The 144,179-nt window shown below is 40.4% G+C and overlaps 1 protein-coding gene across 3 annotated transcripts; it reads left to right on the forward strand.

Moving 5' to 3' along the window:
• The first annotated feature begins 37,423 nt into the window (after positions 1–37,423).
• PTCH1 (patched 1) lies at positions 37,424–113,778 on the forward strand. 3 transcript variants are annotated; one of them, XM_050945566.1, is made up of 24 exons: positions 37,424–37,537; positions 39,113–39,305; positions 65,606–65,795; positions 67,175–67,244; positions 67,378–67,469; positions 68,893–69,091; positions 70,540–70,661; positions 72,389–72,536; positions 73,384–73,515; positions 73,822–73,977; positions 74,580–74,678; positions 75,495–75,620; positions 83,248–83,366; positions 85,293–85,692; positions 86,217–86,526; positions 92,420–92,562; positions 95,188–95,371; positions 96,958–97,238; positions 98,799–98,936; positions 102,503–102,645; positions 105,609–105,708; positions 106,900–107,154; positions 108,289–108,820; positions 110,774–113,778. In XM_050945566.1, exons 3-23 carry the CDS (start codon positions 65,665–65,667, stop codon positions 108,817–108,819), a joined length of 3,879 nt encoding a protein of 1,292 aa, XP_050801523.1. In that variant the 5' UTR covers positions 37,424–37,537; positions 39,113–39,305; positions 65,606–65,664; the 3' UTR covers position 108,820; positions 110,774–113,778. The 3 variants fall into 3 exon arrangements, with proteins under 3 accessions (XP_050801523.1, XP_050801525.1, XP_050801524.1); XM_050945568.1 differs by lacking the exon at positions 73,822–73,977 and having other exon boundaries at positions 37,436–37,537; XM_050945567.1 differs by lacking the exons at positions 37,424–37,537; positions 98,799–98,936 and having other exon boundaries at positions 39,219–39,305.
• Positions 113,779–144,179: the final 30,401 nt, after the last annotated feature.

The following is a 144,179-nucleotide window of genomic DNA, read 5'->3' on the forward strand; positions in this document are numbered from 1 at the left end:
TACTGTGAAGTTCTATGGTCAGTAAAATAGGAGTCTGCAGGCAAACAGGAGACTGATCAGCATTGTGCCTAATTTCTGTAACCATTATGCAACATGAGTAACCAAGTGTAACGACATCCTGTGCCCCTACTCAGGCACAATGCACTGGATGAGGGGGTCAGGGCAGGAGCAGGAAATAAGGGTATTGTCAGGTTCTGATTGTACTAAAACTTAAGAATCACATTTTGTGGTACAGGGGGGAAATATGCAAAACTTGTCATTTCTCTTCCCCCTCCGCCCCATTATCACTCAAATCCTAAAACAACACTTTCATTATATTAATAAAGACAATGTTCCCATCAGAGGAATGTATATGTGAGAGTAGGGGAGTTGTTTTGGTTTTTGTACTGGTAGTTTGTAGTCACAATCAAAAATCCCTCAAATGAGTTTCAGAGATGTGGGATTTAAGTACATTTATAGTATGTAAGATGCTCACATGTCACCATGCTTTTGACATACATGTTAACTATATTTCCTGGTGAGAACAGACTCTCTTCTTCCTAGATCAAGATCTGGCCACACTGCTCATCACCTCTAGTCTGATTTACTCTAACCCATTGTCTGTGGGGCAAAAAATGGAAGCAACTGAGAGGCTTCAATCCGTATAGAATGTGGGAGTCCAGGTCCTCAACTGGGTGGGCCACTATGAACACATCACTCTGGTACATTGTAATGGGTCATGCTCACCACCCTGGCATTGCCTGCTGGTTGGTCCAGGAATTAGCTCTGTCCATCAACAGGTCACCCTCTTCATGTAGTCTCTCATTCTCCATCATTGTTTCTCCACAGTCTCCCTGTTTGTGGGGACCCGCATCGCTCCCAGACTGTGGTGTCCTCTTCAGGACACGGCTCTCCGGCTGTGTCCCAACTCCATCATCCCCCATTCCTGGGGAACCAGCAGTCCTTTACCCAGCCTGTTGCCACAGTGATGAAGTGCAGCCCCTAGTCCAGCCCCTCACTCAGGGGCAAATTGCAGTCCTTTGGCTGGCCACTTCCCTCAGCAGCCATAGGGTAAAGGGGGGACAGCCTGTCTGCTACTCTGGGCCCCCATCCAGAGACCCTATAGCTGGAAGCTGCTCACTGATTCTCCTTCCCCTCTCTGCCACTACCTGGTTTCCATGGGCCACTTCCCCATAGCCCCAGTACCTACTCAGCCCCTGTATCAAGGCCTCAGTCTGGGACCCAGCCAGCTAGAGCTCCACTTGCTCCGCTGACCCTGCCCAGCACTGCTCTATCCCAGGTACGCCTCTCTACAGGCAGCCAGTACTTCTCCCTCAAGCTCCAGGGAGAGACTCAGCTCCTTTCTGTCCTGCAGCCCTTCTTACAGGGCCCAACCTGGCCCTGATTGACTGCTTCTAAGCCTTCCTCTGGTTAGCTGGGTTTTGCACAGCCACTTCAAGGGCTGTTATTAACCCTTTGCCAGCAGTGAGGGGCATCTACCTCATCACACACCCTCCCCCTTAAGACTATACACCAGTGGGGTCTACCTCCCCAGCTTCTCCTGCAGCTGGGCCCACAAGATATCACACTCCTGCCACAGACTCTCCACTGAGAGGATCAACCTGCTTTCCTCTTCAGGGTCTGGATTCCTACGATAGCCTGTCTCACTCCCCCATCTGTTTGGGTCTTCACCATGGCCTGTCTCGCCCCTGCGAGGGACCCCAGATATATAATCTCCCTTCTAGGGCTTTGGTCCTCACCATCCCCTCCTCTGAGGCAGTCTCAGATTGAGCCCAATCCTCTGGCCTCCCCCTCCCTCTCTGGGAGCAGTGCCATCTTAAATGGCCTTTGTTGTGGCAAAGGAAGCACCTCCTGTACCTTCCTTTGGCCACAGCCCTCCCACAGTTTGTATTGGGCTTAGTCCTTTCCTAGGGGCTAGGCTGGGCCCTGCAAGTCCCATGGGATCACTCCCTCTTCATGTGCCTGGGCTCCCCATAGGCCCAACAAGTTTGGGGGCCCTCTGTTGACTTCACAGGGGGCACTTTCCCTGTTCCCTCCTTTTCCAGGTGAAGCCTCTGTGCTCCATCCCGGCAGGGGCACTCCCATTTATAGTGTCCCTTTCACCCACAGGCATAATAGTCTTTAAGCCCTGGCATCAGCCTCCAACCCCAGGTACCTGGCCCCCAATGAGGTCCATGCAGCCTCCCTCACAGCAGCTGGAACAGTTCCCATTGCTGTTCAGCAAGCCAGGCCACACTGGCCCTCCAATAATGGGCCACCCTCATTTCTCCACCCTTAGTGTCTCTTGTCTCCACAGCAAGCAATAGTCCCACCGTCCTCACTCTCCCCCTTGTAGTGGGGGGTGGGTGATGGGTGGGAGAGACTGGGTGCCTGCATTCTCCACCACATGTGCAATGCACCACATTCACCACCACAACTGCAGTCCTTTGGCTGGCCACTTCCTTCTGCAGCCAGTGGGGCAAAGTGGGGGGTGGTGCCCAGGCCCACCCACTACTCTGGACCCCAACCCAAGGACCCTATAGCTGGCAGCCACTCGCTGCCTTTCCTTCCCCTCTCTGCCACTACCTCCTTTCCCTGGGCCACATCCCCATACCTCCGGTACCTACTCAATCCCTGGATCAAGGCCTCAGTCTGGGAGCCAGCCAGGCTGGAGCTCTGTTTGCTCCCCTGACCCTGCTCAGCACTGCTCTGTCCCAGGTATATCTCTCTACAGGCAGTCAGTCCTGCTCCCTCAAGCTCCAGGGAGAGACTCAGCTCCTCACTGCCCTGCAGCCCTTCTTATAGGGCCCAGCCTGGCATGACTGACTGCTTCCAAGCCTTCCTCTGATTGGCTGGGTTCTGCACAGCCACTCCAAGGGCTGCTATTAACCTTTTGCCAGCCAGTGATGGGCAGCTACCCCATCACATGGACCAATCTCTCCACTGACCTTGGTACTGATCTCAAAAGTAATTGATGGTCTCTCCTTCCAGGACCCACAAAGTCATCTGTACCATTCTGCAATCATGCAGCTCAGAAAGCTAAATACCACCATGAAGTTGAAATAAACATTCTCCATCAAGGCAGCTTGGCTGTGGAATGAGCTCCCAGACAAATCAGAATAATCCAAAGCCCTACCACCCTTAGAACACGCTACAACATCCTCTTATTTAATATTAAGCTTTCTCAGTATAACTAGAATAGAGGTCCTCAACGCAGTGCCTGTGGGTGCCGTGGTGCCTGCCAGGGTGTCTAAGTGCGCCCGCGTACTGGATGGCGGATGAGCATCCGCCAAAATGCTGCCAACAAGCTGCGTCATCCAAAGGCGTCGCCACCGAAATGCCGCCGATTTTTCAGTGCTATTTCAGCGGCAATGCCTCTGGATGACGCTGCTTGTCAGCGGCATTTTGGCAGTGACGCCTATTGATGTTGGTGGAATTTCAGCGGATGCTCATCCGCCTCCACCATCCTCTGTGGCTCGTCATCTGGTGCCTGCCAGACAAAGAAGGTTGGGGACCATTGAACTAGAATGTTATTTAAAATGTGAATAGATATATGTATAAAAATATATAAAATCATGCCAACTTTTAAAAAATATATACTATTTGAGTCTCTACTTGGGATGTATATAAAAAATCTACTCCTCGAGGGCAGACAAGATAAACGAGCATTGCTAAATGTAAAGGGTAGGGTTATGCAATCCTATGTCAATCATTAACTTGCTACTAGGATATATAATGGTATTGAATAAAGTATGGTGAAGATTCAGCCAGATACCATAGCAACAGTGAGATATGATCTAAAGCCCAGTGACTCTTGGGGGTTGGCAGTGTTTTTGGTTCCAATATGTTGTGCCCCCCATCTATAAAGTAGTACTTCAAGTGGAATTCCCATTGACATACTAAAAACAACTCTCCCCTTTCAGTGTAAGAAATTTGCATTTGATCTTCACATTATTCATTATTGATGTCAGGAACTCTATATTATTGATGCAGGGACTGATGGCTGGCATCTATGCAACCAGAGATAATAGTACTGGAGATGTGAAACTTTAATCCTGATTAGCTGCGTAAGAATACATGACCATTCCCAGGCAGATCATCGGAAAGCAGTGGATCTAGGATATTGCAATTGGGGTGAATGGGGCAAGAATGCAAATAAGTAAGATCTTAGAAAAAAAAGGACAGTGAATTACACAATAATTAATGTTTTACACACACAATGCTCTTTGAGATCCCAATTGTGGCTGTGTTTTTTAATTAGTTTTAATGTCAGTGAATAAGCATTAAAGCTAATCTGCTAAAATGGTCCTAGGCAGTGAATGTGGGACTAAAGGATCCAATAGATTATTAATGGCATATAGAGACTTCCATGTATAGGTCGCCAGGTTGAGATTGGTAGCAGGCTGCACCTATTCTGTTGACAGAAGACTTTCACCAGCATTGAATTCAGTTTTGTAAAAGCAGATAATATTAGCACGTCATAGATCCAGTGCCTTCCAGGGCACCTAGGTGCTACAGTAATACAAATAATAATTAAAAACACAATTTTCTTGTTGGTTTTCTATGCCACTTGCTTGCCTGTTTACTAGATGCGAGGGAAAATACTTCAGACTATCTTTCTATGGGCTCATTTTCTTCTTTTTTAATTTTATTTTGTTTCTATATGCTTATATTGTTGTTAATAGTACCATGCCATCTAGGAATTAAAATTCAGCAGAAGATGCCTTTAACCCTGTAAGTGTCACTACATCTTGGGCTCAGTGAGGGATAGTGTCAACTTTAAAGACTTTTATTTTTGTCTCTGCTTGACCTACTACACAAATGTTCTGATATGAATAAGCAGAGTACAGATATTCTGCATTATCACAAGGATGTCCTCCAAAGCACCATGGCCAATATTAATGAATAATTCATCATAAGTCTCAGTGATGGGATGATTCAACTCTAGGCTACATCTGGATGGCTGGAAATTCCATTAACACATGTGAGACAGTTGATGAAGAAATATTGAAGGATGCTAAATATGATAAACACCAGACTGAGGAACTGGAGAATCAGGAACTAGAATATAAGAATTATTGGATTTAAGGTTAAGTTCCCAGATCAGGAGCCAGAGATGGCTTATGTATTCTTAGTGTTTGAAACTTTACAGCATTTTGTATGGTGCATCAGCCCTACCACTTCTGAAAGCAATTCATATTATTCCAGGCAAAATATCAGGTTTGGTGGAAGTTCATGGAGGAGTTATTACTTGCTGCAGGACAGCAATGTGATTTTAAATGCAGTAGGAATGTCTGCATTGTTTATTGTGTATGACAAGATACACAAATAAAATATGTAGAATTTTGCAGAATTTTAAAATATTATGCACATAATCTTTATGTTTTTGGCGCAGACCTCCCACAGGAGTACATCTTGATCCTACAGTCTGTCAGAGATTGTTTTGGCCTCTGCTGCAAGATACAGCAGCTTTGGGGCTGTTCTAACTGGCCTCATAGGGCTGTTCTAGTCAATGTAATTCTGCTTGCTTAAAATCACCAAAGCTCAATGTCCACCTCATCTGCTTGACTGGGGACTTGGGAGATAATGGCACAGAGCCAGTCACACTGTGTAAGAAGAATCCCCAGCTACCCTACTAGAGCAACTTTTCTGGTCATTTTGCACTGAGCAGCACAAAGCAATCAGAAGCGGGACCATAGATTAGCTCATTATGTGTAAATATTTGGATACAAGACACATGCAGCTTTTACTCTGACTTGCATTTGTATTTTTCTAACAAAATTAGAAGCATCTGTCCAATCTGAATGGTTAGCCGCTTCAACTCTTTAGTTTTTAAATGGCTCTTTGTGTAATAGTGAGAGAACTGTTTTCCCATTATCATCAGTTGAGAGAGTGGGATGAGACTGCCGGCAGCTGGGTGTGCTGAAAGGTTTGTCATCTCTGTTTAGCTTTGCTTATGCCTCATGTGGAGTGTTATTGCCTAGAATATAGCGCCATGCAGGATAAGGAGTTTGTACTGCAGCAGATCCATTCTTAATTTGCTTTTGGAGTTCTGATTCTCCAAATAGATCAACTCATCATACAGAGGGATATAATATATGTGCTGTTATGTTCCATTACAAATTAATTTTGTTTAAAAAGAAACTACATTGAGATTATTGAGGATGCACTGTTAAGTGATCTAAAGTCAGGAAATACCCAAATTAAGTTTATAATTGCAACCTTAACTCTGGCCCCTTATATGTATGTACTATGATACAAGCTTTAATTAAATGATCACACATTCTCAAATAATACAATGAAATATCCTACAATGTTTTCTATAGTCTTGGATACACATATTATAACACTGTGTACTATGGTAACTTGTATGTTCCAGAAGACAGAAACCACTGAAGTCATTCACAGGAAAATAACATAGTAAACCATTTTACACAGCATACTACAAATTAAGGGCCACAATCTAATCTCAGTCATGAACATGTGACCCCAATTACATCTAACTGAGCAGAATTTGGCGGTTAGATCCACATGGGATGAACTTTGCAGCTACACAAAGCTGCCATTGTTATCAGTGGGCCCAGGATTTCACCCCTAAATTTGTATCTAAGGTCTGAATCCTACAAATGGATGAACCCATTCAAAACTTTGGACTCAGATGGTGAGCCATCAAAGGCATTGTTCTTTGTATGCCTGCAAGAGTTCCCCTGTATGGTTCTGAATGCAGGATTGGGGTCAACAGTGGCTTCTCGGTTAACTACGGCCCTGATGTTGCAAAGCACCTAAGTATGTGCTTATCTTTTAAGTGCACGAGTAGTCTCATTGAGTTCAGAGATATGACTTATATTCTTAAAGTTAAGCACTACTTAAATACTGATAGAGACCACCACATGTTATGAAAATAATAATCTTATGACCAGAAAGTACCTAAGGCACACTATGGATGAAAGCTTTAAGGAGTTGCAGAGAAGTTAGTACCAACTTCTAACATTTCAGTGTCTCCAGTTTCTTTTACATCTAAAAGATCTTTTGTCAGAGAAGGTGCTCTCCTATGAGGATGTCATCTACAGTATCTGAGTTACATTTCTTTTATAAATGAATAAGAGAAGAAGGTAGAGTTACATAATGGACAGGACCTAGTGAGGTTCTCAACTTATTTTCCCACTCAAGTTATTAAATATTCTGAATGAGAATTAAAAGCAGCCTATAAATTGTGACTTGAATTGATCTAATCATCATATGATCCTCCTCTTGCTATTTGATTTCATAAATGTTTGTAATATTATTTTTAGGACTGGGGGAGATAAGTTGCTAATAGGCTGAGTGACCTATCAATTGATGATTAACTGATTAAAATTAAGTGATTGTTGACAAAAATGCAAATATAATCCTCAAAAGAAAGTCCAGGTGGATTCAGACTTTCTATTTTAACTGCAAAGATCTGGTGGGAATACAGGGAAAGAATTACATTCAAACTTTTTGTAATTCTGCTTCCACCACAAAATCTCAAGCGTTACCCAAAAGTCTGCAGGCCAAGATTTTCAAAAAGTAGGAGCATAAATTGATGCTTATATACCATATTAGGCCCTTAAATGACTGGCTAGATTTTCAAAAGAATTCTTCACCCACACTGATTGACAGCAACAATGGAGCTCCCGTTGACTTGAATGGTGAAGAACCAGAGTCTCAGTAAGTGGAAGCTGCAGAGTGCTCATCACTTTTGAAAATCTGGCCACTTAGGCACCAAATTGGTTTAGGTGCCTAACTTTAAACACCCACTTTTAAAAATCTAGGCTGCAGGCAATAGCGCACAAGTTGAAGTTTATCAAAACTCTTCAGGGTTTATGCCTGAGACATTTCAAGTAGCACACTGTACTATTTCAGGCATTTCAACATTTCTAATGGATTTTTGGTATAGTCTCACATTAAGGTGATTGACATATAGTGTATAGCATTTTCTCATCCATTTTTCTTTGTGACGTGCAATGAACAGCCTTTACTAAATTGTACATCACATATGCTCCTTATAATTTCCCATATATAAGGAGTAAACTCATCCTTACATGAGCTTATGCAACACAAAGAAATTCTTTCTTCCTCTTCAAAGATAAACCTTTTTCAAAAAGAAAAAAAGTCTTAAACTAATTCCAATAGTGTTTCATGAATCCCAAATTAATTCCAAGGCACCCTTCATTTCTGTAGAGCTTTATGCCTACTGACTGTTAAAAAGCAGCCTTTACATTACAAAGCTGCAGCTTAGTTTCATGAAGCACTAAGCTGAGGCAACTATTGAAAACCACTCAACCAGTACTAGCCAAATATACCCATTAATCAGTGCTATTTGCCTCTTAAAGTTAGGACCTAATCCCTAATGTGATCCCTAAGAAACCTCTGCTTTATTTTTAGGTTTTTGCCCTTGGAGTCTTCTGCTTCTTCACCATGGAAAACAATTATCACCTCCCCCTTTAATTGTGTCACACCCAAAATTATTAGCAGAACTAGAGGGATCAGTTTAGATCAAATAAGAGCTCAATGGAGACCCAAAGCAGACCCTGTGGAGGTTTGAAAAAGTTTAATTGCTTTTTTTTTCATTTTTGCATAGCTCTGTACATCCAGGTTCCTGCCGGGACTGGAAGTGGAAGTTTTGAAATGCCATGAGAAAGGCAGGATTGTCAGCCTGCCCAGAAAAGGGAAGTACTGGAAACCTCACAAGGTATCTTGTACACATGAATTTTACAGTCTGGTTTTACAAACATAGACTGAAGAATTCTGTAGAAGCAGCACCCAAACATTTATTAACTGTTAGTGCTGATTTCTTTGGCTGTAGTGCAAAAAGACCTCATTGTGTTAAGCACAATATAAAAGACACTCTCTCTCTGAAGCTTCAGATCTGCACAAAACACTATTAATATTATATATTTGTATGTGTTGGGCCCAAGGTAAGAGAGATTCCCTATCCCAAACATGCTTCAAATTAGCAACTAAACATAAAGATGTCACTCCAAAACAGCATCTGAAACACTTTGTGGTTCTCCCATATATAATTTTTATCCACCGTTTGCTTCTCCATTATTAAGGACTACTGAAACTACAGGACTGTGAAGGCTCTCCCATACTCTAGGCTCTGCTTCACAGCTGTGGTCTGGTACTTAGTTTTGTCCAAATTCTCCATTGATTTATACCCTATGCAACTTCACTGACTTTACTGGAGTTGTCTATGATATAAGGCAGCAGAGAATTTAGTCCTTTTGCTCCAGTTATTTAAAAACACATATCATCTTATAGAAGGAGTTTTATAGATTAATGAAACTTTTGTTAGAGGTACTTGAAATTTTGTGAATAAAAATGGCTTCTTTTGGGGGGAAAAATTCACAATATTTGGTTTTTCAAATATCTCCATGTGTGTCATAATGAAAACTGTAAAACAAAATCAGGGAAGTTGTTTTGGGCTCTTGGGGGTAAGTTGCTTGTTCCTCTCCTTTTGATCTTTTTTTGCTCTTTTCATTTTTTCAATGGCAGATGGAAAAAGGAAGGGAAATATGGAGGGTGAGAGGAGGAGAGAAAAATGAGGAGAGAGAAAAACTCAAATTGAATATTTTCTAAAACAAACACTTTTTTAGGATAAAAACTTCACAACAGTTTTTGAAAAACAGAAATAATCTGTTATCTTTGAAAACTTTGAAACCTTTTAAAAATGTTTGTAATTCCCTTCTCTCCTTCCCCTCTCCTCCATTTGTCAGCCAGCTCTATCCGTTATGTTGAGCAGCACCCTCAGTGCTTCAGGCTCTCAGCCTCCAAGCATTTAATAAAAAAAAATAATGGGCCTAATTCTGTTATCTTACACTTCCGCAACCAAATCACTTCAGTGTGTTGTACAGGTTTAACCAAAGACAGAATCTGAACAATTACTATTATTTTATAAGGCCCAGATCCTGCCACCCTTTATTATATTCAGTATCACCTTTCTGCATAAGTGTTTCCATTGGTTTCAGTGGAACTACTGTACTTGCAAAGTGAGGTGCTACTTAACATGACTAACCATGACAGAATCCGGCTTTTAGTTTTATGCCTTGCAGCAATGGGCCAATATGGCCCTGAATATATGATACTTACATAAAAGGGAATGAAAAATACTATTAAATTTACCTCCTAATGATTGTATCTGTATATTGTGGTACCCAAGGTAACTTTTTTATTTTTCTTCTCTTTGAATTTTTATTTATTTCAGAAAATTTAATATGCAATATTACAGTTTTACTTTTAAAAAAGCAATTTAATGCTTAAAAGCATATATTCAAAACAGTTTCAACATAGTTTCATATGAATATCAGACTATGGTAAACTGCTAGGGGAGTTTCTACTTTCTGCAGTAATTTAAATTGAGGTAAAAGAAATTCTAGTTATGATGGCTTTCTTATTCAATGCACTTTATACTTTTCCTTCCACTTAAAAGAGCCAGCTTCAGGAAGACATTTATTAAGGAGCGAGAGTTAAAAATGACTCCCTGGTGGTACATATATATCTTCCATGTCAGTGTTGCTCAGTTTATAGGTCAACAGTTTATTTCATAATGAAAGATTTAAAAATGGGGCCGTTATGGCACAGGTGCTGAAATCTCAGTCACCGTTCCAGAGCAATGTGAAACTCTCATAAATCATGACTCCCTCTCCAGCCAGTCAATATGGAGGATTCCCCCAATGTTCTGAACCTCTTATTTTGCTAAGAGTGTCATCTTGTGGAATTCTTGGAACACTGTTGAGTCCTGATTGGCAGGTGAAGAGGAGATTAGTTTTCCTCCTGGTGGAATAATCCATTATAGCAGGGGGCTATCACTCTTTTAAAAAAAAGAAAAAAAAAAAGTCAACAAAACAAGAGACCTAGCACTGAACAGCAGATCAGGATACCCTGACACGCCCCATTAAAGCGACACCATTATTTTGTCTTAAGAGATATTTCCTAATGACAAATTTTCACTTGTAGCAGATGCACAGGAGCTTTTGATATTAAGCTATTACAACTTAAAAAGCAGTGGCATAAAACTACTCGTGTATCTCCCCATTTATGTCATTCCCTGCAACTCCTTAAAACTGTCATCTTTCAAGCCACCTTTGACGCAGCAGCAGCAGTGAGCAAACAGCAGCACTAACCGAAAATATTTATTCTGAGGCCTGAATTTGTTTTCTGCACCCAAAGCTATATACTCAGTGTCAATATGCCAAATCATTGAAATGACTTTATCCAAAGCAAAAAGATTGTTTTAACTAATAATCTGAACAAATACAGGTTGGAAGTTTTAGTGATACTATATAAGCGCAGTAGACAAGAAAGAGTTTTTCCAAGTGCAGTTCAGGGCAAGTCATTGTACAATAGTTTAAAGAGCAATTTTGTGTCATTCAGCCCTTGCGGCATTTTTATAAAAATATTCAAACTGAATGTAGAGGAATGGGGAAATTGGAACTTGGGGAGATTTGGAAGAGGGGACATTGCTTGTTGTGATTTTAGGGAGGGACAGTGGATTTTGATCCATTTACATTTTATGCAGATTATTTTTGTGGCTCATATACATGCGCCTGGAGCTTGGCATAGATGATCTTAATAAATCAAAATCCTTGAACAGTTAGAATTTATTTTAATGTTATTTTGAACTGAAACTGTTATTAAATAATAAATGAACCATGAAGTGATCCTTAAATGGGTAACCTCACTAATAGTGAAAATAGCAACATAATATTTTTAATTTCCGCAGATGATTAGGGCCCATTCAGAGGGATGACTGCTATCTACTGAATCGTCAGAAATACCTCACATAAGACCCAGTAGCTGAAGTAAATGAGAATTAGATTTAGACCTATAGAACTGAGAGGTTTTTTTGCAGGTCTTCTGTCTAAACACTGACTTACCCTGATGCTGCTTAGCTTGTGAAAACTGATAGGATCAATGCACAAAGTGACATGCCTGCAGGTATTTTTGAAGAGATGGTTTTACTTAGACAGAAATCATCACTTTTTGTTACCTTAGGGCCTGATATTGTGAGGTGCTAATCTCTCTAAACTGCCACTGAAGTCAATGGCAGTTGCAGGAGCTCAGCATCTCAGAGAAACTGGCCCACAAATGTATCTTTATTTCTGATTAGTACAAAAACGCTATCTTCAGTAATTTGCAAAAATCCCTTGAAGCTTTTTTCTTTTCTATGCATAGTGACAAAATCACAAGTTGCCTACACAAAAAATATGAATAATTTTCTTGTCTTTACTTCCCTGGTTTTATGCTCTATCTCATAGGATAATTTAAATTATTCAAAACAATACCGTTAAATGAATTGGTTAACAATTAAAAATAAATATTCCTAATAGTGAATTGCATTTCCTGTATTGGTTGTTCTGACATGATCAAGCAGTAACTTCTCAATTTTCTTCTGTCTTTTGTTATTTAATGTTTATAGTAATTTTTTAATTCCAGAAATAAAGATCGAAATTTACAGTATTGGTAACAATAATAAGATACGGAGAAATGAACAACCTTTCAAACCAGATTCCTAAATCCATATTCATCTGCTGAAACAACTAACCTGTTTAGGAAATCCTATGCTAGTTGTCCAGTTTGCTACAGCTGTGAAGAAAATGCTCAATAATGTATAGAATATAAACTTGCTAATCTGCACACGTTACAATTTCTTATATTTTTTAAAAATCAGTTTTCCCCACTTCTTAGCAAAGATTTAATAGCAGAGTTCTATAGTGAGCTTTCATATTGTTAAGGCTTCATTAGCACATTTATTAACAGATTAAGTATTATAAATAATTACAATGAAACTACAATTGCCAAAATAAATGCAGAAAGCATATTTTGTGATGTATTATTCTTGCTTGTTTTATTGTGTGCTGTATACAAAATAAAGGGCTATTGTTGAAAGGAACTACTACACCACAGAAGTACCATATTTTTAACCAGATTCAATGAATGGTATAGAGAAGGCCAAGTGGGTGCTCTTATTCCTTTGGAACAAGATGAATTGAAAGGCAGTGAAGCCATAGAATGCAAGACTGCATGATATTATTCAGATGAGTAGCTGGCATTTATATGAAAAAAAAATCATCAGTTAACTTTTAATTCTTTTCATTTTATCCTAACTATCTTTCCACTTTCATGCTTCAGGGCATACACTCACCAGCTGGGGCCAGGAAGTTTTCCCTCCCTTACCCATCTAGGTTTCACAATTAAATGCACGTTGAAGAGAGGAGAGTTTTGTCTTCCTCTGAACTTTTGGCACTGGTAACTATTAGAGACTAGATACAGAATAGATGGGCAATTGGATTCTTCTGGTACAGCAATTCCTCTTTTCCAATTTGGACTAAACACCATTTATACTTTGGAATGAATTGTGGCCCAGGCACCCCTTTACGCTCCTGTGCTGGCTATCTTCTGTGACAGATCTGACAGTATCCTGCAATATCCGAGTTGAACCTTATTGAATAAAGTTTAACCTTTTGAATTTAAGTTTAAGTATTTTAAGAGTTGTTGTATTAAAAATGCAACTATTGCTGTGTTATTGCAGGATTGTAAAGAACTTCTTTAAGGAGAAGGCAGAGCTAATGTAAACCCTAGGATGTGTTACGTGCTTCAAAGGACTGTTTGAAATAATGTGCTAGACAAACAAAGTAAAATGATTCCTAGGAAATACTTGAGAGGAGGGGAATGCAAATGACCTACCTCTGGATCCATTCTTTTGAAGCTGCGCCTTGAAAGGGACTGGCTGATTACCTATCCCAGTGGCTTCAAAGACCCAAACAGGTTAAAAGAATGACTCTCAGAGCCATGGGGGTGCTAATTCTGAGTAAAAGCTGTTAACTAGTGACCTCACCCTGTGTGGGTTTGAAGGACTAATCACCAATCAGAGGCATCGCTGGAGCCAGGGGTGATTTCTGGTAAGCTTATTAGCATGTGTGTAGGTTCTTTAATTGTTTTTAATATGTTTTTTTCTGTAATGCTTTCACCTTTATGAATAAAAGTGCTTGCTTAGAAAGAGCTGTGTGGTAAACAATGTAATTGCCACAGTTGCCTTCTCTTCAGAGATAACATAAAACAGGACTTTTTAGGTCTGTCCTTTGCTGGGATGTCACAGCATAGTCAGGGAACTGTACAGCCTGATAATATCCTGGTCAAGAGGGAGAGAGAGAGACATGTCTCCACCCAAGAGAGGCGATGGCTGAGAGCCTGAAGCCTAGAGTGTGTGTGCCCTTGCTGGCCCATAGAGGGGGAATCAGAGCCGGCGGTAGGCATAAGCAGACTAAGCAATTACTTAGGGCCCCAAGCCACTTAAGGGGTTCCTATTTGATTATTATGTGTTGGGGGGAAAAAAATTCCTGCTTAGGGCCCCCAATGGGCTTGCACCACCTCTGGGTGCTGTTGCCCTGAACTGTGACACCTACATCACATCACATGTAGTAGTGCAGGAGGGGAATGCTGGCTTTACAGAGCCACTCATCTTCTCCTTCTACGGGTGGGCAGGAGGGGATGGGGAGTGGGCAAACCCTTGGATCAGCCTTGCAATGTACCCATCAGTGCAGTTATGCCACCACCTAGGTGTGCAGGTTTTTTTGTGCTGAATATAGACACAGCACAGCATTCTCCCTCCCCAGAATAGTGGGGAGAGTGGGAGGGACATTGTAAACCTCTGAGTCGCAATCTCCCACTTGTGTTGCTGCAGAAGTAGTGCAGCAACACACTGTCCTTAATTCAGGGTTTGTGGCAATGCCATAATTCAGCCCAGTGCAAATAGCCCTTCTTCTCAGATCCCTGGCCTCACTCCCAACCCTACCTGGTCTGTCTAAATCCCACTCCCAATCATTCCTGCACACTGTTGCCCAGTGAGGCCCACAGAACTGAGCTCCATACTAGCTGGGGGTATTGTTGTACCTCGTAGGGCTGACTGTAATCCTACCTTCCCCTCTTCTTTTGCAGTTGAGCCAGCCTGGTTCCACTGTGAAAGGAGCCTTCACAGTCACAAAGACAAGGGCAGAATTTTGTCCCTAAGAGATCCCATTTTGCCTTTCACCTAGAAGTAAAACAAACATTTTATTTTCCGTATTTCAATATTTACATGACCCTTCAGTTTTCCCATGCGGAGAGCTTCAAAGTGACATCAGTATGTTCAAGAGAAGTTGATCCAATAAAAAATATTACCTCCCCTACCTTTTCTCTCTCATATCCTGGGAACCAGCATGGATACAATACTGCAAACAATCAGTATATCTTTGCACTTCTGTTCCCCTATTGGGTATTAGACATGAACAGAGAATGCAGTCATCTAAAAGAAAAGGTAATACCCAAATTCTTATAGTTCTTCAATGAAATACTGGTAAGATGTACAAACTGCATTGTCCAAAATATATATTAAAATAGACAGGGACTGGGCTTAATATGTATTGATGAACACCATGGATGTACATCCTTGAGGTTCCAATCCACATTTTTTATTACTACCTCATGTGAAGTAATCTGTACCTTACCATGGAAAAAGTGCAGTGAGACAATTTAAAAATCTTGAGCCTCTATTTTTCTGCTACTGAAATGCTTCTGAATAAGTATAAAAAGAACAAACAAGAGTTCCTTCAGTTAACTAGGACATGTGACTCAGTTAGCACTGTCTTTGACATCACCAGTCTGCTCTCATTGGTTTGCCGTTGATATTACAGGTATAGTTAGTATGAATGAACAATACAAAGAGGCAATACAAAAGTACTCCATGTACATGCAGAATACTTTAATCATTACTACACACAGTGGAGACTTGTATAAAGTGTTATTGATGGTTGGATGGATGAGTGAGTGGATGGAAGAGGTAAAAGATAGCACTGCCTTTCTACATGCAGAAATGTGCAAACAATCTGTGCTATTTAGATTATTAAAATTCAGTTTTGGTCAGAAAGTGACTGTAAAATGCCACATTACTCAACAGGTCTTTTCCTCATGCATGCAGTGCTTATTTTAGTGGCAAAAATGTTTTTATTACTTTTCACTCCTCTTACTACTGCAAACCTAATACAGTTAGGAGAAAACAAGATGGATTCTGCTTCTGCTTGCATATTATCAGACATTGTTAAACTAAGTTTTAATTGCAAAATCATTATTATTGGTGAAGAAACTTGAGAAGGAAAGAACCCAGCCTGGGTGGATTTTGCGGGGCTGCCATTATAAACATCTCTTCACTCATACACTGAGCAATTCTGATATGTAATTGTTGAGAGACAATAGACCTGGGACCCTGGAATATTGTTTCTATGGAGTCACCTTTCGATTCATGTATAACTTCACTTTAATAAAATGAAGTATCTCTGTAGAAGAGGTAGACATATGAACCAATCTGAACATTAAAATGGAGGGTGAAATATAAGAACTTTCTTAAACCGGCAAATAGCGTCCCCATATCACTTCAATGAGAAACTTGCTCCCAATATATACAGGCATGAAGGAAGATCCAGTTTACAATATGCTGGAAAAAAAAAACATAAGATGTCTTGAGAGGAAACCAGAAAGGAATGGAGCTGGGCAATACATGTATGATTGTTCTATCAGACATGAGAGACAAATGCATTGTGCTGCTTGTGTACTACTCTACCAAAGCAATCACACAAAGGTTAAAAGATTATTTTCCCCCTGATATTAGTCCAGTTAAGCAAGGGGGAGGAGGAGTAGCTAGTATCTTTGTGTAATATTCTGCTGTCTCGACAACAGCAAAGGCTACTGTGTGATGATGGGAGCATTTATGTTTTTTGTCCCCTTTTGAGGAGTTCTTGATGAAGTTGGCAGTGCTTCTACTTTGAGGCTATCCTGATAGTACACAAAGGGTGATGCTTCCAGATATTTCTAGAATACCAGCTATTTAACATGTACAAAACCTAAGTCTTCCCAGGAATCAATAACCATGCACAATCATAGGCTGTGAGCACATCCCACTAGCAAGTCAAAGAAATGATGGCTTATACAGGTCCACAAAAAGCTTTTAAATTAAGCGTAGGAAGGAGCAAATGTAAAATATACTTAGAAATACAGCACAACCTCAATTATCCAAAGATAATTTTTGGATAATTGGGAATGCCAACTCTACAGATTATGAAATCAACAGTTTAACTGCAAACTGTATGAAGATGGTATGAGGAAGCCTTACAGTGATAACTAATGAGGACAGATCTTGTCCAGTATGAAGGCTGAGCTCATCCAATGGACCTCAAAACTGACTTGGTGCCTCTTGGTGTTTCTAGAGCATCTTCAGCTTTGCCACTGAAGAAATGAGGCTGTTCAAAAGGAAAATCATCCATCTTAGTGTGAAAATTCTCAGGCAAAGAGTAACTCTTACGCCTCACTGTGCATCTGCAAGGAAGCACAGAAAGAACAATGTGAGTTGCCATATCAGAAGCACCACACACATACCTTGCTATCCCTCTGCTCCAATGGACTTAGCCTCTGCCTTTTCTGGTAGGCTATATAATAGAGCAAGGAACTATCTCAGAGATACAATAATATCTTGATGGTAATTAGCACCTCTAAACTACAATGTCACTAATAAGGCACTTTCCTCCAAGACAAGTCTATTCTTTTGGGATCTTTGTCAAGCTTTCTTGGGATCTAAGATTTCTTCCTGAACTTGCACTCTCATAGTCATCTGAGATACTAGTGACCTACATGTTGAGAGGCTGTAGAAATGTTTGAAAGCTGTGTTGAGGCATTTGGTGTAGCTTACCTTTTGGTGTGCAGGTATAAGAGACGCAGAAAAGAGCCAAAGGTCCCTAAGAGGCTCCAGAAGGCTTTTGTTGGTGAGAATTTCTGCAAAACCTTGTGGCTTAAATGCTGCATTGCATTATATAATGTTTAAACTCCAAAATATAGAAAAAGAGATGTTTTTAATAATTCCTTCTCTTTTTTTAGAGGCCTCTGCCTCACAATAAGGAACCAACCAAGGAAGCATTGTTCAAAGAAAATGACCCCTCCTTAAGAAGTCTGGGAGATTTAGCCAGTGTCAGCAAAGCCTTGGGAGAGCTAGGATATCTATCTCTCAACTTCTGGCTAAATGAAAGAGTGGTGGCCCATAAGACCAAGAAGCATAAGGATTAGAAGCTGGTAACCCTGGAGAGGGTTGGACCCAAGACATGGAGGAGGCTCAGGGAGAAAAGGTATAAAATCCAGTAGACCCCAGAGGCTCCTATACAGAACTTGTGCCAAGCCCATTATCCCTAGGAGATTTTGTAACAGAAGCCCCCAGTATCTGAGGACCCTCAAAATTACCTTTAGACTGTATCTCAGACAGCAGTGAGAATAGTTGTGACAAAGCCTCAGATCTGGAGAGGTCATCTTCCCTCCAGCTGGCAAACCTGGAAGGAGGATGAATGAAGGCCATAACTCAGGATAACAGGAAAGGAAAGAACAATTCCCATGCATGAGAACCAAGTTTCAAGTCCTGGCTCCGAGAAATGAACATGGGTCTGAAAGAACAGTGCCAAAAGAGCAGCTGTGTAGGAACTGAATCTTCCCTGAGATATCCTCTGCACTAATCTTCATCTGCTCCATGCCCTTGCTCAGGACCAAGGTACTATCAGGTCCATGGTGAGTCTACATTTTGGGGGGTCCAAAAAAACACCCCAACACCCACTCAGGTCCACAATGATGCTGCTTTTTCTTCTTTCAGGACCAGGCCAGGTCCTCAGAGCTTCATGAGCAGCTTGCTCCAAAGCCTTGTGCCCAAAATGTGGGCCTGTCAAAGGAACCATTCTTCACAAAAAATCCACTCTACAGCTAAACATCACAGAGCCACTGGGAGGTGGAGACATGCCCATCTCCTGCATTTCACTACTCCAAATATTTCTTGTCCTCACACTTTCTACCATCAGCTATGATCAGCTTGCCTCTGTTGACTTTAATTGAGCTATGTCCGTTCATATTGTTTTAGCATCTGCCCCTGTTAATCTGTGGGGAGGGTATTTTGGGGGAGGCTGCTGCAAACAAGACTCCAACAACATTCATCTCTTATTAATCTTCATAGTACCCTTAAACTAAGACTCTCATGTTAGCAGTATCTTTAAATTAGGTCACTGATCTTGTAGATCCCTTAAAAGATTAACAAAGCTATGAGTCTAATGGGCCTACCAGAGAGAGACTTAAAAACTTAAATTGTCTATTTCTGGATTACTTGACCTAATAATGGCCAAAGGCAAGTTTCCCCCAAAGTCTTATTAACTTTACATTGCAAGATGCTACCAGTTAGAATCAATGAGAAATTCATAAGATTTTGCAGCTGTTGAATACTCTAAAAAGATGGAGTAGTATTGTCTACTTTTTTCCAACAGCACCTAGAGATGCTTTTAAAATTACAGCTGTACCTTACAGGGAATATAAGGGCTCCCCTATACTTCTTTGCTTTGAAATTTTTTTTCCATTTAGTTCAGGCGGTAAGAGCTTGTGTTCTCAGAGGTAAAAGCCCATGGGTTTCAGTTCTGGTTTGTGTGGTTTATCTAGTTGTGTGTAACAATGGATTTCTTGTAGAATAGCCTTCACTGGTTTGTTTGTTTGTTCTGCAAAGTATGAAAAAATAGTCATCGTGATTTGGGGTTAGCTGTTATTATCCTGAATGGAGGCACTCCATGGTTAAAGTTGTAGTTAGGGGTCTGTTATAACTTATATTTTATAACTGTGTGCAAGAAAAGTATCATTGTGATCACTTTATTAGTACACTAGAATTGTTTTTTAAAGTTTGAAGACCTCTGCACTTGGTCAAGACACTATACCCATTCTGAAATGGATGGGATCACTGTCAGAGTGAGCTTGAGATCCTTAGCCAGTTCCAAAACACCCTAATTTATGGAAAAGGCAACCTATTCTGAGTTCCTAGATGGCAAGATGATAAAGAAGTGTGCATTCTCATGTATCCCTAAAGCCTTCATGTCCAAGGCCTCTGTAAACCTCCCCAACAACTCTTAAAAGCTCCTTGGGTCATCAAAAGGAAAAGATGTGGAAAAAGAGCACAGATTAATTTTCAGATTTAGAAAATTATATAGGTATTTCAAGCACATCTTCATCAACACTTGCTTACTTTACTTCTTACTCTGCACAAATAAACAACGGAGAAGAAGTAAAATAAAGAATTAAGAAATAAGAAATACCTTTCAATTTTAGCTGGTAATAAAAATCAGGTACGAAAATACTTGAAAAAATATACTACAACTAGGTTCTATGCAAATTAGACTCTTCAGGAGACTAACTAATAAATGCTATCCATTGACAATCATCTTTGAAAATCATAGAGAACATGATGGGTATCAGGAAAAATAACTATTGTCATGTTCTGTTCAAAAGAATGAAAGGGAGATGACTTCTTGAACGTTGCTATATGGATCCCCATTCTATGGAGATGGCTATCGCAGACATGCAAGCTGGAAACCTTCTAGTCAGCGCTATCCCTTGGGGCCTTTCACACAGCATCACTGATGAAATGTAGTTGAGAAAGGGGCCCTAGTTATAGCAGCCACTCAGATTCTAAGGTGTTTGTCCAACTCCTTCCAACCATAAAATACCTCTTTCTTTCTTTCTTTCTTTCTTCCATAAACACATTGAACTATTCTACATTCCTCCTTTTCTTCTTTCTTTGCTTGATAGTTGCCCAATTCATTTTATTTCTCTCAATGACTATTCTATTGTTCTTCCTCCTACCACTAAAAAAAACAGTTCTTCGGGGTACCTGTCTAGGCATGCAACTTCACAGCAGGCCTCTGTAGTGATAATATACTCTAAAAATAAGAGTAGCTTAACCATTGGAATGATTTTCCAAGGTGTAGCAGAGAGGCGTGGCCTCCCTCGGAAATTGACAGGAAGGGAGGGTCAGACACCCCCCAGTGGGCAGAACCAGGAAAGCCACACCTCACTACACTGGAAGCAGAGGTGTGGGGACAGGAATAGAAAGTATAAAAGAAAGGACTTGTAGCTCAGTTGAGGGGAAGCCACTAACGGAGGCAGACACTTCCACACTGCTGCTGGAGCCTGAGCCTGCTGAAGACTCATCCAAACTGCCTGAGCTACCAGACACGGCCAATGAAGAGGAGTGGCTGGGATTACCTCTTGCAGCATACCCAGTGGAGACAGAGGACAACCCAGAGATCCAGGTAACCCCAAGGGAAAGATAGGAAGTGGCCCAGGAACAGCTGACTACAGTCCAGCTGGGTTGCTGCTTGAGTCCAGTTCAGCGTGTTGAGGCTGGATCCCAGCAGATCACTCTGCCACTGTTAGGGCCCTGGCTGGGATGCAGTGGAGTTTGGTTGATACCAGACACCTCTGTGTTCTTGAGGAACCAGGGTGCAGTATTCAGTCTGACTCACGAAAGACACCCCGCCCCCCTAGCCTCTGCTTAAACCAAAACCCGTCAGAGGAAAAAAACTTGCAGAGAGCAGTGAAGGGCGTTGGGAGACACACCTAGACCCCTCCTGACAAGGGTGACAAGATTAAGACATCTCCACTGGCATACAGAATGGAGAGCAGAGATGACTCCCCTAGCCTCATCTTCATGAAAGATGGGACAGAAAGACATCTCAATTTACATACAGAATGAAGAACAGAGAACCACACTGAATTCTGGGACCAGAAAAAGCAGGGAAGCACTGCATCATGGGAATCTCTGCTCCAGATGCTAATGAACCTATGTCTGCACACACCCAGCTCAGCAATTATCAGGCCAATTCTAGTAATGAATCCTTAATTGATATCCAAATAGTGAAGCCGCCTAGTTGCATTGTGAGCTCCCTGGAAGAAAACACCACCCATAGCTAAGAGTGATCAGCTCCTTTTGTCTAGTCTAAAGAAAACCCTTGAGTTATCAGCCTTACCTTTAAACAAATCTATTGTTCTCCCTTGAACAATTGTGTTTTCTCTACAAAAATCCCTACTCACCCTCCAGTCAGTGTTCTGATGCTTAGATCCAAACTCTGCATCAGTTCCACTGGGACTCATACTCTCCTGACTGATCGTGCTGGGGACTCTGCCTGCCTCCTGTCCTCAGGACCCTCAGCTACCAGCATCATCTGGGAACCTCGACCAGTTCAAGCTTCAGGCAGTGGTGAGATCCCCTTCTCTCTCTTTCATTTTTCCTTTCTACCTTAGGTATTAACCTTTAATAATGTATGTTATGTTGGTTTAGCCCTCCTTGTGTAGTTATCACTAGTATGCAATAAATAACTTGTATGGTTAAGCTGGATACTTCTCTGTCTCTTGCTGAACCTTATTCTTTTGTGTTTTTAGCTTCCCCCATTTACTCTGCAGCAACTCTTCTTTTACCTAATCTAAAGCTCCCTGCAGCACCCAAAATACTGTAGGGTTTGCTCATCACGTAGGTTACTGCCAGTGCAATTGTGTTGTGAAGGTGGGGATAGGGACGTGCTGAATCTGGGACACATAAGGGTAACAGCTTGAAAGTGCTGCTTTATCCAGCCCAGTGAGTCCAGGGACATATAAGGGGTCAGCTTGACAGAGCTGATTGTCCCGGTCCGCTCAGACTTGCTCTGTTAATGTATGTGTGGGTGGGTGTGTGCTCAACCCAGCCCTAGGGAACCTAGGCCCTGCAGGACAGCTCCATTGGGAGGGGACTTGCAGAAGGGAGAAGTAGAGCTCCATATGAACACACAAGTGACACAAGCAGTACATTGATAGAATTACAGAATCCCCTTCCCCAGAAAAGTGACCCGAATAAATGAGCATTCCCCAAAGTAATGGGCAAATCTGGTAACAGGGTAGGCATGCATCCTCCTATCTCCAGCTACCCCGCTTTCAGCCAGGAGGCCTGTGGGAGTCTATCCTCTGCCTGAACTCCTTAGACTGTGTTGGGTTCTTGCCCCTTGCCTGAGGGCTGGAGCCTTAGATTGCTGGTACCCTGCCCTGCGTGAGGGCCAGGGTTCCCAGATTATTCAGTGGTCTACCCTGCCTGAGGATTGGGGCCCCAGAGTGTGCTCAGTACCCCGCCCCGCCTGAGGGCCTGGGTTCCCAGACTATATCTGGTTCTGTCCTGTCTGAGGGTTGGGCTTTAGATTGTTGATCCCATGCCCTGTCTGAGGGGTTGGGCCTCTGGACCACTCACTGCTCAACCCCACTGGAGGGATTGAGCCCCAAGACTGCTAACTTCCCCCTTGTCTAAGACTGTTATTTCCAGGGGTGTGACAGCCAAGAGGTGTGGCCTCCCTAGGAGATTGACAGTGAGATAGGGCCACCACATGTTTACACGTGGTAGAAAACACAGGTAATGCCTGCCCCCCTGAACCTATGGGGGACCGTGATGGTTCTTAACCCACCCACAGTGGAGGCCACCACAGATTGGGACCAGCTGGTGAGATGGTGGGCCAGGAACCAGCAGCAACAAGAAGCTGCTCAGCTCCAGTGGCAACAGCGACTACTGTAATGATTAGGGGCACAAGACTGAGCCTGGGTCATGTGGCACCGCCTCCCACCCCCACTCTGCCTGCGGCAGTATGGTTGATGGAGCACTTCCTGGTGGCAGGAAGCCCCTGCCGCACAGCACCATCCTTTATCCTTGGCCGACTGTGAGTCTGGGCCTGCCTCTCAACTACAACCAGTTTGGGCCATTACAAAGTCAGGGGCCTGTGAGGATCAGCTCCTGTGGGCAGGTTTGCACTGGAGAGACCCACGCCTGTTGGAACCTTGGCCCTAAGATGACGATCTCCATGCCCCTAATGCTTGGAAGCTCTAGTTGACTCGGGATGCAGGCAGACTTTAGTACGCAGGCAGCTGGTCTTGTCCCCTGACCAAATCTGAGGTTAGATTAGCCTCCACTGCATCCATGGGAATGTAAAGGTGTATTCCACTGCCCAGATGGCATTGATAGTGGCCGGATTAATGCAGACACTGCTCCAGCACTTAGGGCGGGTGCAAGGATGTTTCACACCCTAGAAGAAACTTCCACCTTGCGCCCACCCTCCCCCCCCTCAAGCCCTGTGGCAGCTCTCTGCCCCCACCTGCCCTAAGGCTCCCCACCCCATGGCAGCTCCCCACCCCTCCTCCGCCCTGAGGCGACCCCCCCACGGCAGCTCCCCGCCACAGCTCACCTCTGCCCCGCCTCCTCCTCGAGCATGCCATCGCCGCTCCACTTCTCCTTCCTCCCAGGCTTGCGGTGCCAATCAGCTGTTTGGTGCCGCAAGCATGGGAGGGAGAGAAGCAGAGCAGGGCGGCGTACTCAGGGGAGGAGGCAGGGTAGAGGTGAGCTGGGGGGGGGAGTGGTTCCCTTGTGGGCCATGCCCCCCCTTACTTGCTGCAGGCAGCCCTCCCCACACCCCCCTACCCCAGGTCCCTCCACCTAAATGCCAATGATGACCAGGGCGGCGGAAGATCCAGCCACTGCGGTCGCCGCCGAAGGACCCGAAATGCCGCCCCCCAAATGTTAGCGCCCTAGGCGACCGCCTAGGTCACCTAATGGGTTGCACCGGCCCTGCCAGTGCTGCCCTATCCCATCATCCTTGGCTGAGACTGTCCTGAGTTCTCCCAGGTCCTACAAACTGTTGGCCTCCAAGGAACTGCCACACAGATGGCTCTTGAGGGGAATGAAACTGATGAGATAAAACAGAGGAACCAGGTCTAGAGGACCTTGAGGAAGTGACCTTGATGACATGGAGGTGGACCCTTGCAAACCAGACCCCGGCAATCAGCCAGCCGCACCAGAGGGTCGGGTCGCCATAAAAGACGATGCACCAATCCAATCCGAGGGAGGAGACGTCAGACTAGACATGGCAGCAGACTTCTGCCAGGACCAAAAAGATGACCCCACGCGGAGCAATGCATATGTGACCTTTCTGCCCCTCTGAGTTGGCGGCAACAGGGGCTAGGTTCAGTATCCAGGGGTTCCACTTCAATAACACAATGCATAACCGGCTCGAGCCCACCCAGTGACCTGGGACACTTACATACCCCCCCCCGGGCGCCTCTAGGAGGCAATACTTCCCCACTCGCGAGCACAGAGTCTGAGTGTAGCAAAATCCTTTTAATAAAGGAAGGAAACAATGTGGCATCACATTGGAGAAATACCACAAACAGGATTATAACACAAACCATAAGCAAAAAACCCCACCTCCAAGTACATCTGGCAATGTCCTTTCCCCCTTAGGGTCTTAAGTCCAATCACCCCAAAGTCCAACAACCCGAAAGTCTCTGGTAGTGCCACCTCACAGTTCAAAAGTTTATCTGCAGAGTTTTACCCTCCACCGCCTGGGTGGAAATGGGGGGAGGAGAAGCCCACACAGGGTGTTAAGGGGCACCTTACATGGGCCAGGGCCAACTGCTCCGCCTCTCCGTGGAGTTCTGCTGCAGCCTTCACCACGACCAGCTCCACTACACCAGCTGTGCCGCTCCTCCAGCCGACCCGTGAGCCACTCCAGCCGTCCCTGCAAACCACTCCACTCCGCTCACTGTTCCATGGACTGCTCCAACATGCTGCAAACTGCTCCACTCTGCCAGCAACTTAGCGATAGGTCTTCAGGCTCCCCCACTAGTTAACACAGCACTCAGTGATTTCAGCTCTTAGTAGGGGAGCCCTGGTGCTGATGCACCATTAGCCCAACATGAATTTAGCTCAGCAGTCTCTAGACAGACTCCTAATGGAATCAAAATTAGCTCTACTCTTTAACAGTGGAGAGAGGAGGATGTGCAATTGGTGTTCCAGGCCCTCAAAAGAGGCCCATACCATCAGGTACACACACCAATCCCCAACCTCTCTCAATTCACTGGGTTTTGGAACCCACGTCCCTTGTCTAGCAAGTACTACTTAATTTAGGTTGAGTCATTTCTATCATAAAGCAGTCTTATAGTTCCTCATTCACATAATTAGGGTGACAGCACTTTTTTTCCTCCTGCCCCAATAACAAAGAAATTGGAGATCCCAGAGCTGTCAAAATAACCATCCCAGGCTGCCGTGGGCTTATGCTAGGTGGGGTGGGTGTGCCTATGCAAATACTTAGAATTCCTTTCCACACTCCCTGAGATTCTTTCCACACTCCCCATAATTCACCACCAGATGTCAGGGTAGAGCTCATCCTGACTCTGCTTACACATATGAACAACTGGCCTATGTGGACGGTGTGGCCGGGGACCCACAGTAGGCCACTCAGCGGTCTCGCTTCGAGCTCACCCGAGACTGGCTATACTGAGTCGAGTGAGACCCTTGGACCCAGAAGCCCCAGTTCCAACTATTGGTCTCCCATTTCCATCGGCTGACTGTGTTACAGCTGGCCCATGGCATCCCCACTGCCAGCCATTTCGGTCTGAATCTGTATTTGGTGATCCGCCAGACGGGACACATCAGCTATGACTTCTGACAGCCCAATTGGAAAAAGAAGCACCAGATTTACCATGTTAATCTTCTGAAACCCTGGCATGAAAAAGAAGGATTATTGATCAGCCCGTAGCCCCCAGAACCCAAACTGGGACTGCAGATCCCCATGGAAACAGAACCAAAGACACTCCTGCTTGGGGATACACTCCCAGAGAAACAGCTGAAGCAAGCCTGGTGTCTCATTGAGGCTTTCCCTAGGACTTTCAAAGACATGCTGGGAGAGACCACCCAGGTCTGCCACACCATCTGCACCAACCCTGGAGAGATTGTCCATGGAACAACCCCACCGCTCCTGCACCACATTCGGGAAACGGTGGAACAGGAAGTCTAAGCTATGTTGGAACTCGGGGTCATTTAGCGATCCTCCAGCAAGAGGTGGAGTCCTATGGTGCTGCCCCCAAGCAGGATGGGACCCACTGGTTCTGTATCAATTTCTGGAGGGTCAATGCCATTTCCTGATTTGATGCATACCCAAGCCTGTGAGTAGACAAGCTGGGAGAGGGACAATATATTACCACCCTTGATTTAACAAAGGGGTACTGGCAGATCCCACTGGAGGCTGGCTTGAAGGAAAAGACACCCTTCACCACCCCTAGTGGGCTCTCACAGTTTACCAGGATGCCCTTTTGTCTCCATGGGGCACCCACAACATTCCAGAACTTAATGGACCAGCTGCTGCGGCACCACATTGAATATGCTGCAGCATACCTGGATGATGTGGTAATAAACAGTCACCACTGAGAGGGCCACCTGAGTCAGGTAGCAGCCATGTTGAGAACCCTTAGGGGCAGGTCTCACTGTAAACCCCAAAAAGTGATGGATTGGGTGGCAGGAAACAACGTACCTGGGGCAAGGCAAACTATGCTCCCTAATCAGAAAAATCCAGGCAATCCAGGATCATCCAGCCCAAACCACTGTTATTCCCTGCTCTGTCCTGCCTGAGGGCTGGAGCCTTAGACTGCTGGTACCCTGCCCTGTATGCAGGCCGGGTCTCCGGAATATAAACTGGTCTGCCTTGCCTGAGGATTGGGGCCCTAGAGTGTGCTCATACCCCACCCTGTCTGAGGGCCTTGGTTCCCAGACTATACCTGGCTCTGTCCTGCCTGAGGATTGGACTTTAGACTCTTGGTGCCTGCCCTTTCTGAGGGCTTGGGCCCCTGGATCACTTGCTGCTCTACTCTGCTGGAGGGATTGAGCCCCAAGACTGCTAACTTCCCCCTTGTCTAAGACTATTATTTCAGAGGTGTGACAGCCAAGAGGCATGGCCTCCCTCAGAGATTGACAGCAAGAGAGGGCCACACACGCCTACATGTTTACACAAGGGTTGTGGTGGATTCTCCATCACTGGAAATTTTAAAACCAAGCTTGGATTTTTTCTAAAAAATATGCTCCAGTTCAAACAGGAATTAAGTCATGGCCTATGTTATACAGGAGGTCTGTCTAGATAATAACTATGGTCCCTTCTGGCTTTATAATCTGAGTCAGTGAATCTATGTACCATCATGTTATCTTCTGCTTTGGTCATCTAACTCCATTATTTATCTTTGTGGTAAGGCTGTAGCTAGTGGTATATTTTTCATCTACTCCTTTAAAAATTCTATTAGACTTTTTCTTCCATGCCCTTCCTCCCTCTTGATCCCTAATACAGTATAAATGTGGACGCCTTCTTTCATGACAAAAAAATTATTTGTTTCATGAGCAAAATGTCTGTGTTGCTCATTATTTATGTGACCGGTCTCACTTTATTCAAATGAGCTGCACAGAACTGTTATTTAAATCCTTCTGATACAGGGATATTCCCTACCAGCTTGTTGTATATAACTCCAGAATAGTTAATACTACACATATGATTCTGATTCTAAAATGCAAATTGGCCTAAAATAATGGCATTTTATAATAGGCATGATAGAGTTTGTAGATTGCTAGACTAGAAGAGTATTATTTATAGCTTCAAAAATTTCATTCAATCACTGAACACAATTAAAAGTATTAAACATATTTTCTAAATTTGACACATATATAAAGAAATCTTGACAGTTGGTCAGGAAGGTTTCATATGTCTGGGGTGTCCATGTTTAATACTTCAAATACCCTATGTACATATTTTGTAATGAGTACGCTGCTCTTGTGAGCAAATTAAATGTGTAATGTGGTGGCTGGTCAAAATAAACAGATCTTATATCTGTCATAACCAAACATTAAATATCTTCAATAAGAGATCTTCTGCATTCATTCTCTGAAACACTCTGACACTGGAGAGATACTAAAAACAACTTCCATATTTTGAATATTACACAGCTACCACAAGATCTTAACATTATAAATCCTCAGTAAATATCTATAGGGCTTATATCATATAGGGAAATGGACAAGACAATTTATTTTTTAAAATATCATTGGGTGTATTCTGTTCTGATAAAAGTAATAATCAGATATGTTTCTCGTGGGTTAACCATCTGACTTTGTGCTGTTTTACCACCTTGGAGACATAACTTCCTAATGACCCCTAGCAAAAATGTCAAGGATTGGCATAAATCTTGCATGACCAAACATTTTTAAACCCAGCGCAGTGCGGAATGGTAAACATTTAACCAGAGGAAAACTCTCATTCCCTTTTCTCTTCATATACATTAAACCATGTATTTATTTTAACAAGGGGGACTGCATTCCAACACCTGGCAGTCTCACATCTTACCTCCTTCTCAACTGGAAACCCCGAGGATGAGGAGGAAACTAACTCGGGCTAGTTACAAGATTAAATAAGATCTCTATGGTCCGTAAGATCTGAACTGGTCTAAAAGGAACAGAGAGAGACAGAGAGGATCCTGTGTCCTCTTTGTCCATTTCAGACATGGAAAGTGACCGTCTCCTGAGTTTGCCTCAGAGAGCTAAACTGGTCTGGAGCAGGGAGCTGCCTGTTTACCCAGGAGGGCTCTGCTGATAGCACGTTACTTTAGTTTACTTTGCTTTCCTTGAGTTTATTGTAAAGGGGTAAAGTTTTCGGATTCATCACGTGACCCTGACAGGTCCTGCCTATTGAGAGCCAGACCACCCACATAGAGGACGATGGAGCTGCTTAATAGAAACAGGCATGTAATTGTGAGCCTTTCCAGCACTCTGCAGAATGCCTGCAACCTAGAAGGATTATTTTTTACACTTTCAGTTCCTTTTGTAAAAAAAAAAGGGGGGGGGCGAGGAAAAGAAAGAAGGAAAAAATTGATGTAACCTCAAAGTCTGCCTCTGCTGTGAATGAAATTTAAAAAACTCGTCAGATCACCAACTCCCAGCGAGGTGCTCCACATGAGAAGGGGGAAGATGGTAAGCAAAAGCTGATCTTTCCAGTAAAAAACATTAGAAAGAAAGTGCCTGCTTCTCGGCAGTCAGCTCATGGCAGATGGCACCAGTCTGACTGTGATGGGGTCTGCTTAGAAGGGGAAGAAAGAGGAAGGGACTCGAGGGAGCAACCTGGCTTCTGTAAAAGGAGGAAGGCAGCTCTGTGGCAGGGGAGTCTATGTGGCTGGCTGTTATAATGCTCGAGATAGGAGGGTCCCTCAAATCGTTACTCTCCCTGAGCCAGGTGGTGGTGATGGAATTGATCAGCGATATTTCACGTGGAGGGGGGTCTCTCGGATCCCATTTTCACGCTTGGAAGGGTCGCCACCCTGGCTTCCGTCTATCGGTCCCCTCTGGGATACTGAATCCAGGCGAGAGAGAGAGAGATTGTTTTCCTCCTGAGACTATGATAATTGCTGGGCGCCAGGTTCGAATAAAAGAGCTTTCCTATAACTAATATGTCTCTGCAGTCTTGTCATAGGCTCAGATCAGATATTAAAGGTCTAGTTTAAAACATACGAGAACAAGGAAATCCTAGCTCGTGAAACTCTCACCCTGTGTAGTGCCTAGTGCGTGCAGCTCATATGTGACCAGATCCTGTACTCCTTGCTCAGGGGAAAGCCAATGGGAGTCTTGACTGGACGAGGACTGCAGAATGGGACTGCAGAAAGGGCGAAGTTAAGGACACTAAATTTCTTTTGCAGGTGTTGAGGGAGTTTAAATCAGATATCTTGTTAGTGGACTCGTTCCAGGTCTTTGATACATTTCGGAGCACACATCAAACCTTTTGAGCGGTTGTGATGTCAAATCTAGTCTGCTGAATTCAGTTAGCCATTTTTTGTGCATTAACCTTGCTACTCCTTTGAAGTAAAGATTGTTAGTAAGAACCCTTTCAGAAAGTCATTCATGTAGAGGCGTAGTCTGTCCGTTTTGAATCTCAGCCTCTTGCATATTTTCCTATTTTGTGTTACTGTAACAGTCTACATCACAGAATGCAAACATGCATTGTAAACTACAAAGCCAATATTTATTGGCTAACATAACAATTGTGACCAAAAGAAAACCCTGTATCTTTGCATTTCTTTTACTTAATGAAGGCAAAGTAGATTCTTTTGAAATACTTATAGCCATGAGATTTTGTATTTTAGATTTAGCTCGGAATAAATTTTCATAGCCGATTTATAAATTGCTGAAAAATAGGACTATACAATAGCGATTCATTGACCCTATGATTAATGTTGGGACCAGTTATGTTTCTTGTGTATATATAACATATCACTCAAAAAGGCAACAACAAGGCTATGACAAGATCGCTTTAGCTCCAATGAAATAGGCAAATTGGAGCCTAGGAGCCAATCTCTGGTGCCAGTACAACACATACTCCTTGTGGCTATGTGTGCCAGTTTATAACTGACATAATAAAAAATAGTGACAATAATCCAGGATAGCATTAAAATGGACTATTTATGTTTTGCCCCAGTTCCTACTGCACACAACATATGCAGATTTTACATAACATGGTGTATGCAATAATATACCTATGTTCTAAATACATTGAATCGGTAGAAGGTTTTGCCTAAGTATGACCTGCAAAACGTCTGGTGTTTCAGAATAATTACAAATAAAGTTTGGCGCTAAGGTGGGTATCTATCACCCTCTAGCCTAATAGCATTTACCAATTCTAGATTGGGGGTCTTTCACATCATTTCAACACCAGTCTGATAGGTGTATCTAATTTCTGGTTAGGGCTATTAGAGTCATTGTGTAGCTAGATTATAATCTGACAATATATTTGAACAGGAGTCAGCATTTAGGGGGAGGGTCCTTTAAACATCTATTTGCTTTCAAGAGCCAGTAGATGGAAAACTGACAAGGCAGCCCACTCTGAATTAAAATGTCTTGGTTTCCCTGTTTTATTGTTATTTTTTTCTCTCTCTCTTCCTCTCTCTCTCTCTCTCTCTCTCTCACACACACACACACACACACACCTTTTATTTTCTTCTGCCTTTGCCACAGTGTATAAAGCCCTATTGAGACGTGTAGGCGTGATGTGTAAACCGGATTAGCACTATGAAAGAAAGACACACAATGAGCCTGAATTGTTTTACTTCCTTTTCATTTCTCACGCCTATATCTCTAATAAAATTTGTTGCTCCAGCAGTGGGTCAAAGGGATCGTGTAGCTCCGCTTTTTTCCTGCAAGACCCGATGGCAGAGATCATGAAAATGAATGGTCTGCCTTCTGCCAAATGCAAGGCTTGAAATATAGTTACAGAGCCCTGATGCTGTCCAGAATGGCTACAAACTGTTCGGTGTAACTCCCCCAACCTCAGTGCACCTTAAAGTCACGCAAGTGGCAGGACACTTTGCCAGAAAAAGAATCCGTTCTGAAAATGACTCTGGTTCAGAGGATGACAAGGTTTGCTACAGCTGGGATTTCCTCCAGGCTTTGGAGCCAGGGGACTGTTGCTACCACTGCCGCTGGTGTGGTTCCCAGCTCCCAAAGGGCTTGGGCCGCCCACCCTGCTGGACTTGCTTGTGCATCTTGATGAGTGTAGAGGTCTGTGGGATTCGGGCGGCACATTTCTCCGCAGTTCTCTGCGGATGAAATGCCTACGCTCCTGGGTTTATGCTGTAGATCCCTCATTTGCTCCTTTGTGGCGTCCGGAGCAGCTTTCCATTAAAGGAGATCAGGGGTAATTAGCCGCATTGTTTTGACAAGTTGGCTCGAGCAGTTCCCTTTCTTACAGTCCTGAGGAGGGGATGAGGGTGGGGGTGGGGGAGAGCAGCGTTTGATTCATGCTGCTTGGTCCTTTCCCAAGCCCTGGCACGTTTTAGAATGTCTCCCTACAGAATGTCTTTACACTGCATCTGTTTCAACCACTCGCCTGTAAGAACAAATGGGAAGATGTTCAACCGGAAGTTGTGAAAACAAGAGTTTATTTAAAGGGGGAGGGAGGCTTATTAAATGAATGAATATATGTGCTCGGTGATGTAAAATGTTACCTTCGTAGCCTTAGTCGTTGCAAGAACCACCCTATCTCTAATATATGAGATTTCCGACCAGAAACAGACCTACGCTCTAGCATAATTATGTGTCTGAGAGGCAAAACCCAATAAAACCTACAAAACGAAAGGCAATTTAGTTTATTACAGGTCGGTTTTATCTGCTGCAGTCCAATGCTCCGCTGTCTCATAACATCCAAACAAACAATCTGTAGTGCAGGTGTTTTATTTGTGTCGTTTCTGTGTAACCGGATGCTACAGTGAGTGCAATTTTCTTGATGGTGTGGCCCCAAAGAGGTTGGAAAGCTGGAAAAACTCACGAAAATTGATTTAATTATCTGTTACCCATTACTAACATCTATTAGATCTGATACACAATGTTATTTGGGAAATTGTAAAGCTCTGACATCTTAGGGCTTATACTGAAAATTCTGCTCTTTGAATTGAATATTATGTACAATTTAGAGCACTGTAAGAAAGGAAGGTCCAGCTGGAGGTTACTCTTATATGTCCAAAGTCCTGAGGTTCTTCCACACAAGTCTGGAGTGAAGGTGCATCTGGGAAGGCAAGGTGTAAAGGATTTCAGGCTAGATGTGCCTCCCCAACACACATCTTAGCAGGCTTTCCTTCATCCATAAAGTCAGCTCTATATGAAATCTGTGGGATCCTTGGGATTTGTGGAAGTTAAAAAAAAAACTGGTGTCGAGCCCCAGTTACATGCACAGGGCATGCATATTAAAGCCAACAATGCTTACAAATGTAAATAAGGGCAGATTGATTAGGAACAACATTATCGCATGCATCAGCAATGAGGCAAATTGGGGGCAGCCACTGCTCTGACCACCCAAGTTGAGACAGACTTTTACACTGACACTTCTTCCTTTTTTAAAAAAAAACATTACAGAAACAAGGCCAATTAGATCCCTGCAGTAATTCATCTCTTGTGTATGAAAAACAGACCACAGGGAGAGAGGGGAGATTAAGATAGTGCTAGTTAAATCTGGGTCTTCAAATTGAGATTTGGAACCAGTAGCAAGAATTTATGAGCATGGGGCTATTGTGTGAAATCCTGAAAAGTTAGCCTATCAAACAGAAGGCAACAGGAGAAAATCTGAGGGTTTCATGGATCTAAACCAGCTGAATGTTATTCTTTAAAGTGAAACTAAACTAAAATGCTTTTACAGATCCAGACTAACACTGCTACCCCTGTGATACTAAAATGCTTGTATGTCGGACTTTTCTTCCCCATCAAAACTACACAGGCTGAATGGTAGCTATACCGATACTGATACATCAATTTATTGATTTCTTATTAGATGGGGACAGTTAACTTTCTCAATCTGTAACTGCTACGCAATAGATAATCAACTGTATAATGGATATATCCGTTTCCAGCTGAAATGGGGTTTCTAGTTTATGTACCCCTGCCCCCGTGAAGCTGGGCGATGTACAATCTAGTGTGTACAGTAATATAGTCATGGTCGGATTTTCAAAAGTTCTCAGCACCTCCAGACCTTACACCAACAATAGATTAGTAAAAGTTATGAACAAAATGTTGGTGACATCACCAAATGACTGTTAGGACCTTGGAATCTCCTGTCAACTAAAAGCTATTACTTAATTTTACTGCAATACCTATATTCACTAGAATAACAGATTTTCCTTATACTGCGCATGCTTTCCGTTTTACAATTTAGTAAGTGTCTATCCAGTTCTGTTGCCACCTTATTTAGCTCAATTGCGTTTGCTGTGTTCAGTTGTTTGTATTTTTTCCACGAAACAGGTCGTCCCCTCCTTTCCTTTATTTATATCTCGCAGGCAGTTAAATATAGCGCGTGTTCCAGTTAGATCTCCCCCGGGTTCGTACTCACTCTAAAATACTGTCCCCAAGCAAGAGCTGCCTGGCATGCGCTGGTGAACACCTCTTTGCAAAACTTTAACATGTATTTTGCAGGAGGGCTTGGGCGCCCAGCTTGTCACACATCTGTTAACATCTGTGCAGCAGGCCAGACCCCCAAGAGCGGAAACCCTTAGCTGAGGAACCCCCTTGTCTCTGGTGTGCGAGCTGTGCGCACAACTCAATGGGGTCTGTCTCTACCGGCCGCCCGTGACTATCCCCACGATGTTGTGCAGAGTTGAATGAAAAGGTCTCCTTTCCCCTCGCTATTGGCCAGTAGCAGTCAGCCCGGCATGGCATTGGATAACGTAAAGGGGGAGACCTCCTTTAGGAATGTACTATGGCTTGCCTGGCATTTCTCTATGCAGCAGCTCAAAACTAGAGGGTGAGCTCTGATTCCCCTCCCCAGCCTTAAAGAGCTGATCTCCCCCCGGACCTGACTGGCTCCGTCACAGCATAGCCTCGTACCTGCTTTTGCACTCGCTGCCAGCTCAATGCACTGTGGCTGCACACAGCAGCAGCTCCCCATACTCACCGTACTGGGAGGGAAAGCCCAGCCCCGCGCGCCCGGGGCCCGCCTGTCACGTGTAAGCTCGGGGCCCGCCTCCCTGCCCCTCCCCCCTCCTTTCAAAGTAGGGTTGTTTTTTTTCAATGAACACACACCGTGTGCACCTTAAAGCAACACTCCTCATTTCACAGTCAACAAACTCCCGCTACTTCCATACTCGAAGCTACCAAAAGCAGCTTGTTGTTTATCGAACTACAGTTAAATGTAGCGTTGCAAGGGGAAAGTGCTTTAAGGCTCGATCTTGTCCTCCTTACACACGCGGAGCTCCCACTAACTTCAGTGGGACTGGGAAGTCTGCGCGAGTAAAGATTGAAAAGGCCAAGCGCTGAATCTGTGCAATTCAAGAGGAGTTGATCCTTTAAATGCATCATGAAATTAAGTCAATACTACTACTATACTAGAATTTTGTCTTGCGAGTACATGGAAACCAATCTCTTGACATTAGCTAAAACGACGAGGTTTATTAGTATAAACAATTAAAAGACAACACAATTGTTTTCGATGAATTCAACATCGAAGCTTATATATTCTGTAGAGTTGGCATCGTACATGTAACATATATAACCTTTTTTTAAAAAAAATCAGTGAATGACTGATTTTAAATAAACAGAAACGTGGAAAGCGGGTGCCAAAAATTAAACAATCTAGCGATTCATTTAGTGTAAAAAAAAGTATTTAGCAGTTGCCAGGTTTTATATCGTATTAATTTTACGTTTAAAATGCATTAAATTGACTTTCCTAAACTTCCAGTGAAGGAGTGAACACTAAATTGCAGCAAGCTAGCTACTGCACGGTTTAAAATCCCTTTTTTAAGTATTAAGTTTTCGGTGTGCTTTTCTTATTGTAAGTGGTTGTTTTCTAGCAAGGAACTAAGTCTTCTCTTTAGTTAAGAAAGAAAAGAGAGAAATCTGGCACTTTCTACCGCAGTATCCACCACCCTGTCATTATCTGTGCAAGCCTGGGAATTCAACTTGGACCTCCCAGTATTTGTTGCAGCTTGAGGCCAAGGTGCCTCTAAAGGATTTTCTTTTAAGGACTTCAGAAATCGTGCTGTACTTTTTTTTTATAGCAAAATATATTTTTGAATGTTGATCTCAAGGAAATTCTCTGTGTGTGTGTTTGTCTAAAAACGTCTCGTCAAAAATAAAAGCTTTCTTGCAAAGAAAAGGAAGAAGAAAGGGGGAAGGCATTCCTTAATGGAAGTATTGCATGCAAAGAAGGCTGGATCTCTTTAAGGCTCCCCCTGAAGCTGGAGATGCACACACAAGGGTTGCCTGCCTGGGTGGTCTCTCTACTTTGGTGAGCTGTTGCTAAGCAGCTAATAATAGTCATGTTTGCTGAGTAATTTCTGCCCTCCTTGAGCCAATCGCATCCCAGAAACCCAAGCCATCTGACAGCCCCAGGGGCGGGATTTCAAGTCTTTTTCTCTCTCCTCTCTCTTTCTCTCCCCCCCCCGTTTCACTCCTCCTCCTCTTTATCCAAATGGAGAGAGTTCTTTTTTTCTTCTTCATCTCATCTATTGAATCAAGGAGCTGCTGCTTGCTGCTGCACACACACAGAGGGAGAGACACACACACACACACATACAGAGAGAGAGAGAGACTGGAGTCCCGAAAGCCCCGGGAGTCAGAGACAGCTCTGCGCTGAGACAGAATGGTACAGCGCGTCGAGACAGAGCAGCAGCCAGCAGCTCCACAGCAGCAGCAGCACCACTGAGAGCAAGAAAAGCTCCAGCCCTCCTTTGCTTTGCTTTCACGGAGGAAGACAAGAGGGGGAAGGGGGGGAGGCTGGTTTCTTTAAGCTGCAAAAGGAGCAGTAGAAAGTTAAAGCCGGAGGAACGAAGGAGGGAAGGCAAATCACTCACTCCACTCGCAGACGCACTGGATGTGGGAAGCGGTAGCGCCAGAAAGCTCCGGATCATCGCGAAATGTTGCAATGGAAGGCGCAGGGTCTGACTCGCCCGGAGCAGCAAGAGGAGCAGCAGCAAACGCGGTATGAAGAGGTGGTCTGTCAGCAGCAGCCTGCGGAAAGAAGCGCCAGCAGCCCAGCAGCCCTCCCGTCCCCCTGGATCGCCCCAAAGCAGCAGCGCGCTGCGGGGAATCACAGAGGAACCAGCCCGTGGGTCGCCAAAACAACAGCAGCAGCAGAGGCGGCAGCCCAGTCCCGGCGGCGGCAACATGGCCTCGGCTGTTAACGTTTCGGAGCCGGAGAGCAGCAGCGGTGCTGGTGGCGGTGGCTGCTGCAGAGACCTCGATCGGCTGGGGAGAAGCTGTAGCAGAAGGCGGAGAAGGACCGGAGGGAACAGACGCGCCGCGGCACCGGATCTGGAGTATCTGCAGCGGCCAAGCTACTGCGATGCAGCTTTTGCCTTGGAGCAGATTTCAAAGGTGCATTAATCTCTTTTCCGATTTTGGGGGGAGGTGAGGATACTTTCTCCGGGGCGGAAAGGGGAGATGAAAATGAAACAGCCACCAATGAAACGCTGGGAGTAAGGGGGAACAACTCCTGTGAGTCCCGTGCCCTCCTTTCCCTGCCGCCCTCCCTCCTTGTACACACTTTCCCTGGTGTGTGTGTGTGTGCTTTTGATTCCTCTCATTAAACTTACCCGGGACAGTTTCACGGTTTTTTGCCTTGTGAGTCACTCTCCTCTCTCTAGTCTCTTGCCTCTTTCTTTTCTTTGCTTCTCTCCATCCTTCTGTAGTGCCGTTCAACTTCTATAACACCAGGCTGTAACAGGGAGAAAAGTTTCAATGGTTCCCTTTTTTTTGGCCGAAGTTTTGCTTTGTTACGTTTTCCAATAAGTGTGGAGTGGCGACTTCCTTAAGAGAGAAATCCTGTAGTGGAGAAGGTTTGTAATGTTTACCCCCAGCGGCTGGAGGAAAAATGAAAGTTATAAACAAATTGCCACCTTAAATCTGCCGGTGCCAGTCAGATAAGAGTTCCCCTGGATCGTGGCTTTTATTTTGAATATTAAAATGCTCCAAGTGTAGGAATTTCATAGAAACTTGACTCTGGCGTACGCACACACACGCACAAATCCCGCTTGTTACTTTTGCAAGGGAAAAAATGTTCAAAGTAAACAACATCGAACCATTACCTTTCTTCAGAGATCGTTTCATTCCAGGGAGCAGATTTTTAGGCTTTGCAGTAAAGGGAAAGGGGGAAAAAATCCATGTGGCTGCCCTCTTCCGTTCACAAATATTGTCGTAGCTTACAGATGGCTGCTCTACTTCCTAATTCAGATCACACAGCGTCTCCAAACTCTATGGAAATGAATTACTATTAAGCTTATGATCTTACGGCATTGCTAACCACGTGGAACATGCATTTACTACAGAGTTGGTGCCGAGAGCTTGGAATCAGGGACACTGCAACAAATTGTTACACAGTAGCGTTCCCCCACCAGCAACCCCCAATCAGCCCTGTAGAGATGTAATAAGAACAGGAAAGGGATTTTTTTTTCTTGGCATGCCTGTTGCGATTCATCTGCATTGATTATTACTCCCCTAGTGTTAAATCTTGCTAGCGTGAATGAATTTTTGCAAATTGAATTGATAGCGGTGACTTCATTACAAGAAGGCTGTGATCAGTTACTCAGACTAGGGAGCATGCACTGTCTGTATCATTTTTACGGATCTCAAGCAGTGATGTAATCCCCAAACTGTGCATTGATTTATGAATAGGAGAATTAGCAGCAAATACACATTTGTCCATACAACTGCGTACAGTGCATGTGAGATGCTCAACAGGGTCATGGAGTAAAACCTTTAGCAGAGATGTCTTTCTAATGGCACAGTCTGTCGTATTATTGTTCCCAGTCAATTGGACACTGTGAAGCTATTTACCATTATGCATTAATAATTGTTTTGTTTCTGGTCCCCTTCCAGTTCCCAAAAGGTATGTGCGTTGGGGGTGTGTGGTTATTTCCAGGCGTTAACTGCTAACTTTTTCTTGCCTTGCAGGGGAAGGCTACTGGAAGAAAAGCACCGTTGTGGCTAAGAGCGAAGTTTCAGAGACTATTATTTAAACTGGGCTGTTACATTCAAAAAAACTGCGGAAAGTTTTTGGTTGTTGGCCTCCTGATATTTGGGGCTTTCGCTGTAGGATTAAGGGCAGCTAATCTCGAAACCAACGTGGAGGAGCTCTGGGTAGAAGGTAAGACTTGATCACTCTTGTGACTTTCTCCCTTTTACCCATTCTGTCCTCCATCCCACCCCACTTCATTCATTTCCAGGGACTGACTGATGCAGATATATACCAGTGTGCACCTAACCCCCCTCCCCACCTTCCTCACAGCGAGGGGAATTGTGGATTGCTTAGTAGTTTGGGTGGAAGCCAGGTGAAACCTACAAAGAGTGTGCTGTAATCTGTTCTGGTGGATCGTGTTTTGCTAGGTGGTTTTGAGAAGGAGCGTGCGTGTTGGGCGGAGGGACAGACTGTGGGATGTACCACCTCCGTGTGTGTGTCTGTCTGCAGGGAGGGGGGATCAGTGCTGGTGGGGGTGTTGTTTTGGGTTTATTTGTTTGGTGGTGGTGGTGGGTCCCCTCCCCGGCTGTAACAGCATGAAAGGAAAGTCTGGCCGGAGAGCAGCCCTCCCCTCCGCCATTTTGGGAGTGTGTGCGCCCTCCCCAGCCGCAGAGGGACGCGAGCAGCGCTGCGCGGCGGGGCTGTGTGTGTGGTCCTGTTTTTTTGGACAGCTTTCAACTGCGGGGAAAAACATTTGTCTCAAGGTTAAAAAAAAAAAAAAGTGAAGCCCAGACTGGAACGCATGTTGGATTGTTTGCAAAGCAGATTAATGTCTCCGAGCGGGTGGGGGGCCCAGCTCTGCTGGGGAGAGGGGTAATTTTTTTAGATTAAAACCAGGTTGTTCTTGGGGGGGGGGCAAGTAGGAGACTAGCAAATTCAGTCAAGAACAGTTTTTGCACTGGTGGTTAATCTGCATTGCACTAGCATGCTTAATCAGCAGGGTAGAAATGCTACCTAGATGAACTTACTAAAGGTTAAGCCATTTTCTACGGTTTAGTACATTTAAAAAAATATAGGCTATAAAGGGGGCCGCATCCTGCAGTCCTTGTGCACCCAGAGCCCCCATTGCAGCCCCTTGGGGCCTGAGTCTTCTCTCAGGTTTAGTGGGTTTTAACACCATGTCACTCCAAGGGATGTCTGGATTTACACCATTGTCAGGGAGGGGAAAATCAAGCCCATATTTTTTCTTTTTGATAAAACAGTATTAGATTAGGTGCAAATTCTGCCCTCGATTATGTTGGTGTAAATCCCAACTAACTCATTGACCACAATAGTTACTCTGGATTTAAGTTAAAACAGCTTATAGCAGTATCTGACTCATAAAAATTAATGTGGAGCACTGCATAAGTAACCATTACTGAATGGCCCTGTGTGTGTTGAGAAAGCTGTACTGAGTGAAAGGCAAGGGATCAACAGACCATGGGAGTAGTCTGTCTTGCTTTATGGATGGAGAGCTTGGCAATTCTATTCCTATTGACTCCAGTGGCAAACCCATTCAGCATTTTGTGAGTTTTTTTTGTTTGTTTTCAAGATAAGAACTTGTTGATAACTGAATAGTCTTTGTACAGTAGTAGAATAGTTCTAAGTACAGTGGGACCATCCTGCAATTCCTATTCAGACATGCTGAGTAGGAACACAGCAGGATTGTGTCCAAAGTTAGAGATGTGCATTCAGAAGCTGTGATATGAATGTAGTCCATTAGGAGAGCTGTTTACCCTAATTACTACTTCCCTGAATAGGGTTTGAATATTTTTTCAACATTGTTTTGTATCTTAACTCTGCAAGATTCTCTTGCAGTATTTTAAATGAAATGTTTCAAAATCGTCTCTTCACTCCTTTGCTTCTGCCTCCTGATGGAAACTTCATTGATAATGTTGGTTTTCAATATTATTCAGTGATTTAGTATCTTAACTATGGTATAACTAATAGCCAGCTACCAGGAATGGTGGTTCCATCTCATGCCACCTGTTTTTCCTGTCAGTTTAGTACCAAGAAACTCCCTGATTACTGCATTGGCAGTTCCTGTATGACCAACAATGGAAACATGGTTTTCTAGAAAAAATATGATTTTCAAAATAGCCATTTGATTTAGTCACTGCTTTGACCTCTTTTTATGCCATTGGTGCTGCATGGAAAACATATTTTCCCAAATGCAAAAACTAACTTAATAGTCCTCAGAATTTGTGTAGCCTCTATTAATTCATAATACAGTTGGCTGTACAGAGTTGACCTGTCTAATTTCACTTTTATTGAGTGTAGTTGTCATATCAGTGAAATATTATTAAAACTCTGAATTGGAAACCTCTGCATTTTTAGATTACAGAAAAGGGTAGTTAATTAAGATGAAAGAGCATATTCTTAATTTAAATTAAATTAACTCCCAGTCCTCCCGGATTGCCTTTGTAAGGCCATCAATAGAAAAGTTTGACTAAATTGTGTGTTTTCTCAATAGAGACTGTATAAATGTTCTGGTCACGAACATGGGTACTATACAAATAAACCAAATGAATAGCAGTTGCATATTTCTGTGGTTAAAAGTATAAACAGAAGAGTGTGCAGAGTGAGGAGTTGGAGTGGGGAGAAGCATGGGGAGAGGTAGTCTGGAGAATGATGTTCCTTCTGTGCATAAGTGCTAGAAAGTGATGCTAAAATTCCAATTTCACTGTGTGTGTGTGTGCGCGTGCGCACATGCATGTGTGTGCAATCCTAATTCCTAACCTACCTATCCTATTATTTATAGACCCCAGTGTGCTAGGTACTATACTAAAACAAAAGAAGGTACAATTTTCTGATCCTAAGGTCTTAAGAAAACTCTTTACAACAAGTTGTCAACTGATCTGTTATTAGATTAGATATTTTATTCTACTTTTTACACATTGTTTAATAAGATAATTTGAATACGCAGAGCAATATTGGTTAAACACAGCTAATGATGTAAAATACATTTCCATTGCAGTTGCAATAAAATGTTTTATTTTGTTCAAATGTTTAAAAATTATCACCTCTCAAGGAACTGTCAGTATTTACATTAGAGACTTGTTGTATGTAATGAATACCAGGAACATGGAAGGTACTACACCACTGAAGCTTAGTAAGAGTGAACTATGAACCTAAAAAATCCTAACTCAGAATTAATTATAAGTAGTGAGAATGAAGTTTGACTGAGTTCTAAGATCATCCAGAGTCCAAAATAAATGATGAAAAGTGTATATTTAAAGCTATTACGGCTGAAGTATTTATATAAGAGCTGCAAAAACCCACCTGGTGGGCAAGTTCTCAAAAGGACAAGAGAGAAAAGAGAGAAAAAGAAACAGCTCTTAAAGCTCTTCATTCTTGCAATTTTCTCTTACTAGACTCCTTACTTCACAATTTGTGCCAACACACTTGGCCTTTGGTGTGCATACTGGTACCGAGTGGCTTTCCCCTGAATCACTTCTTGGCAGCAACAGTGTCTTAGAGGAACATCTTTTTAATCCATCCCCTTGCTGCTGTTGTCCAGAATATTTTAATTGTTCCTCTATGTCCCACAGTCACACTACCTTCAATTTGATCCCCAAACTCCTTGCTCCAACAGTCCAACATTTCAGGTTCTTCCAAGACTGAGCAGTGACTAGGACTTTCCCTTGTTTCCCTCATCAGAAAGATTCACAACCTCAGATTTATTATTATTAATTATTATTATTATATCGGCCACAGAAAGCTCAATTTTAGCCTGTTTGGTACACAACAGACATGGCATGGCATCTTAAGGACACAGTTCTATTTGCAGGTGGATCTGTCTGATCATGACCTGTTGCCTGGGGCTGTGCATGCTGGAAATGTGGCGATTGTTCAGTTTGCTCCTTACATAGCACACAACACCCACAAGTGCAGAAAGGGATTTGCATTCATTTCCTCTGTGGATGAATCCTATTGGATATAGATAGGGTCATAGATCCAACGGCATGTTATTGTGAAATATCTCTATTGACTACGCACCATGTGCTCATACACAACAAGGTGCCCAGATACCGCTATGATTGGGCACCCCCCATAAGAACCTAAATCAGTGAAGAGATAGATAGCAGAGGTCTGGCCTTTATATCCCACAGCAAATGTGTGGGTTCATCCTCAAATAAAGGATCTGACACATGACACTTGTAATATGGTACTGGTGAGGGTTGTTGCAGATCATAAGGGGAGAGAGGCTTCTCCCTGCCACCTCATTCTACCGTACTTTTACTGCATTCTCACCTTGCCTCCTTTTTCTTATCCTCCAATCAGGAGATTAAGAAAAAGGCATCAATATTCAATGTAAAGACTCCAAGCCAGAGATCCTGCCATCCAGGAAAGGAGGTGCTGCAGTTGATCCTCTTCTTTCACATGGCAAGTGGTTATTTGCAGCAGCAGCCCTTTGAGGACCAAGTGTGTTAAATAGGCAGAACTCTTTTTCCCCAGGCATGTTGGAAGCAAGGGGGAGGGATGTCTCAGCAGCCATATGGAAAGCTCATCTTCAGTACCTGGAACAAATAAAGCACATGCTAACCACAACTGAAGAAATGTTCTGTGCAGCTGGATAGATGTAGCTTATATGGTAAGGTCCCCGCTGCCTACAGTGTTAAACAAAATGTATTAATCAAGATAAGTTATCTGTAAATTCTATAATGAGGTCATCTCACCCTTTGATACTGTAAAGTAGTAGGCAATTAATCTACCTATGCAGCTCAGGAGTGGGGTAAAGAGGAGAAAGCAAAGTGAGTGAAGCAGACTAGTTTCCCTAAATGGAGGTGCTTCCTCAAATGCTGCATAGGATAGCTTACTTTAAACTACCCCTTCTGGAGGGACAAAGAAAGGTGATAATGTGGTAGACATCCATGGGTCCTCTCAGTGGGCCAAATCAATGTGTTTTGCTTGAATAAAGACAGCATGAGTTGGCCCAGTCAGAACTGTTGTAACTTGTATGTTTCTGCTTCAAGTTTCTCCACAGTACCAGAGCCTCATCTTGGGTGGACTTGAATAGTGTTGGGTCCTCCTTTCATGACCTTAGCTGTGCCTATTTTTGCAATACTGCATTGGCAAAAGGTAGATGAGTGGCAGAGCAGAACTTGCTCTATTGCTGAACCTCAATGCCATGATCTAACCTAAGGAATCTTCCCCAGTCACAATTTATGACCATTTGAGCCCTTCCACCCAGAAGAAGGAGGATTTGGCTGAAAGGGAGCACAAAAGACTCTTTTAGTAGTTCACTTTGTTTGTTTGTTTGATAAATAACTAGCTATTGGTTATAATAAGAACTTGTAAGAAATATTTGGATTGATTTAGCTGGTTTGGTAGCAAAGAGTGGTACCAATCTAATAGAGAGTGGTAAAGATCAGATGACAGGAAAGGAAGTAATTCAGCATAGGCGCTTACTTATCTGTAAACTTCCAGTATCTTGCATTGGGATGTTTACTGCAGCATGCATAATGTGCCCTGAGAAGTCTGTTGTTTATCGGCATAAACGTCTCCCGTTTTGTTTGGATAAATGGGGTTTTATTGTTATGTCCGGCAAAAGTAGAAGTAGTAGTAAAAGTATCATGTGCTAGCCCAGGGACAATAATATTGGGAATGTAGTCAATATAAATTTATTAGGCTGTTATGTTAATGGAAACAGAATTTTATTCTTTTAAAAGTTAACTGTCATCAAAATTGAAGAATGATTCAGTTTGTTTCTCATTTGAAGGTCAAGAGCAATTTTTAATACATAAATATAAATTTAATTTTAAGTGCTAAGATGAGGGGTGACTAACTTCTGTGTTTTTATTTGAACTAACTGTTCTAAAATATTTAAATGTTAAGTGAAAATGCGTAAAAAGGTTTTGTTTATTGGAAATATGTCTGTAGCCTCTTCTTAAAGCTCATATGTTTAATAAGAGATCACTGGTGGTCTCAGTCCAGTTCTTGGTGGACAGGTGCCCACATCATTAAAACCACCGCCAACACAGTTGAACCCACATTAGACTCTTTAGTAGAGCAGCCAGGGGTTAGATAGACATGGAGACTGAACCACACTCTTCCTCTACATATGGTAGTTTCAGGCCAGGACTGATGCACAGTTGTGAGACAAGGTGGGGAAGCTTGTACATCAAAAAATCTGGAAGAGGAATTTTAAATTACTTTTTTATCTTTGAGTCTGGAAGTATTGAAAATACTACACGTGGCCACTATTTACATCATTTCTAAGATAAGGCTGAAACCTAGCTCTATTGTAGTCAATAGCAAAATTCTCACTGCAGCCAGGATTTCACCCAAGTGCAACCAGTGACTTCAGTGCACCAGGATTTCACCCAAGTTTTATACAAAATTGTACCAGATGATTATAGACTGTATTGCCACTGCTTGTGCTGTAACTGTTCTATGAATGCCAGAGGATCTCAGTTTCCAGAGCAATCAATTTGTACCCCTCATGAGTTCTAAATATACTGAAACATTAGTACTGTTTTGGTTTGTTTGTCTAAAATTTAAGCACATTTTATTGGTTTCAGGTCAGTGAAAATGTGTTCATTATTGTTATTTCCATACATTGCACAGTCTGATTAATTTCTGGACCAGACTGTCCCAGTGGATCTTGACAGGGAGGGGGTCTTCCCAATTTCCTCTTAGAATATGTGTGTGTTAGTTTGGGGAGGAGTGTGGCCTCCGTTGCACCATTTATCCCCTCCATCCTCCTGTGCTCCATGTGAATTCCTGTACCTTTTTGAGTTCCGGTGATGGTGAAAAGGATGGGAGGGGACTTTCTGCAGCACTGTTCCTTATAGAGCCCAGGGATTTCAATGCAGAAATCCAGGTGTAAAGTCATATAGATCAAAGTTGTGTGCTTTCCTTTGGGTCCCCTTTGCAACTGCTGCTGAACTGCCACAGGGGAAACCTAGCTATTGGAAGTACAGCTCCTGCTGGAGTTGTGGTGCCAGACAGGAGGGAGTGAAAGGAGCAGAAATCATACCTATTACATGGCTTTTGTCTCTCTGCAGACAGATTTTCCCTTCCTCATGGATCTTTTCATCCAGATGGTTGGGAGAGGGAGAGGCCTCTAAAATCCCTGACTCCCCAAGTCCCTTTCAGCAAAGAGGGTTGTTCAAGGAAAACTCTACAGCTCCTTGTGAGGTTTTCATTCCCCCTGCTCTGCTTCATCAATTTCAATGGGTTTTTCAGTGACAGGAGAGAATCCAGTCCCTGTTATCAAACAATGTCTGTGGTGGCTTTCCAGAATGTAGTAATACTGCATTGTGTATGCATGTAACAATTTTTGCCCCTTCAACAGGTTTAAAAGCTAGCATATGCAACTGGATGTTTCAGTTATACATAACTGTTAGGAGGCTCCAAAATATGACAGCTTCCAGATGTATGAACCGACTGATCCGTTTGTTTAGATTATGCTCCACAGCTGATGCCTAGATTAGTGCTGGCTGGACGAAGCTATGGGAGATTTGTCTGGTTTCCACAATGCCATGTTTATATTTCATTTGGATTTCTCCTTCAAAGCTGACCTCTCAGTGACCTGCTGGAGCTGCGTCCACTAGGATGCTAGCTTTAACTTGTCTGCAATAGTTTTCATTTTAGTATCTATTGGGGTATGTTCTCAACTTGACACTCATGGGCTTATGTGCATGACTCCTGTTAACACAACTGTGAGTTATGCATTTAAATTACTATTCATTCAGATTAGACCATGCCCATAAGAATGTCCTCTTTCTTGTGCCCTTTAGTGGGCAGAATTTGCGAAAATTTGGTTTGATAAAATGTTGGTTTTGAGATGGACCTTATAATACTATTGCTTGTTAGGTGGTTCTTCTTGTAAATTCAGCAAAATTTGTCTTCTTGACCTTGTACAATATATCACCTCTAAAGGTGATAATATAGGAATATAAATTACTAAATAAGCTTGATCTTTTTGAATTTGGGGAACAGAAATTGAACAGCCTAGTTTTACATAGCAGTCCTTTATTTTAAATGGAAAATGATACCATATGTCCACCCTATCTCTGCATACATACGATGGTACAGATTGCATTTTCTTAAACTTCCTTATTTATCTCCCATATCTCATAGGTTTTCCTCTCTCTCTCTCTCTCCCCCCTTTCCCCCTTCCCCTCCCCCCACCCTTTTCCTTCCCAGGAGGTCTTTCCCCCATGAGTGTTTGTTAGTAACTGTGTCTGGAAAAGCTGAAGAAACAATAAAACTCCTTAATCACAAACTCACAGTACTATATTAAGGAGCTTACTCTCCCTCAAAGTTTAGAAAGATTTAGATGCACAACTTCCAATATTGTTAATAGAGGCTACATGAGTAAATTGTCTCTGCCTCGTTGAAGAAACAGATTACTTAGACAATACTCTGATAGCAAAAGTCAGAATTATTAAAAATGAACTGTCCATATTGAAAGTGTATAGTGTACTAAGATAGCTGTTTCCTAGCTGGATAGCTTCTGACCCATGAAGTATGGAAAAATGTTTTTTTCCCCTCCACCTGTATGTAATGTGGTCTATGATATTTTTTATTCTAAGTGTAATGTTAATCAAGAAACCTAGCTAGAATAGGCTATATTAGTTTTGGTGTAACTAATGACTCCATAAATGTTAGACCAAGGATACATTTGGCCCATTGTGTATTGCTTAGTGTGTTTGTTTTTAAAGAAATAGGAGTTACACTTACAAGAAGTAGATTTAAATAAAGCATCAAGGCAAAGATATTTTTTCTTGTTGTTCTTGGCTTTGTGAGTCCTTGTTTTTTAAATAATAAACCTTTTATTAGGAAATTTTAGGTAAAGTTTATGTTAATTATTTTCTGGCAATGTGGATGTTCTTCAAATATCACCTTGATTGCTTTACCTGTCCTAAATTTTGCAAAAGGAAGTGGTAAAATGCTCTTTTATTTATATATATGTATATACACACATACACATTTTGATGGGGGTTGACTTTAATTTTGTAATCTTAAATAAACATTCCAACTTTTACTTTTGTTTGGTAATTTGGGAAAATGTAGTTCTTCCAGGTCATGAGTAAAATATATTGGGGATGAAGGAATGAGGAGAACCATAAGTTGACTCCCCCTGAGAACCAGGGATGTTGTTTTAGAGATTTATACTAGAGCTCCATTCCAATCTCAAATATACAAGTCATCATTATGTATTTGTAACATCTGTATATTGTCCATGTGCAAGTTTGTAACAGATATTTTAAGGCACATGTGCAGTGGTGCACACCCAAATACCTGAGGTTGCAATTGAGCCCCGGAACTGTAACATGTTCTTCATCCCTTAATATTAAGATAAAGAAACAGTCTTCTTTTGTTTACTGAGCAGATACATTTGTGCTTTTCCATCAATAACCAAAAGCTAAGTGCAACAAACTAGAAATGAGCACTGTTAATTTGTATGATTTTTTTTCCCCCTTAAATCATTGCCTAAGGGCTTCTGGCCCCTAGCTCAGGAATCCTGCCCAAAAATGCCAGATGTATTACACAGTCAAGTATTGCAATGTAAACAGTGTTCTGTGCCACGAGAGCAGGGTGGTCCATTTCCCATTTAAAAAAAGGGGAGGGGGAGGGAAATCCCTCTGCTCTGAAATGAGCACAGTAGTTGTAGTGTTATTTGTGTTTTTGGCTGCATTGCCAGGTTTTTGGAGCTGCAAGAGCACAGATAAATTAATACTTTGGACTGGCAGAGAATAGCAATTGAAACTGAGATGCTGGAGAGCAAGATGTGGCTTGGATAGGGCTGATTAATTTAGTCAAACAAGTTTGTAATATGTACAAAATTAAACAAAATTAAAGGAGGCCATTGTTGGCACTCAAACTTTTCACTTTACCTTATTGTGAACAGCAATCTCATCCACAGTGGAACAGAGCAGACAAAGGATGGGAAGCTGGGCAGGCAGAGGCATAGGGTTCTTCACGACCACATGCTGTGTAATGGAAAGTCTGGGTGGGTTACTGCACCTTCTGGATTTAAGAGAGCTGTTCTAGTGCTTAATTAAATACCCTTCTGGGTGTATTAAATAATGGATTACCTTCCGGTGTGCTCACCTTCAGATCTGATGGAGAATATGGGAATCTTTTTCTCACATTTCTCCTTTGCACATTAACTAGATATTTAACAACACTTTAAATAATTAAAGAAAGGAAAAATGGGGGCGAGATCTCAAATTCTTGATCTGGAAAGAAATTACCAAGTGTGAAGCCATTCTCCGAATTACATTTGGGTTATCTGACAAATTTCTAGGTTTTCATAGCTGCCTTGGGTGTGTGGAGGTGGTGGGGTTGTTGGAACTTATTTGTATATGATAAATTGTATCTAAATACCTGCAGAAGTGTAATCCAAATGCAAACTACAGTTTATGCATCTCAATAAGAGTGTTCTAGGGAAAATAAGCATTAGGAATAAGGAATCAGGATCTGCTTTACCTTCTTTCCCCCCCATCACCATTTTTGCATCACCATGCAAAAATACTAATCACAAGTTTAAATTTAAGTTTTCAAGTTGCCTTTTTACAAGCAACTAGAAAAGAAAATAAGGCAACTATTTAAACATCCTCCTCCACCATCCTCTTTTCCTGCAGGAGGTTTCTTGTGTTCTTATCCTATATGATTGTCCATTTGGCCCTAATTCTGATCTGACTCCAGTTTTACCTCATTGACTTCTGGGGTGTTCCTCTGGGTTTACACCAGTACTAAAGGTCCTTGGCTGCTTACCCACTTGGACCGTTTTTGAAGGTAAATAGTGGAAAATACAATATTGTGCCCTGAAATAGTAAGATTAAAAACCTAATAAAAATAAAACATGCTTAGTAGTGTTTCCAAGAGTAGGTAAAAGGTAGCAACTTGAGAGAATTGTGATCAGGCCTAAATATCTATTAACTGCTCTTTCTAGAGATTTGGGGAAATAGGATGACCTTTTTTTTTTTTTTTTAAATAGGCTACAGTTTCACATGGCTTGCAAAAGAAATCTCTCTTCCTTTTTGTTTCCCACACCAATTGATTTATCATTTTGCTTGCAAGCAGACTTAGAATGTTAGGGCAGGAACACACTCACTTTTTTCTCGTAACTTTTTTGTTGCGGACCGAAACCAGTTGACTTGAATAAATTTTTCTGTGGCCTGAATGAAGCCAGCAACGTGGAAAAATCTTGCCATTCAGGGCCATCTGAATGTACATTTCAGCCACACAGTAAGCTGTATTGGTAGGCAGTGGACTGCTAAATACAACCATTTTTCGCAGCGGAGAGTTAGACAGGTGATTAGCATAATTAGCACAGAGTAGGCTATACATATGGTAATGCTAAGTGTGTAAATGCCAGCTGCGGTGTAAAATTTATGTCAGGGGTCGACAGGGCTGTGCGAAAGTATTGTGTTACAGCTGCAGGTCAAAGCTTCCATTGCTTACCCCCTTTTCTCTTGATGGTGAATGCACTAAACAGAAGAGAAAGACAGACAGAAATATAACAGATAAGGCTTTGATTGAACAGCCCAGTTCTGTGCAAGAGGGACAACTCTTTAAAAATATATATATATACACACATGCACACAAAACAAAAAAAGTCCCACTACTTTCTTTATAGATTTGGTTTGCTTCATGCAGTCTTCAAATGTGTTGATGTATTGCTGAACCAGCATTATGATTGGGGGAGAGAGGGAGAATCTCTGAGTGGAGGAGTAAGAATTTCATAATTGTAATTTAAAAAAATCTTAAATTCAGCTTCTCCTCTTTACATTCAAAATCCTATTTTCTTTTTTTACATCAGTGTTAGTTATTGCACTTAGGGAGTTAGGAATTAAACAGTCTTGAAGGTGACAGCGTTATATGTAATAAAATCACAACAGTGCAACAATCTTCAAGCTGCATGACTGGTTTTAGAAGAAGTGCCAAAAGTTCCTCTGCGGTTTCATGTGTGGGTTGCTCTACGTATTCCCCAGGCTCCTTCCACCTCCTAAACTACTAAATTCTTTATAAATTAAAAATGACTAATACAGGGTCTTGTTTTAAAGAAACACAGCGTTGAAGTATACACATCTTTTTAAACAGCTGATTGGGAAAAATGTAAATCTTTGCTGCCATAAACTGTTCATTCATATATTTCAGATTTGCAACTTCCTCTTTTGTGTGTGTGTATGTGTGTGTGTATATATAATTTTGTAGTCGGCTATAAGGAGTGGTGGTGTTGACAGAATATAGTTCACACCACACTGACCTTGTGATGAAACTTCCTCACAGCCGCAGGGGGTCCTTATGAATCAACCCCTAATCCAGCTAATCCTGATCGCAACAAAATCATGAAAGTGGCTCCCAGTGATGTGTGTTTCCCTGCACAGATGCAGAGAGAAGGAACAGTGTTGGAAATAAATCAGTCCAGCGTGATGTTCCTCACAGGCTGGGGGAGCCTGTGTGTGAAGCTGGGGACTTCCATTGTGTTCTGCCCCATGCGGCCTCAAGTGGAAAGCCAATGAAAAGAGGACTTGGCTGTATAATGGTGAGAATAGTGTTCAGAGCTGAGAGGTGATGTCAGCTCCACAGAAGCTGAGAGAAGGGAACTGGGGTTAATGTTATGCAACAGTCTGAATGCACTGATAGAGAGCATACGTTACAAGCACTTACATTGTTTTTATATGGATTTTAGTCGGTCCTAACTAATTGGACAAAATTTAGGTTTAATAAAATCTGCAGTAGTTTGAATACAGACTCCACTGTTAAGACAGTGACATTTTTGTTATTTCTAGAGTGCGAAATTATATTGTAAGTTAAGAAAAGAAGTGTAGATCATTCTTGCAGCATCATAAGCTTTGCAGTCAGGAAAAAATGACCTTGAAGATCAAATTAGCAGAAAGTAGAAATTGGGTTTTTTTCTTTCCCAGTTTTTTGTATTTTGGAATAATCGTGGGTCATATATTCACACTCACAACATTTCTGACAACAACCCTGACTGCATCCTGCAAAAAGTCAGAATGTGCAGTCTTCTGGTTGGTGTGAATAGCAACTAAACTATGAAAAATGGGCCTCTTGACAAATGCAGCACTGTCCTGCGAGCTGGTGGCCAGTAAGAAATATCGAGATGGGGGGAGTTGTGACAGGCAGCAGGTTCGGTGCTGGGGGAGTGCTGACCTGACCTGATTGTGTCCAACAGTGAGAGCAGTTCTGCTTCAGTGCAAAGCCATTCAAAAGGAAGCTGCTTAGGCAACAACAGATGGTACAGCAAGCAGCTGGTAGGGAATACTTGAAAGAAACTGTACCCTGTTTCATAATATGTTCATTCCTTTCATTTTTCTATATGTTAGTTTTGCTGTCTCCTAAAAATACCCTTTTTGAAATTGTATCCCCTAAAACATTCTGCATGAAAATCCTGTTCTGCGTAGATTTTCTGCTCCTTCAAAACATCTATTCAAAATATGTAGTATTTTGTGGACAGGTCCCTGAGAGTACAGATGAAAAGACTTAAAAATGCTGCTTTTAACCACACAGGAAAACAATTACATATTCAGGGAAAGGGCACTGAGAGGTTAAACGAAAAGTTGGGTCTAGAGGAAATCTGACTGCTGTGGGACAACACACAGCAATAGGTTTTTAACCTATTATCCAACAGAAGCTCTTAGTCAAGTTAAAACAATTATATTCAGCTGTATTAAAATCATTAGGCCAAACAATGAAGCCATTACTCATTCTCTACTCAGGCAAAACTCCTATTAACTTCCCTAAGAATGTAGATTCACTACGGACCTCAAGATTTGGCCTGTTATTTATAACACATGAACATTTTCTTAAAATGTTATAATTAAGGATTCTGGGGGAATTACTTCAGCTGGTGTATATTGGCATCGCTCCATGAAGTCAATGGAGCTATGACAGTTTACACTAGCTGACGATCTGCCCCCAATTTCCAGTAAACATTGCAGACTAGAATCCTTTATTTCTCTATAAAATTCTTCCAGTCTGGGCAGCAGTTAGTTTAGGCTTCCCCATCCAACCCATGTGTCTAAGCTCTGACCTGAAAGGACTGTCTCTTTGAGAAAGAGGATAGTTCACTCTTCATGTCCATTCATTCCTCAATCTCTTTGTTGAGATACTCAACAAGGATGTCAGTTGTGATGGTGGTTTTTATAATATGGACACCTGCCTACTAGGAAATGGACTGAGACCACCAACTTATTTCACATAAGCTACCAAACAGCTGGCAGATGGTAAACAACTTTTGGTCCCTATTGTTCCTGGTTGGATTAGAAACGGTGACCCAGAGGTGAAGAGCTCCATATCCTGTTACCAAGGACGTGTCCCTACTTGATAAATACTTACTGAATATTACATTTAAGTGGAAAATCTAAATAACACAAAAAAAAGCAATTGACACTTGTAAATTCCTTTGTGGTTTTTGCAGTCTCATATAACATTTTTTGCAGTTTCTTGTATGTTTTTCCTGCCATTTTTTAATTTCCCATCATAGAGATGCATCAAGCTAGGAGAGTCTTAAAAGAATATCAGAAACACTTAGAACATTTTGGTTTATTTTCTCTAAATACATTTTTAAAAAAATCACTCATCTGTAATGATATAAATCTACTTATGTAGAATTTAAGCTTTTATTTTTTTTTAAAACTTTCTAGCCCTTGAAGTTGCAAAGAAACCTTTCCAAACATGAATTGAAGCAACTGATGTTGAGCTGTTTTCTTGAATCTACACACAGCCCCAGTTGCTGCTTTGAACTTTGTCAAGTTGCATCGAGATAAAAACTGACCTGAGTCTTGTCAGTTTTCACTGTTGCTATTCATAACTATGTGTGCATTGGTGAAATTTGTAACAGTAGCACTGGAGTAGTAGACAACGATCCGAGGGGGATGTAACCTTCTGTAACTCTAATTTATATCACAGGTAGGGCCCTTCCAAATTCACAGTCCATTTTGGCCAATTTCACGGTCATAGGATTTTTAAAATAATACATTTTAATATTTCACATATTTAAATGTGAATTTTCACACTGTTGTAACTGTAAGGATCCTGATCCAAAAGGGGGTTGGGGCAAGGTTATTGTTAGGGGGTCACAGTATTGCCACCCTTACTTCTGTGCTGCTGCCTGTGGCAGCGCTGCTTTCAGAACTGGGTGGCTAGAGAGCGGTGGCTGCTGGCCAAGAGCCTAGCTCTGAAGGCAGCACTGTCTCCAGCAGCAGCACAGAAGTAAAGATGGCATGTTACGATATTGCCACCTTTACTTCTCCGTTGCCTTCAGAGTTGGCCCAAGGCCAGCAGCTGCCACTCTCTGGCCACCCAGCTCTGAGGGCAGCCGCACGAAGTAAAGGTGTCGTGGTATGGTATCGCCACCCTTACTTCTGCGCTGCTGCCCCTGGGTGCTCCCTTCAGAGCTGGGCGAATGGTCAGCAGCCATCGCTCTTCAGCCACCCAGCTCTGAAGGCAGTGCAGAAGGGTGGGAATACTGTCACCCCTCCCCCAGAAGAATAACCTTGCAACCCCCCGGCAACCCTCTTTTGGTTTGGGATCCCCAGTTTGAGAAATGCTGGTGAAATCTGTATTGTGTAGGGTAAAAGTACACAAAAGACCAGATTTCACGGGAGAGACCAGATTTCACAGTCCGTGACGTGTTTTTCATGGCCAAGAATTTGGTAGGGCCCCTAATCCTAGTACAGGGAATAAAGAATAGACTTTTGCAGCATTCCTGCATGCTGCAAATTTTATTGCACGATAGAAGAAGAAAAATTGAATCTTTTGCCAAAAAATGGAGCAAAATGAATCCACCTTCAGTCTGGAAAGGAACCTGACAGCTGAAAGAAGTGGTTACATGACTTCCAGATTTTCCTGGAAGCAAGTAGCATTGAAGAGAAATTGGAGGGAATGAAATACTCCATACTGCTGTACATAGCATTGGAAATCTACAGTGCATACTACAGGGAACATGAAGAGGACTGCAAAGTGCTAGACAAAGCCAGTCCAACATTTGAATGCATTCTTCTTGATTGTCACCTGGAGAAAGCTTATTTTGTTTACAAGAACCTGGATGCCAGGTGCGTCTTCTGATCACTGTGATAAGCTAAGTTATGTGAATAGTAACAAGTAGACTATTTAGAGAACAAATGAGTGTAATATAATTGATAACCAGGTTCAAAACAAGATAACTGTGAAAAATGGACTTGAATTTGCAAAGAACAGTAAATATTGAAAGGGATCATGAAAGCTGTTTTCCCCAAATTAAAGTGTTAGCAAGCAGTGAAAGAAATGGAGTGCCTCTAAATAGTAGAATACAGGGGGAAATATATAGCAGAGACTGGAATTGTTATCAATAAAGTTAACACAAAGCATGCTAAGGGAGAAGAGCAGCCTGCAAATGATCAGATGGATGTGTAAACTGTCTACAGAGCGGAATGCAAAAGATGTTCTTGAATAATTTGATGGGGTGCTTAATAGAGATGTATTAAAGGTAAAATATAACACATTTATATGGGTCTTAGTGAATTCCCAAAAATTCATGTACCATGTAAAATCCCATTAGCATGGTGAGATAAAGTAAATTCTGAGTATGACTGAATGGTAAAATCAGATGTTACTTAGGAAATTCATACACCAAAATCAGACTCAATAAATATCTTATAACAGACATATTTTCAAGGGCACTTCTAAATAGCGGAAGCAGAAAGCTGCTAAATAAACATGACTGAAGTACTAACTATTTCTGAAATAATATTTGATGAGCCTCAAACAAGATACACAAAAATGACTTACACTTACATCAACTTATAAAAGTAATTCTAGATGGATACCTGACAAAAACAGCCCACACATTTCCAAGTATGAATTTTTTTGGGATTGTTGTGATGAAATTGCTACAAGTGATAGGATTCCATAGAAAGGACTTTGTGTCATAATGTGGCACCATATGAGGTCAGAAAAGTTAAACATAGTATACGGTGCCCTCTTACATACCGAGATGTGAAAGAATAGAGCACTGGCTGTCTTATTCTGGCCAGGCATGAATGTTGCCATTCTTCTTCTTATCATTAGCAGAGTTTGCCATGCCCTTTTGTGGCAGCCTCATCAATGAAATGCAAAGCCCTCAGACCACAGTCAAAACTGGTCAGAGGGCATTCGTCAATGATGTGTGACATTGTCTGTCTTTGGCCACAGCTGCATGTGGGATCTTTTCTTTGGCCTCAGGTATGAAGGCTGGTTGAGCATTGACCCTGGCCCATTTTATTTGATTCAGAAGAGCCCATGGGCAGAGTGGCAAATCAGATCAGTTATAAGAAATGGTTTCTGACATCGGCTGCAGACCATTCTTCATGCCACATCAACAAGCATGTTCTTGGATGGTCAAAGAACCTCTGTTTATAGTGGTAGGCTTGTTTGACCTGATCTTCTCAATGAGTCTGGCTGTAGCATTCTCATGGCAGATGTATGTAGAGGAATGATGGGAGCCACAGTACTGGTGTGGGTCAGATATCCCCGTTATGATGCACATGGTTGAGTGTAGATGTGTCAGCCAACTTGACATGAGACAAATGAAGCCAGACCAGAGCACAGTATTCTGCTGCAGAGTAACAGTGGGCTGAACTGGTTGATTGGCTAGCTTGAGCATTTGTTTCCCATGAAGTGCCGGCCTGTTTGCTTAGAAAGTTGTTACATGTCCTCACTTTAGCTGCAGTTTTCCTCAGGTGGTTTAGAGATGTGAGAGAGTTATCTAGGCTTAATCTGAAGTAGACTGGGTGGGATTCGTGTTACAAGTGATGTATATTGAGAAAGATAATCAGTTCTTGGTCTGCTCTGGAGTTGTAAAGATGGAACACACTCCAAACTGTGTTGTCACACTTGATTGTAAATACCACTGAGACTACAATATTCTGCTATCTTAATCCAGTCAATGTTCTGGGCATCTGCAAGTTCTAGAAAAGATCATGCTTGTATACCTAAGCAAATGTCATCTGAATATGTTAACTTGCAGGACTGAGTGAGCAAAAGGTCGTTTGTGTACAGGTTGAAAAACATTGGTGCCAGCACAGAGCCTTGGGGTGGACTGTTGGTATGTCTTTTCCACGTGCTAACTCTGTCTCCCATGTGCATTCCTTCTGTTGCAGAGGAGGTCAACGATGCTGACTACCCATGCTGGGAGTGCTCTTGGCAATAGGACTAAGAGCCCCATGTGCCAGACTATGTCATATGCTGCATCAGGTCCAAAACTATAGCTCCCATTTTCAGGTTTTTCTGAAAACCATTTTCAATTAATATTGTCAAAATTAGCACTTGATTGCAGGTGCTCCGACCTCTCCAAAAGCCTGCTTGCCATTGAAGATAGGATATTCAAGTGTCGTGATATGCAATAAGTACAAGCAAAAGAACCACTGACACTACATGATATCCCTGATTGCCATTAGTCTGAGGTTGGCACAGATCTGTTTGAATTAAATGGGAAAGATTATCCTGTATTTTTTTTACAGTTGAACTGTTGCACAGTACATCAAGTGACTCTGTAATGACACTACAGATCACAGCTTGATCCACCACGGTATTCTGGTTAATAGCTGATAATAGCCCACAATTCAGAAGTGACTCAATACAGCAAAGCTTTCTGATAGATCAGTATAGGTATGCCACATCAAGCCCTTATTTTGCACAATCAAATGGGTGAGCAGAAAAGATAGTTCAAATAGTAAACAACTGGATTTTAATAAAACTCTGATAAATTCACCGCTGCAAAATCCTACCTCAGCGCCTCATCGTGGTGCAGCGGTGACTCTGGCCATCTGACAGCTATGGTAGCAGGGCAAACCATGCTACAAAGGTGTCGGAATATCCAATCCAAGGAGGGGATTGCTCTCTCAGAGGAAAGAACATTTTTCCTTCTCCTTAGAGGTTGAAGGCTAGCTAAGCTTGAGGAGGTATGTATGCCTGCCCGCCTAGCCAGTGGGATGGCTTAAAGTTAATGGCTAAAACAACATGAGTAAACGGGCCTTAGTTCACTGCCTCTCATCATGTTCTCATCTCATGTTCTTTGGTGGTGGAGTGGAAATTGAGCAACGAGAGGTTGCTAAAAATGTCAGGTGCTAGGCCAACATGGAAAAGAACAACCCTCGCTGTGTGTACTTACAATTGTAGGTTGCTGGCGAGGGAGGAAACATTAAACCATTTGATGGAGGAGAAGAAAAGGATAAGATACGATATCCTTGGTATGTGTGAAACTCGATGAAAGAAGGTGTTGGGAGTCAACTGGAAGGATGGAAGCGCTGTAAGGCTCAGAAATTCAAATGAATCTTACTTGCCATACCATTAGCATATTGAAGCATACCTCACAATGTGTTACTAGGATCACCAGCTCAGAAATTTGTGGGCAGGGCAAAGATTTTAGTGTCCAAACTTCTTCATAAACCAGACTACACTGAAGTAGTTACAAAAGAACAATACACAACAGAAGAAATAACAAACATGCCAGTTGCCACCTTTGCGAGTGGGAGCGAATACTGGATTTCAAACAGAAAATGGCTGGCAATCTGCCATGGTAACAGCTTATACCATCTGCACCCTGAATGTCAGTCCTAGAGAAGGAACAAAAACATCTAAACAATACCATGAAGGACATTGACTCTCTGTATCTTGTGGACATCCAGAATACGTCTGACAGTGCCCATGTTTGGACTAAAATAACACATGGTCACCCAATCTCTGACAGTGGAAAAGATGATGAGCACCAATAATAAAGTGCAGGTGATGGATCCATCTCATATGCCCAACAAGCCACTAGAGAAGGAACTGTTTTGAGAACAAGAAGTGTCTGTTTGATCAGAAAGCCATTAAGGTTCAGAAACAGTAGTTATTGACAGCTGTCCAGTAAGAGGCAGGATAAACTTCCACTCTAGAAGTTTCTGTTTGGATACTAATTGAAAGTATTAGTTTGTGCTGATCTTTTCAATTGATATGTTGTATTTGCATTTGATTAATAATAAAAAAGAAAAATGTCATTGGAGATGATGGATACTGCCTCCTGTCAGGTGACAGGTATATACTTGTGAAATCCCAAAACATGCTATACAACAGAGAGCAGGTAGATAAAGATCAATCTGTCTTACCAGTAAGCTTCAGTGCACATAGTTATTACAAAACTAGATCACTTTCACCCTGCTGCTGCTTGGAAAAGCCCTGAGCATCACTAGGACTGTGTATGGGGAGGACTCAAACAGAGATTAGGTGGGGGTAGCATCCCCTGAGCAGTAATCAGAAAGTTGAGCAAAGGGTAGAGTAGTACATTCCTCCACTTCAACAGGTAGGAGGCTGGGAGAGGTACGGTAATGGACACACTTCCTTCTTACTCTCACAGCAGCCTGAGTGTAGAGAGTTGCGAGAAGGGGAAACACTGGGGTGGGGGAGGAAAGGCTCTTCCTCCTTCCAGCCAGAAAAGGTTGGAGAGTGGGTAAAGGGGGATAGTGAGCTGCTGGAAATTGTCCAGAGATAACATGCTGGTACAAATCCCAACACCTACCTTTTTCTCCACAACTGGATAGGATATTGACTTCTTACCTGGGCAGTAGGGCACCCTTCCATCTTTTGTAATGGCCTTCAGTAGGGTTAGTCCTCTGATTCGTAAGCCTTTGGTAAAATTCGGAGCATGTATGTGTTTGGAGGTGCATGGGGTAGGCAAGAATGAGTAAAAGACTGATGGGTTAAGTTAGAAAAAATGTATGTAGTGTGTATATGTGTAGATACATTTTATATATGTATAGAGAGAGATTGATTTTGAGAGAAGGAAGGAGAGACAGAAAACAAAGGGAGGAGGTAGAAAATAGATTGAAGGGTTGCAGAGAGCAGGAAAAGAACAGATGCTGGAAAGGATGAACCACAAACTTTTTATAGGGAAAAAAAAAAGAAAAAAAGGAAAAGTGAAGTTGGAAAGGGAAAAGAAGGTATAACAAAAGAGATGTAATGAGCTGAACTTTTTAAAATGTATTAAACAGAGAGTAGACAAATTGGTACAGTAGACAAGTGTTCTGTTCTTTGAACTTGCAGGGGCATAGCATTTTGTGGGTGTGGCCACACAGCTATTTTTCAGTCCAGTTACTCAGGCTTAGTTCTCAGGCCAGAATCTATCATGGATGTATTTTTTCAATCCCTGTTTTTATTATAAAGTAGTTGCCTGCACTATTTAGGTCATAACTGGTATTGCAGACTTGCTCTTAGCATTGCCCAAACAATAAATGAGAGCACTCTATAACACTTAAGAAGAGATAGGAAAGGAAGCCTTGCCTTTACATGCCTTTTTGAATATGAAGATGTACCGAACTGGAACAATCTCTCTCTTTTTTAGTGTGGGGGTGTGGAGACATATATTTAGATTCTTGGTGTCATGTGCTCTGTTAGGTGGAATAGATTTAAAAATAGATGGCAAACCAGCATCATTAGTCCATAATGATCTAAAAATGAAGATGTATAGTACTGAAAACGAAAAATATAATGTTCCCTGTACTTTAAGAAAATTTCACAACTTCGGGCATGATTTTCAGAAGTGACTATTGGTGTTGGGTTCCTCGATTTTTGTGTCCAAATGGAGACATTGTCAAGGGGCATGATTCTAAGAGAACAAGTACTCAACACTTTCTGAAAAAAGCAAGCCCCATTTAGGTGCATCAAGCTGAGCACCAAACAACAGAGGCATGCAAAAACAATAGTCACTCTTGAAAATTTTGGCCTCTGTGTCCAAATTCTGTCCTTTATACATGAAGTTAGATATCCATATGCAAAAATCCAAGGGTATATTTTGTTTACAGAGATCTTCTTTGGGAGAGACTTACATTAAATAATTTAAAGTCATTTACAGTACAGTTGGGTGAAAAGTAACTACAAAAAAGTATCCTTACTTTAAAAATAAATAAATCCCCAGAATATGTCCAATACTGTAATGGCACTCATTTGAAATGAGGTACTACAGGACTTTCTGAAAGAGAAATATTTAATGCTCTCGAACAATAAGGTGGACAGCAAATTAATGAACAGTGCTTTTGGCTGTCACTCATTCTGTGATTTCTGTGTCAAAGTTTGTAGCAGAATAGAGGCTTGTTAATAAAATTACTTTATCCAAAGGGAATTCCAATTTCTAACAACAGGTTCCAGAGTGCTTTCAATGAGTACTGATGTAATACTTATAAATACTTGAGGCTACTTATGAGACAGGTATAACTAAGACAATGAAGTGTAAGCTAGTGTTACTGAAATGAATGTATGAATTGAATTGCATAATCATTTTGAGACTATTAGTAAGGCAGGGGAAGACTGGCAGTTAGAAATTGCCAAAGTGAAAACAAATATAGGACGGTAGTTAGAATGAAAAGAGTTCAGTACTGCTGAACTGTTGTACTGTGTTTGGGAAACGTGTGTCAGTATTTTGAGCTATATAATAAGGCAGAACGGAATTTAGTTTTATGTAAGGTTCTTCATAGTTAAGGTATTGTAAAGCACTTTACAAAGTGATGACTGAGGTACTGGGAGGGTGGCTCAAGGGCTTGGTAATAAGATACAGTGCCTTTCACCTCTAGGTCACTGGTTCAAATCTGCCTCAGGTTAAAGAAGACTAAAACTTGTTACCACCTGACAGCTGTTCATTGGTCTCAGAAAAAAGTTGATGGTCTTAGTCCAGTTTTTAGTGGACTAGTGTCCACATCACAATTAGCACTTTTTACAGTCTTCCAAGAAAGGCAAAGGATTTACACTTGATCTGGCTCTCACTGAAGTCAGTAGAGAACTTCCATTTACTTCAACAGAAGCATAATCAGGCCCTTAATATGCATGGAAACTGAATTACTCTGTACTATTACGGATGATCTTTCAAGGTCACTGTGAGAGAAGCTTGCATGGTACTTCCTGTTCTGTAGCAGTCCTGTTCATGAATAGATGACTTCGGTCTTCTTGGGGAATGCCGGTCTAGCACTTCTCACAAGATCTGATATTTAATATGAAAATTATTTTGAAGTGTGGTGGAGAGGAAGATCCTGGGAGTGTATGCAAATACAGAAGTGATCCAACATTCAGCACTAGCTTTCACACACATTCTTGAGCATTAAAAACTGATTTATTAACAGAGGAATGTTGGTGAGGACACTGCTTTTATTACCCCGGATTTTTGCAAAGGGATGTGGTTGGTGTCTTATTTCCACACAGCCACCTAGAATCTGATGGCACCTGTAAGAGAATAGTACACATACTGTAATATAGTATAATCACTGGCTATGAGCCCAAGTACTGATTTGTAATTTAAATCTGTCTTCTAGCCTGGAGGCAGTAATGCTACCAGCTCAGCTCTACAGACACTTAAATCATAAGGAATCATGTAATACAGGACTAGAATGCCATCAGGTGGCTCAAATATCAAAAACCATGAACATGACCCTCAAGGATTTTATCAAAACATCAAACCAGAAATGTCCTTACTTTCTTTGCTCTCTTCCATTTAAGATATTTCTACATGCAACATTGTTTACAAATATAATTAGATGGATTGTTATTATAGGTCATTGACTTAAGCACATCTTAGTAGATATTTGACTAAAAAGTATTCTTGTTTTCCCACATAAAAATGCATTACATAAAAGGAAAAAAGACAACAACAAAAAAGGCCATCATTTTGATGACGAACAGGATTTTCCACAATGCCTATTATTCAGAAGGAATTTTCTGACACATGCAGTATATATTTATGTTTGTTAAATATATGTAAAGAATGACCCACAACAGAGTGTGCATGTTTTGTGAGGTATTAGAATATCTTTGAGTACATAATAAGACTGAGAGCTTCAAGTAGAGTTTAATGGCATTATTTTTTTAATGGTGTCTGCCTTGTAAGAGTCATTTCAGCATTAGTTGTGGATACTTGCAAGACAAGGGCAGAGCACATGAGGCTGTAGCAGTTGTAAAGATGATGATTACTCAGCTGATTATGAAGTCTTTAAATTCTTAAAATGAATAAAAGCAAATAGTGAATAGAAAATATTTCTTATTTTTGCCTCTTCTTCCTCTCTTCATTGTACGTATTGAAAGGCGATTGATGTAACTGTTTGCTTCCAATCTATATATATATTATTGCATATCTATCTTTGGTGGTCACTCAGATTGTTCCTTTTAAATATAATTTATAAATAGATTTGTATGTGTTTTACATCATTTAAAATGCTTTAAAAAGAGTCTGATAAACCATGTTTTAATCCTATTGAGGTAAGTGAAATACCAAATGGAACTAGGAAAAAATTAATAAATGGTGTGATGTCTGTTTAACAAGAATGCTGCAGCACATTACATTTTCAACATATTGAGGAATATGCCCATTTTCTTGAACTGTTTTGTTATTCCTATATTGAATGTAAAAGAAAGAATAGCTTCTCTCCTGTCAACTGACTGGTGTGATGTAATTCTGATTAGCTAAATCTGCCTTCTTCATTGAGGTTAATATAGTTTGACAGCACCTCGATTAGGAAGCAATAATTTTTGTTGATAGTAAACAGTTGGTCACTTTCAGCAGAGATGGGGAATGTCTTTTGTCTTACATTAGATTTGAGCTGTTGGCTAAAATGGAGTTAAATTCCAGTGATTCCAAAAGTAAAGTGATGTGTTCAGGAGTGGAATGGCAGAGCATGTTGTAGTGTTGTGTTATGTTATGCCATGGTAGCACCCAAAGGCCCTAATTAGATTGGGGCATCATTGTGGTGGGTGCTGTGGAAACATAGAGAAGAGGCATTTCAGTCCTGAATGGATTGCATCTAAAGGATTTTGGAAAGGAGTGCAGAGACTGACTTTTGTTGTAAGAACTATAGATTATCCCACATAAAAAGTGTGTCATTAGCACCTATGCAAGATGAGTCAAACTGTGTTAGAATGACACAGAGCATTGTCCTATGGAGACAGAAGTGAGGTTAATGATTAACCTTATCAGGAAAGCGGTCAGATTTTATTAACAGCTGCCATAAGTGCAATTCCATACCTTCAAGAAATCGATGTATGGATAAATAGCTTTTCAATCTAGATCAATAACTTGATTTGGATTACACAGTTTGATTTGTGTTTGCATTTAATTTTGTTTCACTTAATGTAAAAAACTGAAAAAGGAGAAATAGCAAGTACATTTCTTGGATAGAATTCCATATACGCAGTTTTGTGTTGTTTTATTTCATTTGTGATAAATGAAAAATCCCAGTGAAACAATGTGGTGTGCTCTAGTAACTGGGGTGTTAAAAGTAAAGTGTCTGATGCTAATGTTGATTGTGATCTGGTATCTATTACAACATGTGGAGATGGTAATGCCACATATGATAGGTGGAGAAAAGGAACCAAGAACTTTGTGCAAACAGTTATTTACTTCTCCAAAGACTGTTTACTTCCTGGAATGTGAAACTAAGTAAACTCCTTGACAGAAGGAAGCTGAGGTATCTTTATTTAAGGGTACCAGAATCTAGCCTTCTGTACTTACACTGGGTAACACTTTTCTCAGCCAGTGGTCCCATTGATGTCAGTCAGACTACCTGAGGAATAAAGTTCTATCCAACATGAAATTAATATTAATAGTTTCTTTAGCTGAATGCTCTGGTGCTGTCAGTGGGGAGACTACCTTCACCCATTTCCCACATTTGTTTAGTTCTCGGTGGCAAGGAAAGTTGAATATGACTGCCTCTAGAGCCCTTCAGTATTACACAGTATTCCCCTTTTTTCTTGTCTGCCATCTCTTGATATGGAGTAGGCTGTACAGCCCATGTGTGCTTAGGACGAAACTTAGTCCACAAATTCTGATCCACTGCATGGCAGCACATTGTGTGGCTATTAGATGACTAGGGTAGATTGCTCAAATTTAGGTGATTATTTCTGTTGCCCTCAAACTGCACCTCATTATTTAAACCTAACTTAGCAATATTTTTAAATTTTTCTGAAAGGCAGAGAGAAGTACTCATGCTCATTTACTCTTTCCTTCTCCCTCCCTTTTTACTGAAGAGAAACATTTTGCCTTCTGCCATTGCCAGAGTATTTAGAAGAGTGTAAATTGAAGCCATTTATGTTGAAAGGTGCTATAGGAGCAGACTGTTTATACAAGTGTAAGAAACTGTAGCATAGAAATATTTGGTCTAGTCTGTAAGGAAAAGGTTTCTCAATTATTTTTTAAATTTCTACTTCTGGAATATTGATTATAATGTAGAAAAAGCATGTGTCTAACAGCCTCTAATTTATGCATCACTCTTTTAGTGTAGTCCAGACAGTGGGTTTTTTTTTTTAATGAAGAAAACTTTTTTGTTACATTGTTGGCAAAATGAATTTAATATTAACTTTAAAATTACTTCAGCTCAGAACTGACTACCACATACTCCATGGTTGTGGTGAAGTTTATTGGTGGCCTGTGAGCTCTTATAATGTGAATTTAGAGTAAATTATTGGCTAATACAAAGCTGTAAATATTTGTCTGTCAGTTGGTGGACGAGTGAGTCGGGAGTTAAATTACACACGCCAGAAGATTGGAGAAGAGGCCATGTTTAATCCCCAGCTCATGATTCAAACACCACAAGAAGATGGTGCTAATGTACTAACAACAGAAGCACTCAGACAGCACCTTGACTCTGCACTTCAAGCCAGCAGGGTACATGTTTATATGTACAACAGGTAAGGTGGGGAAGCAAAGGCATTTCTGATCTTATGTGGATCTAACATGTAGACTTATTCTCTGCTTTACATGCATTTTTGAAAGGCTAGCAATTCAGAACACCTTTCATTGACACTGCATTTTGATTTGTATTTGATTGTCAAGGACTTAGATATTTGAAAGTTTTATAACAGTGAGAGATTGGGTCTCAATTAATAAAGTAAAGATAAGAAGCGTTGGATCAGAGCCTGAAACCTTTACTCACACGAGTAGTCCTGCAGTATCAGACTATTGCTTGGTAAAGTAGAGGTGACTGCACCACAGAACCTGCATGTGGTGTTAGCACCTCCCTGGTGGGATTTAGAGCAGTAAGAAGCCCTCCACACTGGAGATGCCCTCACTCACTGCCACCTGAAGGAAACAAGTAATGACTGTGGACACTAGTGGAGATAACATTCCAAGACTTTGGGAACAGGGCTATACGAATAGATGGGGAATGGAGTCCCGATTGATTTGGTGTACACACAAGGATGCCAAACTTGGGTTTCTCAGTCTCTGTACAGGTGCTTAATGTATCTGAGGTCTGCTTGATTAAATTATCTATCTAAAAATAAAATTAAGCATAGTAATAGGAATAAATGTGTCTAGTAATAAGGATGACTTTTAACAAAAAGTATCCACTGTTGACCCTGGGCTAGATAGTAGAGTTAGGTACCCCGCTGAGGCGCAGTTCCTGCCAGGGTTACCTCTTGGTTGGGGAAGTATCTGATACACACTTATCTATCAGAGCTGGTGCCCAGCATGGGTAGAGCCATGGTCCTGCTTATGCCCTGTCCCTTCCTGCCCTCTCGTTTCTAGGGGAATATGTCCAGGATAGCTCCTGTACTTTCCTGAGTGCTAGAAGCTGAGATGATGATAGTTGTAACACAGCCAAACTGGGAGGTAGACTCTTAACTCCTCCTACTCTCCAGCACAGATGAATTAGGGCTAGGATTGTTCTAGCCTTCTGAGCTTGATTCTGTCCCTCCTGCCTGCACCCTCTTTAGTCACATTAATTAGTGCCTTACGCTGTCAGTAGTCCCACTTACAGGAGCCAGATCCTGCCACCTTCATTCAGATTGAATAACACATTGCTCCAAGAGTAGCTCCATTGTTTTTAATTACTTTTATACCATGCCTACTTGCCATGCCTAACACAAACTCTGTAGATGCACCAAAAGAGGCCTTTGCACTGTGAGGTGTGGGGTGCTAACTCCAAAGGAGACCTCCCTTTCTCGGTACTTACCACCTAGAAGTGAGGCATCTACGTATGTGAATTGCAGTTTTAAATGTGTGTTGTGTTTATATAAAGCATTCTTTTGATTGTGGAAGAAATTTTTGTTCTTTATATTTTTTACAGACAATGGAAATTGGAGCATTTATGTTTTAAATCAGGAGAACTTATCACAGAAGCAGGGTACATGGACCAGGTAGATATACCAGGAGTTTGGTTTCTACACATTTTACTTCCCCACTCTTCATAATAACTTCCACTTGTGCACTTTGATATGTTCGAGCCTAAATGTATTTGCTTTTTTCCCTTTTCTCTTCTTTCTTTGACAGATTATAGAATATCTTTACCCTTGTTTAATCATCACACCTTTGGACTGCTTCTGGGAGGGGGCAAAGTTACAGGCAGGGACTGCCTATCTATTGTAAGTGAACTGTTTTATTTTTTAATCTGTGGGGGTTTTTAAATTGTAAAACTGTGCATGTTTTCACATTCCATTCCCATTGTTTATTCAGATGCTGGTTTAATCAAGAAATAAAAACATTAGTGATGAGTCAGAAAATGTATATGGATTTTATTTTTTAATTGAACAAAAAGAGCTCCACAAAGTTTTTTTTCCTTTTTTCCTCAGAAGCTGAGTTGTAGGCATCAAATTAATCTTCATTTATTTTTACTATTACATTAACATGCAAAAGAAAATGCAGCCTTTTATGACCTTTTAAAGTTGTTTGCTTTTTTGGAAATAAACTTTGTTTTTGCCCTTGAAAACCACAAAGGCATTGATTGCTTGAGAATTCAGTTTAGCTTAGCTGTGGATAAATGTACGTGGATAATTGTCAAGAGTAAAATCTCAAGTCTTCCTAAGAAGTAGAAAGCTAATCCTTTGTTTATTAGATCATTAAAGAAACAAAAATAGTATCTTTTATGAGAGGTTTTCCACAGCATACTATTGTGATATTATATGCACTCAGTCCTTCAAAGAGTTAATTGTTAATCTGTGCAGACATTTTTGGTTATTTATGCAAGAGTTAGCATTTGAGTTATTGTTTCTGCCCTGGTTTGCATGTGTCTGTAAAGCAATTTGCAATGGCCATCTCCTAACCTTTAGTGTACAGTCTTAGATGGGGAAATAAGGGGTTTTGTGTTTTCTGGTTGGGAGATTTGGAATAATGACTCAAGCCTGGTTAAGCAGATACAGTGTGGTTTGAACCACAAAATAAGGCTGCCAAAAGCCTTTCTGGTCTATCAACATCACAAATTCAAAAGTGGGGGGTAGGACAAGTGGCAGGGATAGTGGTGATGGCCGTGGCAGCAGGGAGTTTGCTTGCTGATTGCCAAGCTGTCAGAGAATTGGAAGGAGCACAGTAGTATTAGAGGTAATAAAGATCAGATATTTTGACTGATTACATTTGAAAAACATTTATTAGACTAAACGAGTAGTAATCTGACACTGTGTGAAATTCTTTCTCCCCTCTGTCCCCCTCACTCCCCTTTGGCGGTATTGCTTTGAAGCAGCAGTTGGCTGCCTTTGGGGGGTGGAGGGCAAGGTGGCTATGTGAGTATATTTACTGCAATTAACATGCAAATATTCCCTTTATTACAAAAAAGATAAGGCTGATCTTTATCTATGGGGCTTTTAAATAAGGTTGCATCAGGACTACATGAAGACAATATATAAACAAAACCAATTAAAATATATATTTCATTTGATAAAATAGGTTTCAAAAGTGGATTACAGCTCAAAATAGCTAAAATAGCATTCTAGTCTTTGTACAAATACAGATTTGAAAACTAAAGGCTTTTCTTCAATGTATTTTCCATCTTCCTACCCCTAATTTCTTTTACAGAGGGAAACCTCCTTTGCAGTGGATAAACTTTGACCCCTTAGAATTCTTGGAAGAGTTAAAAAAAATAAACTATCAAGTAGAGAGCTGGGAGGAGATGCTGAATAAAGCAGAGGTTGGTCATGGTTATATGGATCGACCTTGCCTGAATCCTACAGATCCTGATTGTCCAGTCACAGCCCCCAACAAAAATTCAACCAAAGTAAGCTTGCTTGTCATCTGTAGACTATTTCAGAGAAGTGGGTGTATGTGAGGAGGGAAGGGAAAGAGCTGTAATTTTTTAAAAGCAACACAAGTCTCATATTTCCAAGCAATCTTTATTATTTGATTCCTGTTATATGGGCTTAATCACGAGCTGCTAACTTTCTTCAGTCTCTGAGGCAATACTGTGACTCAGAGTCAGATTATGGCTCTTCAGCCATGGGCTTGATGGGAGATGGTACCACAGTGACACACTGTCCCATCTGGAACACCAATAGTCATTTGCCTCAGGCAGGCAGAGTGACTCCTGGAGTGCAGGAGGAGTGCAGCTGCTGCTACACACTGACATGGTGTACCATGCTGGGCCAGTTTTGCTGACCTGTGCAGAGGGTTGGCAAGTCCTTGGCCCCAACTTCACCTGCCCCCTCCAACCCACTATGACAACTCTGGTGATGCCAGAGTTGTATAGTCACTGAGCTTGATTTTACTTTTAGTTGCTGGTAAGTCAAGAGTAACCAAACTGAAGTCAGTAGGGTTACATAAGAGTAAAATCAACATACAAGTAGGAAAATCAGGTCTGTTGTACTTTTGGCGTATAAGAACTATGATTATGCCTGGTCTCACCATAGAAGCACGTCGGGGGAGGAAGGGCCTTGTGTCTTCTACCCAGCAGAATACTGGTGCAAGTCTTGACTCAAGCCAGTCCTTAGTGTCATTTGTTTTTTTTGTCCTTTCATAATTCACTCTCTCATCACACAAACATATTAACATGCAAAAGCTCACGAAAAGAAATAAAATTGTAATAAAGAATGAGGTTCACTTGTTGAGTCCCACTTGGAATTGAATGTGCTTGAAGATCTCTTCCACCTCACTGAAGTTAATGGGAGTCAGTTGGCCAGTCCAAGTCATTTCCAGGGTTTCAGTGGGAGTTTTGCCTGAGAAAGAAACTTCAGGAACAGACTGCACATTTACATGACAAATCATATTCCTAATACTATTTTGAATTTGCATATTCAGGATGCATATTCCAAACAGGTATATCTACATGGGCAGAGAAAATGAATTATCTGGAAAAATGTTAGCAAGGAGTGCTTCCTTGTGGATTTTGTAGTAGATTCATGGAGCACATTCATGTACTAAGTATTAGGATTACAAGTGAGAACTTCCTGTCATAAAAATATAGTTAATCTGTATTTTACACAGTGTAAAAATAAATATAACCAACTAAACAAAAACATTATGGTTTAAGCTTTGAAGTCTCATGAAGAAATATTTGGCTAGCTTTAGCTCTTTGCTGGAAGTTAATCATGAAGGCTGTTCTGTTTGATAAGCACATTTTTAGCATTTGACTTCTGTTTTATTTTATTCCAGTGTACTAGATGTTGATGTCAAATATGATTTGTTTGCTAAGTCACACAGCTGGATGACTTATCAATAATTTTATTTTAGCCTCTTGATGTGGCCCTTGTTTTGAGTGGTGGATGCTACGGACTGTCAAAAAAGTACATGCACTGGCAGGAGGAGTTGATTGTAGGTGGGACAGTCAAGAATGATACTGGAAAACTTGTCAGGTAAACACACAGAGTTTTAAAGTAAATTCTTTAGCTTTACACTGTTAGGAGTTTAAAAAAAAAGTACAAAACCAATTGCCTCCTAAAATCAGTGAAAGTTGCAAAACTTTCATACAAAAGAGAGAAGCAAACTGCATGCTGAAGTCACTGCTGCCTGCTTCAGACCCAATAGACATAAACGTATTCCTCGGATGGAAGGCTTTTTCTGGTGACTTAGGCCCAGGTCCACAAAGGGACTTACATTGTGATACTAAGTGTTGCAATGTCTAACTTTTAGGTTCCTAAAAAATTCACAAGAACATAGGTGCCTAAGTTCAGGCTTCAGGGAGGTGTGTATCTCTGCTTGAAATCCATGAACCTGGAGAAGATAGCCACTCCTCCACCAAACTTACATGCAGTATCCAATCCAGTAGTCATGCTTAGAGGCTGCCTAGATCTACACAAAACAGCCAAAGGTTAGGGTAAGGAAGAGGAGGCAGATCTTCCTTATAACCATTAACCCATTGGTTAGTGTACTCACCCATGATGTGGGAGATCACTGATTCAAGTCCCCTCTCTCGCTGATGAGAAGGGATTTGAATAGGGAGTGCCACCTCTCCAGTGAGCATTCTAACCACTGTACTGTACTTCAACAGGAGACTGAGGGAGCCCCACATCAGAATATCCCATAGGATAATGGTTAGGGCATTCACCTGAGATTGAATTCTACTCTGTATGGCAGTATATCTTGAATAAACATTGTGATGGATGTTACAAAAACCTGGAATGTGGCAGGTATCTCAAAAGAATTCCTGGGACCCCAGCACATCATATGAAGAAACAGGACTGTCCTTGGAAACAATGGGACATATAGTCATTTTACATATATGTAGAGTAGCAGAAGTTTAAGATGCAGGTTATATATTAAAATAAAATTAAATGGATGTGTTTATGCTGAGACATAACATAAGTATCATTGAAAAGTTAAAAAATGCATGCAGAATTTTAATAAAAGTTTTTGTAAAGATTTTGAAGTTTTTACACTGAGTATTAAGGGTTTTTTATTTTATTTTAATGAATTTAATATATTCTGAGAAGTTGAACTGCAGCATAGTTTAAGAAGTAGCCAAAAATACATCTAAAGTGAAATGTGTTCAGTCTTTCTTTGGATGGCCGTGTATGCTAGATGCAATTATATAATGTTGAACAGAGAGTAAAAATTTGCTGATGAACAGCGATCACCCTTTGTGTAATCCTTGTTGCTTGTCAAGAGTTCAGTCTGGCATTTTTCCCCAAGGAAAGCAAAAATCCCAAAGCCCCTGGATGAAGAATTATTGACAACTTGTTACATTATGCAGTATTCCTCACTATTCCTCTGCCCTCCCTAGTTCATATATTAGAAATTAGATAGTATATTGACTATTAATTTAATTTTTGTCTTTGTCCAAAAACAGATTTGTAAGGTTACATCCTTTAGGTCAGAAATGGATTCTATTGAAGTTCATGGCAAAGCTTCTATTGTCTTAAGTGGAATCAGAATCTGGCCCTAAATACTGTAAAATATCAATACATCTGTACCAGTAACTAAATAGAATAATTATTCTGGGTCAATTTTAATGTGCCTTATAAAAGAAAAATATTCTTGCAAGTTGCTCTAAGGCTCTCATTCAAGACTTTATGCAATGAAAATCCCTTCCTGAAAATGTTTGTTTTATACCTTTTCCTCCTTCTCCCTCTCCCTGTTACAGTGCTCAGGCTTTGCAGACCATGTTTCAGTTAATGACTCCTAAGCAAATGTATGAACACTTCAAGGGGTATGAGTATGTTTCACACATCAACTGGAATGAAGACAAGGCAGCTGCAATTCTGGAAGCCTGGCAGAGGATGTATGTTGAGGTAAAATACAAAGTCACCTGGAAATTATGCTTTGAAATGTATAGATGATCGTAGTCCAATAAGGAAGATGCTTAATGTGTGGGTGTGTCCTGGTTCTAAAGCAACAATGTACTCACTGCAACAGGATATTTTAAAATATGGCTTTTCTTTCTTCTTTTTAATATAACAACTATTTGGCTGTTCACATATGAGTAACACTAAGAAAAGGTACTGTTTATTTTTTGTTCCTGTTATTGAGAACATTTTTCTTATTTGCTGAGACGGAAAATGAACTGAAGATGTAAGTGCTAGATTGAATTTAAAAGCACTTGGTCAGTGTGATTACTGGAGAAAGGTGTCTGGAAAACATTAGCTAGCGATAGAATCTGCTCACAGCTGCAGTCCCATTGGTGAGGTCATGTGACATTATCTGGCCTTTGTTTCCCAGGCCTTGACCTCTGCTGAGCTGCTTGTGACCTCCCTAAAGTAGCCGGCCAATGAAGAAAGAGAGGAGTGCCCTTAAGAATTTGTTGTTTTGGATTAGAGGCAAGACTGATATAACTAGAGTTAGAGAGAAAAGGAAGAGAGCAGAAAAGCCTTCCTAAATTTCAATATTGAAAATTTTTCTGAATGAACTGTGATTGCCTTCTCAGCAAAACACACATTCTGATTTGATCTTCAGTAACTTGCAATGAATATGTACCGAATGCATTAGTGATTTCAAGTAGGATCAACAAAATCTCCTCTGAAGGGTGTACATTTTAATGCTAATGATTAAGACAAAAGTTGGCTTCAAATGTATAGTGCAGAAAGCTCATAATGTATCCCCTTCGTTTAGTAATGCTTATTGTTAAATATCTGTTCACAGGTAGTTCATCAAAGTGTTGCACAAAACTCTACTCAGAAGGTGCTTTCCTTTACTACAACTACTCTGGATGACATCCTAAAATCATTTTCTGACGTCAGTGTTATCAGAGTTGCTAGCGGCTACTTATTAATGGTAAAATAAATGTAATCTTGTTTGTTTAATTTCTCTAATGTTCTAACTGCTTTTAACATACATGTGCATTATTGACTCCATCCTGCGGTATATATGGTAATTTTCATAATGCCTAGGATGAAATTGTCAGTTTGCAATTTGTGCATCTTTGACTTATGAGTTATCACCTGTTTATATAACATCTCTAATGTGTGTACTCTTTTTAAAATGTATTTTGTGTGCAAACTTTTGGTTGGGGGAGGTAAACATTAGAATATGACACATTCTAATGTTTTGCTTTTGTTTTTTCCATTGTTCTGCTTTCAGCTTGCCTATGCCTGTTTAACCATGCTGCGGTGGGACTGTGCCAAGTCCCAGGGTGCCGTGGGGCTGGCAGGAGTCTTGTTGGTTGCACTCTCAGTGGCTGCAGGATTGGGCCTGTGCTCATTGATTGGAATTTCCTTTAATGCTGCCACAACTCAGGTATTAAGGAGCTATTTAGTCTGCTGTTCGATTACAAGTGCTCTGTTAGTAAACAAACCCATCAGAATCAGTCTTTTGAAAAATAAAAATGCTGAGATTTTAGTTCTATACTTGTGCCTGTTTCCTCCAGCAGCTCACATTTCATATGTCCCACTTTGAGAAATTGCAAAAATAGTGCTCCTGATGGGTGTTAAAGAGAGAGGCCCCAATCCTGCAACTTACTTTATGCAGGCGGACCCCAGTGCACTGATTTCTGCAGAGGTGCAGAATAGGGGACCAGATATTTTGCTCTTAAATCTGAAAGTATCAGACTGCCCAAGTTCTACCAAAATACACTTGGGATCTAATCCAGTATTCCTTGTCTACCCAAATCTCTCATTGACTTCAGTGGGATTTTGCATGCATAAGGAATGCAGCATCAGTCCCTTGGCACTATTTCAGAAAGAAAGTTACTAGCCTTACTTTATCCTTTATTTTTTTGTTCCTGCCCATAGATTCCTGTTTAAAGTGTGCCGGGAATATTGTTTAATTAGCCATTTAATATCTGGCTACATGGTAGGTCATAAGTGTAATATAAACAGCGTCCTTGTTTTTTTCCACAGGTTTTGCCTTTTCTTGCTCTTGGAGTTGGAGTAGATGATGTTTTCCTTTTGGCACATGCATTTAGTGAAACGGGGCAGAATAAGAGAATTCCGTTTGAGGTAATGATAACATGATAACACCAATGATAACAATTCCTTTTTTATTTATAAAGGAGTGATAATTGAAAATACTAAATAATCATTAACATATGAGCATTGTGGAATCCCAAATCCTCTAATTGTTGCAGCATTCTCCCTCTAAACTGGGGTTTTGTGTTCAGTTTGGAGTTCCGTATCAGAATTACAAATCTGTGTAAAAAAGCAACGTGTATTTCCTTGTTTTTTATTGTATACAAACTGTGTCTTCCACATGCTCTTTTGTCATCTGTCTTAGCACACAAGCACCAGAGACTCCTTTACCTGTAGCCACCAGTTGACAAACAATCCTTTCTCATTTTTTTTTTAAACAAAGTATGAAGCTTTGTGTGGTCCTGGGTTTGTTGCTACATGCTTCCCAAGACACTGTAGATACATAGTTTAGCCATGAGTTTAATGCATGCTTATTTTGTCTGAAAAGTATTTAAAACAAGTGACTGAACTGATACAAAACATAACCTCATTAATAAAAGAAATATTTGATATCTAATCTCAGCATCACTTTATCTTTGAATTTTGAAGCCATGCTAAGCCTTCTTTTCCCCCTAAAGAATTGTTAGCGCTTTATGTGGCACCTGCTATATTGTCAGATTATGTTAAGTGGATGCTTTTATTTCAGTATGGACTTGTTATAGATTGCCATTGTCATCATGTTACATCTACAATAGTGATCTTTCGCTGCTACCTCACAGCTCCATTTGCAGGATCTAACCCTTAAACACCCAATGCTTTATACTCTTGAATTCATTGGACTCTTAAGATATGTTTTATGTTTTTCAGGATAGAACAGGTGAATGTTTGAAGCGAACAGGAGCAAGCGTTGCCCTTACATCTATCAGCAATGTTACTGCCTTCTTTATGGCTGCCTTAATTCCTATTCCTGCTTTACGGGCATTCTCACTCCAAGTAAGTTGATATCAGGTTTTGCTGGCTTTTATGATTGTGCTTATATCATGGTAGGGCGAGGATAGTAACTCTCAGTGATAGTATCATGGTCAGTACTGGGTACTTCTCCATTCCACTGCATTGACTTCTGCTCCCTAGTCTACCACACATATAGAAGGAGGTGACAACACCCATTCTTTTCATCCTTACTCTGCTCCTCCTAGTTCTTGCAAATGGATCCTAACCCTCTGGTGTCCCACAGGAGAGTGAAAGAGCACCCTGACCATCCAACGGTCTCCCAGCACAAAAACAAAAAGTAGAAAACTAAGCGAGATTTAACACACACACACCTCTGCGGCTAAAAGCAGCAGGCTATACACTAGCCTACAAAACCAGATTGCTGACTGGGAGTATAATTCTTTGTGCAATGACAGCAACAAGGAGCACTGCTGCCACATTAACTATTACCACAGCAATAGGTACTTCCCTTATTCCCAATGTCTTTTTAACAGAGTATTGGAACAAAGTATATCGATAATTTCATGTGCCCAACTACTTTGAGAGAATGTGTGAATGTTATGAATGGAAAGCTCTCTCTCTCTCGCTCCCTGGTATTTATGTTTGTGATAAAACATTTTCAGAGAGATTAAATATTGAGAGATATCGAAGGAAGCTCCTCTTGAAAGCTAAAGGCTCTTTGAAGAGAGCTCTGTGAGGTTCTCCTCTGACACTGCTCTAACACATAGGCAATTTATAGCGCTGTCTGACCTTAGTACACAGCAGAGAAACTGTACTTTTTCAATAGTAATTTTTCTTCTGTTGTAGCCTGGCTCTCTAATCGTTTTTCATTCTACTTGACCCTTGACCTACCCAGAGGAAGTGAGGCTGCAATTTTTCTTAATACCTGTGGCAATTATTGCAGTTTTCAGAGGCTCTGGCATGTCTGCATTAAGCTGTGAAACGATAAGCAGTTACTGATTACAGCTGCATGAGGACCAATGAACATTAATAATTTACTATTTTTCTTCTCAATAGGCATTTTGATAGTTAATAATATAGAAAATACAGGAAAACACAGGCATCACTGTTCTGCATTGTGTATCTTCAAATGATATCTAAAATTAGGGATGCAAGTTTTTAGCAGTGATTCATTTGTTGTGGGATGGGAGCAGGGGGCAGGGCAGTAATACAATTAATCCTGAAAGCCACTTTCATCTCTTATGGGGGATATTGACAGAGGAATTATTTAAAATCTTATGGCAAAGATCAGCTGTTGTAGACTTTGTTCAGGATTCATGCCTATTCACATACACAATGATTAACATAGATTTCAGCACTCACTGTTAGAGCATATGCAAATTGTTGAAAGTAAACATTTTCTTTTTAAACACTCTCTTGGAATGAAATTATTTATTATGATCTCTTCTACTCCATGGCCCAACTCCAAGGATCCAGCACCTAGCCCAAGTGGTAGAAAGGGCTTTGGATATCTCCATTGGGAGTCCTTGGGAACTTGTTTTCCCCCTTCATTTCATATGCTACACAGTGGCTGCTGAATGGCTTCTTGGAGGCTACCTCAGCCCAATATACTGATCATAGGAAGAAGAGTTGGAGGATCCACACAGAGAGAGATTCTGTGGCCCCAGTCACTCAACTTCTGTGTTTTGGGGGCCTTCACAAATGTGGACTCCATGCTGTAAAGGGACACTCAAGTCCTGGGGAGTCTGCCTCAAATATGTCCCCACCACACACACCAGAAATACACCAATTTCACTGCCAGTGGGACATCCACAGAGAGGGCAGCTGTATTAGTCCATGTGTGCATATATATATTAAACTTTTTCTCTCTTCTGTTTGACAGATATATTATGTGACCTATAATTTTGCTGTCAATTCACTCAGTAGTTCACAGTAGCAGGCACATGTTGTCAAATGTACCATGCTTTCAAAAAACAAACGTCTGATGATCCAAATGAGGTTTCAGCACATCCAGTGTGTCCATTATGATTTGCATGTTTAGGTTATTCAGACTGATAAATGTCAGAATTAAGGTCTCTTATAAAGTAGCAGTTATCTTAGAATCTTTCTGTTGGAACTTCTACTCAGTCCTTCCAGTATCTAAAGCAGTACTTGATTTGCCCAGTCTTTTCATCTATTTTGCCATAACCTCTCTCTGCTCATATGTAGTAGCACATTTTATACATATGACAGATGGAATAATGCGCAAAATATGCACCCTATGACCTGCACTGAGGATCTGCTGGTAACTGAACAATTTGTGAACACAGATGAAAAATTTGAGAATGAAGCCTTTTATTGTTAGAAATGGGGGCATCTATTACTTGTTCTGTATTGCTTCACCAGGTGTAATCAAAATCAGGTGATGCATTTAATCACAGCATTCAGAATCAGTTAACCATGTAAGATTCTAGTGGGTGGTCTGTTTTTACATGTGGATTTCTTTATTTACAATTTTCTTCCTCCCTTTCCCTCTCATTCACGTTTGTTTAAATAAGAACTCCTTGCTGACTTTGACATTTTCCTAGTGGAGCTTAGAAAGCACTGAAATACAGCAGTTTTCTTTTCGTAGATACTGATTTCTGTTAATCTAGATAGCAAACTTTTAGCAGATGGGCTTAAAAAGAGGGTTACTTTTGACCTTATTTCTTTCTTCATTCACTTTCCTGAAGACATTGCAAGATAGCTGTCAAAGCTTCCGTGGCTTTTGAGGCCCAGGATCTGTAAAATAACTCAGCTGCTGAGGGAGAATAAATGACTTCCTGACTAGCGCGTATAAATGGGAACACAACCTTCAGCCTAGCATATCAACACTTTCTTCTTTCTGAACTTCTGTTATGGGAGCTAATGTAGCTCATCCATACTTCTGAATTGTTCAGTTACTTTAAGAAATTCAAAGCCCACAAAATAGGGGGCTGTTGTCTCAAGAGTTGACTAATGTTTTTCTTTTAAATTCAGATTTATTCTGTAACTTTTGCAGATCTTACATAATGTATTAGCCTTTATCAAATATAAAGAAAAGAAAATCAGCAGTCCTAAAGTGAGCTTCTACAACATATTATCTGAGGGGGTTTGTTTTGCTTTACAGCTTTTATTACGTGGTGGGGGTTGGGTTTTTTTTTTTTTTTTTTGTCATTTGTTGCTTTCATAAATTGTTTAACTCAGGGGCATAGAATTTGAGATGCTGAATGCTTTTATGAGCATTCATACTCACATTGATTCACCCAAACTCACATTGATTCACCTCCTAGAGGGCTGTCAAGATTGGGTCCTAAATTTATAGATATATATAATATTCTTAAAATTAGTGTAGGCGATCAAAGAAATCTGTGAATTCTTTTGGCCAAATCTGCTGTAAGAACATCTTCAAAAATAGCTCTTTGTTTTATTTCTAAGTGGGGGAGGAAGTGGAAAAATATAAAAACTGAGTCAAATTCTGCCCTACCTGTGCAACCCTGTTGAATTCATGGGACAAATACAGCCCTGGCAGAAGAGGGCACAACTCCATGAAAATCAATAGAACTTAGCCCCACTTACACCAGGGCTGAATTTGGCCTTGTATATGTAAGTTCCATGCTTGATGTTCTAGTAATCAAGCATGGAACTTAGCCCAATAAATTGTAGCAATAACAATTTTCCTCAATGCAAGAATGATGAACTTTTTCCTAAATGTTAAAGTAGGTTGTCATGTGTGGGATTTCCTTCATAATACACAACATCCTGTGTAGCTGAAAGAGATACCTGTGCTTTATTGAGAGAGAGAGAATGTAAGTTGTTAAATGAATTCATTATCTTACTCTGTGGAATAACACTGAAAAGGCTTGCCCTCTCCTCTTTTCCAACTCTTTAAACTGTCTCTGCTCCTGTCATGAGGATTTAAGGAGCAGAAGTAAAGCTAGGGGAGGGGAGAATCCAAGACATGTATGCTATCAGAAGGGAGTTGCAGTGAGGCAGCAATAAGGTGGATGTCTTTGTGACAGGCCTCCTCATCTGCTCATCACCTCTGGCTGTGCAGCACACCCACTCTCCTTGGGTGGTCTACCAGGAATGGCAAAGACTAGCACATACCTTGGGCAGGGCCCCAACCTACCAGCCTTTTTACCTTCTCCCTCAGTGACTCCAGCACAGACTTCCATTCTCTTATTTCAGTTAACAGATGCAGCAGCAGCCACCAGATTTTACAGCAGCAGATTACTAAAATGTTTAAGTTTGGTTCAGAGAAAGCAGCCAAATTCTTGGAATGTGTTTGATGCTCACTCTTTAGAGAGCCCCTTCATCCCACACCCCGAAATGAGGCCTCAGCTCCTTCCCTCTCGGACTAATCCCAAAATTTTTGTTGACTTTTCAAGAGGGAGGCATGAGGCTCTTCCCACTCCCAGCTCCCTCTGCTGGGTCTTGTGGCTGCTGATTTCAGATTCCCTGTAGTCTAACACTATATTCCCACACTACAGACTTCATTAACTTAGAGTTAAGGTGCAGTTCCTGTTGACATAATCACTGCAAATCAAGGAAATTGTAAATGAAGGGCCCAAGTTCGTTCACATGCCTCAATACCCAAACATCACTCAACCCAGACACCAAACCTCCATAACAAACAGTAGCACTGAGAGAAGCCTTTGAGGTCCTGATACATCAGCACTTAGAAACTCTGCTCTTCCTCAATCTCCCCTCCCCTCACTGCAGACCCCACCCACTAACCCTGATTCTCATCCCCCTCCTCCCAAGTCTCCTGCTCTTTTTGCTTCTCTGGGTCCCCAGAGGCAGAAGTATATGTTAGGAGCTGATCTGGGGATTCAGAGAGAGAGACTGTATCAGGTCCGTTATCTTCTCTTTGACGAGATGATGAGTGAAGATTGATAAGGAGAACAACTCTTGATATTCATTTTAAACTCTTCATTTTAAAAATTAAAAACTATCTTATACCTGAGATGTCATTCTGTCTGTGTGAGTGGGTGAGTAAGTCTGGAGTTTGTAAAGACTGCGATACTTCAGCTAGAGGAGTTCATGAAACTATGAGACTGTGAAGGAAATTTCACAAAAGGATTGTTTGAAAAATGTTTTCTTTGGCAAAGTCAGTATATCTGTGACCAAAATTGCATTATTTAGAATTCAGTAGTCCTAGGAAGAGTAGTTATGTTTAATGTGGAGACTAAATTTACTCATTAGAGTATGAAGTAGAATGCTGTTAATCCTGCTTAAGTACAAATCCCCACACAATTTTAACTAGAGCCCCAAGGCAACTGAGACCCAAGGGTTTTGGTACCCACAGTGGAATCCACTAAGGTAAGGGCTGTATGTGGAAGTGTTGGGGAGGAGGGTGTCTATGAAGCTGGGGGCCCAGTTAGAAGGTTTTGTGGATGCTGGAAAAATTAGGGACTATATTGGGAAATTGGGAGCAGGGCTTGACTGATCTACCAAAATCTCAAAAAGTTTGCAGGAAGGTTGACAGAAGCTCTTACTTTAACTGAATTAATTACTTGTGCTTTATAGATACTTCAACCGTGATTGACTTTGCAGAATAATAATAATTAAAAAAAAACTTCTGCAAAGTAGGCTCAGTAAATACCTCCCCTGCTAAAGCAGCAGTTTGTTTTCCTGACAGATTCAATCCATTCTAGAAAGGATCAAAAGGAAATCACTTAATTTTGCAGTCCCGGCTATGACCTTACATACCTTTGTGTGTGGGTATTTATAAATCATGGAATGGTCCTTGGATCTTTTCCCTGAAAGATTCAAGTGTTGGTTAAATGCTAACTAGCCTTTTTAACGCTAAAGAAACTCTTATCAATAGTGACATCTCCAGTCAGATCAGTGGCATGAAAATTTTGCTTTAATCAGGTTAATGATCTTAATATTAAAAGGAGCGGAAGCGTAAACTGCTTTAAAGTACAGTATATTTACAATTTTAGGTTTAATATAACTAGAAAATGTTTACACCAGTGGTTCTGTCATTCTTAGAAAGTTGTAATAATAATTGGTGCTTTATAACTTCAGAGTACTGTGTAAGCACTAACTAATCCTCATAACACCACTGGGAGGTTTATTGCTCTGGTTTTGCAGAGGAGGCACAGAAAAAGTCAAAATTGCCTTGTACAAGGCCGCATGATACGGGCTACATTTTCAAAACTGGATATTAATTGTGGATGCCACAGATTCTGGGTTACCAGTTTTGAGACACATGGAGTGTGGTTTTCAGATGTGCTGAGCACCTGAAGCACCCATTGACTTCTTTTGGAGTATTAAGTCCTCATCCTTCTGAAAATCATCAGGCCAAAAGTATAGCAATTTGGGCACTCAAAACCTGTGAAATTCAGGTAGTGACCATTTTTGAAAATTTGGGCCAAAATTGCATACAACACAGAAGTTACATGTGGGAGGCAGGCAAGAACATGCCATCTGTTTATGCCGTTTCCTTAAATTGAGCCGCACACATTGAGCCACGGTAGAGTAACATGCTTCTTATATGTTGTTGGTAACTTAGGCTGAACCCAAAGAGCTTAATGTTGTTTCTTGTTGATTTTTTTTTTTCAGAATAATTTTGAACATTTTGCTCATTTGAGTTTGAAATGAGGTTTTGTTTTCTGGGTTAATTTCTTCTTTCTCCACACGCTGTTCTTCTTTCTTTACACACTGTTCTTCCATCTTTTATGGTCATTCATAGTATTTAATATGTGTTTTAGAGAATGGTTTTGGATGTATATTTTACTCTTTACCGTCTAATCGGGTGAAGGAATCCCATTGTTCATGTCACTTGTCATTTCATGATTGTAGGTTGTCAGGTCTTTGGGGCAGGGTCCAATTTTTTGTTCTCTGTTGGACAGCACCTAATACAATGGGATTCTGGTCCATGGCAGATCATCTGGACACTACTACAGAACAAATTAATAACAATAATATGTGTTGCACCCTGTTTGTTTATATGCAATAGGTAGGGGAACAGTTGAGATTTGAATTTAATTTTCATTTTAAAATTAATATTTAATATCCTTGTTCCATTTTAAAAAGTTATTTTAATTAAGTTGGCTCATTAATCAAACTGTATTAAACTTGAGTGGGGGAGTTCTATAAATAATCCTGAAATATTACTCTGTTTTTTATAGGGATTTTAGCTAATTACATCAAATGTATAGTACATTACTACATTTAGCATTTTCATTAAAATTTAATTAGAGCTTTTTCCATTATTGATTTAACACTATTCTGTAATGTTATAGTGATAGCTAACTGACTTCATAACTTTCAAATTGATAGCTACAGTTTTAACCCCAGGGTGTTTTTTTTCTTTCTGCATTATTAAAACTGCAGTAATACAAATTCTCTTGCAAAAATATAATTTATTGTATTTATTTTTTTCAGTTTTAAAATATGTCCATCCCATGTCTTGGTGGACGTACATAAGAACAATATAAAATTTAATATTACAGACTTTAATTAAATACAGTTGACTCACCATAATGAAATGAAAATACCTCTCTCAGCCCCCCAGGCTAAAGTCTGAATGTACTCATGAGCTGATATGACAAATGGATAGACATGTTGGAATTGAAAGGAGTTTGTAAGCTTTTTAAGCCTGTGTCCTAAAAGCATGAAGTTTAGTGATGACATCTCTTTACCTCCACTTGGTTTCTAGGCTGCTGTTGTTGTGGTATTCAACTTTGCCATGGTTCTGCTAATTTTTCCTGCTATTCTAAGCATGGACCTTTACCGTCGAGAGGACAGGAGATTGGATATATTCTGCTGCTTTACAAGGTGAGGCTATCTGGGAGTATTACTTTGTATCAAACAATCTCCTTGTGGTTAACACTTGGGACTAACACAGCAGCCCTTCTGTGTGAATAGTTTCCACTGCAGTGAGCAGGAGTTCTGCATGCTTCAGGACTGCAGGATCAGGCCCACAGTAGCATGTTGTCAGCATGATTTTATTGCTAACAGGTGAAGCACGTTTGCTATCTTGGTTTTCTGACTGGGTAGATGTAAAACAATAAACAGTGCTTTCTCTGTTCCATACATACTGTGCCACACACACTCATTTTACTCTTTGGAGCATAACTTTCCAGAAGTTTGTAGCAGACTCATGCTTTGAGAATATCCACAAGTGTTTAGTTCACTGTTTTTATTATTTTTGTAGGATCCCAAAGAGAGGCCTATGTGCTGAAGTAGAAGGATGGGGGGTTGGGGTGAGGCAAGAGTTATTTCCATTTTGGGTGTTTCGGGGACCGGCCAAAATGTGAGGGCCTCAAGGCATCACTTGTACTTAAAGTTATCATCAGCTTTGTATAATTATTACTGTTATACATGGAAACCTTTAAACATTACAGAAAAAAAAACTTCCAGAAGTTTAGAATTGGGAATTGCCTTAAGGGTACAGCTCTTTGTAGGGCTGGGAGAGGTGCTAAGAGGGCCATGCCACAGCAGAACAGACTTGGACAGAATTAGGCCTGGTCTACACATAAAACTTAGGGTGACATAGCCATGGCACTCATGGATGTGCAAAATCCATATCCCTGAGCACCACAGCTGAGCCGACCTAAACCCTGCTGTAGGCTTGGCAAGGTCAATGGAAGCATTGTTCGATCACCCTAGCTTCTGTCACTCAGGGAAGCGGAGTTACTACAGCAATAGAAGAATCCCTTTTATTGCTGCAGTAAGAGTTAACACTATGAGGTGACAGAGGCACAGCTGCAGCACCATAGTTATGCCGCTGTAACTCTCATAGTGTAGACAAGCCCTCAGTGATGGGACTGCAGCGTCAGCTCCACCATCCAGGAAATCGATGCAGCATGAACTCTGCCCCCTCTCTATCTCCTGTATGCACTGAGCCAGCTTTGTGGCAAATGCTTATGGAGCAGAGCCCATGGAAAGACTAGAGTCACTGGCAGGGAACTTGGGGGTTCTTGCGGTACATCAGCACCCCTGCCTTGAAGTAATAATAGCAACTGAGTGCACTACTTCCATCATTTTACAGGGTATACATTTTTGTTCAATGAATTTCAGTGCCCTTGATCACTGGAGGAGCTAGTCTGAAGCGCTGACTACAGTTCCCCTCCCATGTGCACAGAAGAGAGGGCACCTTGCATCATCTCCCCTTTGCACACCCACTAAGGACCAGACACAATTTAACCTTTCTATAACAGGGAGAATGTGCTGTGTCGTCTCTAGCTTTATTTTCAAGGTATAGGGAGTGGTTGAAGCAAGGGACTGTGAACCCAGATCTCAGGTTCTATTCCTGGCTTTGTCATAGATTCAGTCAGTGTGTGACGTTTTGGAAATTATTTAGACCAAAACTTCCCAAAGTTTTCATTAACTTTGGGTCCTCCATTTTTGAGTTTGATTTTCAGAAGTACCTAGCACCAACAGCTGCTATTTACTTCCCATTTAAGCAGTGCAAAACATAGATCAGGATCTGGGCCTGTCTACTTCTCTATACATATAGACGCCCAATGCAATTTGATTTGTTTTGGCAGGCATGAGATACACATATATTTATGTAGGCACTTTCTCTTTACCCCTGTTTAGCAAAATGTTTCCTTAAAGTGCAAAACAAAATCTTCATCAAAAAATTATATACAACTAAAGTAGAAAAAACTATTATTAGTTGTACATGCATAAAGACTGCCCTGTCTAATCTGGTGAAAATGTGTGAGTGTAAATGGATGTTTGTCTCTTCTCTTTCAGTCCATGTACTAGCAGAGTGATTCAAATTGAGCCTCAAGCATATGCAGATAATGATAACACTCTCTACAGCCCTCCACCACCCTACAGCAGTCACAGTTTTGCACACGAAACTCAGATTACAATGCAATCTACAGTGCAGCTGCGCACAGAGTACGACCCTCATACCCAGGTGTACTATACCACAGCAGAGCCCCGCTCAGAAATATCTGTGCAACCAGTCACAGTGACACAGGATAACCTCAGCTGCCAGAGCCCAGAAAGCACAAGCTCGACGAGGGATTTGCTTTCCCAGTTTTCAGACTCAAATATGCATTGTCTTGAGCCACCCTGTACTAAATGGACGCTCTCATCGTTTGCCGAAAAGCATTACGCTCCATTCCTGCTAAAACCAAAAGCCAAGGTAACCTGCAAAATGTACATCCATTTAACAAAAATACATATTTCTCCCTTGCCCAAGAGGAAAGGACTTTTGTATTTTGGAGCAATATGAGTTACTACATTAGAGCTTGGTAAATTACACTGCCAACAGACAGAGATTCATTTTGGAATATTTATTCTTAAATGAACTCTAAAATCTTAGAGCTCATTTAAGACTTGAAGACTTTCAGTTTACTTATGTGTCCAGTGACAGTATTTTTATTACACAGATTTTGAGTGACGGGAGACACTGGCATCTGTAATATAAGTTTGTAAACAGTGAAAATAAATTAAAAATAGATTTCTAACTTTTGTTCCCTTCAAAATGTATAGCATATGGTCCAATTCCCATTAACTATAATAGGAATTAGAAAGGGTGTATCGTGTGTAGGGGTTAAAAGCATGATACTAAAAAAGTAAATTTCAAAGTAATTCCTCTAATGTGCCCTAAGCAGCATCTTTTCTTTAGAAACATGGGACTTACTGCATTTCCATTTTCTATTGCAGGTTGTGGTTATTTTCCTTTTCCTGGGTTTACTTGGTGTCAGTCTTTACGGTACTACCCGGGTGAGAGATGGACTGGATCTCACAGACATTGTACCACGGGAAACCCGAGAATATGACTTTATTGCTGCACAATTCAAGTACTTCTCCTTCTACAACATGTATATAGTGACACAGAAAGCAGACTACCCCAACATTCAGCACTTACTTTATGACCTTCACAAAAGTTTCAGCAATGTTACATATGTTTTGTTGGAGGAAAATAAGCAGCTTCCCAAAATGTGGTTGCACTACTTTCGAGACTGGCTGCAAGGTAAAAATATTGCTGAATGGCTAATAGAGGGGTTTGGTGGGTCTTTTTGTGCCTGTGTCTTTAACAAAGACCTAACATCAAGTACATGAGCAGTCCCATTGGCTTCAGCTGGGACTATTCACATGCTTAAAGTTAAGCATGTTATTTAAGTGCTTTGTTGGATCAGGGGCCAAGTGAGTAGGATTATTATAGTAATTCATTCTGAAACAATTTATTCTTTAGTACTGAAAATAAACGGTAACAGTACAGTAAATGTAACATTTCTTAGTTATGGGTCATCAAATTCTGCCTAGAAATGCACCTGTCCCTCTCCCATCTTTATGTTGGAAGGTCTTTTAGGAAATATTAGTCAATTGAAAAATAAATTGTGCTTACCTGTGGAGACAGTCTACATTTTCCCATAACTGTTTACAGATTACTAATGTAGCCAATAGTTTCTAGAAAACATGTGCATAAAAGTTCTAGTATTTTTGTTTGTTTGTTTTTTCCTTCTGAAAATATGTGGGCAGCGTGATGAACGTAAAACCACTAAGTGGCATGCAGTCCAAAAATGATCAAGCTCTCTCTTGTATTTAATATATATTGAGACTGAGAGGAGCTTTAGTTTTGTTTTGTATTTTAGGTCTGAGATTCATTCATCAATCTGTTACATTAATTTAATGAAAGTTTTGATTGGAATATTTTGCTCAGAAGCACATTTAGTTGCAGGAGAAGAAAAGGCAATAGTTTTTAATATACTTTTCCAAATACACTTATATGCTGGTATTCAACTGAGATTTGTTTCTGTTACTGTGTTTTTACATAAAGCAATTTGTAGGCAATCTCAGAAAGAAATACAGGAAGTTGTGGGGTGTCCCCTTTTTTGCATGTTTTGCAATGATACAGACATGTAAATAGTTTCCTATACACAGAAGAAAGAGATGTTGTATGAGTAGTTAGCTTGAGGGGAGAGTGTTTATTGTAGATATTATTTCTGTGTCTTCAAGTTTGTGCTGGCGCTCAGCATGCAATGCTAGTGGTAAGTCTGGAAAGAGGGCAGGATTGCTGCTGGCAGTGTTGTGTGGTAAACACTAGGTCTGAAGAACAGCTTTGTGTAGCCGGAAAGCTTGTCTCTCTCACCAAGAGGAGTTGGTCCAATAAAAGATAATACCTAACCCAGCTTGTTTTTCAGTGACACAGTAAGATAATCAGTCATCATGCCCATTACAGGTACGTGATTCTTTCAGAGGCAAATCTGTCTCTCCACATTTATTTAAACCAGAATACCACACAGTCCATATCCCAAAGCTTAAAGGTTCCACTTTATACTTATTGTGAATCTGACATCTATATGACCAATGAATCTTACAGTAATCACAGCTGCATCCCACAGGGACTCAGAGTTTCTCGAAGACTGCACACCAGCACCAAAGCTGCTCTGGTCCCACGTTCAGGAGTGGTTTCGTTTTGCTCCGTTTTTTTCACTCTGCTACTGGGAGGATGATACTGAGCAAGGGATTTGGCCCAAGCCACACCTCCCTTTTGCAAAGCCACTACCTCTACAGCCAGCGGCAGCTCCAGGCACCAGCACTCCAAGCGCGTGCCTGGGGCGGCAAGCCGCGGAGGCGTCCTGCCGGTCACTGTGAGGGTGGCAGTCAGGCTGCCTTTGGCGGCATGCCTGCAGGAGGTCCGCCGGTCCCGTGGCTTCAGTGGCAATTCGGCAGCGGGTATGCTGAAGCTGTGGGATTGGTGGACATCCCACAGGCATGCCGCCGAATCTGTGGGACCGGGGACCTCCCGCAGGTGCGCCGCCAAAGGCAGCCTGCCTGCCGTGCTTGGGGTGGCGAAAAAGCTAGAGCCGCCCCTGTCTACAGCTCACCTAAAAACTGAGCAAGCCCTGTGCACCATATTATCCACCATTCCCTTGTTCCCTTGCAATCATATGGTAGCTTTTTAGAGGAGGTGGATGTGTGTGTAACTCACACACTTTTGAGATAATAGATGTAACTTGCGTGACACATTTAAGTAAAAAAAAAGTTTGGCTCCCCAAACTTGTGATTTGACAAAAACCTCAGCCCTGATGAACTCTTGTTCCTTTTAGGTCATAAATGTGACTGTCACTTGACATTTAGAAGGGAGAACTGTACAACTAATTTAAAACAACTATATTGTGTAGATTAAAATAGAAGGAGAAAAATATTAAGCAGTGTAGGCAAAGGAGAGGAGATGTTTTAACATTATGGAGTGTTGATGAAGGAGAGGGATCTAAGACCTATACTAGAGAAAGCTCTCACACCTGTACTAATGTGATTATATGAAGGAGCAGATAGTAGTAATAATAATACCTAATTCTTATATTGTACTAGCTAGACCCAAGACTAAGTGAGTGGAATGGAAAGGAAGTAAAAAGAGAGCAAAGGCCAGTGAAGCTGGCTGGAACAGGTCCATGGAGCTTTTTAAAAACAAGGAAGAGGGGCAGTTTTAAATTGGATCCTGGAATGAATGGAGAGCCGGTGGAATTGTATCAGAACGATGTGATTGTTTGTTAGAGAACATGATATGATCTTTCTAATGGCAAACAAGGTTATTTCATGTGCTTGAACTACAGCGATAATTCCCATTGACTTCACTAGGAAGTCAGTGCACAGATTGCAGGCTGAATATGCCCCTCAGGCACCTAAATATTTGCACGGTGGATTTGGTAGGTAACAATAGTATGTGAATAGGGGCATTTTTTATCAAAGTATTGTGCTTGGCATTAGCCATACAAGACTCCCACTGATTTATTTTCAGTGGAATTATGTGGCATCAGTCTTCCACAAAATCTTTTAAAACGTTGTCTTGCTCCTTGATTTTCAATAATGCAAGCACTTTCTCTTTTATCTGAAAATATCAAGGAAAGGAATTAATGTTTTAATAATTTCATTTAGAACTGGAAATTTGAACTTTGTGTATATAAGTGACCGGATGTAAATGAGGTAATTTATATTCCCCGTTGAATTATAATTACACTTGTTTTCCAAAGGGTAATCATACCCTGTGCTTCGCAGTGCCTGCTGTTCGCATGGGTCAGGAAGGAATTCATTCCCTCATCCCCAGCATCTCATGTACAGTATGGCAAAATTGGCCAAATGCAGGTGGTTCACCTTCTTTGTGTGAAGCATCAAGCATAGGTTACCGCTTCATGTGACAAATTTTATGTTCCTATGTTCCTGCATGTACCATTTTAAAAATTGCCTTCATTTGTATAGCTTTGCCAAAGGAAGGCACCACCAAGTAGCTTTATCTTTCTGTTCCAAAAGATTTTGCTGATCACAATTATTTTTAGAACATATTAGTTTTTTGGTTGTACTTTTAATGTGTAGCTATTTTCCTTTGAATTCACAACTTTTATTTTTTAGAAGTGTCATGGTAATTTTGGTGGTCTGTAAGTTTTAGCAATTTTGAAATCATTAAGAAGTTATGCACACCTAAAGATGATTTCTTAGGTACTCTTTCTGACATCTCTAGATCTCAGCAATGTACTGGTTCAATAATAAGAAACTGGTGCTGGTACTTGTGCCTATTCCAGTAACAACATAAAGGGAATAAGCTATCTAAGTCATAAAATATTCAAAATGGATTTGGAGTTTGTGGTGAAGAGCCATTTTTTAAAAAAGTATAAAGGGAGGGAGAAAAGACCAGATTTTCATGCAGGTTACTTATGTAAAATTTATGCACAATTGTATGCTGAATTTGTAAGCACAAGTTGAGTAATTTTGAATGCAAATTCTGGTTATTTGTGTATCTCGTAGTTCCCGTTGTATGAAGCATTTATTAATCTGAAAACTCTGGCCCCAAATATTGTGTTTAGCATAGCATCTTGTGCTCACTTTACCAAGGAAAGTCATGTATATCGTAACTTACAAGTCAGTCTTTTCTTTGGTGGTCTCTCCTCCTCTCCCCTGTTCTTCTTGAAGAACCCTCCTTTAACTCTCAACATGCTCTTTTACATTACTATTCTGATAACACAACTGGTGCTTATAACCATTTCACTGGAGATTTTAATGGAATAAACCTGTATTCAGGAAGGAGAGATTTGTATTTTTCCACTTCGTAAGTTATATCTTGCCCACTGCGAGTGCCCAACAAGCAGACCTTTCATATTGCATGCTTTGGAGTCACTTAGATGATGTTGGAGTATCTGATGTTAAAAATGGTCTCCCTTTGTTCCGGGCAAGGGGCTGGGGAACTGTCTGAGCTGGGTTTAGAAGGCTTGCTTTATTGCTTTGTTCTGAACCTGTTGGCTTTAGTGAGGGAAGGTGGGAGTATGATTATGGAGGTCTGCATGGGAGGCAGCTTTCTAGGGGGAGGGGTAAGCATTTGTAAAGGAGAATGAGCACTTAGGCCCTAAGGCTGTGTATTATTTAGGTCATGGATTCTCTTCCAACACTCTTATCTGTTTACAGCTGTAGCTAAGCTATCAGTTCTGTAATGATGGTTTTGATTACAACCTCTCAGGGCAGCTGTGAGGTGGGTCGGTGCTTTTCTTTTTTTTTTTTGCCCCTCTGCTTTTCCTTCCCTTCCCAGGACATGCGGTTTGTCATCTGTTTTCAAAGAACCTCCTTGCATTGGATTGTGGCTTCCTGTTCTAAATCTGATCCAAATTTGTGCTGTGAGGAGTGAGGTATTCCCCCTTTCCTCTCCACCCGCCCACCCCCCGAAAGGGTGGCAAAGAGGAAAATAACAGTTGAGAGTGAATAGGTGTTGGCTGTGATCTTTACACGTGCTGGCAGCAGATCCCACGACTTGTATTAGCTACACAAGTTGAACAGATGGAACAAATTGACAAAATCGTGTTCACTCACGCTGTGCTCAAGAAGCAGCTGAGTTGTTGTTTGAAGTTGAAAGTTTGAGTGTGGTTTTGTTTTCCCCCTTGCAGTGGAATTTCTGGTTATATCATAGAACCTATTGCTTTAGCGCTCTGCAGTAGCACAAGACAGTTAATGAGAGTGCTAATGTGCTTGGCCAGCATCTCATGGGGGGGATGGGGGCGGGGGTGGGAAGAGCAGTATGAGGAGTGTGTTTCTTTTTAGATAATGGATTAAATTCCTTCCTGATTTAACTCCATGATAGTCAGTGGAGTTTCTGTTTTGATGCCATTCAGCGTAGGGTGAGATTTCAGTAATGTGTGGGGGCAGGGGTTGCGAAGAGTGGAGATACACGTTTTAAAAAAAATATTAGCGTTGCACAACTGTAGTTTATTAAGATCTCTGTGAATCCTCTTCTTTTGATTTACAAAGAGTGCTAGGTTGTCACCTAACTCCTAGCCCTGTGGATGGGGCAATGTGGAGCTATGCCAGCAGGAGAAGGAATTGTGACCCCAAGTTATAATCTTTTCCCTGCTCCCACTGACTCCTAGGAGTAGGGTGACTAGACAGCAAGTGTGAAAAATCAGGACTGGGGTGGGGAGTAATAGGAGCCTATATAAGTAAAAGACCCAAAAATCGGTACTGTCCCTATAAAACCGGGACATCTGGTCACCCTACCTGGGAGCAGTGGGTTACTGCAGCTCTGTTCTGAGTGCAGGTTACTTACCCAGTCTCTCACTAGCTCAGCTCTGCTAGCCAGCTCCTTCTTTCCACCCCCTTCACAGAGGGTGAGGGATCGTAGTAGACCTTAGCTTGGATTCTGTGCATCTACACTCCAGCCATAATGTGGGGAGAGCCCTAACACAGCCATGCAGTAAGCATGAGACTGGGGGTGGGTTTACATCATCCTGAAGCTTCATTAAGGAGGCTACAGGCTGGCCCAAAATAGGTATATATGTAAAAAGAGTAATTACTTTTTTTTCTCCCAACTGTAATTTGTTTAAAGGGTGGTTTCTTATCTGCATATTTAATCTTTCCCCTCCCCCTTTCCCAATTCATCGTAGGTCTTCAAGATGCATTTGACAGTGACTGGGAAACTGGGAAAATCACATACAACAATTATAAAAATGGATCTGATGATGCTGTTCTGGCCTACAAACTTCTGGTGCAAACAGGCAACCGCGATAAGCCTATCGACATCAGTCAGGTACTGTCCCGTATGTCACTGTGACCATACCTGTTTATATGGAAATACACAAACTAGTGGGAGTTGTAGAAGAAATGGGGAATACTTAGTTGTTGGGGGTGGGGGTCAGGTTTTGGTTTTTTTGGTATTGTATTGTATCTGTTGAACTTATAAAGCTGATCCTGCAGATCACACACACATGAATAGCATCACTTACTTCAGTGGGATTACTCGTGGGAGTAAGACTGCAGGATCGAGCCTGCATTCTGTAATATTCAGAAGTAACTGTCACAAACGTCTATCTTTATGAAATACTAGATGGTGCTTACTTAATATTTTTTAGCCCAGTTCTGCTCTTAAATGCATGAGCTTAGTTCCCATTGAACACAATAGGAGCTACATTCTTGTATATGAAGGCAGGATTGAGCTTTGCATGGCCTGATTCTTCTCCAATTTTACATCAGATTGAACTCCATTGACTTGAGTGGAGTTGCACCTGATTTACACCAAAGTATGTGAAGAATCAGTCATATACGGTCGTCCTCTATTTTATTTTTTTTGACTGGTGAATAGAAATCTTAAAATGTAGATTCTCAGCTACTCAGTTTGCTCCCAACAATTTGAATGGAAATGCACATTTTTAAGAGACATTTTTTAGGAGGGGTGGGTGAAAGGGCATTGCAGCCATCATGTACTATAGTGAGAGCTGCCAGCCCTCCAGGATTGTCCGGAAGTCTCCAGGAATTAAAGAGTAATCATTAATTAAAGATTATGTCATTGATAAAACCTCCAGGAATACATCCAACCAAAATTGGCAACCCCAACTGTAGTACTCCTGCACTATCATGAGTTAAGGGTACATTGACATTTGAGCTGGGAAGTGTGATTCCCAACTCACATAGACATACCCACGCTAGCTGTACTTAAGCCAGCATGCTAAAAATAGAAAGTACTGTGGGCAGGAGCCTGGGCTAGCCACCCAAATATGTACCACTGTGACTCCCTGGGTACATATTTGGGTGGCTAGCCCAAGCTGCTGTCTGTACTACCTTGGATACACTGCTATTTTTAGCGCACTAGCTTGAGCAGAGATAGCATGAGTACGTCTACCTGAGCTGGGAATTAACCTCTCAGCTCAAATGCAGATGTACCCTAAATGTAAAGGCAGTACTGGAACTGAAACTCTCAGTTCATTAAGCAACCTGGGCACATCAGAGCTCCTTTTTATATGGTACATAATAGCATACAGTTGTATTTGCAGATTTTTATTCTGATCACATTTGGAAGACAAAGCTTGGTGTTTTTGACTGTTTATATTAAAATTAGACTTTTGAAAGGTCGTTCAGAAAAAAAATACAGTAGTAGCCTACATTCTCTTCTCTCAGAACTATAGCTGACTTTCTGTACTTTCAGGCAGAAAATAGTCACTCTAATGATCTTCCCAGCAGCTCTGTTTATTGTCTTCCTTTTTTTGTTGGCATTAAAGGTGACAGATTTACGGAGTACATTGTTCAAAGTTACTATGGTGTATAAAACACAGTGCTTTGCAGCAACATGCAGCATGCTGTCAAGTCAGACAGGGGGTTGAGTTAGGAATTAAGCAAAAGAGGGGAGTTGAAGAGGAAACTTAAGTGAGATGCCCAAGTAGTTTTGTTTGGTAGTATGTACCAGGTACATCAAGGAACAAATGTGATTGGACCATAGCTGCTGATATAATTTCCTGTGCCTGGGAGGGAGAAAAGTGTGGTGCACCCACAGGGGCTGTGAGCTGTACTGTGCAATTCCAAAGACAGCTTGAAGACATATAGTTGTTGCATATCCTGTGGATTAATTGAATCCAGATCTTTGGAATCCAGCTTTTTTTTTTTTTTTTGCTGTCACTGTTGTTTTTCATTTCATTAAAAAGACCTGAAACTGAAGTCAGGCCAGAATTTAAAATAAACTAAACAAAACAAAAAAATCATAATGTTTTTCATCCAAGACATCCTTTGGCTGGGTAGTATTTGGCTACAAAACCCTGGAAATACACCACTGCTGTTTACCCCACAAATACACTTGCCCACAATGACCCAAGCCGCACAGTGCACTCGTCTACTTTCTTGGCGCTTGGCATTTTCTGAATACATAGGTCATAGGAGGCAAGTGTTAGCAAAATTTATACAGATGTTGTTTTATTTTTATAGCTCTCCTCCATTTACTGGGTGGCATTTCCTTCAGTGTTAACAACAGAGGTTAACTGCACACAGACGTGTATAGGGACTCTTGCCAGATTTTTTTTTCTCTCTCCTTTAAATATGTTTCTCCAACTTGGTCATTTTTCCCCCTTGGCGGTAGACAGTCTCTTAGAATTCACATTTAATTGGTTCAGTCTATTCTGGAACCATCTGCTGGTTTAATGTTTATAATAAATATTATATGCTTTTCACAAAATAAAACAAAACACTTTTCTAAAATTCAATACAGATATTTAGATATTTGCTCACTCTCAAACAATAGTCTGTATAGTCACTTAATGTGAAGTCACACACGCAAAAAATGATTCTGTATGTGTGTTGAATATTCTAGTCTTTTTGTTTAAAGCTTTGCAGCAAGAGCTCTGAAAGCAAAACTCCTTTCTGAAAGGCTTCTAATCTTCCCATTTTGCAGTTGACTAAACAGCGTCTGGTGGATGCAGATGGAATCATTAACCCAAATGCTTTCTACATCTACCTGACAGCCTGGGTTAGCAATGACCCCGTGGCCTACGCTGCCTCTCAAGCCAACATCCGGCCTCACCGTCCAGAATGGGTCCATGACAAGGCAGACTATATGCCAGAAACAAGGCTGAGAAGTAAGTAACATTTAATCTTAATGTCTTATAGTTTATATAAGTGCCTCACTCCTTCCTTAAAGGCCCAGTAACTCTCTAGTTACTTGACACTGTACAGGTCTCAAAAGCATAAACAGAACAATATATTGTGTTACTTTAAAACCTTGGGAGACAGATGCAGTTGTGTAATATAGTATAATGTGGTACCACTGCAAGACTTTATCATGTTGAATAATTAGTTGTATAATAGTTTATATCTAAGCTCTAAAACTTGCATTAGACCTTTCTTTTTAACACTGCTTGTTAATTTTGTATGCAAGGGAAACCTTCAGCGTGCATAACATTCTGACTTTGCCATTCCAGAGTTTTGTCATTGAAAATTATATCATGTTTATCCTAAATTTGTTACCCTAGTGTGGAAGAAATTTTTGGCAAGTTAGGTCATTCATATAAGCCACCCATACCTGTATTGTGCTAGAGCTGTTTGGGTAGTGGAGAAGTCAGTGTAAGAGAGTGTCATCCTTCCTTTCCACCTGCCCCTGTTCACCTTTTTACATTATGAATGGTAATCCTGAGTTGATTTTCTTTGCTTTTACACTGGATTTATTGGGTGGATTGCTAGTTGGTTACTGAGGAATGGAAGGGGAAGGAGAGGATTGGTTCTCTTAGAAATGCGATTGGATAACAAGCAAGTTGTGCTTCACTGTATCCGAACCCTAGAGCTTTGTGGCAGTCAGCCAAGTCTTGTCTTAATGAAAATTTATAGTTGAGATTATAATAGGGCAAATCATGTTTAGCAAGTCAACTGAATGACCCTGCAGGGTCTGGAACACACAGCGGCAGTAATTAAATGCTTGTTGTGGAAGACTCTTTTTTTCTTTTGGTATTACAGTAGACTTAGCGTTACATTCAAAAAGAAGCATGGAAAATGTAAGTTTCTCAGATCATTAAAGGATAAAATGTTATGTATTTCCTCAATAAGCCATTACTGTTAAGGTTTTTTTTTACTTTTTGTATGGATAGTGGTTTTAAAATAGCAACTGAAGAATTACAAAATAGAAAGGCCTGATTCACCACTGCATAAATCTAGTTTAGAACCAGTTTAATTCCACTGATTTTAGATAAAGATATGTTGACTTCACAGGATTTATACCAGCATAAAACTGGAGTAACATTTAATTTGAAACTAATCTTTTTTCAAACAAAATATTTAAAATATAGGGAGAAGTGTTTGAGAAGGTTGCCCTTTTGTTTATTTTACATTACATACAGAGTACTATGGACAGATAATAAAGTGATAGGTGCCACAGTAATTCATATATATAATATTAGATATCCATTTACATTAAATAATATCATCAAGCTGGTCTTGAGTATGATGTACAGTGTAATAATTGAATTACACTGCCAGGTGTGAAATATAGTCATCGGTTGTGATTAGAGTTTATCAAGTTGCCACAGAAGTTCTGGAGTTTAAACAAAGTAGTTTTGACTCAAATTTAACACTTTTTTGCCGAAAACAAAGTGCTTTAATCATATTTATTTCTCTGCATATTGTTTTTTCTTCTTCTACAATCTGTATTTCAACATTATAATCTTTCTCTTAGTTCCAGCAGCTGAGCCCATTGAATATGCTCAGTTTCCTTTCTACCTCAATGGATTGCGTGAAACTGCTGACTTTGTGGAAGCTATTGAGAAAGTGAGAGCTATCTGTAACAATTACACCAGCCTTGGCGTCCCCAGCTACCCAAATGGATACCCATTTCTTTTTTGGGAACAGTACATTGGGCTTCGTCACTGGCTTCTCTTGTCTATTAGCGTCGTTCTGGCTTGCACATTTCTGGTGTGTGCCCTCTTTCTCCTGAACCCCTGGACGGCTGGGATCATTGTAAGTTTATTATAAGGTTCTTTGTTAAAGGCAAATTCCTTTCAGCCTAGCTCTTGCTGCAGTCAGAAAGGTTTTGTTTATGTCTGGGCCTCTGGTGGAATATATATATTGCATCATTCATGGTATATTTATTCAACTTGAGGGGGTAGGGTTCATGGTAAAGGTATAACCCTTAATAACCTTAATCTTTTGACCACGCTTTAGTAGCTATAAACCTTTCTTATAAACATAACTAAACTTTTGCCCCTGCTCAGATACTCATGAACATGAGAAATGAAGCATGGAGGAAAATTGGAATTTTTAAGTAGCTTTTAAAAAATTCTACTTTCCCTGCATCCAAGATTTTTTAAATCAAACAAAATTATTTTTCATGGCAGTTTTCTTATTTCCACATCTTGCCCATAAACAGTAAATTACTGTACTAACTTCTGGATGTGAATCTCAGAAGGATAAGAAGGAAGTATGGCTAGGTGAACAGTTGTATAATACACACTGAAAAAGGAGTGTAAGTATGTCTTTAAGGAGAAAGAGCAGTAAAATTATAAATGATACAGAATACTCCTTCATGAATTCCTTGTAATAAACATTCATGTTAAATTGAATTATGATGTTCCTGTGTTTAAATTCCATAAACTATTGTATAGCTTATAAAATACCAGAAGTAGAAAAGCACAGAGCAGTCACTAGTTTTTGTACTGTACATTTGTGCAACAGGTATGTTAAAAGGTAAATGTTTAGTCTAGAATATTTTTCATAGCACTCAATCAAACAATTTATGTTATCATTCATGATTCATTAGCTTATAAAATCATTTATTGTAGCACTTACATTTTTTCTTGGGAAAGGGGGTTTATTTTAGAGTCCTCCATCTCTTTTAAAAATGTGTATTTTTTTTTGTTGGCTCCAGAAACTTTTAAATCTACTCCACACATTTCCCCCACCTCTCTACATTTTTTTTACAAGATAGATGAAAGAAAATAAAAGCTTTCCCTTAGATTTAACTGTTTGCTTTGTCCAGGCCAATCCCTGTAAGTTTCTTCAAAGCCAAGAGACTCTCTGTAACCTGACACTCATCAGCTGATTATGGCATTCACTTTCTTCCGGGCTTTAAACCTGCCCTTGAGTCATCTTCACTTACTCCATGAATTCTGCAGAAAGAACCCAAACCAGCTGTTTAAAAGTTGCTTTTCTACTTCTGCCTTCCTTTAATTTTTGAGATTATTGTTGGGGAAATGGGTTAAAAAAACAGAAAAGTTATATTCTGATGGATGGGGATAGGGAGGACTAATAAATTATGTTTTAGATAGTATTGACAAGAGGTAACCAATGGAAAATTGATGGTTGCTCTGACCACTGGATCCCGAGGGAATAATTTAAACTGACTCTTTTCAGGTCATTGCCATTGAACTCAATGAAATAAGGAAAAATAGCTTGCCTTTGAAAAGTGAGAGAAAGAGTGCTGTGAGGGTTGCATTTGCTAGTCCCACATTGTTTTGAAAGTCCTTTCCTTCATTTATATAGAGTATAAGAAGTTACTAACAGCAGTTTGAAATCATTTAGGTGGTGGTGCTGGCTCTGATGACTGTCGAGCTGTTTGGCATGATGGGTCTAATTGGAATAAAGCTGAGTGCTGTGCCTGTGGTCATCCTGATTGCTTCTGTTGGCATAGGAGTGGAATTCACTGTTCATGTTGCTTTGGTATGTAAAATTAGGCAGAATTTTTAACGTATTTGAAAAATCTCTCCAAGATTTTTTAAAAAGGGAGCCTGAAGTTCGGCTCCTAAATCCATAGTTAGGCATCCAAATGAGTGATCTGATTCTCAAAAGACAACCAAGCTCAAACACTGCACAAGGGTTAGTGTGCCAGTTAGATTGTTGCCTGATAGACTATAATTGATTTGAAAGAATGCTTACCATCTGTTAAGTCAATGATGCATGAAATAAGACTGGATTCAACAATGCACGTTTAAGTGCTTTTAAATATGACTTTACAGGTCTCCAATTAATATGTGGTAGGTATTTCTATGATCCGTATCAATATGTGTACTAAGCAGAACTGTTAAGGTCTATTAAGACCTTCACACTCTAAGTGTCAGTTCAGATACTACCACTATCTTGGGCCTTTCTTTTGTCTCTAAGTGCTGCAATTGTCTCTAAGTGCTGTTATTGCTTATAACAATTCATAACTGTGCACTCCCTGTTGTGTCTAGTTGCTGCCTATTATGACAATTTAATACTTTGGGGAAGATTTTCCTAGGCACGAATGTTGTTAGGCACGCATTCCCATAAATATTAGATGGTAGTTGGGCGCTTGCCTTTGAAATCTCCCATTAGGTGTCTTTCTTTCAGAACATATTAGTTGTTAGTAATGGTCCCAGTCCTGCAGTCCATAGGGAAGCAGAATTCCCATTGATTGACTGAAGAGTAATGCAGAAAAAACACAGAGAGAGAGAGAATGTATAAACACCGTTGGAAACATTTTCAAATTGGGTTCCTAAATGTAGGCACATAAACTAGTGGCCTGATGTTCTAAAGTGCTAAGCAACTGCAGCTCCTGTTTAAGCCAATGAGAGCTGGCACCATTGAAAGTCAGGCCATTTATTTAGGTATCTAAATATGGAATACAGTGCCTAATTTTTGGTGTTCAAGTTTGAAAATTTTGGTTTGTTATGGAAATGTTGATATTTCTATTATTAGAGTTGCATGTAGACTTCCATTTTAAGCCTCATTTTCTGAACACATACCCCTAACTTTTGATTAAACAACTTGTTTGCAAACTGAAATGCTGAAAATAGCATCAGAGTTTTTTTTCGTAGAATTTGGAAAATGTGGGATTTTAAAAGTTTATATGCTAATTTCCAAAATTACATGTGATTTAAATTAATTCTCAGTGTCTGATGATTATTTTTAGGCCCACACATTCTCAACAGTGGTTGGTTTTCACAACTCCCAATGTTGGAGACAGAGAGGGCTTTTTATACACTTAGCACAGGGTCATTCCCATACATTTTTCAGGGGAAGATTATTTAAGAATCGCTATCCATATGGAGAGAAACAATACTATAGAGAATAGAAAGGGATCAGTCTGGACAGGCCAGTTTAATTATTGTAGGAAGGGTTATACCTATTCGTTAATATTTTTGTTTTTCAAAAGTACCATCAGAATCGAGTAGGTTCAAAGAATGAGAGGGGGAAGAGAAGTAGACTGGAGAGAGAGCAAGTGGGGATTAGATGTGGTCCATGACTACAGAAGAAAACCTTGTGTTGGGGAGATGCAAACTGCTGAGGGCATTGCTGGGGGAGTGAGAAGGCATCAGGGACCAGAGGGGAATTTTGAGGATTGGAAACTCAGAAGCATGTTAGGGGTGCAGAAGGCTGAGGTGCACAATGGCAGTGAACTGTGGAGTGCCCTCAGTTTTAAGTGGAGTGGGGAGGGGCAGGGGCAGGTGGAGGGAGTAGATTTAAGAGGTCCTTGTGGATGAAGGGGTAATATGAGGAGAAAGGGACAGGCTGCTGGAAGCATATTTAGACTTGTTGAGATAAAGCAGCCTGCTAAGGCTTGTGGTGGGATGGTGAGTGTTTCAGAGACCTGGTGCATGTTATGGGGAAACAAATGACAAATTTGAAATAAATAAATAAAAATTGTGACACAAAATTATAAAATACTTGGCTGTCAGTTCTAAGTGGAGAGAGAAACCAAACTAATTTATGTCATATCTTTACCTAAATAAAATCACATGTGGGTAAAGTTTCAGTCCCCAGCAAACTTAAAACCACTTCTTTCCCATACACTGACATTGGAAATAAAACCCTTCAAAAATGGGTTTTACAATGAAAGCACCTAATAGATGTTAAACTATAGCAGCACTGCTGGCTAATACATTCATAGAACTAACCGAATATAAATAACCCCACCAGTGTGGTATAAACAAAATATGCAATGCTTATAGTGTTGATACAAGATTTAATTGTAGTTGTTTAAAAGAAATTCACAATCCACCCATGGCTCAGTTTTTCTCTGCCAATTGTGAGCTGTGACCTCATTTTTTTTTTAAACTCCTCCAAATAAATTCCGCGTCAACACTACACTCATTGTATTATGTATCCTTTAAATTCACACCTATCCATGTGCAGTGCATATATTTTATTACTATGTTATGGGTCTGATCCCACAGCCCTGACTCATGTGGGTCGTCCAGTACACATCGGCTCATGTGCTGTGCTGTGTATGGAAATCATTTGTTATCCATAGCTGAGCATGTATATATAAAATGTGCTAACCCTGGGTACATTAGTTTTCCATGGTTCACTGTTATTCTTATAAATCTTGAGTACTGAACTATGTTATATGCTGTGAATTGCTTACTCAGGAGTCATGGGAAGGAGGATAGATTCTCTATAAATTACATCAGTGCTCAAATACTATAGTGATGAGCGACGGGATAAAACCCTGAGACAGATTTATAGTTGTTTGGTTTTGAAGTAGTAAAAATTGTAAATATATTTGCATAAAATGGAACATAACTATACAGAATAAGAAGAACGCAGTCTTGCAGTGCTTGTTTATATGAGAAGACCCACTGAATACTTTGGGTCAAATCCTGCTCATCTCATTTAGTTAGGGGCTGATTGTGCATAAAGATCTGCTAGCATGCGGTCCTGTGCCCACATGGAGAGATCCCTGACATCAGTGGAGAATTCTGCTTAAAAAGTGTCAGAAAGATATGGCCCATTAATAGGATGCTGAACTCAGTGTGACTATGCATATGAGTAAAGGTTGCAGGATCACGTCCAAGTCCACAACAAATAATAATTCAAGTCATGTGGTCCCTGCTACCATAGAATTCCCATGACATCAGTGGGAGTTTTGCCCAGGTAAGAACTTCAAGAGTAGACTTACAATTTTTACATGAGAAGTTCATTTAAAATTAAACAAATCCTTTGTGGGTGGGAACAGGCAAACAGAGCAACAAACTAAAATCCTTATGAGGTGGGCCAGGAGTTGTTTCAGAAAATTATTGCTGTGGCCCTGACCCTGCAATCAATCCTCACTCCACTCCCATGACTTCAGTAGCAGCTGTATACAATGACTGCAGATTCAGACCTTGTCTTGAACTCTAGGCAGCCACAAAGATATTTTAATAAACTGTAAATTGGAGTAATTAGCTGGGGTTAGGGGAGGAAACTTGCGTGCTTTGGGAAAGGCTGAGAGTTTTGAAAGGCTGTGTACAAAGAAATGATGACATGGAGTTTATTTTTTACAGGCATTTTTAACCGCCATAGGAGACAAGAACCGCAGGGCTGCCCTTGCATTGGAACACATGTTTGCACCAGTATTAGATGGAGCTGTATCTACTCTGCTTGGCGTGTTAATGCTTGCAGGGTCCGAGTTTGATTTTATTGTCAGGTAAAGCATCTCTTGAATTTTTTTTTTCTTTTTTTTTTTTTAAATGTGTACACTCTTGATGTTTGGTCATTTCAGTGTATCTGCTGTTTTACTACTGTGCATGCTTACATCATGGTCCTGCTTTACCTCTGCTTTATTAACTCCTTGTTACATGCTAGTTGCAATAATACTTCCTTTGCTGACACTGGATTAAGTTCCAGGAAAATTAGACTCCCAGCCTAAAATGAAACAAAAGGGGTCCTCTATTGCCTCGTTTGCTCAGTTCTGAAATAAGTTAGCTCCAAATACCTAGTATTGTCCAGTGGTTAGCTGGATTTGACCTCTAACCCAGACTTTTCATATGTACAGCATTTTGTGGGGAAGGGACAAGAGGAACTATAAACATCCTGAAACCGACACTCTCTTTACCCTCCCCCTCCCGTTATCCCTGTATGAAGTTTGAAGCAGGTTTTAACTGACAACAAAATTGAAGCCCTGTTTGGGATGTAGGAAACCATAAGCATGAACATAGACGTTTGTATTAAAATTTGTAAAGCAAAGCCTGAGGACCTGTTTATGGCTAAAGGCAGGCTGTTTCTTGTGAATTTAATTAAGAATGTGAATTTGTCAAGTATGAGAGGAGAGCAAGGTTTTGTTTTGAAGGGAATTTGAGAAATGCAATGAAATGGATCCTATTCTATTCCAAACAACCTGTGGAGCTCTGCAGAATGGCTAATCTTAGAAGTAACACTGGTTCTTTGTGGCAGACTATGGCCCCAAAAAAAAGCAGGAATGGAGTAGTGCTGGCCCAAACATTCATGGTCTGATAGATGACTGGGCTGCTCAGACTGAAGTGAGCTCGATAAATAGATGTAAACTAAATCAGGTCATCTAACAAAAAAAAATGTCAAGGCTTTGACTGAGAGACTAACTACTGAGTTTTAGCTGTGTGTGTGAGTATGTGTGTGTGAGAGAGAGAGATTTGGAGAAGACAGGGAAAGGAAGGTTATATCCTTGCCTAACAAGAATTGCATAGATTATAGCTTCATGGTCTTCATAACTACACACTATGTACCCTTAAATGCAACTTCCACCAAGTCTTCTGTGTGGCTCAGTTTTTGTTGGTGGTGAGGTGCTGAGGCAGAACTATTCAGTTAGGGCCTGCTCCTATAACGTGCTGAGCACTTTGTAGGATTGGGCTTTTCCTGCAGATTGAATGAAATGCACAGTAGCATGTTTGCTCATGTGTGCAATATGTAGAGTATTACGACAGATAGTGTGCACATTTTCATTACATAGTAAATGGCAGCATGTAGTCTTGTTTGATTCCAAATTTGGATTTGATATTTGCTTAACAAATAAAATGAGCCTTTCATATTTTAAACTTTTGTTGTTTAACTTTGTCTTTGCCCATCAGTTTCTTTTTTTCTAGCACAATCTGGCTTCAGTTCCCCTTGGTTTTCTAAGACAGATGTAAAATAAATGTGCAAATCTGAAGCATTGTTACAGCGAGTGAAGAAGACTCCAAACTTCCAGAAAGGGATAGTTTAGCCCATCAGTGTGTTTAGGAAGATTAAGTAAATTAACAGACATTGTATATGCTAAGTGGCCAGACTTGTAATCAGCCTGTTTATTCTAGTGTTAGATGGATGAGATGCAAATGTGTTTTAATGCCTGTTGTTGATACATGTCCCAGCATGAAGTTCTGGTAGTTTATATTAGTGAAGGAGATTGGTTCCTTGATTTTGCTAATGCAGATCAAAAAATCCAGAATGTTTACAATAGCAGGATATTTGTAGTTTTACAGGAATCTGATATATTTGATCAGATGTGGAAACATAGGCAATAAAGTTTGTCGCCTACTAAACAATGTTATCAGCTGTGGCGCTGTTATTAGGAAACTTGCCCCTACTTTTCCTCCTGCACCCTGACCCTCCAAAAATTTGTCCAAAAATTTGTCCAGGACTGAGCCTTTGAAATCATTAGTTACAACGCAGCCTTGAGTTTAGTCTGAACTCCAGCTGTGCCGAATACCAACTAGTAAGGCTTCCCTTTTACTGACAGGTTTACCTTGGTATTCATGAAGGATCCCAGACCTTAGCCCTCAATGGTGGGAAAGGACAACCACTTGTGCACTTTCCTCGTCCTCCATAGTACTTCAGCCTTTATGTTTGAATTGGCTGACGCAAAACAAGAGTATTCAGAGATGCTAAATTGTTCAACAAAAGATTAGCCTGCAATGTAGCTCTGCCATTGTGGAGTGCTCTTACTTAGTACAATGCTGAAGCTTACTACAGAATGGGCAGCATTTTCTTGGCAGAAAGCTGGTTCCTGTGTTCTAAAAAGGTTGCAATTTGAGCTATTTGGTAAAACTGGAACTCACAGAATTCTAGGCGGAAAGTTGTGATTAATGAACGGCAAGGGAAAGCCTTACCTGATACACTAGAGATTTAATTAGAGATTCCACTGTTAGTTGCAGAAGCATTTCACAGTGGATTAGCTGCTGGGAGAAGTGGGCTTCTTTTCCTTCTAGGCTAAATTGTTTAAATTCTACACCCTTCACTTCATTTGTTTGCTTCTGCTCAGTTTTCACTAATGGGGGCCCCTTTTCATTGTATTTGTGCTTTCAATCCATTCAGCCATTCAGTTCACATTCCATATTTTTGTGTTTGTGTAACACATTTATAAATAACATTACATGCCACAAGATTTTGGTAAATTAACAAACTCATTTTTTTCTTTCCTTTGTCAACTAACACTTTGGGTTGTGGAATGTAGCTTCTGTAATCCAAAAGGTAATAAATAAATTAATACATTTTTTAATAAAAAGTCATGATTTTGTACAATACTTTTAAAGTTTCTGAGACTTGTATTAGCATATTTTTCTTTCTAAAAGTTAAATTATTTTTGGGAGTAGTATGCAATCTTCTGTATTCCTAATAGTATTCATGGCCCTTTTCTCCCTCTTTTAAACAATATTTCAGGTATTTCTTTGCCGTTTTGGCTATTTTAACCATTCTGGGAGTTTTAAATGGATTGGTGCTGCTTCCAGTTCTTCTTTCATTCTTTGGACCATATCCTGAGGTCAGTAGTTACATTTATGAGCAGAAGAAATTAATGTGTCCTTTTTTTCCTTCTTTCCTAGAAACCTATTATTCACTTTGTAATTCTGATTTTTATTTGTTGCTCGCTCTTTTTTTGTTTTATTTTTAAAAATATATTAAATGTGGTTTCTTTTCTTAATTTGATATTCTTGATTAATAATTGGAACGTGTCTTGTGTAATAACCAGTGGGCTGGAAGTTGTCCCTTTGATTTAGATACAAATGCATGATTTTTAATTAGCTTTATTTTTAAGCAGAATTTCATGTATTAGCTATGCCCTAGGAGCAGGGATTTCCTCAACTTCTTCATTTTACAGGCCATTTTGTGAAAGAACGCTCCTTTTGTAGATCTGTATTTCCTCTTAGCACTCCAGCCCCTCCATTGCTTCATTTTCAAAATATTTAACTGAGCAGACCACCAGGAAGGGCTCCCCACACCAGTGGTGGTCCACAGACCACAGCTGGAGAACCACTGCCTTAGGCCACAAGTCTGCAGAAGGATCCTCCCTTATCAACAAATACACTCTTGTGGTATCCTGTTGGCTTTAGTGAGATCCTGGATTGCTGTAAGGGTCCATGCAGTTGGTCCATTTGCAGGATCGGGGCCTTAAACGGTCCAGTGCAAGTCCAACAAGAGAGCATTCATAGCCTTCAAACTTCCACTTGATAGCTCATTGAGTGTATCACAGTTACCCCTCTAAGGCATGATCATTGAGTTTTCTCTAGAGTTATTAAAAGAGAGTAACTTTATGTGTGTGTCGTGTGTGTGGAGATATAGATATGGGGGAGCATGTGTGTGTGTGTATATATAACTCACACACATAGAGTACTTGTGTGTATCCATCTGTCTATGTACATACACAGAATCATATTTTTTAATAGATACACACTATACATATCCATGGAATTACTCTTTTAATGACATACCAAGAAATATGTGCATTATACACACTTACACACCCAGACATTGACAGGAATATAGGTAATTATGTTCAAATCCACATATAGGGATCGTGTCTTTTTCTTTTTGGTACAGCACTGTGCACAGTAGCAGAGAATGTAGCAAATAATAAATAACAAAATGGTTTTGGTGAGAAGATTAGAAGTAGTTTGGTGAAGAACATTTTTGTTGAATGTTAGTAATTATAAGGGGTTTCAATTGTCATTATTAGGTTTCTCCAGCTAACGGACGGAACAGATTGCCTACGCCATCTCCTGAACCTGCCCCTGGCATCGTGAGGTTTGCACTGCCACCTGGACACACAAATAATGGATCAGATTCATCTGATTCTGAGTACAGTTCTCAGACTACAGTGTCAGGAATCAGTGAGGAACTCCATCAGTACGAGGCCACTCAGAGTTCTGGTGCACCAGTCCACCAAGTAATAGTGGAAGCAACTGAGAATCCTGTCTTTGCCAGATCTACTGTAAGTAACCCACATGTTGGTTTTGTTTTGGCTTTTTGGGAGACTTTGTCTTTTTCAGTTTGTATAGCAATGTTTATATTTCTGACTTTGTTTTGCTTTGTTCTTCTGGCTGCAACTGGCCCAAACTTAAGAGTACTTCCAGATGATGGATGCGCAGGCTTTTTCACCCCTTCATTTAGGAAGGAAATTCAGATTAAATGGTGGTATCAAAGCACAGTGCATTTTCATCAGTAAATGCCTTTGCAGCATACTGACTTGAGCTGGAAGTGCAGGACTGGCAGGTCCTTTGACAACTGTTCCAGATGACCTCTGTGAAAGAGAAGGGAAGGGACTCTGGAATAAATGTGGCTCCAGCCAGAGCCATGTGAACCAGAGACACCCAGAGCAACGTGGGCTATCTTCATACTATATTTCTCTTCCAGTAATACATTTTAGAGGATATGGTCTGGTGCAGACCAGGGAAAGAGTGTCTCACGGTTTCTCCAAACCTTGGGTCTGCTGTATGTCAGCACAGTGCCCAAGCCCTAAGCCACTGGGCCAGCATAACTTTCCTTTCAAAGATAAACTAAAAAGCTCCGTCTCCTACCCCCCAGGATGCTGCACGCTGAGCTGCAATGTGGATCTGTTTTTGTTCAGCAGAGGCCTAAAAATAGGTACAACCAGAGCCACATTTGAAGTTGGTCACGGTTTATTGACTGATGTGGCCGCTGTGCTTCACGCTTTTTACAGAGATCCAGAAACCAGATTCCTGCAATCTATACAAACCATCCCACTAACATCCTGTGTATGTACCCCAGCTGGAAGAGAGTCTTTGCCAAAGCCCAGCAATTTTGGTTATTGAACCACTTAAGTTGTAGTGCTTGCTATTTACCCTTTCAAAAGACTGAGCAGTATGTGGGAGGTATACATAATGCTTTCAATGACAGTCCTGTGTTTATCTGCAAAGTTGTACTTCCCAGCAGCTTGTAACAATTTTGGAAGAGAACTGTCTTTGAAAAAGGCACAAATAAGACTCCAGAATGCTTCACTTCTAGAATTAGTCCAAGACAGTACACTTCAGGGCTGTACCATGTGTAACTTTTGTTTACATGCTTTAGGGCAGAAATTTAACCACATATTTCATTTCATTTCCAGGTGGTTCAGCCAGAGACAAGATGTCATCAGCCAAGTCCAAAATTACAGTCTAACCCAGAAGCCGGGTCCCAGCAGACATGGCATCATAACAGGCAACCTAGACGAGAACTGAGGGAAGGACTACGACCGCCCCCTTACAGGCCGCGCAGGGACGCTTTTGAAATTTCTACTGAAGGGCATTCTGGACCTAGCAATAGGGACCGCTCGGGCCACAGGGCTCGCTCTCATAACATTAGAAGCCCAGCATTCACTGCCATGGGTACTTCAGTGCCAGCATACTGCCAGCCTATCACTACTGTGACTGCCTCCGCTTCAGTTACTGTTGCTGTACACCCTGCTGTGCACAGCCATAACTCTCATGGAGGAGGCTTTCCATCTTACGAAGGATACTATGAAACTGACCATGGAACATTTGAGGACCCCCATGTGCCTTTTAATGTACGGTGTGAGAGGAGAAACTCTAAAGTAGAAGTAATAGAACTGCAAGATGTTGAATGTGAAGAAAGGACAAATGGCAACAGCTCAGATTAAGGTACATTTTTGTCCTTCCCAGACAATGGGAAGGTGGGGGGCGGGGAGGGAAAAGACAAGACTTTCCTAAAGTATCTTTCCTCCCAGCTGCTTTACCCTCTGGGCAGCAATGACTGGGATTTCCCACCCATAAATATCGGTGCATTTTGCATTAGAAAATTAGCTTGGATGAAACAACAATACTTAGCCCTTGACATCTTCAGAGTTCTGCACAAGTATTCAAGTAAATAGTAATATCCCAATTTTTCAGGTGGGGAAGCTGAAGCAGAAAATTGGATATGTCCAGGGTGCAAGCAGGAAGTGTGATTGCAGTACACGCAGGCATCCCGGAGCTAGCTTTGATCAAATTGGCTTGCTAAAAATAGCATTCTAGCCACAGTGGCACAGGCAGCTCTACAATCCCACCCAGGATGCTGGTTAGGTACTAATGGGGCTAGCCTGTGCCACAGCAACTACACTGCTATTTTTATGAGCTGGTTAGCTCAAAGCTAGCTTGCTTATGCCAACACACACTGCAGTTCACCTCCCAATTGCAGCATAGATATACTCATTGTTTGACTTGTCCAAGGCCATGGAACAGAAGTCAGAACCTGGATTTCCTGGTACCCAGTCCTATGCTCAGATCATTCAAACAGGCTGCCTCCTAAAATCTCACACAAAACGACGTTTGTTGGGAAGGAGTAAAACCACCAGTTACTTACATTCAAAAGAAAATGACCCGTGAATATAATGTAGTAAAAAGAATATAAACTACTTAGCCAAATCCCCTGGTGAATCAGAACTTCCATGGTTCTGCTGCACAGTGCAGGGCAGGCTGAAGAAAGTATTTGTATGGTGATTACACACATTCCTGCACAATGCTGCTTTAAGTGGGCTCGGTCCATGGCCTCCTGAAGTGGAGTTTTGTGTATGTGGGCATGTCCAGTGGGTTCTGAACAAATCGCCCTATATGGGTGGAGTGCAGCTGCCACTGTTATAGCCTTTGGTCTATGGTAACTATCACTGAGTTGCTCTGTGGATGCTCCTTAGGTTTGTCAGAGATAATTCCTGACCCTTGAGGATTTAACCCATAAAATGAAAATGAAGGTAAACTGTCCCCCACCACTAACGGCTTTGAGGTGATAAAGAAAGATGTAAAAATTAGAGGTGATCAAAAGACTCAGTGTATTTCAGAAAACATTTTTGTAAGAAGTAAAAATGTTTAATTTCATTCAAAATTTTCTGTGAATTTTTTTGGGGTTCTGCCACCCCCCAAAACAAAACAAAATAGTTTTGGAGGAGGTCACTTTCTCACTGTTACTTTTTTTTCCTCTTGAAAAAGGTGTGAAAAAGTATGTATGTTTTCCCCACAGAAACAAAATGATTTTTTTTTAAAAATTTCAAAGTGTTTCATCACCACACAAAAAACATTGAACAAAATGAAAATTTTCATTTTGGTTGAAAAGACATTTTCCATCAAAAATTTCCAAAGGGGAATATTTTACCAGTTCTAATTAAAATACTTTACACTTTTAAAGCTTCTATCCAAAGATTTTGAAGTATTTTTATAGTTCTATATAAATGTATCCTCACAGCTCTCCGGGGAAGATGACAAATAGTGGAGTCCCAAGGAAGTGGATTCTGAGGCAAAGAGAATGCCAGGTTCAAATTTTCCAAAAGTGGACACTAATTTGGGTGCCTCAGTTGGTGTCCAATTTGAAATACCTAAGACCTCATTCTCCTACAGCTTCCACTGACTTTAATTGGAGTCCAGTACACAGAAATGGAGGCACTCAAAATTAGTGAACGTTTAAAACATGACATCTGTGACAGAGATGGGAACAGACTCCAGATGTCCTAACTCTTGGTCCTGTACCTTAATCACAAGAACAATCACATGCATTTTGGGTTGGTTTGGTTTATTTATTTTTCTTAAGCTTTAAGTGAACGGTTGTGTTTTCTCTCTTTTGTAAAGGGTAACAACTGAAGCAAAGAAGAGGCCAAAGATGGGGAAACCTCCTCTTTCCAGAACTGCTTGAAGAGAACTGCTTGAAGTTGTGGAAAAGGACATGCTGCATCAGGATAACAGTTCACTGTTACTGTAACCTATTGTATTATATTGTTAAATATTTCTATAAATATTTAAAAGGTGTACACATATGTAATATACAAAGGAACAATGTAAAGTAGTATAATCTGGAGTTAACTCTTGTTAATAGAGTGGGACAATATTGTTTGTGTTCTGTACTTATTGTACATTGATCTCTGTGCCACAACTAAGCTTAATCTGGTCCTAAATTTCAGCATATGTTGCTGCTGCTTAAATATTGTATAATTTACTTGTATAATTCTATGCAAATATTGCTTATGTAATAGGATTTTTTGTAAAGGTATGTCTTTAAAATATTTTAAAATTTGCATTTCACAACCCTGTGGTAGTATGAAATGTTACTGTTAACTTTCAAACACGCTATGCGTGATAATTTTTTTTTAAATGAGCAGATAATGAAGAAAAGCACGTTAATCTTGGTGGTTTAAGTAGGTTTAGCTATGTGCAGGTTTTGTTTTGCTGTGTGCATGTGTGTGTATGTATGTTCCCAGAGTACTGTAGTGTAATTTTTTTTTTACTGTATGTTAACCCTTAGTGAGCTCATTAACTCACTGATGCTGGCAGAGTCAGGATTTTCCTATTGCTAAGTGCCAGTGAAAAATGCCTTGGCACTTAACAACAGAATCTCCAGACTGCTATTGTTAAAGGGATGATTAAAATAGAAGAGAGGACAGGAGGACAGGGCATATGGATTCTACTACTAAATCTTCCACTGACTTGCTGTGTGTGACTTTGGGCAAGTCACTTAACCTCCTCATGCCTCAGTTTCCACATCTGTAAAATGGGTATAATAATACTTACCTACCTCCTAGGGGTGTTGTGAGGCTTAATTACTGTTTGAAAAGTGCTTTGATATCCTTTATGAAAGGTGCCATGTAAGTGCAAAACATAATCATTTTCTTTAACTGCAAAGGGTGTTGGGTATTGAAAGTTGCTAAAATCCAGTTAGCATATGCCTTTGTATGTACTGATGCCATATTTTGATATCAATACTATAAAACAGAGTGCTACTGGAATTATCTGGTTGTTTATTACAGTAACGGCACAGTTCAAAGCAATCTGGCATTCCTCATCACTTTATTTAAATGGCATAAAGTAAGTTAATATAAAGTGACAAAAATTACATTTTTTTTTATTATTTTCTTCATCTATTTTCACTTCTTATTTTACTGATCTGCTTGATCCAGGACCATAACGATTGACACGTAAGGCCTGGGGTGATTTTTCCCCCACCCCTCCAAGGTAGCTCTTACTGCATTAGTACTTTTAATTAAAATAGCTAAACTGTACTGGGAGCCCTTCATTAATCTAATTTAGCTTCTTTTCTTTTTTTAAAGTTAAAATTGAATGTTTACATATATATACAAATATTCAGTTTAGAAAAAACACAAGATCTGTGTTTTTAAATACAATTGGCCTCTCCAGGCCAGGCATTGTTTGATTGGAATTTGTACTTCTCCAATGATTGAAAGGGTCTTTTCCTGCAGGCCTCCCCAGCAGAGTGGAGGAGTATGACTATCATGCACAAATTGTCATGCCTTTTTTGCTCCCTTGAAAACACTTTGACGTGAGGCACTTGTTTAGAGGTTTCCAATGTGAGCACTAAAAGAACAGCTGATGAGCCTGGCATTGTCCTGGTGGTACATAAGCTACTGTTTAGATGCACACTAAGGGTTAATCCGGTAACTGCCTACTGGTCCAGCTCACTGTCTAACATGAAAACTCTTAATGACAAAAAGACAACAGACCCCAATTTAGCACTAGCAGTGTAGTGACCTCAGATCATAAAAACTCTGCAACAAAACTGTATGATACTAATTGGAAGCTACCTTCAACTGCCAAGTGTACGTGTTACTGTGTCAGAGGTCACTGTGGCTTCCCACTGATATTGCTTTGGTATCAGTCAGTCACTCCCCTACCCCCCCCCCTTTTTTTTTTGGTAGATGGTGGGAGGGAGGGAGCAAGGAAGTGTTTTGATGCCTCATCTCTTCTCCCCTTCTCCCCCTGCCACCCAATTCCTTATTCTGTGTGTTTGTGTGTGGGTGAGCTGTCTGCTTTCTGCACAATTTAGACCTTTTCTCCTATAGTCACATTGGCAAAGGGAGAACTCAGTGGCTGGCAACTTTGTGTTTTATGGTTTGTTTTTTAACTTTTTTTAATCGTGGGTGATATTTATATTTTTGTATCATAAGAATGTTTTCTTACAGTATTTGTCATGCCAGTTTATAACAAACAAAAAAATGCAGGGATTTTATTTCTATTGGAAACACTATTACAGCTATGTTTTTACTTTTAATGGAATTTTTATTTGTATAGAGTGCTTACTAATGTTAAATAGGAAAGAGTATATAACATTTACATTAAGGACTCATTGTAGGTTTTAGTGTAAGGAGTAAAAAGGAAAAAAATATTCAAACTGGGTCTCATTGCCTGCCTATTTTGGCAGGAGTGGGTTTTTGTCATTTCAGTTACAAAGATAAAAGTATGCCATATAATTTATTTATATGAAAATTTATTTTTGTAGTGTACATAATAGTCATCAAGTCTTTTGACAGAAGTATATTTTTAAAGAGTTTATATGTAATGATGATACCATTATGTTTTGGAACATTGCTGAGACATGATTGCAGTGCACACTTTTCATTTTAAACCCCGTTGCGAAAAAAGAAAATGTTAAACAGTGTTGAGAAAGAAAGAGAGTGTGAATATTCATACAATTCTGAATTGTGTTTTAGTTACCATTTGTGATCTAGTGTGGTTCTCATTTTAAACCTGGAGTGGCAATTGTACAAACTCTCTAAATATTAATGTTCAAACACTGATAGAAATTCTAACATGAATAAAAAATATTATAACTTATTGATTACGTATTTGGTTGTTTGTAGAATGGTTTTTTTTACAGTACATAAGCTATGTAACAGAAAATTAGCAATAATTTTTGGCGATGTATGATTGATCAACTTACTAGATTCTACAGTCAAAGGCATCAGTATTAATGCACCAGTTCTTACTTTTTGTTACCAGAGTTGGGCCTGAGCCAAACATGAAAAACTGAATCCTCCTTCTGAATTTCAGATCTCTGTAATTGGCGAAACCAAACCCAAGATCTCGAATCTCCCAAACTTGGGGTTTGAATCTGGGATCCTCCAGTGTTCAAAATATTTGGAATCTGTTCAGATTTGGCCCCTTCTGGAGACAGATCCAAGCTGTAAACTCCGATCCAAACTACAGATGCCAGGTTTTGGTTTGGCCCCCTCTCTGTTTACTCCTACCTCCCTTTGTATATGTAATATTAGGCAAAGTTGATCTATCACCCTGTGGAACTGTGGATTATTAATTTCATATTTTTCAACCAGAACATAGTTTTGCATAAACATTTAAAAATATTGGAGTCAAATAGTCTCCAACACAGGTTATTTCTGCATAGGAGACTAGAAATTATATATTTAGCCTCTGCATATTTGATTGTTCCCCAAGGTACAGGGGAGAGAGAGAGGACAGATTTTGCCCACTCTGTGGAACAGTCAAAGGAGTTTGATTTGTGAAACATGACTTGCGCAAGAGGTTGGGGTATCTTCAACTTCCTGGCATCTGTGCCAGTACTAGTTTTGCAGGAGCTTTGACAGTGCCTGCCTTCCAGAATGCTGCTTCCCAAATCACCATATCTATTGTTTAGGAAGGGAAGAGTATTGTTGTACATTGGAGAAAACTAGTATAGATGGTGACCAGGTGAGCATTCAGTCACACCAGGAATCCCTGCATGGTTTGTAGCATGCAAAGATGCGATCTAATCAAAGTGCCATAGGGCCAACAATCCCCCAATTCCACCCCATATTTACAAGCTGCTTACAAAACATTCACCATTTGACTCTCCGCTCGCACTAGTGGAAGACATGATCAGGCTCTTGATTTATTCACATTCAGTCTTTCAGTGCCAAATATCTATTTTCCTTTTTTATCCAAGGTGATATTTATAAACTATCTGGAAGATGAATTGTAAATTATTAATTTGGTTACAATCTAAGGACCTGGACTGCAAACCCTTACTCACATGTACTGTCATTACTCACACAAAGAGTTCCATTGCAGTCCATAAGACTAACTGCAAGAGCAAGGAGTCAGAAAAGGTTTGCGTGGCTAGGCCTTAAATGTATTATAACCAGAGCAAGAAGAAATTTTGTGTGCAAATAATTTTGTTCACTGAAAAATGCAGTTTTAGGTTAACCAAAACTATTTGTGAATTCAGGTCAAATTTGGTGAATATTTTTGGCCAATATTTTGATTATTCATTTCAAAAAATACATTTTGGTTTCCAAACTTTAATTTAAAACACATTTTTAAACGTTGTTTTAAAAAATGAAAAACTGAAAAAATCATTGTGGAGTAAACAAAATATTTTGCTTCAACAAAAATAGAAATAATTTATTTCATTAAGAACAACAAAAAAAGGTTCATTTGTGTTTGATCCAAAGTAAACTTTTTTTTCAATTTTTTAGCTCAACCACTGAAGTCAAAAAAATCAGTTATTCATCCAGCCCTAATTATAACCCATAATATGGTAAATGATAAGTAAAATCATGCGTCCTGACCAGTTGTTAATGCTGACACGGCTTTTCCAGTCCCAGTAATTTATGAGAATCATTCAGTCCATTGAACTGGAAAAATATTAATATCCTGACAGTTTCTTCCAGTCAGAATGGAGTATTTTTCTTTTAAAATCCCATTTTGCATAAACAAATATATTTACCTTGTACTACTCTTTGTGGTTATATTTCTTATAAATGGTACATTTTCTTGCCTTGCGTCTTATTAACCTCAGGTAAAACTTTACTTAGATTTTTGTCAGAAATCAGCCATATTTATTCAGGGCTTAAGTAAACGTGGCTGAATTTTTGTTGGCATAATGCATATATTTAACAGTTCCAGGAATGTTGCGTGCTGCTAAACTGCAGCAGCATTGATGTATAAACAGGTGTTTCATTTTTGGTAACTTACCTCCCTAATGAGAATCTGAAACACCAGCTGCTTATATCTGAAAATCACCTTTGCCAAATTTTAATTACTTTTAAAGACTTACATAAGTACTGAGAACAATTACTAGTTCCCTAATCCATTTAATTATTCCTATCCTATTTGTTGCAGTCATGGTGGACCCCATTACTGGCCCAGGATGCATGCCAGGAAACTAGTAAGTGGCTTAAAAATACTTTCCCATTCTAACTTTACAATTTTAGCTAATAAAAATTAAATGAGACGGAATATGCACTCTCAGATTCTTAAGCCAAAAAGCTGAAAGGATACTATCATATTTGGACAGACAAAGCCAAAAAGCTGAAATGATACTATCATATTTGGACAGATCAAAATGAAAATACCGTCAACCAGTGGGGGAATAGCAGAAGTTAAGGAAGCTCGCCCCTGACACTTTGGCTCTATTAACAGTTGAATTCAAATCCAGGCACAATCTACAGTAACTTCTTTGGGGAAATCTCAGATCATTTCACTACCACCACTGCAGCTTCATCAGTGGTAACATAAGTATAGACAGAGCCAGAGGTGAAAGTAAGCCAGTTTGCCCCGGTATGGCGTACCGGCAGGAGTCAGTGCGCCGTACCAGGACGGCCCAGCTTCCCCAGGCGGCAATTTAAAAGGCCTGGGGCTCCCAGCAACGGCTGGAGCCTGAGGGCCTTTAAATTGCCACCACAGCCCCGCTGCTGGAGCCCTGGGGTAGCAGCAGCAGGGCTCCAGGGGCTATTTAAAGGGCCCAGGCGGTAGAAGCAGGGGAGTTCTGGGTCCTTTATATAGCCCCAGGAGACCTGCTGCCGGAGTCCTAGGGTAGCAGTGGCAGCCGGGGCCTCCAGCAGCGGTTTAAAGGGCCTGGGGAGGTAGCAGCAGCCGAGCCCTGGGCCCTTTAAACTGCTGCCGGAGCTCCTAGCTGCCACTACTACCCCGGCGAGGGAGGGGGAGGGCACTTACCGGTACAGGGCGGGCCGGGGCTGGCTCTGACCCCCCATCCCCACCCCTTCTGCCTGAGGCCGCACCCCTTCTGGGGGCCAGAGCCGGCCCCAACCAAGCTGCGTACTGGTAAGTCCCTATTTCTACTTTCACCCTTGGACAGAGCACTGGCATTTTTATCATTGTAACAGCTAAACCTGCTCTGCTCAGATTTAGATGATACATGCTAAAAATCCTTGAGTCCTGTGCACACTAGCACTTCCACCACTGTCTCTGCTGGTGCAGCTCCACCCGTCGTAGTGATACAGTGCTAGATTCCCCAGAAAGGCTAATGCAGACAGAGCACATGCTAATTCAGAGTGATTTTTTAAAGAAGGGTCTTGCTCGAAAGATGCTACTGACGCACTGGCTCATTCAGTCTGTTGCCTCTGTAGTAACACGGGCTCCAATCCTCCAAGGTATTTAGGCATCTAATTCCCATTATTATGTGCCTAAAGTCCTTTGAGGATCTGGCCCAGTGAGGAGCGGTGCCAGGGTTTCTGGTGCCCTAGGCAGAATTCGGGGGGGGAGGGGGCAGCATTTTGAGCTCCCCACGGGCCATGTGGGAGCTTCCAGTTCTGCTCCTGTTGCACCGCCGAAGAAGGACCCTCTGCCAAAATGCCACAGGCAACAGCGGCAGTCATTGCAGAAACGTCGGCGGTAGCTCAATTGCCTGCCTCTGTTTTCCATGGCATGTTGGCAGAGGGTTTTTCTTCAGCGGCGCGGCGGAAGCGGAACCCGAAGCTCCCACACGCCCCGTGGGGAGCGCGCAAAATGTCACCCCCTGAATCCTGGCGCCCTAGGCGATTGCCTAGGGTCACCTAATGGAAGCACTGGCCCTGGGCCCAGTGTCAACAAAGGGGGCTAACTGAAGGGCAATTACAATAGATAACAGAACCTAACAGGCTGATGAAGAAAGTGCCACCAGACAGGGCTGCCCAGAGGATTCAGGGGGCCTGGGGCAAAGCAATTTTGGGGCCCCCTTCCATAAAAAAAAGTTGCAATACTATAGAATACTATATCTTGTGGAAGCCCCTGTGGGGCCTGGGGCCTGGGGCAAATTGCCCCACTTGCCACCCCCTCCCCGGATGGCCCTGCCACCAGACCCCAAAGTGCAAATAAAGTCACTTTTTATTACTGCAACAAATAGCGTGAAGAGACAGAGCTCAAGGCACAGGGTAAAAGCAAAATAAGATGACAAAATGTAGCACATGGACAATCACTGCCCACTTCAGCACCCTGCCTCTTGTGAGGAGACAGTTTCCCAGGATTCCACTGCTTATTTCCCATACTTTGGCACTCATCTTAGGAACACATTTCCCAGGATACCCTTCAACCGAGCCTCCACAACTCTGTATAAGGCAGCTTTTAAAGGAGGCCAAAAGAAGGAATCTCCCTAAGCAACAGGTGAATAGATTCATCCATCAGGTAAGCCAACATACTTAGACTGTATTTGAAAACATGGGTGTAAAGAAGAGGTTTTTAACTCAAGGAATTGTTCAAATGACCAATCCTGGCATTTCCCTCTCAAACTTTGGATTTTGGAAGAACCAGAGTTGTAAAGAAAAGGTATCTGGGTAGCCCTCTAAGAAAAGAGGAGACAAAAACAGGAAACCAAGTATTTACTATGCAATATACACAAAGGAATAGAAGAATTAAGGTTGTTACATTACCCATTTTCAACCCAGGCATATGTTACCACTGGAAACCTCTTCCCCTTGTGCCATGAGTGTATGTTCTTAGCTCGTTGTACAGAGGAACTGAAAAAATCTGGGGTGGGTTGGAAGCTAGGGTCCCATTGCCTGAATGAGCTTTGGATCAGGTCTCTAGTTCCCCCTTAGGAGGCTCCATTACCTCACAGACACTTGTACATTAATTATTGTTTACTCAGTACATTAATTAATTTTTTAGAGGTCACCAAATATATGTCAGATGACAAATTTAGTTACCACCAAGCTGGGCTGGCTTCAATCCAATAATCTAGAGGTGAAATTATCCAGTTATCCTTATCCGGTTACCAAGCTCCTAGGACATTCATAATTATAAATATATAATTTACTTCTGTGAGCCAAACAGTTTGTGCCATCAAATAATGTGAGACAAAGATTGCTTACTAGTTGTTAAGGCCTGGAGCTGAGCTCTTTACTCCAGTAGAATTACTGGTGTGAGTAACAGTTTACCAATGTGAATTAGGGCCTCACAATCGGGCCCTAAATAACAAACAAATGAGGTATAAAAATCCAGTCAGGCCCTCCCCCTTTTATGGAGGAAAGTGACAATGAATTGTGTCTGTTTCCTACTAATATAAGTCATATTAATAGCTATGTTTTAGTTTAGAATATTTGCTTCTGTGACGGTTTTTGAGACCTGCCTGTAAAATAATGGAAGATTCTGATTTAACAGAGTAAACAACCAATATTTTATATTTAAATAACCAGATAAGCATAACATACTTACCTGGTCACACACCTTGAAGTGTTGTCTTTATGTTTAGTTATAAAGGTGGGAACTAAATAGTGGTAACAATTTTTATTCTGAATAAGTCTTATAAAGCTTTCTGATCAGGCATATAGCAAAATTATTTTTGTTCTGGTTAGCCTCTGTTAACCTGTGAAAGTCACATAGTGAAACTGAAAAATTCTAGTGGTATAGAAAATGAGTAAATGAGTCAAATTTATCCCCGATATAACCCTAGTAAAGTCAGTGCAATTATAGATTGGATGAATCAGGCCATTTTATTGAATGAAGAGGTTGTGCTAGAGACCTATTAAAAATTATTCAGACCTTTTGAAGTTTCAGGAATGGGAAACAAATAAAGTAATGGTTTCTGACTTTTCTTTAAAAATAAGTAACATTAACATTGTTCTATTTTGCCAATTTAATTTTTTCAAACTGTGTCTCCATACCATAACCAAGCACTTCAGTGTAACTTGGGGAAAACGTGTGTAGAAATGCGAGGGTATTATTTTTTACACATACACACAAAAAAGCACATTTGTCTGTGAAAACGTTAATCTATTTTAGAAAACAAATTCCAAACGATTTTTAGCACACGGAGTTAAGCCAGCTTCTGAGAATGTTCTCTAACATTAAGGTTTTAATACTCCAAAGTATTCATTACAGTCCATTGAATCAGTAGTCCACAAACTAAGGAGGATTTACACGTTAGTCACTTATGGTTCCTAAGGAACTATTAAGGAATTTTTTGAAAAAAAAATCTTTATTGAAATGAGTGTACAAGGAGTATCATGGAGATTCTTGCTATATGTGATGGGATCTAGATTTCAAGGCTGTGATTCCTTGAAGTGTTTAAGCATATGCCTAACTTTAAGTAAGTGAGTACTCCTGTTGACTTCAGTGGGACTGCTCATATGAGTAAAGTTATTCATGTGGATGATTCAACCCATTGAGTATAATGAAACAGTCTTTTTTATACCATTGTGTCCAGCTAAAGTTTTCAATTTTTTCTCAGTAGTCTTATTTCTCAGCCTGTAAACCAGTTTTTCATTGGTGATATGCTTTGAAACTTCTCAAACACAGTCATCTACCGTTGGGGGACTTTCTAATTTCCATTGTCATGCAAGACATAAAACTGCAAAAAGAAAACCAATATGCCAAAATGTCTGTTTCTGAGAAGAAGCCACGTCACCTTCGGGTGGGGAGTCCAAGAGAACCATTCTTGTATCCAACAGGGAATTTTCATTCTGTGCCAACAACTCATTCATAATTTGTTTAATATTTTCTCAATATTGTTTAGTATTGCATAATTTCACCATAAGTGTATTAAATCAGAATTTTCTATATTACATCTCCAACATTGGTCTATCTCTGTTTCCATTTCTTTGAAGTCTTACAAAGCCCACAATTCAAGAAAATGGATGACAGAAGGGGGAAATTACAAACCAAAACTCTGAAAAATCTCAAAATAATTTACATAACTTTAGAATAAAAATTATTTTAAATTTTAAAAAATATTTTGAAAAAAAAAACCTTACCATTTTTCAATCAACTGTACTGAAAACTATGGACTGAACCCAACAGTGGCAGCTGGACTCCACTTCTCCTACTCCAGAAAGTTGGTGGTGGGCTGAAGATTTCCACCCACCCCTCTTCGTATCCACACACAGTTTCATTTTTAAAAAGAAGTCAGATTCACTGGGGAGTTTTCAGAGCATCATCTCATTGTCCATCCCCAAAGTACAGGGGCCAGACCTAAGTAAAGGAAGGATACACACTAGAAGCATCTGAGATAGAGAGAGAATGGAGTGAATAGATCCAGAATGGGTGGAGAGAGACTTGGAAAGATCAAAAAAAGAGTGATAGAGTATGACAATCTGCACCCCTATGTTCACCCCTTTTACAAGATTATGATACATTTTGTACACAGTATGCTTTGTGAGGCATCATTTGAAAACTCATAATTTGCTGATCATTGTTATCCTGGTAAAATATGTGTTGCAACATTGTATATAAAATTATAAAAGTCTACTGTATGATATTACTAAGATATGTTCCAAGTCTGGAGAGCAATCACAAACCAGTTCCCCAGAGACAAAAGTCTAGCTGATGCCTCAGCCAGGAGTCAACAAAATCAAATGGACCATCACCTGGTTAAGTGGCCATTCTTTGGCAGGAAAGATGGTGTGGGTGAAAAATCTACATCTTGACAAAGGAACAGCTTGAGGTTCCCATCCATACAGACTTCCTATCTCCTGAACTTCCACTGGAGATGATGCTCGAGGAAGAGAAAGAAGGGAGAGCAGATGCCCCAAATTATCTCTTCCTTTCTCTCTACCCACTGCATCAACAACACCTGAACAATAAGGAAGCAGCATTTGAATGGGGGAGGGATCCTGACTGAAAGAAATTCAGCCAGTAAGAATGCTGAAACATGTGGTGAGAAAGAGCTTTGCTTTGAATTCACTTAGTTAAGTTAGGCATTAGTTGCATTTTACTTTTATTTTCTTGTAACCAATTCTGACTCTTATGCCTCATTACTTGTACTCACTTAAAACCTATCTTTCTGTAGTTAATAAACTTGTTTTATTGTTTTATCTACACTAGTGTGTTTGGATTGAAGTGTTTGGGGAAATTCCATTTGGGATAACAGGATTTCTGCATATCATTTTCTATTAATAAAATGATAGACTTTATATTTGTATTGTCCAGAAGAGAGCTGGGCAGTACAAGACATACATTTCTGGGGAAAGTCTGAGACAGAGTTTGCTGTTGTTGCTCTGCAGTATAATTCATGAGTGGCTGGCTATAGTATTCACATAATATAACTGGGAGTAGCTTACATGAGGTATGTGAGTAGCCCAAGAGTGGTAGCTCTCACAGCAAGCCAGTGTAAGAGGCACCACATGTTGGAGAACTGACAGGACACAGCTGTTCGTTGGTCCAGACTGTAATGTCACCAAAGGAGACTGGAAAAGACCAAAAAAAAAAAAGAGTGAAAGAGTGGGAAAAGCCAGCAGCAGGTGACTAGGTAGAAAGAGGCAAAGTGTAAGAGAAGGAGCAGGGAGAGAGTCAGGGAAAAGAGTTGGAAAGTAAGGGAATCAAGAGCATAACAGAGAGAGAGGAAGAAGAGGGACAAAAAGTGGGAGATCTAGGAGAGAATACTGAAAAAGAAAAGTTAAGAGCCTAATCCAGCTCCCATTGAAGTCCATGGGAACTGGATCAGACCTTAAGTGCAGGTAAAATGGACACTGAAAACGAGAGGTAAAAGAGTTGTAACTGTGTTGCTACCAGGATATGAGACACCCAGCATGGGTGAGGTAATATCTTCTATTGGACTAACTTCTGTTGATGAGAGAGACAAGCTTTCGAGTTCCACCTAAAGAAGTGCTCTGTGGACCTTGTCTCTCCCACCAACAGAAGCTGATCCAATAAAAAATATTACTTTACTCACCTTGGCTCTCTGAAGTAAAAAGTGACAGGCAGGTAAGCAGTAGAAAGAGAAGTAGGGAAGTAAAGCAGAAAGAGAGAAATAACAGAAAATGAGGGAGATAAGTTAATAAGAAAGTGTGTTTAATGCCAAAACATTACTGAAAATACACATTTGGGTTTCTCTGTAAAATATCATTGAGGATATGATCCTGTAGGACAAGGAGGCTTGAGAGACTTGGCTGTGAATGGACTGTGGGCATAAGAGCCCTGTGTTCCAATATATAGGGGAGACGATAACCTGCTTTAGGGGATTTTTTTATAATGTTGATACTGGCTTTTTGAGTGTTTTTCTATGCAGTTTGTGTGTGTGTGTGTATGATGGGAAATGCGAGTGTGTAGAAGGAACTATGGTTGCAGTGTGTGGAATTTGCTACTGGCAAGTTATTCTAGTACAGAGTCCAAGATAAATATCAGGTAGGCTTATTTTTTTTGCACACATTTTTTGTTCTAAAATGCAAGAAGGTGCACCTGGTGTTTCAGAATTTTCTTATGCCCTCATTTAACATGTTGTTTCCTTGCCACTTTTGTTTGGCTAGCTACAGACCTGCTGAAAGAAAACTAAGGAGGAGCACCTACAAAAAGGTGGCATTGTTGCTGGCTTGGAAGCTGTCCTTTCAGTTCCTGTTGGGGAGAATCTGTTCCCCTGGATTTCCCGTAGTCCTCAATTATTTTGATATTATTGACTCTTGGGGAGAGTACCAGGCAAATTTGAAGAGATTTGACTTATTTTAAAAGAATATGGTATAGTTTTCATTTTCTGAGATCTATTTAATGCAAATGTAATGGAGGAGGAGGTCTTTGGTTTGGGGACATACATGTGAGGTATAATTTACTCTAATTTTTTCCTGGAATCACTCTTTCCTTTTTGATAGTGAGGACTAAGTTCCCCCACCCCTTGTCTTCAGTGCTGACCATTTGACTGCCTATTGTCGTGGACTCATCAAAACCTCAAGCAACAACATTCTATTAAGAGGAGTCATCATCCTAGAGAGTTCTTTCAAAATTCTCCAGATCCCATAAGGAGTCACTGAGAGGAAAGAGCAAGTATTAAAGGGACTGTACAGTAGTCACTACAGGGAGATTAGTTTTCAAATTTCAAATTCCCAGTTGCAATTTTTATTAGAAATATAAGTTTAGAACACAGATAGGACTTTCTGATTGGCTGTCAGCAATGGCATGCGCCTACCAAGAATACCCAGTAAATGCAGAAATCTCATTAATTTTAGAAGTTCCATTTTTGAAAATGCACATCTACCATCTACTAAAATGAAGCCTTCAGTCACCAAGTTATCATCTTCAAGGTTTCATTCTTGAAACTTTAGAAAAAACAAAAGTGGTCTTACATACCTAGAAAACAAACAATCTGGGTAACAACCCAACCCTGTGGGGAAAAGGTTTTAGAACTCTGCCTTCCCAAAAGCCTTTTGCTTCTTTTGTGTCTCAGTTTTTATCATGTCAATCTTTTTTTAGCAGTTTTCTATTCCTCCACTGCGAGAATGATAGGGCCTTAAGCATACAGCCCTGCCTCATTATTGCTTCCTCTATACTTGTGTGAGGCTAAGCTTACTGGCTGCAAAACAAGCAAAGCCTCTGCACCCTGTTAGACTTCATCTGCTCTTTAATACATTTAGCTGTTCTTGTGTTGAGCCATTCAATATCACTTAACATTTGTCCATGCTTCAATACTTCTCCCTTTGCTTCTGCTGCACTTTCTTAGAAAGTGCCCAGGTTTCTGTTCTCTGTAATATGGCTGGCAGTACAAAAAACTAAGAACATTCAAGTTTCTAAGACTGAGCATGTTAATGAACTAGACTTTCACCTCTGGAGCTCATGGTAAAACTCCTGTTTCGGTTACAGCAAAATGGATTAGAATTCTGTGTAATCCATGAAATAATCCCTCTTTTGCTCTACATTTTGCCTCAACATTTTTGGCTAAAAATTTCAACCATAGGAGCCTAAAGTTAGTCATAAATCCATATTTAGGCAGCTAAGCAGGTGGCCTAATTTTCAAAAATGCTGACCACTTAGCTCCCATATTGGTTCTGGTTATTCCATTGGATGCTGGCTCTTTTATTCTATCCTCGTAAGAACTAACTGTCAAAGCATATTCTTAGCTATAATTTGTGCCAAAGGAAGTGGATTTTGGAAACAAATTAACAATAGTAAATCATGGGTTAAATGGGGTACTTGTTCAGCATTTTAACTACTACCCTATCCTTATCACCTTCTGCTAGTTTTATTGAAGAACATAGATGAATGTATTGCTACCCATAAGTAAGAAAAATAAATTGATCCTCCAATTACATATTTTGATAATAGTAGGGTAGTAGTCCTTTGTATATAGTGCTGATATTTCAAGATTGTTCTTTATACCAACATTTTAAACTAGTAAAAATTTCTATATCTCTTGCAATGTGTGCTATTACTGTCTGTCCATCTTCTATATCCAGAACTTGCATTGCTAAAACCAATGTCTGCCTTACATCATTGTTTCTCTATCCCAGTGGCCATCTGACTATTCAAAATGACTTCCTTCAAGAATAGTGTATGGACACCCATTGTATTTACCAATATTTAATGGATTCAGACTACCCAGTTGTAACAATACAATAGAGTGCTACATGTGACAGCTCAGATATATGATGTGTTTTACAATGTCATTAGTTTGCCTTTTCCAATGTCCAATCCTCACAAATGGCAGGACAAAATGCCAGTTTAGTCTAGTTGTAAGTGTATTATTGCCTTTTAACTAGGTGTTATCAGATTTAGAGGCCTTTGCAGCAGGTCATTTTCCCATTAGAAGTAAAATTGGTGATACCGAGTCAAGATATTTTCTAATGTAATTTGTTTATTTACAGAATGAACACAGTCCTCGTTCCATTAACAGAAAGGGTCACAAATTGCACACAGGTAATTCTTTTTCATAAGCCTCAGCTAAGCCATTGTCTTGTCATAAAGAAGCATCTCTCTCTCCCAGACTCTCCCACTTAACATATTCTTCCCTTATACCATTTTGAAATCTTTCAAATGATTTGTTTTGCAAATATTTTGTTCCAATTGGAACAGAAAGTATTTTTGAAATTACTTAATTCAAGCAGGGGGTAATGTAATGCAAGACTTAGTTGTCTAGCCTTGCTTCATCTGAAGACTATCAATGGAAAACTATCCAAGACTACTGCAAACAATCAAAACCACTGGGAGATTTAAAAAAAAAAGGAATATTGCAATAGAGAGGGAGTCACCCTGTCTATGAATAGAGACAAAAGACTGTTTCATTATAATACAGTGAGGGGAGGCAGTCAGTATCTATTCACCAAGAAGGCATCTTGTTGAGCAGGGGTGTTTTTCATGGAATATTGGATCCTCGTTCCTGTGAAGCCAGCAAGCTCTGCAACAGACTGAATTTTGGGGAGAAAAATCTATATTTTATTTTATAGAAAAGGTAACTATTAACAAAGAGTAGACCCTACTTTGCATTTTATAATTTTGTTTTATTGTATAACCATTTGTTTCCAGTGGAATCGCTATACTTTCATAAATAAGCTTCTTTGTTTCATTACAAGTGTTGTATGTTAGACAAGAAATGGTAGTTTAAAGTAAAACTGGTAAACTGTGCTACATTGTTTCTTTGGGGGTAGAGGATCTAGGATTTCTGTAAGTAGCCAGTGTTATCACAGGGATATCACAGGGGAACGATTCAAGGGGACTCTGGTGCACCTATTGTTAACCTGCAAGGCAGAAACAGGGCTGGAATAGCTCAAAGCAGAATGCTTGAGTGGATGAAAAGCTGGTGGTGCTAGGGACCTAACACCTCCTTACCACAAGCAAGACTCCCTCACACCAGAGGCAAGGGGTAATAAGGCGACTCTCAGTCCTGGGTACTCCAGGAACCATCACAGGAGAAATCAGGCATGACGGGAATTGAATTAAAGGCTAGGTCTGGGAAAGATCCTGAGGCTTAAATCAGCTCACTTGGAGCCTCACCCTGTGAGATGATGCATGTTTCCTGTGACGTGCTGCATGCTCTCTACTCCCATTGACTTCAGGAGAAGTTGAGGGTGCACTGCACCTTCATCGTATTGGGCTCTAATATATCTACTTAATTGGTTGTTATTATTCACAGTAGTACTGTGGTAGCACCTAGGAGCCCCCGACACACCTTAGGATAGATGCACACCTTAATCTATAAGGTAAATTATCACAGTTGTGTGAAACCTACCAATTCCAATTCATTTGATTTCAAAAGTGGCTGAGTTGGATTGCTAGAGTTTATGATCTCTGAGTTTCCACAGTGGTTGCACCTCTTTTGACATATGGCACCCTGAAACCACTTCAGCATTTAATTGTGGGACTCCAAAACATTTGTAAGGGGATGTCTTTTGTGCAGAGTAAACTCAGGTACTTATTCAGATGTTGACCCTAACTCCCTTCCCATCCATACTCAAATCTTTCTAAATATAGACATTTTTGTTCAAATATGACAAATATACACCTCTGGCTACACAAATACCCTTACCCTGCCCTTACCACTCACTAATTGTTTATTTTGACAGGCAGGAGGCCAGGGCCGAGAAAAAAATGATAATTTGCTCATAGAAAAATAATTTTACAAGTGCAGTCTTCTATCAGTTTCCTAAGGCAGTGTTTTGTTGGCCAGCTGCTACTGGTAAAATTCTGACCATGCTTTCATAACTTATTTAAATAAATAAATCTCACTGCTGATAAAATTGGAGAAAATGTGAGGTCGGAGATGGCAGTGTTGTGAAGCAGACCTGCTATGCTCATATTTGTATGAAACTTATCCTAGGAGTGACGTCATGTATATTTCCTTGTCTGGTAATAGCCAGAAGGCTGCCATCTTTTGTTTACAGTCCAGCATGCTTAGTTGTATAGTGCCTTCACTCCTGTTTTTCTTCATTTTCTTAAGTATTAGGGTGTTCTTTCTTCTTTTGATCTGTATATATGTACAATTGTGTATTTTAGTGTTCACGCCACTTTCTGCTTCATGCGCTATCAGTGCTTCTCATGATTGAGTTTGCAGGTGATCATCTTATGGACTTGGGTCGAGTGGATCTTGAGGAGGATAAATTTGTGTTGGCTTCCCTCTGTCAGTTTTGGGCACCTTAGTAAATATCAGAGAGTGCTGATGAAAGGATAAGTAGATGGTTTTGAAAGAAGTGAAGGAAGATATAAGTATATATCAAAATATTCTGAGTACTTGTTGAGCAAGTTATATCAAACTATGTGCATATATGATTTATAGGCTATTAAAGCCTGTAATATTCATTATATCTGCTTGAATATAGGCTAGTTTTTCTCACTTTCTCAATGCCTGTCTAGAGATTACCAGTCTTTTTTCTGATAAATTCTTTTTTCTCTTTTGTGCAAATAGCTTGTTGTCACTCTGTGTCCAAGGTGTTTACTTGAGATTAATTAGTGGTCCTGGGGGAGACAGAGGATAGAGAAGCGAACATGAAGAGAGATGTCTGCCTAGAAAATGCTGCAAGAAAAACTATCTGCCCTAAGCAATCTGTGCATCGAAAGTGACCAACTCAGTAGCTTATCATTAGAGGACTTTGATCTCAAAAATTTACAAAGAAAATGTTTTAAATTTCAGTGTTAAAATTAATGTGATGTGCAGACAGACATACTGCAGGATGTACTGCTACCATTAAGTAAGCTGGTCCATGTAACTGTAACTGCTTTTGTGTTGCTGTAGATATAAAGTTTTCTTATCTATTAATTAAGAAATCATAGATGAAAATGTTAATTTGAAACTATTTTATAATGCAAACAGGCATACTGAAGACATGTTTTAGTTATATTATTCTATTTTTACAACTTCGTCTTTGTATATATGCAAATATAAAGTTTTCATGTTTTTATATTCAATATCCTTTCTGTGAAAATCATAATTTATTTTTTTAAGGTATGGGGCCTCTTATACTTGACATAGTTTAGGGTTTCAGAATGTCATAATCCTGCTCCTCCATGTGTTGGTAGAGTCTCCATGTAGCAAGGCACTTTTTTTCTTAATACAGTTCTTGGAATTTGGCAGCACACTCCGGTCATGAAAGAAGTGCCTAAGTTTGTTCTCTAGTGACTCCTATAGCCAACTTGGGAGCAGTGCTGACAAGATCTGGAGGGAGTGACATCCAGCTATCTTCAGCAGGAAAGAACAGTCAGCGCACAACATGATTAATATGGAGAAAATGTTTCAGTACTTGGCAGACCCCCAAGGGAAACAAAAGAATTTTCTACATTTTCTTCAAGATTGGCCACAGTCCGATAGGCTGTTTGAAACCTGGAAATATTTTAAGATTTTGGCAATAGGTGATACTGTATTTTTCAATGTAGCTTATGGTGTTGTAATGACATCCCCCTGAAATTATCCATTTGGTTACAAAGCAATGTGCCACATGCTGGACAATCAGGTACTGCTAAGCTAGCTTTATCACTGCAGTTTTGGACAGTGGTTTTATTAATTGTCTTGTTGAGAGACTTGAACCATTTGTTGCTCGGAAAAATTGGAATCATTTAGAGTAAATAGTTTAGTCTTGGCATCCTTTCACTCTAACTGCTGCAACTTGTCCTATTAATGTTCTATGGGTGGATGTTTCACCTTGAAAGATCTTTGAGAAGAATATAATTTGGTCCCGTATACTTGGTCTTTTACACTAAAAGCACTGAATTTCCAAACATTGTATGAAAGCCAATAACTCACTCACAGCCACAGGCAGCACTTGGAACCAATGGAGCCTAAAAACGGACAGGGTACCCTTATTTGTCAAGGGGACTTAAATTTGTTACAGTCCTCAATTTAACCTGGGAGTATGGATTCACTACTCAGCATTCTCTGGCTCTGCTTTGATGATTAGAGCCTGGCAGAGGGAGTTGGAGTAGGGGATGGACAAAAGGAGAGACTGAGGGGAAAGGAAACACTAAAACGATGGGGACCTACCACCACTAAGCTCACTGGGAGCCCAAAAGAAATTTAATTTTCACAAACACGCACAACTTTGGGTGTTGGAACCTACTGTTTGTTGTTAGTTTTAATTTATTTATGGATTTAGCCTTGAAAAAAAGATATAAAAACAAGCAATGCAACTAGGAGTAATGAGACAAAATGTAGCACATAGATCCTAAACAGATAATTTACAGTTACAAGCTTGAAAGAACTTAACAGAAAAAAATACATGCACAATAATCAATTATAGTCTATTCCATTTTCAAGATTTAAGCCCTGATCCTGAAAACATTATGCAAGTGCTTAGTTTTCTGAAGTATATAAGCAGGTGTATAAATGGTTTCAGGATCAGTGCCTTAGGACCTGAATCAATTCCCACTGAGATCAATGGGAATTGATTTGGCGTCTAAGGAAGCCCATATGGTAAACATATAGAAGGATTGTTGAAGTATTTTAAAAATAATGTTATAGATTTAATCATGGAAATGTAGACCACATTTCCCTAGTTTGCTTATTAGAATGTCATATGGGACTGTACCAAAAGCCTTACTGAAATCAAGATAAATCAATAAATCATGTCTACTGCTTCCCCTACCCCCCATCAAGCATAGAATCATAGAAGATTAGGGTTGAAAGAGACCTCAGGAGGTCATCTAGTTCGACCCCCTGCTCTAAGCAGGATCAGGCCCAACTAAATCATCCCATCCAAGGCTTTATCAAGCCGGGCCTTAAAAACCTCTAAGGATGTAGATTCCAACCCATTCCAGTGCTTTACCACCCTCCTAATCAGGGCCGGCTTTAGGCCAATTCCACCAATTCCCCCGAATCGGGCCCCGTGCCTAAGAGGGCCCCGCACCCAGTGAGAATCCCTTCCCTGGCTAGAGGCGCCTTATTAATTTTTACTCACCTGGCGGCGCTTCGGGTCTCCAGCGGCACTTCAGCAGAGGGTCCTTCGCTTGCTCTGGCTCTTCGGCGGCACTTCGGCGGCGAGTCCTTCAGTGCCACCAAAGACCTGGAGCAAGTGAAGGACCCACCGCCGAAGTGCCGTCGAAGACTCAGAGCACTGCCTGGTGAATACAAGCCCCACTTGTTTTTCTACAGGTGTTTTTTGTTGTTGTTTTGGTTTGGTTTTCTTTTTTAGTCATCCCTGCCGGGGACCCATCGAAACTGTTCAAATTGGGCCCTGCACTTCCTAAAGCCGGCCCTGCTCCTAATGAAATAGCAGTGTAGCAGTGCCTGGGATTCTTCCGTGCACTGCTGCAGGCCGGGGACCAACTGGCTAAGTGGCAGTTCTGCAGAAAAGGACCTGGGAATTACAGTGGATGAGAAGCTGGATATGAGTCAACAGTGTGCTCTTGTTGCTGAGAAGGCTAATGGCATACTGGGCTGTATTAATCAGTAACCATGTCAAAAAGGGAAATTAGGTTGATTTGTTCTTGACATGATTTGTTCTTGTCCATGCTGGCTATTACTTATAACTCTATTATCCTTACAAGTTGATTGTTTAATAATTTGATCCAGTATTCTTCCACATATTGAAGTTAGGCTGATTATCTATAATTCACTGGGTCCTCTTTGTTCCCCCTTTTAAAGATAGATATTATATTTGCCTTTCTCCAGTCCTCTGGGATGGAGAAACAAAAATTATACAGGTGCCAATGGAAATAATCTTGAAACAGGATGAAAACTGTCAGAATATACAGAGGTAAGGCAAGCAGAATAGTTATGTGAAAATGTTCTGGAGAAGGATAAGAAGAAAAGCATAAGGATTTTTCACATAAGAGGGCGTGTTGACCAAAAAACTTGGATTATCCCCTGCTCTATCAGGATGAAATTCACCGCAGAGAGGAGGGCTTATGCAAGGTCCTATGTACCACTTAAGGTCCCACATAAATTCTGTGTTAAGAAGTTGAAGTGGTATGTTGGGCCTTGGGCAAGGCTTCTGCATATCCTAAGAAGAAAACAGATGTCATAGCTGGAGCACGGTTCTGATCAAACAAGACAGCCAATTTTAGAAATACCTCAATTTACAGGTAGTTATGGCAACAAGGACTAAGTTGATAGTTCTCTTCAGCATAGCGAAGATTAGTCAGGATGAGTTCTGAAGGTCAGTCAGTTCTATCATCAGGTGATCACCTGAGCTGTGAAATTCAATAGTGGGAAAAAAAGTATTAACTAAATAAAATCTGAATTTTTTAAAGTAGTGTTACTTTGGGAACTGTGTTCTTACCATTACTAGCTGACCATCATCAAAAGTTTCAGATGAACAGTCTACATTTTGGTCTAGAAATCAGCTTGGAATTTTGCAAGATAATAATTATTATTATTTAATACTATACCGATGCAGTGTTTGGAGGCCTTAGCTAAGTCAGGGCTCCATTCTGCTAGGCACTATACAAACATATAGTATATGACAGTCAAAGATAAAGCTTTCTTGTGGGTTTTCCAGAACTTCTTTGATTTCAGCAGTGACAGAAATATGACAAAGACAATCCTTTTTGCAATATGTTGGTGCCATCCTAATTTTGGCTGGAACCAAAATATTGCAAAAATGCCAAGGTATGTGTTGATTGATGTTTTGAAAGTTAACCAACCTTTTGTAAACCTCAATTTTATATTTGTTTGGAGTGAACATTTGACTCAGTTTATCTGAACCAGTTCCCATCCCTACTTATGATACTGACTGAGATTATCATGAGAAGAAACTGAAAGTAGCATAACCTCTTCAGTTCCACCAAAATCTATTCCAAATGGATTTTCTTGAGTTCTGCTTCCACTGCCCAGCTGTGGCCCTAAAAGACATTTTTAAATGTAATTATTTACTGTTTTTATAGGCTTTTCTAACTTGTTATAACCTACATAAATCTTGCCCAAGTTAAATTTCCATTTGGCCAACTGACTATCTGGCGTACTGTGACAGATAATGCCTTTCTGTATACATAGTAAATAATGAATAGGATTTGAAGTACTTTCTGATGTACATACATACAGGGCTATATTCTCAGTTGCATTCTCAATCTGCTGAACAAAGCTCAAAGGAGAGCACAGCTGGTTGCAGCTCCTTGATTCTGGGGCCAGTTTTAACCTTTGCCACGAAGGGAGCTGGATCTTCATGAGAGAACCTGGTCCATAAACTTTTTTCTTCTTTCAGGGAAATTTCTCTGCAGCATTGTTTTGTTTGGTGGAAGGCAAAAGACATCCCATACCTGTCAAGAAGTCTGAAATTATGATCAGGTATGTTGGTTAGAAAAACATAAGGGTGATTTTCTTCCATTTTTCACAATACATTTTACTAAAACTCTATGAGGAATGGAATGTTGAGAGGTGACTCTAGCAATTGACCTGGCTAATAATAAAACAGTGTAAATTCTCCTGTGCATACCAAATGAAAATACACCCTCAAGAAAAAAAATCCATGTGCCTACATTTGTTATAAGGGCAATAATGACCTTGGCACAAGGCATTTCCTAGGGATTTTTAATGACAAGCTGGAGTTAATGGCCTTTGACTGGAGCTTGGCCCTTAAACTCCTCCCAGACAGTCATTAATCCCGAGGAAATGCTCTGCTCCTTGATTCTTATTGCTTAACTGAAAGATAAAACTAGAGTGTAAATAGCCCTTTGAATAGTAAATATGATTATTTGTAAAGTGTGTAAGAGATTTACACACTATGGGTCCTATTCTGAAAGAGCAAGAAAAACTGTTTTGTTCAGGTGAATATGGGCTATAACACATGGCTATAAGAAGGAGTAGTACACATAGCCCACCATCCTCTTCTGTCACTGGGTTTTATCCATGAGGATCCAAATTTGTGGAGACTGTTTGTGGGAGACCTGTCAAGCGTCTGCAGACAGGCAGCTGAGTGCAACAGCAGAGGATATGTGCAACTTTGTCTCCACTGTATAGCTGAAGTAGATTCATATAAGCAGAAGTATATGTCTGTATAAGTGGTCTCAGAATATAGTCCTACATAGATATAACACCACTGCAAGATAACTACCTTTGTAATAAGACTTATGCACAGCACACCGCAGAATACTGAGGGAAGGGATTCATATTACCTAGGAGCAAGTGTTTGTCACGTTATAAGAGAACAGAGCAAAGTCTTACCTTTTAAGGTCTCATCTGAAACATCCTCCAGAAACATTAAACTCAGTTTACCAACACCAGGAGGATGAAGATCTGAACTGACCCTGCCAGTGTTAAACCAGTGTTTTCAGGGAGCCTCTGGCCTTCTCTACTCCCTTTGTCCTGCTCACGTGGCACAAAGGAAGCCCAAACCTGCCATAATTTGCGGCTCAGTCCTGCAAGGTGTTGAATAGTCTAGCAAAGCACCTAAATGTGCTTATCTTTATGATGTGAATAATCCCATTGAAGTCAATTGGATTACTCAAATGCTTAAAGTGAACCACGTTACATTTGTTGCTGGATCACGGCTTCACTGTTCAGCACCTTGCAGGATTGAACTCCTTCGGTCTGATTCTGCACCAGTTGATGTCAGTTTTAAAAATCCCAATGATTTAAATTGTGCAGGATCATGCACTTTATGCTCAGACCACTAACCCATACTTTGAAGCTATACCATGATCTTCAGCATATTTTGGTTAAGGAGTTATTATTACAGTGAATGAATGAGAAACTATGTGAAAGAGCATAGTAATGATTTATAAAATTTCAGTGTACAGTATACATAATTCCTACAATATGACCATTTTCTAGCTTCAAATACATTTAATAAGTATAGTGATACTAACGATTAAATTTTAGATCACATGTTAAATACACCAGATGGCCTACAAACATTTTCTACAAAAAAGAGATAATACACATTTTAAAATCTTGCATAGCTGAGGCTGTATCACACACACACAAAAAATAGCTTGGTCTTTGTAGAAATCACATACAATTTTCATAGCTGTTTCTTTTAAAGAAATTTCTGTAACTAGAGAAAGCAAAGCTTAGTAGACAATTGAATTACAAGTTCTCTGAACAAGAAATAATAAGTTTTACTATGATTTTAAATGGTGTGCTGTGAAAGCTAGCTAAATGACATTTTAAAATCTCTTTTCAGTGGTAGCAGATTTTGTTAAAAGAACAGGCCTCTTGTATTTTCCCCCTGCAGTTTCTTAATTAGGTTTTATTTATTACATCACAAGCACTAATCATAACATTACCTGGTTACAGATCAGACTTAGCATGTCTTTCAGATCTACATTAATGTACTGTATCAGAGGGGTAGCCGTGTTAGTCTGGATCTGTAAAAGCAGCAAAGAGTCCTGTGGCACCTTATAATCTATAAGGTGCCACAGGACTCTTTGCTGCTTTTATTAATGTACTGGCAGAGCTAAGAGCACCATTTATTAGAATTCCATTTATAATTTCTTTCTATGGCACAGAATGTCCATTATCAAAGAGCACACCTTGCAAACCATGAATCCTGGAGATGTCAATGTTATTGCAATTCCAGCTCTGACAATGAAGACCCCCAAACCTTTCAGAATATTTACTTTACCCTTACAATAGCATGAGAAAAATTCCAGATGGGGTCAAGTTCTTAGTTCTTCCAGCCATCTGTTCTTAGCCACAGCTTGCTCTTGCTCATGTGCCATGCAATGGATTTTCTGATTAAAAGTAATGTTGCATCCTGTACTTGGCCTACATTTGTGTTGAATACTGAGTTATGAGTAAACATTAAAGAACTTACTTAAAGACACGTATTATATAGTCATTGGCAACATTCTGCACACTACTGTACGTAACACCAGAAATCACATTTAAAGTGTTTCACCACTATATCTTACGTGGTTTCAGTAAATGTACTTAATGTCTGGAAAAGTCATTCAAAAGCACTTCTTCCCAAGATGACACTAGGCAAGTGCCTTTCTCATCATAATATTTTGCACTTATCTATAGTGGCTTTAATATGAGGTTCTCAAAGTTAAATACAAAAGTAGGTAAGTATTATGATTATTTCAGTTTTACACATGAGGGAACCAAGGAAGAGGAAAGCTAAGTAACTTGCTCAAGGTTACACAATGAGTTAAAGACAGAATCAGGAATAGAAATTAGGTCTCAACTCCAAGTCCCCTGCTTTATTCACTAGGGCCCCAATCTACAAAGGTACTTAGGTGCCTATTTTAGGCTCCAATATGATCCACAAAATTCCCCCTGAATGGTATAAGAACCTGAACTCATTCAGCACCTCAGTTTTCAGGGTAAAAGTTTCCTAGATGCCTATGTTCCTGCCTCTGAGCAGGTGCACTGCTACCTCTATCTAGGCATCCAGATGCCTCTCTCCTGCCTAAGACCCAAGGTGATACACAAACCAGGGGAGACAGGTGGATGAACACCTATTTTGTGTGAAGAGCCTAATCCAGTAGGGTTACTTATGCTGCCTATCAGATCAGGTCCCATTCAACACCCAGCTGTCAGAGAAGAAAGTGCCAACCATTTAACTTTTAGTCCTATGGTTAGAGCACTTGCCTGGGATGTAGGAGACAAGGTTCATTTTCCCCTGCTCTGCCTGAAGGGGAGAAAAGGATTTGAGCAGGGCTCCCCCGCCTCTTAGGAGGCTGCTCTAACCACCGAGTTATGAGATATTCTGATGTAGAGGCTCCCTCAATTTCTCCTGCTGAAGCTGTTCCACTGTGGATAAATAAAGAGCAATTGGAGTAGGGGGACTGGACTTGTAGTCTCCCAGACGGGTGCCTTAGTGACCAGGCTACAGAGTTGTTCTCACCCTCTCTGGCCTAATGATTATTTAAGTATTTATCCACAGTGGAACAGTCATTGGACCAGAAAGCACATGAACAAGAATGACTATAGCCTGGTGGCTCAGGCGCTCACCTGTGAGGTGGAAGACCCAGGGTCCAGTTCTTTTGCTCCACTCACTCTTTAATTATTTAATCCAGTATGGAATAGCTTCAACAGGAGAGATGGAGGGAATCCAACATCGGAATATCCTATAGCCCAATGATCAGCACTTGCCTGAGAGCAGGAGAGCCCTGTTCAAATCCTTTCTCCCATCTGGCAGAGGGGAGAATTGCACCTGGGTCTCCTACATCCCAGGTGTGTGCATTAATGACTGGGCTAAAAGTTATAAAGTGGGCACCTACCCTCCAGGCCACTTTGTGTGGAGGAAGCAGGTGACTAACTTATTTCCCCCAGGAGACTACTTAGGCACCTAAGCTGCCTGACTCTATGAACCAGGTTACTGTTTGTGGATTGCTAAGCAGAGACAGGCACCTATCTTTGTGAGAAGGGCAAGGCTCAGTCCATAACCCTCTCATCAGCATCTCCTATTGGCTAGCTTAGGTGGCTTCCCACCTACTGTGCTCGCTTTTGTGGATCACATTCTAAAACACCTATCTCTCCCCATTTATTGTGTAGGGAGCCAATTCAGACTATGTGGAATGAAGTGCTCGTCCTTATTTTTCTAGGCACTTACAAGTTAGGCACTACTGCTCAGTGTTGCAGTGCCTAAGCTCCTTTGAGAATCTGGGCCTAGATCACCTTGCCTCTAATACAAGACCCTACCATCTCAAATGTTGTTTAGCTCTGTAGGTGTGGCTGCATATAATGCATTGTGATTAATTTATTTCATTCACTGAAGAAGAATAAAATCTATATAGGACTAAAACTGCTGCTAAGCAATTTTGCTCAACCGTTTAACAAATTTGTAACATTTGATCATTTGAGGTGAGAACCTGTTCATAGCAGAGTTTTGATATACAGTCAGCCGGAGAATAAACAATGTTTCTAAATGATCCAATTCAGGATTGAAAATAGTAGCAAAGTTTATTTACTCTGACTTGCATGAGCTACATTTTAGCAAGAAAAAAAAAGACATGACCATTAGTCCATAATCAAGTCAGTTCATCTGTCTGTGGTAGCCATTAATAACAGACACTTCAGAGGAAGTTAAGGAGCGTAATATACCTATCTTATTGTGCATTCTTGTTCATGGTTGGAGAATCACTTAGCCCACTATAAGTGCTTTCTGTAGGTACTGGGGCCGCACACTAGCTGAGCATCAGTGCTAGAAAAGCTCCTTTTTGCACTCTTGCCTTGGCTGCACTACGCACTGAGGCAACGCTATCAGAGGAACTGAAACAGGAGCATAGGGAAAGCCCATAAAGTGTAGAAGCATAAGGATGCATGAAGACAGCCTTCCAATACACTTCCTTTTACAGAGCACCAGTCTTCCAAAAACAACCCTTCAAACCAATAAATCAGCTACCAATTAAAGGCCAGATTCACCAGAACATTTCAGCTGTTTTGTGCTGTTCTGGTGATAAAAAAGCAGCTATAGCCCCAGTTTAACTGACCAGTGTGCTTTGGCTGCTTTGCATTGCTGTGGTGTACTGGTGTCAAGATTCCTTCCCCACTCTGAACTCTAGGGTACAGATGTGGGGACCTGCATGAAAGCCCCCTAAGCTTATTTCTACCAGCTTAGGTTAAAACGTGGTACTCTGCCACAACCAAGTGCTTTAACAAAAAACAGGGAAAGAACCACTTGGAGTTACTCTTCCCCCAGAATATCCCCCCAAACCCCTACACCCTTTTCCCTGAGAAGGCTTGGTAATCCCCTCACCAATTAGTTCTGGTGAACACGGATCCAAACCCTTGGATCTAAAAACAATAAAAAATCAATCTGGTTCTTAAAAGAAGAATTTTATTAAAAGAAAAAGTAAACTTTATCTTTGTAAAATCAGAATGAAAAATAACTTTACAGGACAATCAAATTCAAAAAGCCCAGAGGAACCCCCTCTAGCCTTAGGTTCAAAGTTACAGCAAACAAAGGTAAACCCTTTAGCAAAAGGAGCATTTACAAGTTAAAAAAACAAAGATAAAACTAACACGCCATGCCTGGCTGTTATTTACAAGTTTAAAATATGAAAGACTTATGCAAAAAGATTTGGAAAACATAAATTAATGTCCAGTCCCTCTTAGTCCCAAAAGCAAACACACCCAAAAACGAAGAGCACACAAACAAAAGTCTCCCCCACACGCACACCCCCAAGATTTAAAAGTATCTTGTCCCCTTATTGGTCCTTCAGGTCAGGTGTGAGCCTGGCTACCTGTGTTTCTTAACCCTTTATAGGTAAAAGGATTTTGGTGCCTCTAGCCAGGAAGGATTTTATAGTATTGTTTACAGGAGGGTTGTTACCCTTTCCTTTCTAGTTATGACAACTGGTGAATCTGAACTTGAAAGTTGTTTTTTAAATGTTTTTATGGCTGATAGCTCACATCTCCAAATCATTATAAGTATCCCAAGGTAGTATTCTCTTTGGTTTCTTGTTTAGTATTCATGTATAAAATTTTAAATAAAAAAAAAAAAGAAAATCCCAAGACAAAAAAAACCAAACTAAACCTACACCACAGTGAAGTTAAGACTGAAGATACCTTTCAGCAACTTAAGGGTAGTAAAAATTACAATGATGTAATTATCTCCAAACTAAGCATTACAAACCCATGATCTACAGAGTTAAGGCTACATTTAAAAGAAAACCCATGAAATGAAAAGAAATGGGGAAAAAAACATAGTAAAGAAAACAAACGCATAGTTAAGGCACCTGACCACCCTTAAGTCTGCCCTGTGGTGACACTTGGGGCAGAGGGTGAAATAAAGGAGGGAGGAAACTATTGTTTTTAAAACCAATTTAAACTAACCTGGAATCACAAACTGTAAAATTACTTCATCAACATTGTATGATTATTGCATGACATTATTACAGGGCAGAGTTAAGGGTATTTTGGTGATTTAATTGTACATTTGCATGTATATATATTTGGATTTATTTTATGTATAATCTTAACTCTGAATATCCTGGGTTCATAATTTGTGGATTTGGGATAATTACAACATCCCTGTGATATTTCTTTATCCTTTTATGTTACTAATATGTGCTCAACCTTAATGCTATCTTAATATAATTTTTGGTTTTGGAATATATTTGCATATAATATTACATTTACATGTAAATGTAGTAAAACCTTCAATATATAGTGCATCTGTCTAATAATAGCTTGCACTTAAATCATGCCTTTTATCCCAAGGGGCTTTATAAACTATGTAAAGTCTAGTTTATAAAGCCCTTTGGAATAAAAGGTACTATATAGATGTAAGTGGTTATTAGTTGTGAATCAAATACACTATAAATATGGATTTTAAGGTGATCCAATGTAAATAGTCAGTAGAGGCAGCAAGAATTTTAGCAAATTAGAGAACACTATTTTAACAAGAGAAAGATAGGAAAATAAATTGATATTTTGTCTGCGATGTCATAAGGAAGGGACTAAATCTGAAGATACACAAGGTTAAAGAAAGGTTAATACCAATAAAGGAAGAAGGATTGCTAAAACAACTGAGAAGAGATTTATGAAAGAGTGCATTCCAGAAATTTGCAATTATGGATATTGCAGGCAAAAGAGTGTGGATGACAAACCGTTTCTTTAAACAGCGAAGGCACTGGAATATTGGGGTAGTATTTCCTTTTGGAGGTCAAAGAAACACTATATTGCACTGTTCAATAAACTAAGTGAAGGAATGGGAAATAAAAAGAAGACATAAAACAAATGGAGATAGGTTTATGGCTAATGTAGAAAAGTGGTGGTGGTGTGTATGGGAGTGGTTACTCACTAACGACACCTCTTGTTCTCTACAAGCATTGCCTCAAAATGCTACATTCCAGGGGCTGCATGCCACATAACTGCAGAACCTTTTTGAGTAATAGTTGGCAGTTAGATGGCACATGCAAGGAGTGATAAAACTGGGAAATGCTTTTGTTTAGGTTCTTAAATCATGCCCTGCATCACAGTAACTGAGTTCCTTGCCTGGGCACTCCATACTGGATACTACTTTAGATATTTTTGGTAACAGTTTTTCTCCTCACTATCTCTGAACAGAACAGTATACCTGGGGCTAAGAGGGACGGTCTAATCGATCAGTGCTTTTGCAGATCTTGTGGACCAAAGCCCTCCCTCCACTCATGTATGGAGTATGTTAGAGGAATAACCTCTATTTGAGATTGGAATAGTAGCTGGAGGGGTACTGGGGTGCAGTTTACAGCCTGCCCACAGATTGTGGGGTGAATTTTATGTCCTTTCTTCCCTGAAGGATTTACTGTAAAGCCCATTTACTCAGGCTTTGTGCAGGAAGGGGTCAATTCCACCCATAGTAGATTAAGACCCAGTTACATGAAGGATGCCCTAAAAAACCCAATTCCTTTTCATGTCTGAACAGCAATGTACTTTGTGTGCACATGTGTACTCTAATAACAATTATGCATATCATATATGTTAGAAAGCTTTAGCTGGAAACCTAGAAAGTATTAGAACTAAATATTTGCCCTCAATAGTATTGAGTGTTTAAATATTTAAAGATTAAGTTAGATTGATCACATAGAACAAACTGCTATATGTGGATGATGTGATGGTTGGTTCTACGCTCTAACCCACAGAGGTTGATACCTAAATTATTAGAACTCATCAAAAGGTTTGAACGCTTGTCTGGATATAAGATTAAATGGAAGAAGTCTGACACATTCCAAATAACTTAATACATATTAGTAGGTCTTGCCAAGTCACAAGTGCCATAAAAATCAGTGTGCTGAGAGTATGGTGCTTAGTATATGGGAATCCAAGCACCGTGTAAATATCATGGTCTGTTCTTTTTTCTGATGTACAGTAACTCCTCACTTAAAGTCATCCTGGTTAACATTGTTTTTGTTGTTACATTGCTGATCAATTAGAGAACATGTTCATTTACAGTTGAGTAATGCTCCCTTATAATGTTGTTTGGCAGCCGCCTGCTTTGTCCACTGCTTGCAGGAAGAGCAGCCTGTTGGAGCTAGCTGGTGGGGGCTTAGAACCAGGGTGGACCGGCAGCCCTCCATCAGCTCCCCACTCCCCTAAGCTCCCTGTGCAGCAGCTGCACCGCAAGCTATCAATCAGTTGCTGGGCAGTTCAGCTGTCCCTCCCCCACACTGCAATGTGCTGCTCCTGCCCTCTGCCTTGGAGCTCCTCCCTGGGGAGCCTCATGCTTGCTGTATAGGGCTTGAGAAGAGGGGCGCTAATGTCAAGGTGTCCCTCTCCCCCTGCTCCTTCCCCCCGCTTACCAAGGGTGACTAGACAGAAGGGTGAAAAATCAGGATGGGGGTGGGGGTAATAGGTGCCTATTTAAGAAAAAGCTCCAAAAATCAGGACTGTCCCTATAAAATCGGGACATCTGGTCACCCTACACTCACCCCATCTCCATAGAGCGGGGGAAGGAAGGAAGACAAGATAGGGCTCAGGACAGAGGGAGCTTGCTAGCAGCAGCTGTTGTCTCAACTTGCTGATCTACTTAAAAAGGAAATATACTTGGGTCACTGTACTTAAAGGGGCAGTGCCCATCTCTTTCTCTCTCTCTCTCTCTCTCTCTCACACACACACGCTGTGTGTCTCTGTCTGCCATGCTGTCTCCCCTCCCTTCATTTGTGCTGCCTTGTAGACTGTGAGGCTACATTAACAACGTGTTAACTCTTGAAGGCTCAGCTGTTCTAGTTCATCATTTAGCAGTAAGGCATTCCCTGGGAAATATCCCACCCTCTTCCACCCTTTGACTTAACCACTTCAACCAAGCTTCATGATCATCATTGCTGTGTATAGTATTAAATTGTTTGTTTAAAACTTATACTGTGTGTGTATGTATATAAATATAAAATATAATATTTTGTCTGGTGAAAGAAATTTCCCTGGAACCTAACCCCCCCATGTACATTAATTCTTATGGGGAAATTGGATTTGCTTAACATAATTTTGCTTAAAGTCACATTTTTCAGGAACATAATTACAATTTAAGCTAGGAGTTACTGTATATAAATGGTTGGAACACACCTCTGCATGTAACATGGTTTTTGTCAGGAGTTTCTGGACGCACATAAGCAAAGGGGGAAAACACCCAAACCAGAGAGGAATACATGCAGGCGTGCTACTTTAGAACATCCCCTCAGCTGTACTGGAGGGGGCATTGGCACAATACACCTCTACCCTGATATAACGCTGTCTTCGGGAGCCAAAAAATCTTACCGCATTATAGATGAAACCATGTTATATCGAACTTGCTTTGATCCACCGGAGTGCTGCTTTACTGCGTTATATCCAAATTCATGTTATATCCGGTTGTGTTATATTGGGGGTAGAAGTGTATAATAAGATCCCAGGATTGTCCTGTGTGACACTCTGAAGCCTAAATGTCTGTTGAGTAAGTGTGAAGCAATGGAAACTGCTACAAGCATGGCTGAGAGCTCTCTTTATTCAGAATATCACCAGGTTCAACATCATTGGGATTCACAGCTTCTTACTGTCCAATTTTTAAGTTCTCAGCCATACAGACTCCTCACAGTCATGCAGCAGCAAGGCATGTACCCATGCCATGTCAAGAGTCCTAGACCACTGTGATACCAGAGGTAACTCAACCTGCCCTTCACTCCCCACTCTTACTCTATAGTTAATTGCATGCAACAATTTCATTGGTTATGAACCTGCAACGATTTACTTTTTTTCTAAACAAAATTATTACACTTTGGCAATGATGTACACTTTCAATACAATTATTTCAATATGGCAGATTACGTATATAAGAGGAACTCATCTACTTTATATCTCTTATCATTCCACCCATCCCCCACAGTTCTCCATGTTGTCCTCCATTGGACAACCATTATACTTTGCTGAATGTCTCGTGCTCTGAGAAGCAATATGGAAGGATTTTGCTTTCTCATCTGTCTGTTCAGCAGCATCACTCTGGGTTATTTGTCAGTTAGCTGATTTAAAGCAGTATGAAGAGATAATAAAATTTGATTTTTTTTATTATTTCATAACATCAAAAGGATAGCTTTGGTAACTTTTTCAAAATGTCTTGGTTGATGGAGTAAGGGATTACAAGGAAAGGATGTTGCAAATGGTAAAAATTTGTATGCACTATAGGTCACATTTTAGTTCCAAACAATCAATAATGCCCCAATAAAAAAATAAACTTAGTTATCCTAAGATGTATTGAAGAATCCTAAGAAATGTATTAAAATTTCAATTCAGACCAACAATATTTGCACTTAACAATCAAGATTTCACAGGAAAAATGGATGTTTGCATTAGGACTTTCAGTGCCAACTGTAGTAGCTAACATAGTAGAATGATGTCATTTGTCTTTAAGCACAATATTATTTTATTTTAATTATGTTAATCATTTCATTTTTGTAATAATAAAGGCATTCTAAGTTTTTTTTTTTCAGTTTTAAATGCACTATCACTTCATATCTGGAGACCAAAGATCAAATCATGATTTAGGTCATGAATGAATATGAGTTTTGTAATTAC

This window comes from Gopherus flavomarginatus, chromosome 3 (assembly GCF_025201925.1).
Source record: "Gopherus flavomarginatus isolate rGopFla2 chromosome 3, rGopFla2.mat.asm, whole genome shotgun sequence".
Taxonomy (NCBI): Eukaryota; Metazoa; Chordata; order Testudines; family Testudinidae; genus Gopherus; species Gopherus flavomarginatus.

Coding starts and splice junctions, on each gene's coding strand:
- PTCH1 (XM_050945566.1), top strand. CDS start 65,665: ATGTTTAATCCCCAGCTCATGATTCAAACACCACAAGAAGATGGTGCT. Junction 70,662..72,388: donor GATACTGGAAAACTTGTCAG/GTAAACACACAG, acceptor TCCCTGTTACAG/TGCTCAGGCTTTGCAGACCA. Junction 92,563..95,187: donor AGCCTATCGACATCAGTCAG/GTACTGTCCCGT, acceptor CCCATTTTGCAG/TTGACTAAACAGCGTCTGGT.